We start from the raw sequence: 133,166 nt of genomic DNA, 5'->3' as shown, positions 1-133,166 counted from the left end.
CTCAACTAAATCAGTAGCTCTCCTATATATAAATAATAAACAGGCTGAGAAAGAAATCAGAGAATCAAAACTCTTTACAATAGCCTCAAATAATATAAAATATCTTGGTGTAACTCTAACCAAGCAAGTGAAAAACCTATATGACAAGAACTTCAGATCTTTGAAGAAAGAAGCTGAAGAAGATATCAGAAGATGAAATGATCCCCCGTGCTTATGGATCAGTAGGATTAATATAGTAAAAATGGCCATTTTACCAAAAGCAATCTACAGATTCAATGCAATCCCCATTAGAACCCCAACACAATTCTTTATTGACCTTGAGAGAATAATATCCAACTTCCTATGGAAAAAAAATCCAGGGTATCTAAAACAATTGTGTACAATAAAAGAACTTCCAGTGATTTCACCATTCCTGATTTTAAACTCTACTACAGAGCTATAATAATAAAAACCACATGGTATTGGTGTAAAAACAGACACTTGGATCAATGGAATTGAATCAAAGACCCAGATGCAAATCTACATACCTATGGACACCTGATTTTTGACAAAGGAGCCAAAATTATACAATGGAAAAAAAGAAAGCATCTTTAGCAAATGGTGTTTGTTGATAGAAGGCTGCTTGTTTGTTCCGGTCACCCAGAACTGAAATAACCACACAGAAACTGTATTAATTAAATCACTGCTTGGCCCATTAGTTCTAGCTTCTTATTGGCTAACTCATATCTTAATTTAACCCATTTCTATTAATCTGTGTATTAATCTGTATATTGCCATGAGGCTGTGGCTTACTGGATAAATTGGAGCTCCAGTGGCTCCATGCCATCTCTCTGACTCCACCCTTCTTTCTCCCAGCATTCAGTCCAGTTTTCTCTGCCTACCTACGTTCTGCCCTATCAACAGGCCAAGGCAGTTTCTTTATTCATTAATGGTGATCACAGCACACAGAGGGGGCTCCACATCAGGCTAACTCTTACATCTTAACCCATTTCTATTAATCTGTGTATTGCCATGTGGTTGTTGCTGACCAGGTAAAGTTCCAGTGTCTGTCTTCGGTGGGGCTACATGGCTTCTCTCTGACTCTGTCCTTCTTTCTCCCAGCATTCACTTTAGTTTTCCCAGCCTAACTCTGTTCCCCTATAGCTCTGCTATAGGCCCAAAGCAGTTCCTTTATTAACCAATGATATTCACAGCATAGAGAGGGGAATCCCATATCAGGTACTGGTCTAACTGGATGTAGAAGAATGGAAATCAATCCCTGCTCTAAACTTGAGGCCATACCTCTTAATCCTTCTCACATAGTGCCACGTCTTGATGACTAAGCATTCAAATATATGAGCTTATGGAGGGCATTCTTATTCAAATGGGTGGATCCTCTACCAGAGCAGCAAGGATCTTAACCACTGAGCCATCTTTCTGGCCCTGTGGATATAACACTATTATCTTTTAAATTTCTTGTTTGTTTTTCAAGACAGGGCTTCTCTGTGTAGTCAGGATGTCCTGGAACTCTCTTTGTAGACCAGGCTGGCCTCGAATTCACAGAGATTCACCCACTTCTGTACCACCCCTTGCCAGCAAGTGCTGGGATTAAAGGTGTGCATCACCACTGCCTGGCTATAACACTCTTATCTGAACAATTGTCTTAGTTGCTTTGTAAAATTTTGTTGTTTTTTTCCCATAAAACAAAAAGCAAAGTAGCACATATTAAGATAAAAGAAATACCCTGGGGAAAAACTGTTGGGAAAAGGCTTTGTTTTATCTTGTAGTTCCAGAGTAAAGCCTGATGATGAGTGCTAAAAAGAAATCCCACACTAGCTCAGAATTGAGTATAACAAAGGGCTATTTATTTAGGGGTAGACTCACAGATCCCAATCCTCTGCACAAACATGGAACAGGAGCCAGAAGAGAATGAGTGCACACTTTACACTGTCATTTATAGTGTAAGGGGCCATGCCCAAGTGGGCTGGTATCTTAAAGGCTACTGGCTGAAGGAGTTTCTACAGCACCTCCTCTTTTTGTTTAAATCTTCTAAGCCTTACACAAAATTATATACAATAAGAACAAATATCAAGTATAAAAATTAGAATGACAACCATCATAAACAATATCAAGCAAGAAACATATAAATGTTTCAATAATCATATTAAGGAGTCTAAGTCTTGTATTAGAAATAACTTGGCCAAGTCATGAAAGGAAAGTAAGTACGACTATCTAGTCTTCAACCCCATTGAAGACCTGAGAAGGGAAATAATATTACTTGAATAAAAAGGAAGTGCAATGAAGCAACTTCCAAAAGATGCAAGAAATGACAGACAACTGGTTACCTTAGCAATCACCCAAAGTCTCATTTGCAACATTGGAGCAACCAACTTTGGCTAAGGCCTAGAGTAAGTGACAGACCATTTTCAGAGGAAGGAAATTTTTCAAAATGGTCTTACCCTGTCTTGGAAAGATTTGACAATATTTTTTCTTGTATCCTGCTTATCATGTCTAGACACCATGCATTTTGTCAGTGGTTGATGCATGGGCAGCCCCTTGCCCAAAGGCCAGTTTTGCCAAGAAGAAAACAAGCTCCAAGTGGAGTGTCTTCTGTGCTCAACATTCTCTCAGGAATAGATTGGTGATGCCAGGAGCAATTGTGTCTCATGTCAACAGAAGCCTAAGTTATTTAAATGCCATATTCTACAGCTCTTTGAAGTGGTTGAAGATCACCTTTCTAAGCAGAATACAATCTCTATGTATCTAAAGAACCTGATTAGTCTAACTATGAGTATGACAAACATGGATGATTATTGACCTATAATTCTTAATACCTATAGAGCTTAAAGACTAAGGCTTCAAATTAGAATATTAAACAATCTTTAAACAACTGTGCAACAAATGAAGACAATGACCTCAAAATGTAAGCAATGTTTAAGTATCTTGATCAGAGGTAGAATAGTGCAATAAGATAAATATATTCTAAAATCATAATATTATACAAAATGTATTAAGAAGAGGTAGAAGCATGTATGCATACAATATAACAAAATAACTTTGTCTAGGTGTACAAATATTGTAAATGGAAATAGAAGCATATTCAATGTAACAAATATAATTTGAATTTGTATCAATATACAAGAATCTGAACCAATGTAAATTTCCTATAAATATAGGATTATATATAAATAACAATATTCACTCTATTACTCACTATTATTATTAGTGAGAGCACAGTAATCTACCTATTATCCCATCCAATTTCTCTTTTTTCTTTTCTTTTTTTGTTCAAAGAGATCCCTGAGCCTACATAATTTCCACCCCAACCCTATACCAGTTATAATCAACCCCTAATTGATGTCTTTAACACTGAGGACAAACTTGGTTGGGAAAGGGGACATTGTCTTCTAGAAATTACTTCAGCTGTCATGGGGGAGATGTGCTTTCTATAGGATCCTGTGAAAGTAAAATGACGGTTAAGTTTCAAAATTATTGTCTGGTATAATTACAAATAGTCTCTGAGTATTTGGTAGGGTTTTTTGAGGTTCCTATTTGGAGTTCTGGACAAAACATTGTTAAAAAGTACACAATTTCAGCTAACCAAGTTGGAACCATCTTGAGCAGCTGGTACCCCAAACCAGTCTTATAGCATCATGACATCAAATCAACCAGGTGGTGGGGCCCTATCTTCTTCCTGGAAACTTTAAAGATTACTGCAGGAAAATTTATTGCTCACTGTGGAAAACTTAAGCATTATTTATATAGACATATATTCAATGAAAGGTATGATAGAGACAAAAACAGGTATGGAGAAAAATAAAACTTTCCCAAATTCTGTCTTCTTTTTGTCCCATACTCATGACTCCTGACATGAGACAGAAACTCTGAATTTTCTTTTAACAACATTCTTGGATTTAGAGAAGGATAGAGCCATCGTCCAACTCTAAAGCCAGGTTTGATTTTTAAGAAAGTCATTGTAGTGAGAAGCGGCGGGCTGTGTCCCGCCACCCGGCCGCCGGCTAGCTTTTCACCTGAAATAATTACACGGAAACTGTATTCTTTTAAAACACTGCCTGGCCCATTATCTGTAGCCTCTTATTGGTTAATTCTCACATCTTCCTTTAACCCATATTTAGTAATCTGGGTAGCACCACGAGGTGTGGCTTACCAGGAGAGATCTTAACCTGCGTCCATCTCGGAGAGGAGCAGCATGGAGACTCCCTATGGCGACTGCCTGAAGCGTCTCCCCCACTCTACTTCCTTGTTCCCACAATTCTGTTCTGTCTGTCTCTTAAAGGGCCAAGGCAGTTTTCTTTATTAATTAACCAATGAAAGAAACATAGACAGATAACTCTCCTCCATCATTTCCCCTTTTTCTGTTTAAATAAAAAAGAAAGGCTTCAACTTTAACATAGCAAAATTACATATAACAAAACAGTTATCAAGCAAAAATTACAGTTACAATATTTAAATCTATTTTATCTTTTATCATAACTAAGGGAATCTATAACTATCTATTTATTCTTCAACTCCATCAAAGACTCCAGAAGGATATAATATTACCTAAGTAAACAAGTCATTTGTAACTTTCAAACTCTAGAAATGACAGAGACAACTCGCTGCCTAGACAGTCACCCAAAGTTCCTCTGTACCGTTGGGGCATCCATCTTCAGCCTTCAGGCCCATAGTGTCCAGCAGACTTTTTCATGAAGCAGGAAATTCCAAAGACAGTTCAGTCACTTTCTACTGTGTCCTGCAGAACGTCTCGCAGACTCTTTCATGAATCAGGAACCCCGAAAGACCATCTCACCTTTAGGCAAGTTCAGCAGTCCTCTCTCTGTGTTCCTTGTGTCCAGTTTATGCAACAGTCCAGCCAAGAGCAGTTTCTTGCCCAAATTGCTAACAAACTCCATAAGTAGCCTCTTCGATGCCCATCTTCCTCTCGAAGTAGATTGGTGCTGCCAGGAGCAGACGTGTCTCATTGTCATGAAAAACCCTAAGTTATTAAAACATTAAATGCCATATTCTGCAGTCTTTGAAAGATATGAAGAATGTCTATCTAACTGAAATATATCTCTACATATCTAGAAAATCTAATAACATGACTACAAGCTTAACTATTATCAATGATTATCCATTAACAACCTATATTTCCTAATTATACATTACAGTTTTTAAAATGAACTACACTCACAATAGCTTAATCAAGATCAGAAATACATATACATATAACAAAATTGACCTTAAAATCTATATCAATGCAAATTCATATCTATATCATCTCCCCCTTTAAATGTAAAAGAACATTTATAAGCAATATTTGGGAAAATGGGCGCAGTTTTTTCTCTCCAAACTGCTTCCTGCTGAATGGGGGCGCTGTTATTTAGGTCTTTCATGGTGTAACCTGTGTGCTAGGTTCCTCTCAGTTGGCAGTTGAGTGAAGTAATTTTTTGAAGATGTTCACAGCAACCTTTCAGGAGGGCGTGGTCTATCATACCATATTGGGATAGAAGCAATCCACAGAGTCTCGTCCTCTGTGAAAACAAAAGAAGAAACTCTTTTCCAAAGCATCATGTTCTTAGATCCAAATCCTGAAGTCATACCGTTAAGATGTCCATTCTGGTCTAGCCTGGCAGCCCATATAATGAAATGTCTCTCTGTACTTAGCTCCTTTACAGTCAAAAAAATCAAAGAAAACACAACAAAATACATAATCCAGACTCTCTGTGAATTTTCCATTTTTACGTGGCTTATTTTTACTCTATCACTTTACTTCTTTTAATCTATAACTATCTGTACTCTGTCTCTTTAAAGACTTTAACCTTTTTTTTTTAGGCATTAACTTTATTTTTTATATTTTTTTCTTCTCTCAAGCCTACGTACATTTATATGTCTGAATCTGTCCTATTGTGAATCTGTAATTTTTTAATATCCAGGAGCACTTCTTAAAAGGTTAACCACTTTTTAAAAACTTAAGTTGCGCCAGGTAGAGGTAATACGGTACCGCCTGTTTACAGCCAAGTCTAAACCTTAACTGCACTGTTATTATGGTAATTACGATAGACCTGCCTGAGGTCAGCACAGTTTAGCATGGGAGCAGAGCCAGAGCTGCTACTGCCTCAGTCATTTGGTGCCCCTGAGCTGCACAAAGTTCCAGGTACACAGCAGTCCACATTGGAGCTGCACTCAGCAGTTTAATTTTGATACTGAGCGTGCAGCACAGAAACTCTCTTAATCCAAGTCACAGCCGAATCTGACGCACAGAGCACAGCGCAGTCTGAAAACATCTCTCTCTCTATGGCGGCAGGAATCCGCAAATGCTGTCCCGCTCGCCTAAGCCTGATTCCGCCATCTGCCCAGGTGCAGGCAGGGAGCAGTGAGCCATTGGCATGGTCTCAGAGTACTTTCTTTCCGATCCCAAGCGGGCAAGGTTTTTAAGTGGATTTAGTCACCACGTTGGAGCGCCAATCTGTAGTGAGAAGCGGCGGGCTGTGTCCCGCCACCCGGCCGCCGGCTAGCTTTTCACCTGAAATAATTACACGGAAACTGTATTCTTTTAAAACACTGCCTGGCCCATTATCTGTAGCCTCTTATTGGTTAATTCTCACATCTTCCTTTAACCCATATTTAGTAATCTGGGTAGCACCACGAGGTGTGGCTTACCAGGAGAGATCTTAACCTCGGAGAGAAGTAGCATGGAGACTCCTATGGCGACTGCCTGAAGCGTCTCCCCAACTCTACTTCCTTGTTCCCACAATTCTGTTCTGTCTACTCCACCTACCTAATTTTCTGTCTCTTAAAGGGCCAAGGCAGTTTTCTTTATTAATTAACCAATGAAAGAAACATAGACAGGTAACTCTCCTCCATCAAAGTCATGACTATTATTCTATATATTATATCTATATATATATATATGTATGTATGTGTATATATATACATATATATATATAGGTTATATGTGTATATATATATAGGTTATATATATATGTAGGTGTAATAATCTTTATTGGTCAGCAGGTGTCATGTTTGCAGTTGTGGGGCACAAACAGTCCTGCACCGCTTTGGTTTCACGTGCTGGTGTCTGGTTAAATACTGACAAATATGCTTTGCTTGACAAATTAAAAGCAAGTAAATCAATTTTGTACATGGAGCAAGGAACCCAGAGCTCATGAGCAGGAAGCACAAACCGGAAGCTGCACAAGTTGCCATTCAGCAGGGAAAGCAGCAGTTGCGGGGAAGCATGTGCAAGCCTGGAAAATTTCCAAGTCGCCACGCTTAGCTCTGCTGTGGAGGGGTTTTTGCAACAAAACAAAACAAAACAAAAACCACTTAGTATGTGAAATCAAGCCAGGCTGGGGTGGGAGACCTTCTGTGCTGCAGACCTTTTGGGCCTTTTAGACTGGTCTGTCCACTCAGTAGGCATAGAGTTGGACCCCACATTGGGTGCCAATGAAGAAGGACACTAAAAAGAAATCCCACACTAGCTCAGCATTGAGTATAGTAAAGGGTTATTTATTTAGGGGTAGACTCACAGATGACAGTCCTCTGCATGAAAGGGGAACAGGAACCAAATCCAGCAGCCAGAAGAGAGAGCAAGTGTGTGCTTTAAGTTGGCATTTCTAGTTTAAGAGGCCATGCCCAAGTGGGTTGGTATTTTAAAGGCTACTGGCTGAAGGAGTTGCTACAGCAGAATCCCATCATATAATTGTGGAATCAGGAGTACAAGACAGCCAGCTGCATTGTATCTATAGTCAAGCAACACCAAGTATTAAATACTTACACACAGCACATTATTTTTTATGAAGTATAGGATCCTAGTCCAAGGGGCAGTGCCATCAACAATGGGCAAGCCATCCTACTCAGTTAACCTGACCAAGTTAGTCCTCTCAGGTGTTCCAGGGGATTTTAGATTTCATCAAGTGGATAATTGAGGTTAGCCGTTACACCTCCAACTTTACAGCTTTTATTTTATTTTGTTTTGTTTTATTTTATTGAGAGAGGATCCTTCTGTGTATTTCTGGTCTTCTTGTAACTCATTATGCAGACCTCAAATTCACAGAAATCTTTTAGTGTCTTTCAAGGATTTAGGGTTCAGGTGACTGCTTCTCAATGGGATGATTTGGGGAAAGGATGTTATTTTATCTGTGCAGCACTAAGGCTGAGTCTCGTCCAGCACTTAAAATACCGCTGGTCCAAATTACGGTGTGCGCATAGGACAGAACCCAGGTTTACACACTCAGTATGATATAAAATATCTCACTAGTAACTTTGTATTGAGTGTACATTAAAAGGCAGTCACTTTGTTTCTCTGTGTTGTGTTGCTGTGTTTGTGAGGGTAGGTCTCCTTTTGCTGTCAGGCTGGCCTCTCTTCTTGAGGGCTCTAGGAATACTCCTGCCTCAGGCTCCTTAGAAACTACTACTACAAACCCATGCCACCATGCCCTGCCTGACAGTTTTTTGATGTATGAAGTTAAATATATGTCACAGGAGTTAAATGAAGTCAGATTTTTGTCAGAATCATAGGCTCCCCAATAATGACATGGGGACATTATTAATTATGAAAGCTCAGCCAATATCTTAGGGTTAACCCATTTCTATTAATTTATTTTCTGCCTTGTGGCTTTATTACCTTATCTCCATAGTGTTCATACTGTTTGTTCTGCTTCCCTGGCGTCTCCTCCCTTCTTCCCAGTGTCCTCTCTGCCTGGAAACCCTGTCTAGCTATTGGTCAATCAGCTTTTCATTAAACCAGAGTGACACAGCTTCACAGTGTACAAAAGATTATTCCACAACACTTAAAATTGTAACCTTTTGTAAAATCTTTTGTAATGTATGATCAGGTAACTTAAAGTTGTGTCTCTAGCTCATTGGTCATTGCCGATTTATATCAAGCTTAAAATGAGATAGTGTGCTTATTCTTACCAAATTCAGAAACTACATTATTAGTGTAACATTTTACCAGGGTTGCAGTTATACAGAAAAAAAAAGATTACTGTGCTACTGTGAGAGCAAAATTGTGGCTTTGAAATAAAGAACAAGCAAGCTAAGGAAGCATATGTAACAGCAAAAGAAACCAAGAAACAGGCACCTATACTAAAGATGTCCATGCTCTGATGCGGGTGTGCGCCTCCCTCTCCTAGGCTGTCATCAAACTCTTAGTCCTCCCACGCCTGCCTCTGTGGTGCTGGGATGACAGATGCACACCCACCCGGCTTCCATGCTGATTTACAGAAAAGGGATTTATAGGATACATTTTAATCATTGTAAAATTTGAACATGTGCGTGCGTGTGTGTGTGTGTGTGAGAGAGAGATAGAGAGAGAGAGAGATAGAGAGAGAGTCTACAAAGCAAAATCTGAACAAACTAATAATCAGCAGTTCTTAGATAGTTTAGAGAATTTAGTTCATGTGACAAACTTCTGTCTATGATTTGGAGAGACAGACAGATGGATCTGAAGAGCCACAACTCATCAGAGCACAAGTGAGCACATACAGAAGCTGGCACTAGGTTCCTTGCACTAGGCACATCATGTCTACATTTTAAACAAAAATCACAAGCCATATTGAAAGGTGGAAACCAAGTGTGAATAGTGCACAAACACCAGAGCACAGACGCAAGGATATTAGAACTACCAGGGCAAGCATTTTTCTAGAAAGTGACGCTAAAGGATCAATGGAAAAGGTAGACAGCATGACAGAAAAGTGGGTCACATGATTGAGATGTGCTAGGAAAACAAATGCCAGAGATAAAATGCACTGTAAAAAGAGGTGAAGTCGTGGCCTGAGTCAGTGACCACTGCTGAAGCAGGCCCGAGCTAGCGACCTCCATGGGATCAGGTCAAAGCCAGAGACCTCTGCTGGAGCAGGTATATAGTCAAAAATTAACCACATATTTAGGTAATAAAGCAAATTTCAACAGATTAAAAAAAAACTGGAATAACCCCATGAATCTTATTGGATCACCATGGCTTAAAATTAGAATTCAACAGCAACACTAATTTCAGAAAGCCCATAAACACATGGAAATTAAACAATGCTCACCTGAACTAATACCAATACTCCTCAGATTGTTCCATACAATAGAAACAGAAGGAACATTGCCAAACTGTTTTTATGGGACTTCACTTACCCTGATACCCAAACCACACAAAGACATTACTAAGAAAGAGAATTAGAGACCAATCTTACTCACGAACTTTGATGCAAAAAATACTCAATAAAATACTGACAAACTGAATCCAAGAACACATCAGAAAAATCACCCACCATGATGAAGTAGGCTTCATCCCAGGGATGCAGGGATGATTCAACATACAAAAATCTGTCAACGTAATCCACCATATAAACAAACTGAAAAAAAAATAACATTGTCATCTCATTAGATGCTGAAAACGCCTTAGACAAAATACAATATCCCTTCATGATAAAAGTCTTGAAGAGAGCAGGGATACAAGGAACATACCTAAACATAATTAAGGCAATATACAGCAATCCAACAGCCAACATCAAACTAAATGGAGAAAAACCCCCAGCGATTCCACTGAAATCAAGACCAAGACAAGGTTGTCCACTCTCTCCATATCTATTCAATATAGTTCCTGAGGTCCTAGCTAGAGCAATAAGACACCAAAGGGAGATCAAGGGGACACAAATCAAAAAAGAAGAAGTCAAACTCTCACTATTTGATGATGACAAACTTATGATAGTTTGCATAAGTGACCCCAAAAATTCTACCAAGGAACTTCTACAACTCATGAACACCTTCAGCAATATAGCAGGATACTACCCATCAAAATCCCAGCAAAATTCTTCACATACCTTGAAAGAATAATACTCAACTTCATATGGAAAAGCGAAAAACCCAGGATAGCCAAAACAATTCTGGACAATAAAGGAACTTCTGGAGGCATCATAATCCCTGACTTCAAACTCTACTACAAAGCTATAGTACTGAAAACAGTCTGGTATTGGCATAGGAGGACCAATAAAACTGAATCAAGACCCGGATATCAAGTCACACACCTATGAACACCTGATTTTTGACAAAGAAACAAAAAATATAAAATGGTAAAAAAGAAAGAATATTCAACAAAAGGTTCTGGAATAACTGAATATCAATATGTAGAAGAATGAAAATAGATCCATATCTATTGCCATGCACAAAACTCAAGTCCAAATGGATCAAAGACCTCAATATAAACTAACCACACTGAACCTCATAGAAAAGAAAGTGGGCAGTACACTTGAATGTATTGTCACAGGAGATCACTTCCAAATATAACCAGCAGCACAGACACTGAGAGAAACAATTCATAAATGGGACCTCCTGAAACTGAGAAGTGTCTGTAAAGCAAAGGACATGGTCAACAAGACAAAATGTCAGCCTACAGAATAGGCTCCACATCAGACAGAGGGCTGATCTCCAAAATATACAAAGAACTCAAGAAGCTGGTCACCAAAAGAACAAATAATCCAATAAAAATGGGGTACAGACCTAAACAGAGAACTCTCAACAGATGAATCTAAACTGGCTGAAAGACACTTAAGGAAATGTTCAACACATTAGCCATCAGAGAAGTGCAGAACAATACAATTCTGAGATACCATCTTCCACCTGTAAGAATCGCCAAGATCAAAAACACTGATGACAACTTATGCTGAAGAATATGTGGGGTAAAGAGAACACTTCTGCATTGCTGGTGGGAGTGCAAACGGGTACAGCTGCTTTGGAAATCAGTATGGTGATTTCTCAGAAAATTAGGAAACAACAAACCTGAAGACCCAGCAATACCACTTTTAGGTATATACCCAAAGGATGCTCAATCATACCATAAGGACAATTGCTCAACTATGTTCATAGCAGCATTATTTGTCATAGCAGAACCTGGAAACAACCTAAATGCCCCTCCGCTGAAGAATAATAAAGAAGATGTAATACATTTGCACAATGGAATACTACACAGTGGAAAAAAATGACATCTTGAAATTTGTGGGCAAATGGATGGATCTAGAAAACATGATATTGAGTGAGGTAACCCAGACCCAGAAAGACAGATATAATATGAACTCACTCATAAGTGGGTTTTAGACATAAAGCAAAGAAAAACCAGCCTGTTATTCACAATCCCAGAGAACACAGACAACAAAGAAGACCCTAAGAGAGACATACATGGATCTAATCTACATGGGAAGTAGAAAAAGGCAGGATCTCCTGAGTAAATTTGGAGTGTGAAGATCTTGAGAAAGGGGCATGGGGAGGGAAGGAAAGGAGCAGAGAAAAATGTATAGCTCAATATTAACAATGAAAAAAGTTTTAAAAAATTAAAGAAAGGAGAAGTGAAGTCTGTTAGCCAGAGCTGAGGAAAAAGTCTTTGAGACTGAGGATGGGGCCAACTCCCCAAACTGGAAAGCAAAAGGAAAAATAAGTGGGACTGAATATCCAAGAGCTGTGGGGAAACTATAAAACCTCAACACGCAGAACGGTGGGTCAGAAGAGAAAAGAAGAAATACAGGAAGCAGCCCTGACTCTCATTTTGCAATGGACCATCCATCCCACTGCTTTCCATGGAGCCTTGCACAAGTTTACACTCCCACAGGTAGTGGAGGAGTGTGCCCCCTAGTGGACATTCTTGCTGAATGAGATGTTACTTGTTTTATTGACCTTGGACGTTCTGATCAGTGTAAGAGGAAATAAACTTCCTAGTAGTTTTGAACTTCACTTACCTGATGACTAAGGATGTTGAGCAATTCTTTAAATATTTCTCAGCCATTTGAAATTACTTTTCTGAGAATTCTGTTCAGATTTATACCACATGTTTTTCTTCATGTCTAGTTTTTTTTTTTAAGTTCTTTATATATTTTGGGTATTGCCCCTCTCTTGGGTATATACTTGATAAAAATCTTTTCCCATTCCATAGACTGTCCCATCTTCAGAATGATGGTGTCCTTTGCCACAGAAGCTTTTCTGTTTCCTGAAGTCCCATTTATTAATTGTTGCCCAGAGTGCCTGTGCTATCAGTGTTCTGTTCAGAAAGTCGTCTCCTGTACCAGTGACTGTCCTTCCCTTTCTCTTCTACCTGATTCAGTGCATCTGTCCTCATGTTGAGGTCTGGAGTAGAGTTTTTACAAGATGACAGGGACGGTTCTCTCTGCATTTCCTGCATGCAGCTATCCACTCTGTACAAGATGACAGGGACGGCTCTCTCTGCATCTCCTGCATGCAGCTGTCTATTTTGACCAGTACCATTTGTTGAAGATGCTGCCTTTTTCCAGTGTGTATTTCTGGCTTCCTTATCAAAATCCAGGTGTCCATAGGTCTTTGGACCTTTTTCTGTGAGGCTGGTTCTATTTAAGTGATGAACATGTCTGTTTCTGTGCCAATATCATGCTGTTTTTTTCATTACTGTTGCTCTTTAGTACAGTTTGAGGTCAGGAATGATGACACCTCCAGACGTTCTTTCATTATTTAAGAGTACTTTAGCTCTCCTGAGTGTTTTGTGTATCCATATGAAGCTGAACAATTTCAATTTCTTCAATTTCTGTGAAGAATTTTGTTGGAATTTGAAGGAAATTGCATTGAATTCATAGGTTGCTTTTGGTAGGATGGTCATTTCTACTACATTAATCCTACCAATCCATGGACACGGGAATTTAGACATAGATTGAACCTCACATTGTAAGAGCTGTTCGAAGCAATGTTTTTGGATGTGCAGAACACAGATGACTTGCTCAGAGCCAGGCAATGATCTTAGAGAAGCCACCCTCACTCTTTGGACCTTGATTTTAAGAGTGTCGAATGAGTAGGTGGGCAAATGCTCTTAGCCTTTTTCAGTGTGAAAAGCCGATTTTTGTTAAAAGTCATGTGACTCTAAAACTGCCATTGGCTTTCTTTAGGATCGAAGGACCTGGCCGTCAAGGTCACCAATGACAGTAGCTTTCCACGGTCCAGAGGCACAGCCGTCTTCCGGAATCAGCGCTGTGTGGTGGCAATCACAGTATTAATGACAATTGTAGTTAAAGAGGCCTTTGCCCCACGACACCACGTCCCTTTCACATGAACAGCTGACTTCAGAGTACACTTTGCACCCGAGGAAACTCTCCAGCCTCTTTTTCAAGAAGTGGAAGGCCAGCGGAACGTGACTTGGGATGAATGGGGTCAGGGTTTAACCTGGAAGAGAGTCCTTGGGGACATGCCTTGGGGAGTCTTCTAGGAACGACCACGAGGCCTTCATTTGTGGTTGAACCACAGCCCCGTTAAAGCCCATATTAAATTGTCTTCTCTGCTCTTTCTGAACACAATCTTGACCAATTCCTTTCTTCTATCAGTATTTCTGAGAAGCCCCTTGTTCCACATACCCAGGCAAACTAAACTGAAGCTGGATGGCTGAACAGCAGACCTTCTTCAACCATATAATAATTGCTCCAGAATCAGAGATTTTAGCGTTCTCCACTTTGGAGCATTTTGGGGTTCTCCATTCTCTAGATGAAGCCAGTCTAGAAGGAGTGTCTCTGCACCTCAGACTTAGGTCTTGTGTTTTATGTTGCTATGTATGCCTAAATGGGCATGCATTTATGAGGGCTTTCAAATATTTGCTTGTATATAGTGTGTTATTAACTTACATATGAAGCTAATTCTTAGGCTCTTGGTTGCCGTACCTAGCACATGAGGGCTTCCTTCCTTTCTCCCTTTTTGGTTCTGGCTGTCCCGTAACTTGCTGTGTAGATCAAGCTGGCCTTGAATTCAGAAGTCCACCTGTCTCTGCCTCCCAAGTGGTGGGGTTAAGGATATGTGCCATCACCACCAGACTGACTGGGATTTCTTTCTTTCTTTCTTTCTTTCTTTCTTTCTTTCTTTCTTTCTTTCTTTTTAAAAATAGCTATGTAGTAATATTTCATTGTGTAAATATACCATATATGCACATATATCTGTGTATATATATACCAGTGCTTTATGGATGGATGGAAATTTATGCCATTTCATATTATTTTCAATTCAGAATAGTTCCAAAATAAATAAATTTAAATATAGATCATTTTGCCCTTTTATTTGCCAAATGTTATGCTATATATTTATAGCATAAATTTTTAGAAATAAATTGTTAGATCAATGGGTTATGCATAATTATTTCAATAAAAGTAGTTTTAGGCTCATAGTAAATTGGAATAGAAAGTACAGAGTGTTCCTATAAAACTCTGATTCAGACACACCCAACACCACACTCTGGATTGGAACACTCATCATGGATGATAACCTCATTATTAACCAAAGTCCATAGTTTATATTAGGGTTCACGATCTGTGAATTATGATAATATATCTATTATTACATATCTATTCTTATAGTATCATACAATCTAATTTCACCTTCCTAAACACCCAATGTCCCTTCCTCTCTGCTGCAAACTGTCAGCAAGTGCAGACCTTCATGTGGATGTCAAAGCTTTGTTTTGTCCCCTGGTGTCACACAAATACAACCTTTCCAGATTGACTTTTCCCACTTAGTAATATACATTAACATTAATTAATTAAAAATTTGAGACAAGGTTTTTCTATATAAGCCTGACTGGTTTGGAGCTTGGTATGTAGACCAGGACAGCTTTGAACTCTCAGAGATCCTCCTGCCTCTGTTTTCTGAGTGGAGTGCTGTGATTAAAAGCATGTACCACCATGCCAGGTGGTGATGGCCCATACCTTTAATCCCAGCACTTGGGAAGAAGAGGCAGGAGAATCTCTGTGAGTCCAATGTCAGCCTGGTCTACAGAGTGATTCCAGGACAGCCAGGGTTGCTATACAGAGAAACCCTGTTGCAAAAAACAAAATCCAAACCAATACAATAGTATCCGATGCATGTGGATATCAGGGTAATTGTAGCCTCATAAAAAGAGTTTGGCAATGTTCTCTCTGTTTCTATTGTGTGGAATAATTTGAGGAGTATTGGTATTAGTTCTTTGAAAGCCTTGTAGAATTCTGAGCTGAAACCATCTGGTCCTGGGATTTTATTTTGGTTGGGAGACTCTTGATGACTATTTCTATTTCTTCAGCAGTTATAGGTCTGTTTAATTTGCTTATCTGATCTTGATTTAATTTTGGTAAATGATATTTATGCAGAAAGTTGTCCATTTCCTTTAAGTTTTCCAATTTTGTGGAGTACAGGTTTTCAAAATATGACCTGATGATCCTCTCTATTTCCTCCATGTCTGTTGTTATGTCCCCCTTTTCATTGTTTATTTTGTTAATTTGGATATTCTCTCTCTGCCTTTTGGTTAGTTTGGATAACGGTTTGTCTATTTTGTTGATTTTCTTGAAGAACCAACTCTTTGTCTCATTGATTCTTTGTATTGTTTTCTGTGTTTCTATTTTGTTGATTTCAGCTCTCAATTTGATTGTTTCCTGCTGTCTAGTTCTCCTAGGTGACTTTGCTTCTTTTTGTTCTAAAGTTTTAAAATGTTCTGTTAATTCACTAGTGTGGGATTTTCCAGCTTCTTTGTGTAGGCATTTAGTGTTAGGAACTTTCCTCTTAACACTGCTTTCACTGTGTTCCATAAATTTGAATATGTTTTGTGGTCATTTTCATTGAATTTTAGGAAGTCTTTAATTTCTCCCTTTATTTCTTCCTTGACCCATTGACGATTCATATAAGCATTGTTTAATTTCCATGAGTTTGTGGGTTTTCTGGAATTAGTATTGCTGTTGACTTCTAGTTTTAAACCATGGTGATCTAATAAGGTACATTGGGTTAATCCAAATTTTTTGTATTTGTTGAGGTTTGTTTTGTTACCAAGTATGTAGTCAATTTTTAAGAAGGTTCCATGAGGTGCTAAGGAAAAGGTATATTCTTTTCTGTTTGGATGAAATATTTTATAGATGTCTGTTAAGTCCATTTGAGTCATAACATCTGTTATTTCCCTTATTTCTCTGTTCATTTTTTGTTTGACTGACCTGTCCAATGGTGAGAGGGGAATGTTGAAGTCTCCCACTATTAGCGTGTGGGGTTTAATGTATGATCTAAGCTTTAGAAGTGTTTCTTTTACATATGAGGGTGCCCTTGTGTTTGGGGCATAGATGTTTAGTACTGAGATTTTCTCTTGATGGATTTTTCCTATGACTAATATGTAATGACCTTTTTGTCTCTTTTGATTGATTTTAGATTGAAGTCTATTTTGTTAGATATTAGGATAGCTACACCTCCTTGTTTCTTAGGTCCATTTGATTGGTATATTTTTCCCAACCCTTTACTCTGAGACAATGTTTGTCTTTGAGGTTGAGATGTGTTTCTTGTATGCAGAAGAAGGATGGATTCTGTTTTTGTATCCAATCTGTTAGCCTGTGTGTTACAAGGGAGTGGAGCCCTATGTTTGTCCCAGCCACAAGGCTAGCTTACACCTGGAATAATCACACAGAAACTGTAATGCTTGGCCCATTAGCTCTAGTTTCTTATTGGCTAATTCTTACATCTTAATTTAACCCATTTCTATTAAATCTGTGTTTCACCATGAGACTGTGGCTTATTGGCAAGATTCTAACCAGCGTTCCTCTCAGGCAGAAGATCTATGACATCTCCCACTCTGCCCTTTTCCCCAGCATTCAGTTCTGTCTTCTCTGCCTACCTAAGCTCTGCCCTATCAGGCCCAAAGCAGCTTCTTTATTCATTAACCAATGAAAGCAACATATGAATAGAAGTACCTCCTACACCACCTATGCCTTTTTATAGGTGAGTTGAATCCATTTACATTAAGGGAATTTAATGACCAGTGATTGCTATCTCCTGTTAATTTAGTTTTCATTGTTGGTGATGTTAATTTGTTCATTTTTCCCTTCTTTTGGGATTTGCTGCCTCTGAGACCACCAATTGTCTGTGTTTTTGTTGGTGTAGCCAACTTCCTTGGGTTGGAGTTTTCCTTCTAGTATTTTGTATAGCACTGGGTTTGTGGCTAGGTATTGGTGAAATCTAATTTTGCCGTGGAATATCTTGTTTTGTCCTTCTATGGTGATTGAAAGTTTGCTGGGTATAGCAGTCTGGGCTGGCATCTGTTGTCTCTTAATGTCTGCATAACAGTTGACCACAACCTTCTGGCTTTCATTGTCTCCAATGAGAAGTCATGAATAATTCTGATAGGTTTACCTTTATATGTTACTTGACTTTTTTCCTTTGCAACTCTTTTTTTTAATATTTATTTATTTATTTATTTATTTATTATGTATACAATATTCTGTCTGTGTGTATGCCTGCACGCCAGAAGAGGGCACCAGACCCCATTAGAGATGGTTGTGAGCCACCATGCGGTTTCTGGGAATCGAACTCAGGACCTTTGGAAGAGCAGGCAATGCTCTTAACCTCTGAGCCATCTCTCCAGCCCCTCCTTTGCAACTCTTAATATTTTTTCTTTACTCTGTATGTTTAGTGTTTTGATTATTATGTGGCAAGAGAACTCTTTTTTGAATCCAGTCTATTTGGTGTTCTGTAAACTTCTTGTATATTCATAGGCATATATTTCTTTTGGTTGGGAAAGTTTTCTTCTATGATTTTGTTAAATATATTTTCTGTGCTTTTGAGTTGGACTTCTCCTTCTTCTAAACCTATTATTCTTAGATTTGGCCTTTTCATGGTGTCCCATATTTCCTGGATATTTTGGGTTAAGTTTTTGTTAGATTTAATGTTTTCTTTAACTGATGAGTCTATTTCCTCTATTGTATCTTCAGTACTTGAGATTCTTTCTTCCATCTCTTGTATTCTGCTGTACATGTTTGTGTTTGTGGTTCCTGATCATTTTCTCATGATTTCTTTTTCTATAATTCCCTTGGCTTGTGTTTTTTTTATTGTCTCTATTTCAGTTTTCAAGTCTTGAATAGTTTCTTTTATATGTTTGATTGCTTTTTCTTGCTTTTCTTTAAGGGATTTGCTGATGTCTTCCAATTTTTTGTTTGTCATTTTCTCCATTTCTTTGAGGGAATTTCTCATTTCCTCTTTTATAGTTTTAAACACTCTCCTGAAGTTATTTTTTAGGTCTTTTTCTTCTGCTTCATCCATATTTGGTTGTTCAGGTCTTGCTGTTGTAGGGTCTTCAGGTTTTACTGTTGTCATGTTGCTCTTTGTGGTGTAGCATGTGATCTTACCTTTTCTACTCATCTTTTCCTCTAATAGGTGTGGTTGGGGCTGTCTGAGATTCTGTTGATTAATCTTCTAGGTGCCAGTGAATCCAAAGCTCAGATCGTTGTTCCTCGTGGTACAGTCAGTGTCACAGTTCTAGTTATCCCGTTGGTTACTTTGTGTTCCTGGAGAAAGCTCAGTGCTCCTGGGGGCTTTGCTCTGCTTCCTTGGAGTTTGCTGTTTCAGGCCTACTTTGACCTATGTTACCGGCTTTGACTTGTTTCTGTAAATCCTGGTCTGAATCCCCTCCTGCGGAGGTCCCTGACTTGGAATTGGTCCTGCAAAGGTCTCTAACTCTGGTCTACTGCCTCGGAGTTCCCAGGCTCAGGTGCACCCAGAACCGCAGAGGGCCTGGCTCAGGTTTACTCCCTCAGAGGTCCCAGATTCACGCTTGGATCCACAGAGGTTTCAGGTTCCTGCCTATTCCTTTTGATGTCCCAGACCAACGCCTGGATCCACAGAGGTCCTGGCTCAGACCTACTCCTTCTGAGGTCCCAGACTCATGCCTGGCCCCGCAGAGATCTCTGGTTCCTGCCTACTCTGTCACAGGTCCCAGATTCATGCCCGGACTGGCTTAGGCCTAATTCTTGGAGGTTCTAGACTCACGCCCAGACCCACAGGGGTCCTGGCTTAGGTCTACTCCCTTGATGGTCTCAGATTCAACCGTACAGACCCTCAGCGGTCTCTCCTGATGCATGTGGAAACTGTCACAGTTAAAATAGGGAGCAGCCTTCCTAACTCTCAATTCAGAGGCTTTCATTTTCCTGCTCATTGTCTTTTATTCATCTGTCCATCCATTCACCCACTGCCATCATCCATATCCATCACCATAGCCATCCACCCTTCATCTCTTATCTATCCATCTCTTATCTATCAATCTCTTATCTGTCCATCTATTATCTGTCCATCTATTATCTGTCCATCTATTATCTATCGCTTACATGTCCAGTCACACATCTATTCATTTACTCAGCCATTTTACTCTCTTTTTCCTCTTTTGGTGACAAGGACTGAGCCCAGTGCCTCACACATACTAAGTGTGTCCTCTACCGCTAAGTCTCTGCGACTAATCTCTATATATAAAAGATTAAAATGCTTATGTAGTCATGCTCATAGCAGAGGCAATCACAACACGTCAAAACATGGACAACTAACCGTGTGTCCATAAATGAAGGAAGGGATAAACAAAATGTGATCTAGAATACAATAAACATCATTCAGTCTCAGAAAGGAAGAATGTCCTGACAGATATTGTAGTGTGACTGAGCCTGGGAACACTGTGTTAAGTAAAACAAACCAAACATAAAGCAACACATTCTGCAGAGTCTGTTTAGAAGAGGCATCTAGAACGGTCAAATCCATGTAGTCAGAAGTAGGATGGTGGTGCCAGGGGCAGCTGAGGAAGATGGGGCAGGGAGGGTGGGGCAGTGTATCACTTTAATATTGTAACGATGGCAGCTGCATGGAGTTGCAGGGAGTTTCAAAATATTTACCGAGATGAGTAATTCTGTGTTAGTTCACGGCCACAACTGGTGTGAGTCAATAGGAGAGAGGACTGTGCACTTGGACTTGGGGTGCCGCTGATCAGGAAGGAGCAGTTTCCCCAAGTGATAATGCTGGTAAGGAAGGGAGGGGCTCCAGCTGAGTGAAACCACGTTCAGTATCAAACGTGGGAGACCCGGAACACCAGCCAAAGGAGAAAAAATCGGCTCAGTGGAAATTCAGGAACTTGAGCCACAGGGAATTCTGGGTCTGCATGGTAGAGAGGGCTGTGCCCAAAAATGTAGGAAAAGCAAAAATATACAGAGCTGAATCAGCCTCAGGGTTGAGGTAGAGTCTGAGTTGTAAAAATACAGACCTGGGGAGAGGTGGTGGCGAGGGTCGCACACTACAAACCCATCCATGCGATTGAAGCCTACATCTAAAAATTGTTCAGATGTCAAATCTCATGCTACCTTTATTTCCAGTGAAAGGAGAGCTGTAGTAAGATTTATAGAGTTATTAAATATTCGTTGAATATTAAGAGCTGCCAAGGCCTTGTGTATATAACACTGGAGACAGAGGACAGTAAGCAAGGCAAAGCCTGCCCAGCAGAGCTGCCCTTTACACAGAGAAAGGCAGTAAACCAAGAAACGGAAGCTCACGTTTTGTGTGAGTACCGTGAAAGCCACGGGTCAGGGTGAAGAGGGATTGTCTGAGTGTGCGCAGTCAGAATAGGTGGTGGTTCTTTTTTTTACTTTTTAAAAACGAAACATTATGTATAATGTTGCTTTTGTCATAAGTAGTATATAGGCATTTATTTTGTTTTTTAAAAATTTAATTATTTTTGTTTTCTGTATACAGGTGTTTTGTCTGCATGCATGTATGTGCAGCATGTGAATGCCTGGTGTCTACAGAGGCCAGAAGAGGGCATCAGGCCCCCTGTGACTGGAGTTGCAGGTGGTTGTGAACAGCCATGTGGGTGCTGGACTCACACAGGTCCTCTGGAAGAGCAGTCAATGCTTTTTACCACTGGGCCATCTCTCCAGCCCCAGGGGAGGTTCTTAACTTACTTTGTCAGTCTGAGAATCTGACCAAGGTCATGAGCCCTTTCTCCCTGAAAACACAGACCTGACCAAATGTGCATGTGATTTTTGGGACTACAAAGATGTCTGAAGCCCACCTCTGAGGGGATACGGATGAAGGTTAGGGACCTGCTTTATTGGTTTCCTACAGCTTTATGGAATGGATTACAGCATGCTTTACGTATTGCAGAAGATCCTCTGTGATCCATTGCCTGCCCATGTCTCTGTCCAGTCATGCAGACCACAGGAACTTCCGGTTGTGGAACATGCCTCTGTGCTCACACACCACCCTCCACCCATGCTGCTGTAGGGACTCCTGCTGACCCCTGCCGCTTGTCCCTTTTGCTCTTGCACTGCCCTCTTCAAAGGGACCAAGTCAGACTTGCCTTGCTTCACAGCCAGAGCATCTGTCACACTGTAACTGTTGATGCGATCGGTGTCATTTATCCACTCAGGTAGTGTTTATTGAGGACCTACTATGTGTCAGCCCAGTCCTGGGCACAGTGAGGGTCAGGAGACATTAGCGTTGGTCTTAAAAAGCTTATACATTAGAGGAGATTATAGATACTAAAATATAATTATATAAACATAAATCAAAAATTGATACACATGTAAGAAGGATGAGAATAGGGAATTTTTTTGGAGGGGGCGGTTTGAGACAGGATTTCTCTGTGTAACAGTCCTGGCTGTCCTGGAACTCACTCTGTAGACCAGGTTGGCCTTGAACTCACAAGAATCCACCTGCCTCTGCATCCCAGGTGCTGGGATTAAAGGTGTGCGCCACCACTGCCTGACTGAAAATAGGGGTGCCTTGGATAGCATTTAGGCTAGGGATGGAGGCAAATGAGGAGCCCCTTGGAAGAGATTGAAAATGGGACTAGAAGTTTGCGAGAGCGGCTGGTGGGGAGGAAGGGCCCTGCACAGCGACCAGATGCAGGGATCACGTGAACGCTTTCCTTGGTTGACCTGAGGCAGAGCGGGCATGCCATTCACGTTTGTATTTCTAGCATCTGACACTGAGCAGGCACAGTGAATGAATAAGGGGTTGCATGAAAGAGTGTTTCCATGCACGATTACTGGGATTAGCTACTAGACGGCGGAGAGGGTTCTTTTGATGGTGAAATGAATTCTGTTTATTCAGCCCAAGTGGTGTGTTGAACACCTGGATGAAATGCAAAAAACCACAGAGCCGGTCAAGTTGGGGAGAAATGGTCCGGGTAGGAGGGCTTTTTAAAATTATCTTCAGGCAATATGCCTGCCCGTGTGTTATTTATTGGGATGAAGCAAAATTCACACAGCGTAAAACTAACCATTATGAAATGAACAGTTTGCTGGTAGTTAGCACACCGAAATGTTGTGTAACCCCCACCTCTAATTCCAAAACATTTTATCATTTCCAAGGGATGCCCCCCAGATATCCATGCATGGATTTTAAGCTCTCTAAAAGTGGGGGCTGCTAATCTGTCCTCTCCGTGTCCCTACTGCTTAAACAATGTTTGCCTGGTGTTTGCTGAATACACGAATAACTTCCCAACCCCACACTCACCTGAAAAGATTTTCCAGAGAGCTTTCCTTAATTATATTAATACATCTGGATGTCATTAAAACTTATTATCTTAATATGGTGTAATACATATAAAATATGTGGTCACATTGGTGTGTGACTTCCAGACAACTGGGCTCTCCAGGATCAGAGTGCCAATGAACTCTTTTTTTTATCTTCCTCTCACCTCAAATCTCTGAGTTTGCAGCAATCCAAGACATTTGCCAGAAGATGGTGCCTAGAAAGACCTGTCCTAATTTAACTTGTCTTTCTCATAATTAATGGCTCACATCAATATCTGAGACCTATAGATGATTGGGATCAACTGCCAAATGGCAGTAACATCAGAAGGAGAGAGGGCTGCTGGCCTGGAGGTGGCCTGAATATCATCACTTATTGATGTGTTCCCCACCTCGTCCCCTCTCTCTCCAGTAATGGTTAAAATAAATACAGGTACATCGACTGAATACCAGTTTGGTCATTTTCATCTGCAGGCGCTTGGGGCAATTTACTTAACCTTTTGAGTCCTAGTGCCTGTGACATGGGAAAACAAGGATGGTCACTATGAAAACAAAAGAACCATTTGTGCCTAAGCCATGCCCGCCTCCAGCTCTGTGAGGGCAAGGGCATTCCTGAGAGCCCCTCATCTTTGAGTCCAGAGAAGGTGACCGTGATGACGTCAGCCCTGTTCTTGAGCACCACATGTATATTTCACTGTGTGAGATGCCTTGATGCACGGAATCATCTGCCTCAGACATGATTGACCCCATTTTGTAAGCAAGGAAAACAAGTGCCTGCAAAGTTAGGTAGCAAGTTCTGGGCTCCTTCTCTTATTCAGGAGAAGACAGAATTCTGACTTAATATGCCTGAATGCTAGGCACTGGAGGGCTCATGGGAAGGTAAGCTAGGGATGTTGCAGATGTGTTACCCTATGCTTCTTCTGCAGAGCTAGTCTGGGAATTAATTTCTAGAAGTCCTCCCTCTGCAGGATGCTCTGGCCTGGCCTGGGCTGCAGGGCCAGCGCAGCTCTTGGCTCACTGTGTGTGATCTCAGCCCAGGCTTGTGGCTCAGACACCTGTCCAAATGTCCAGGGTTTGATGAGATCTTGGAAAGAGATTCTCGGGCATCTTCTTGTCTGTGTGCTTTACTCTTTTGATTCAGGGTCTTACCATATGTGTAGCCTAGTCACCAATCACAATCCCTTTGACTCTGTCCCTGAATGCTGGGACCAGAGATGTACTACCACACCCAGACATCTCTCACACTTTAAAAGGGGTTCAAAGCACATTACAAATTGTCCCTTGTTATCTGGGGGGGGGGGCTTGGCTCCAGGATCCCATCAATATTGAAATTCAAGTCTCTTACATTCAATGGCACAGTTACATAATATACATGCATAAAACCCATGTATGTCCTCTCACGTGCTTTAAATCGTCTCTGGATTACGTGTAGCACTGATTACCGTGTGCAAGCTATGTAAAGCTCTTATACAATACTGTCTAGGGAATCGCAAGGAAAATAGCCTGTACAAATTCAGCACAAGAGTATTTCCATCTGTGATGGGTTGAATCATTCAGGTGAAGACACAGGACAAGGAAATGACTCTGGCGAGACCCCTCTTCTCCAAGTCTGTTTTTTTTGTTTGTTTGTTTGTTTTTTGTTTGTTTGTTTTTTGTTTCCTTCTTCTCATTCCATTGCACTGCTCCTGGGGATTGCAGGCTGTGGAGAAGTCAGGAACGGGTGAGTGTGCTGCTGGTGGCCAAGATTTATATTGAGTTTGTCACAGCAATCTCATTCTCCTGAGAATATTCTCCAGGAAACCAAAACTTGGCTGAGTTCTCTGAAATGTCCTGCACTCATTGTTCCCACAGAGAAGCCATGCTCACAGAAATGCCAGTCTGTTTCAAAGGCACCTGCCACAGGTGAGTCACAGAGTGTACGCCGCTGGCTCCAGGTGTTTTGGGCCCCTGTGCAGCTCTTCCTTTTCTGTTCCACTAAGGATGTGGCAGTCCAGGTGTGGCAACTGCGCGAGGTGCCCACTGCGGGAGTACAGAGGACTTTTGTGCCAGGAGGGCACCACCCCCAGCAGGCCCCTCCCTGCTCACGGAACAGCCTTTACCTGCGGGCGGTCACCTGCCAGCAGTCTCTCCTGCATCTTTGCGGGCTCCTCTTTCAATGGGTCACAAGGGGAGAGGCTTCTTGAAGGTGCAGGGCAGAGCAGCTGAGACAGGGGCCCAGCATTACTGCCATGGGTCCCCTCCCTCGGGGCTGATCATTAACTCAAAGGCATTATAAGGAGTGAGCGGCCCTGGTGAGCCAGTGAGCCAGAGGGACTCCTCGCCACTGCCATGGACAGTATCACCTTGAGCCCCGGGGTCACCACCACAGATTCACCCATACCGTCCTATGAGCGCATTCGCAATGCGGCTGACATCTCAGTCATTGTCATCTACTTCGTGGTGGTGATGGCTGTCGGACTGTGGGTATGTGCGGGACCTGGGACATAGACTGAAGAGGCCAGGGCTACTGTGTGGCCCAGGAATTGAGCTGGGCAGTGGGGATTCAGAGGACCACAGAGTCTAGGATAGAATGTAAGGGACAGTTCTTGACCTCTTCGCTCCTATTCTCACTCTTCCTACTCTTTCTCTGGACTTTGGGAGCTCAGCCCAGTGCTCTGCTGTGGGTCTCTGCGTCTGCTTCATCAGTCTATTGATGCAGGTTCTATGGTGACATTTAAGATAGTCATTAATGTGATTGCAGGGCAAGGCCAGTTTGGGCACCTTCTCCTCTATTGCTTAAGGTCTTAACTGGGATCATCCTTGTGGATTCCTGGGAATTTCTCTAGTGACAGATTTCTTGCTAACTCCCTCAATCAAAGTATCTCTGTTCTTCCTCCATCTCAGCTATCCCGTTCCCTCAAGTTCCCCTCTCCCTCCCCTTCTCCCTCCTCTTCCCATTCTGCCCTCCCTTCTCCCCCACCCCATGCTCCCAATTTTGTCAGGCAGTCTTGTCTATTTCCCCTTTCCATGTGGATTTATGTATGTTTTTCTTGGGGTTCAAATTGTTACTTAGCTTCTCACCCACCAAAACAGTTTACATAAGCTAAGGGGAGCTTACCAACTCCAGCCAGACAGAAAAGAAACCAGCAGAGGACCAAACTAGACCCTCTGAATGTGGGTGACAGTTGTATGGATGGGGCAGACTATGGGCCCACTGGTAGTGGCACCAGGATTTATCCCTACTGCTTGTACTGACATTTTTGGAACCCATTCTCTTTGGATGGATACCTTATTCAGCCTAGATATAATAGGGAGGGCCTTGGACCTTCCCCAAAGCAGAGTGCCTTACCCTCTCTGAGGAGTGGATAGGGGGTGGGGTGGGAAGTAGGTGGAGAAATAGAAGGATGGGGGAGTGGGAACTGGGATTGGTACGTAAAATAAAAAAGTTTGTTTTCTTTTTAAAAAAATAAATTTTTTTAGAGAAGAATTTAAGGGACAGGAAAAGGGACTGCTAGGAGCTGCAGGGAGGGGCCCAGGAGGTGGGTACTGTCCTACCTCCAACGAATCCAGTTTCCAATGGGAAAGAAACAATTTAGAGCCAGATGGTGCAGCCTCTGCGTTGCAGGTGCATGAGGCAGCCTATGGCTGACCAGTGCCCCCTCCTGGGGAAGGGTTAGCTTTGTGTGGTGGGATTCTAGAGAACCTCTGGGATTAGCCATGAGGAAGGAATTGAGCAGAGTGGCCTGGTCCTGGGGAGATGGAAGTACATGTGTCTCCTCTTGGGACTCTGGGGATCCACCAAACCAGAGAAACTCGTTCTTCAAAGCCTGGAACTTGGAAAGTTCATTTATGATGCTGGACACCTAACAGCTAGACAGAGCGTGCGAGCTTTTCAGCCATCTCTAAAGGGTGAATTTGCTATGGAGGCTGCTGTGGGCTCTTGAGTTATGAAAGGATGGTGGGCACTAGCCTTTTATAGACATAGCTGTATCGGGGGAGGAAGAAAGGGAGCATGGGCTCTTTTGTTTAGTTTTGGAATTGTAGAAACCATGTGTAACAGAAGGACTTCTGGGTGTCACCCTTGTGTCAGCGCGGCTGACTCTTCATCACTACACCTGTCTTCCTACCAGAGCAGGTGTCTAGAATACTCCCCTTTAGTACTTGTTCTCCTGCAGCTGAAACAGATGATGAAGAGCGAACCCCCCAGCCTCAGTTTATCCAAGTATAAAATGGGCATGTTCTTAGGATCCCCTCCCCCAAATACTGTGATGTGAATCTGAGAGGTCTTTATGATTCTAGGAAATTTTTTTCATGTGTCTTGATCCTTGCCTTGACACCAGGCCCTCAAGCATGGTGCTTGCTTTCTGCCCCCCCCCCCCCGCTCCAGTTCAGACTGGTAGGTGTTGGAGCCGAGATGTGAGTCCACCACCTGATAGTTACACCAGATGCCCCTTTCCAGGCCCTGACCATCTCGCTGCTCTCACCCAGACTCATCTTAGCCCCCCCCCCAAGTCCTGCGAGTGTTTACAATTTTTATGGTGTTTGCACTTTTCAGATATCTGTGAACCAGGGTCACTTGTCCTGTTAAAATGCTACTTAACGCGCCTGCTAGTATTTGTCTGTGTTTAATCTTCTCCTATTGGCCAGTGTTTCTGGACCTTGCTCATTTGACACAATGAATGTCTTCCAGTTAACACTTCTCTTTATCCTACTGAGGTGTTAAGGCTTGAATTAGGGATGGGCATTCTGATCTCTGAATGACTTCGGGGCTGCACAGACGCACCCCAGCCCACTGTGCGCCACCTGCAGCTACTGCTCCTTCATCTCCATCCCCATCCATGCCAGCATTACCTATGTGGGCTCTATAGTCTTTCAACGTTGTTCTTCATTGACTATCTTTGGGCCTTGTCCTATTACCCGTTTGATATTTATTTCCCTTTTCTTCACTATCTCTCGTTGCTTCTTCAGGGGGTTTTATATACATCTAAGTTGAATTGCTGACCTTATCCTTACTGGAAGAGGCTACCAACCCAAGCCAGAACTGTTAAAAACTATGATAAATGACCAAATCTTGACCCATAGCCCACTTTTGTATGGCTTATAAACTAGGAATAAATGCTACACTGTCATTGTGAGTTATAAATGTAATAGAATAAGGCAAAATAAAATTAACATGTGGCAGAGAACCCATAAAATCTGAAGTACCCAATATCAGACCCATATTCTTCTTTTTAAAATTTTATTATTATGATTATTAATTTATATTTTATGTATACAGGTGTGCTGCCTGCATGCATGTCTATGAACCACACGTGTACAGTGTCTTATGAGTTCATAAGAGGGTGTCAGGTCACCTTGAATTGAGGTTAGTTGAATTGAATTGTGAGCTGCCATGTGAGTGCTGGGAATTGAACCTTTGTCCTCTGGCAGAAATCAGTGCTTTTGACCTCTGAGTCATCTCCTCAGCCCTCAAACCCATTTTCTTTTGGCCTAATCAGATGATTGCTTGTCATTAAGACCCTTACTATTTGAATCAGTAGGATCGTTGCTGCCTGAGTTGGAATGGCCTTTTTAGTTATTAGCATCATTGACTGCTTGGGTTGGAATGGCCTCAGGGAGCCCAACCTTTGCATTTTATTAATGAGGGTAGGAATGGGTAGCCAGAAGTCATTCAGACAAATCGGCACCAGACTGGGGACAATTAGAACTCAGAGCTTATGACACAAAACCAATGCTAGCCTTCCTTTCTCCTCTTCCTGGAAAACCCTCTTCTTTGTCCCTGCTCCGTCACTGATTGAAAGTGTCCAGATGCTCTCATGTCCTGCTTTCCTCGCGTGCGCATGAAGATGGCCTAAAGTTACTGAGCCCAGTCCTCTTCATTCTATACCCACATCTCTCCACTGGACATTTGAGAAAATAGTCTTCACAAGTTACCAACAGCTTTACCTAGAACATTCCAGCGGAAAGTCTCCCCTGGGTCCCAGTTTCCATCTCTGGACAGTCCTGGAAGAGAAGAAATCCTCCCAGTTTCAAGTTCAAACCACTCGTCCTCCATTTCTTATATTTCATCTGACTGTGACCTATGTAGATTGCTCTGGACATGACTGCCCCATTTCATGTATCAGGAAACTGTATGCCACACCTGGATCTTCTCTCTGAGGACCCAACACCCTAGTTTCCTTCCTTCCTTCTTTTTTCCTTCCTTCTTTTTTCCTTCCTTCCTTCCTTCCTTCCTTCCTTCCTTCTTTTCTTTCCTTCTTTCTTTCTTGTGCATGTGTGTGCATGTGTGTGTAAAGTCTCTCTACACAGCCCTGGCTGTCTCAGAGCTCACTCTGTAGGTCAGGCTGGCCACAGACTCTCAGAGATTCACTGCCTCTGCCTCTGTTGCCGAGCACATCCTACTTCATGGCTTGATGGGTCAGATAACACCCAGCTCATGAGTGATTTGATGGACAACTGTCAAGCATTCAGTTTCCATTAAGGGCCAATAGCAGGCAGAGAGCAGACCGAGAGGTGTCTCTCAAAGGGAGAATAGTTGTCTGCAGATTATCATAGTGCCTTTCTTCAAAATCCCAAGGGGCTCTTCTGTGATTCTTACATGGAGGCTTACCAACGGCTCAAAACAGCTTCCCTATCTGCCATTGACCCCTCAAGTACCATACGGTCCAAGTGGTACAGCAGCCTGCACCTGTTGAGTGGTCTCCTTGTTCCAGGCTCCAGCTTGAGTAATGGCCAGAGCAACACACCCAAGTGAGGAATGTGCTATCAACAGAACCTAAATAGGCCTACTAAGCATTGTGATTCTTTCTTGGTTATGGGTGGGGCCAAATACAATAACTTAATCTTTCACCTTAGAAAAGGATTATCTCTACATGCCCCATACCACTGAACTCTTGGAAATTTCATTGAGATAGAGGCCTCTTGAATTTTGGTTGGATATTCCCCATCCTCTGGTGTACATATGCCTTATCAACATTGGTCCACTCAGTATCATGTCATAATAGAGTGGACCAGTGTGATATTTTATAGAAAAGATGGATGATCAAGATCTCCCTGAACTAAGCTATGATACAGCGGTGCTGATGGCTGTGCAGATGGTAGAGATCCATCAGGACTGGAGACTAGTGTGAGATTTTGGGAAAGAATGTGGCTGTTTTCTGCCCTTGTCCCAAGAATCTGCCTGAGGCTAAATTGGGTGATAGTGTGTAATTTTGCTGTGGAGATTTCAAGCCGTCCCAATATTGACTCTGATTGTTCCGATGTTTGTTGGCCATCACTCTTATGCAGGTCTACATTTTAAAGGAGCAAGCAGGGCAAAAAGAAACACACCATGTGCAGTTTAAGTGAAAAGGAGCACCAGGAAATTCAATGCTGGAGCCAAGGCCTGTTCTGAAAGAGATAAGGAGAGGCTAATAAAGCATGGATGCTAATAAAATACAATAAGATAAAGCAAAACAAACAAAACAGAATAGGACAGAACAACCAACAAGAAAAAACCAAAGAAAAAGCACACAAAACACACATGGACATAAAAGCATACAGGGATCCCCTAAAAACACAAAATTGAAAGACACAATATGTAAGGACCTGTGGGTAGAAAAGAATGCCCACATAACACTGTGAGACAAAGACTCTCCAAACTTGCCACTGAGCTCATTCTGTGTTGGCATCCACTGCTGGGCATGGGCCTTGCCCTTAAGAGTGGTTTGTTTCCCCGGTGAGACTCCCTTGGAGGAAGCTAATTGTTCATTTGCAAGTGGCTATCAACTGTAGACAGCTTCTGGGTTGGGGATGGGGGCGTGTGTCCACTCCTCCTTTCAGCTCTAGGGTCCATCTGGTGCAGACCTGTGCAGGTCGTGTGCGCTGCCTCAGGCTCGTGAGTTCCTATGTGTGCCAGCCTTGTGTCTAGAAGGTATTGAGGGCCAGCAGAGTCCAGCTACTGACTCCCTGCCAAGGCTCAGGGCAGTTGCCTCAGCATAGCAAAGGACTTAGAATCTAATTCTTAGTCTAAGAAGTGACTGAATGAGCTCACACATTTGCTGTTAGAATCATGCTTTTTATTCTTTTCAACCTCCTCTTTTAAAAAGTTTCCAGTTTATACACACACACACACACACACACACACACACACACACACACACACACACACCAAACAAAGGCAGTTCTCTGGTAATCACAAGGTTACAAATAAATCCAGTGTTTCTCTCAGGGTCATAAGGCAGATGGGAGCTTTCTAGGGAAATGCAGTCAGCAGTTTATGGTTCGGGGAGGCGTGGCTGGGAAGACACCCAAGCAGCATTAGGAAACAGAAAGGTTGATTTAATAGGCTCTAAAGACTAAAGGGGGTTTGAACAAAATACAACATTTCTAGATTGGCTTTGATTAACTAGGGGTTAGTGATAGAAAATGTGAAGGGAAAACGGGTAGGGGTAGAGAGTTAATAGCTTTTCTTCAGGGTTAGCACTGAGGGTTAGCTGAGCTAGCACTTTCAAAAGTCACTATGGGAGAATTAGGGCACTCAATCTCAAGTGAGTTTGGACGTTTCTTTATCTCTGAAGGTCCCAAATGTGGCCCTTATGAAAGACTCCTTTCCTGACTGCATGCCCTGCCAAATGGAAAATAGTTGCAGGGAGCTGGCTTCTAATGTATCTCAGGGAAGGAAGTGGAGATTTAGCTGTGGGAGTCAAGGTTTTTGACTGTGTGACTAAATTCTCTCAATGGTCTTTGGAAGTGGGGTAAGTCACTCAATCAGCCAAAGAACAAGGCAGGGTTTCCAGTGTCCATAGTCCTTGTGGGACAAATAGATCCAGTTATGAAGCATGTCCTAGTATATATTCTTTATATCAGAACTATATAGCTAAAATAAAAAGTCATCTACCTGACCACCCACAGATATATGTACCTATAGATTGAGAAGCAATCATGAGATTACACACTACAATTCAGGTATAGGGGAGACACCAAGCTGCTTCAGCAAATGTGAGCAACAGCTTCCAGAGTCAATGGTCTGGCAGACCCTGTCCGGACAAGATTAATCCTCCGTCAGATAACCATGCCTCTATTGGGTTGACATCTACACTAGTTGCCACCTGCTTCTCATGGCCCCTGACAAGAAGGCCTTGAGTCCTTGTGTCTTTCATGCCCTCTGGTTCTTACACCCTTTATGCCTCCTCTTATATGGAGTTCCCTGAGACCTGTGGGAAATGATCTGATGGAGACCTACCTTCTAGGGCTGAGTGTTCCAAGGTCTCTAATTCTCTGCTTATTGTCTGGCATGGGTCTCTGTATTTGTTCCCAGCTGCTGCAGAAGAAGCTTCTCTGATGATGGCTGAGAAAGACATCTGTGAACAGAGCAGAGTGTTGTTAGGAGTCATTGATTGCTATGCTCCTTTAGCAGAACAGTAGTGTTCTGCCAGTCTGGTCTCAGGTTCTTGGCTGCTTACACAGTGCTGGGCATGCGTTCCATCTCATGGAATAGATTTAAATCCAATCACATATTGGCTGGTTAGTTAGTTGGTCACAGTTTTGTGTCACTAGTGCACCAGTGTATTGCAGGCAGGGCACCACTGTCTACTGAAGGTTTATAGATGGGCTGGGGTTTACCTTTCTCCTTTGGAGGCATGCAGAGCACCTTCTCATACTGTGAGCACTAGTCTGCAGGGGTGAAATCTGTAGGTAGGCACAGCTCAGCTTCTCTGTGTTCAGTGAGTTGTGTAGGTATTTTCTCCAACAATAGGGCCTTACTGTCAGTTGGTGGAGAACCGCTGGTAGCCTTGGCAATAGTCTGGGTTTAAGGATTCACATGGGACCTCTTTGGCCAAGAACTCAATTCGATATAACTCATTCCTGGTATTTAAAACTTTATTTGGTTATGAGAAATATCCAGTTAGGTCACCCTGTTATTTGGTGATTTCATTTAGAACCATCATCTATGTATATAATTTAGGAAGCTTCTATTGCATTCGGTCTCCATGTGACCCCTCATTATCTCTTCAATTTCCCCTTCTAGGGAGACACCTCCTTCACCCTTAGTCCCTTCCTCTCAACCTCACTTCTGAAGTTAAACAAACTGTAGCTGCTTGTTCAACAATTTAACAGCTACCATCCCCATATAAACAAATACATAGCATATTTGTCTTTCTGGGTCTGGGTTACTTCATCAGGATGATTTTTTTTCTAGTTTGTTCATTTACCTGAGAATTTTAAAGGGTTGTGATCGATCAGCAGTTAGAATTAACCAGACTAGCTCTAATACTAACTCAGTCAGTAGAGCATGGGACTCTTAATCCCAGAGTCGTGGGTTCGGGCCCCATGTTGGGCGCCAATTGAAGGGGCATGATCGATCGACAGTTAGAATTAACCAGACTAGCTCTAATATAAAATATTTAGCTTTAATAAAAGGAAGAAGGGGAACTTACAAAACCTGGGTTCCAGCGATTCAGAAGCACAGGAAAACAAAGAGGAAAAACAAGCGCACATTGATGGTTTTATAGGCTATTTGAGGGGGGGGGGAACACAACTTATACAGCATGCGATTGGCTGAAGTTCCCCATCAGAATTTCATGATTCTATATTTTATAATGGTTGAGTAATATTCAGCTGGGTAAATATACCAACTTTTCTTATTCATTCATCTGTTGGTGGATATCTGGGTTGTTTCCAATTTCCGGTTATTATGAATAGTTAGGCAAGTGTCTCTGTGGTAGATGAAGCATCCTTTGTATACATGTCCAAGAGTAGTATTGTTGGATCTTGAGACAGATCGATTCCTACCTTTGTAATGAACAGTCACATTGATTTCCATAGTGACTGTACAAGCTTGCCCTCCCACCAGTAATGGATGAGTGTTCCCCTTGCTCCAAATCATCATTAGTATGAGCTGTCACTTGCTTTATTGGTCTTGGACATTCTGATTTGTGTAAGATGAAATCTTCATGTAATTTTGATTTGCATTTCTTTAAGTGCTTCTCAGCCATTTGAGTTTCCTCTTCTGAGAATTCTCTGTTTAGATCTGCATCACATTTTTAATGTGGTTTTCATTTTGTTTTGTTTTCTTGATGTACAGTGTTTTTAGTTCTTTATATATTTTTAATATTAACCCTATAAAGGATCTGTGCTATCAGTGTTCTGTTCAGAAAGTCGTCTCCTGTACCGATGAGTTCAATGCCTGTCCTTCCCTTGAAATGATCATGTCGCTTTTGTCTTTCAGTCTCTTTATATTGTGGGTTACATTTGTAGATTTACATATGTTGAGGCATCCCTGCATCTCTGGGATGAAGCCTATTTGATCATGGTGGATGATCCTTTTGATGTATTCCTGGATTTAGTTTACAAGTATTTTATTGAGAATTCTTGCATCTATGTTCATGAGGGAATTAGTTTCTAATTATCTTTCTTTGTTGGGTCTTTATGTGGTTTGGGTATCAGGGAAACTGTGACCTCATAAAATGAATTGGGAAATATTCCTTCTGTTTCTGTTTTGTGGAATCATTATTTGAGGAGTATTGGCATCAACTCTTCTTTGAAAGTCTGGTAAATTTCTGCACTAACACAATCTTCTTTTGTGGGGGGAGAGTTTTAATGGTTGCTTCCATTTCACTAGGGGCTATAGGTATGTTTAAACTTTTTATCTGGTCTTTATTTATCCTTGGTAGATGGTATATATGACAATTATCCATTTCTTTTAGATTTTCCAACTTGGTGGAGTACATGCTTTTAAAGTATGTCCTTATAATTCTCTGGATTTCCTATGTGTATTGTTATGTTGCCTTTAATTTTGTGAAGTTGAGTTTTCTCTTTCCATTTCATAGTTAGTTTGGCTTTGAGTTTATCAAATATATTGATTTTCTCAAAGAATCAACTCTTGACTTTTTTAGATTCTTTATTTTTCTGTTTTATTGATTTCAACCCTGAGTGATTATTTTTGCCTTCTAATTCTTTTGGGTGTGATTTCTTCTGTTTGTTCTAGGGTTTTCAGGTGTGCTCTCCAATTTTTTGATGGAGTTACTTAGTCCTATGAGCCTCTTGGACCTGTCTTCATTGTTTCTCATAAGTTTGGCCATGCTGTGTTTTCATTTTCATTCAATTCTAGAAAGTCTTTACTTTCTTTCTTAATTTCTGTCTTCATGCATTTTTCATTCACGAGTGAGTTCTTCAGTTTCCATGAGCTTGAAAACTTTCTGTTGTTTCTGTTGTTGTTGGTAGCCAGCTGTAATCCTTGCTGGTCAGATAGGATGCAGGGAGCCATTTCAGTTTTCTTGTATCTTTTGTGTCTTCCTTTGTGTCCAAGTACGTGGTCAATTTTGGAGAATTTTGAGCTGCTGAGAAGAAAGTATGTTCTTTTGTGTTTGGGTAAAATGTTGTGTACATATCTGCTAGGTCAGTTTGGTTTATGATGTTAGTTAGATCCAGCATCTCTGTTTAGTTTTTGTCTAAATGGCCTTTCTATTGACATTCCCACTGTCAGTGTGTGAGGGTCAATATGTAGCTTAAGCTGTAGTAGTGTTTCTTTTATGAACTTGGGTGCCCTTGTTTATAGTGCATAGACATTAGGAATGCAATGTCCTGGTGGATTTTTCCTTTAGTGAGTATGTAGTGATGATCTCTATCTCTTCTGACTAGTTTTGGTTTAAAGTCTATTTTTTCAGGTATTAAAATGACTACACCAACTTGTTTCTTGATCCATTTGCTTGGAAAATCTCTTTCCATTCTTTTACTCTGAGATGATGTCTATCTTGATGTTATGGTGTATTCTTTGATGCAGCAGAAGGAAAGATCCTGGTTTTGCATCCATTCTGTTAGTCCTGTGTCCTTTTCTTGGGGGAATCGAGATCATTGATGTTGAGAGTTATCTGTGAGCAGTGTTTGTTGGTTCCCATTATTTTGTTGTGGTGGTGTGGGTTTTTTTTTCTTGGGTGTGGTCTTAGCCAGGCTCAACAGCATTGTTTACTAGCCCCTCCTCCACACTGTGAGCCACTCTACCTCAACCCTAATCTGCCTTTCCTGAAGTCTGAAGTCTCCCCATCTCCTCCCTGCTCTCCCTCCCAAGATTAACAAAACCCTGCCTTTCCTTCAAGACTTGGAGAAATTCTGCCTCTGTGTAAAGTATTTCTTGTTATCAGGACTTTCTTCTGCCCTTTCAACTTAGTCACAATATATTGGAAACTAACGACCCTAGTGAGTGCCTATGTATATTCAGAGAGAAAGGAGTTGAGCTGAGCTTGAGCATCTTGTCTTTTAAGTAAGACTAAGTGTTAACACTTTAGATTCTTATGACATTTTAATTTTTTCTTAACATCTTTATTGAGATATAATTTATATATCCATTAGTACTATTTAAAGGTATGATATTTAACTACACCTTAGTATGAATGTAAGAAACATACAAAAACATCCCATTCCCTCTGTTTAACACACGAACAGAACAAGGGAACAGGTCCAGGAGGGGTGACTTGCTCAAAGTCACATCGTAGGCTGCCTGCAGAGCTAGTTCTAAGGCTTCAAACGTGTCCGTCAAACGTGAGCCAGCATCTATGAGCTCTTACGCATGAATGCGCTGAGGCTGTGGCGGGAAAGGGGCAGGCAGATGGGCTTCAGAGAGTGGAATGGACACAGGACACGCCCGTGGGAAGGGGCATGTCCTTCCGTTGGCACAGTTGCTCTTCTACTTTAAAGGTTTGACCCTCTCTCCTTCAGGCAATGTTCTCCACTAACCGCGGGACAGTTGGAGGCTTCTTCCTGGCGGGCCGAAGTATGGTGTGGTGGCCGGTAAGTTTCTCTGAAAAAAAAAACTTTTCATGTTTTTATTATTTACTTTTGGAGATTATATTATAATCACATCATTTCCCCCTCCCTTTTTTGGCTCTAAACACTCCCTCTTTGCTCTCTTTTAAATTTATGGCCTCTCTTTTTATTAATTGTTGTTACAAGTTTATATATGTATTTATAGGTATATGCATACATATACTTGTATACACACACACACACACACACACACACACACACACATGTATTACCAACAATAGCCTGCTTGGTCTGAATAATGTTACCTGCATGCCTGTTTTCAGGGCTGAGTATTTGGTACTGGGTAACCAGTTGGTATGCTCTACCTGGGGAAAACTACGTCTCCTGCTCTCAACACCTCTTAGTTGTTGATAGTCACTTGTGCAGGTGGAGACCCGGTGGTTTTCAGACTTTGGCGTGTCTAATAGTGTTGTCCTTGTTCAGCTCATTCTAGGCAGTCATGCGCGTGAGATTTCATGGCTGTAGCTTCTGACATTCCTAGGAGAACAATTGCAAGACAAATCCCCTAATCCTATGGCTTATAATTTTTCCATCCCCTCTTCTGCAACATTCCCCAAACCTTAGGTACGGGAGTTGTTTTGTAGATGTGTCCCTTAGAGTTGAGCTCCACAACTCTGTATTTTGACTGGTTGTGATTTTCAGTAATGGTCACCATTTATGGTAAAGAAGAATTTTATTTTTTCTTTTTCCTCCTTTTTTTCTTTCTTTCTTTTTCTCGAAACAAGGTCCCTGGCTGTCCTGGAACTCATTGTAGACCAGGCTGGCCTTGAACCCTCAAAGGTCCCTCTACCTCTGCCTCCCCAGTGCTGGGATATGAGGTGTGTGCAGCTACCACCTCCCGGCAAAGAGGACTTTTCTTGATGATGGGTGAAGACTGTACTTAGCTGTGGGTGTGAGGACAGATATCCAGAACTGTGCTGAGGCACTGTGCTGCTTTAGTAAAGCTGCAGGTCTTCCCGCAGTGTTCATGACGTCACCAGCCCTGGAGAGGTGGCCAGGCTTCCAGCACTAGACATACTTTCCCTCCTGTGAGCACTTCTGGAGTCCAGTTAGGCAGCTCTTGGTTAGCAATAAGGTGTTTTGCCACTACTGCACCTTTAGGAGTATCATGCCATATGGGTCATTGTTATGGTTCATAGGTTTCATAGCTGGGTAGGACTGTCTGTTCCCCTCCTTTGGAAGCTTGCATGAATGGATTCTTCCAGTGCCATAAAAGCTAGTCCTCCGAGAGGGGGCATTCAGGTCAGTTTCAGCTCAGGGGCTTTTGGGCACTGTCTGAAGTATTTGGTGTCTTAGCAATAGGAACTTACCTTCTACCTGTGGGGGCAACCAAGGGCAATAGCAATAGTCTATGAGTCTCTGAGACAACCTAGCCTATTGGCAGAGGCTGCTCATTTGTTCCCAGCTGCCAAGACCAGAAATAATCACTCAGAAACTATATTATTTGCAATACTGTTTGGCCAATAGCTTAAATGTATTTCTAGCTAATGCTTGCATCTTGAATTAACTGATATCTATTATTTTATATTTTACTATGAGGCTTGTGGCATATTGGCAAGGCTCCTGTTAGCAACTCATGTCTTTCTCCTCTGGCAGCTACATGGTGTCTCACTGACTCCACCTACTTTTTCCCAGCATTCAGTTTAGTTTTCTCACCTAGTTCTATTCTGCCCTATACAGGCCAATGCAGCATCTTTATTCATTAACCAATAAAAGCAACACATATAGAAGGACTTCCCACACCATTTCCCCTTTTCTGTTCAAATAAAAAAAGAAGATTTTAACTTAGCAAAGATTTTAACAGAAAAAATAGACATAACAAAACTGGTATCAAGCAAGAATTACAGTCACAATAGCTATGTCTACTTTATCTTTTATCATATTATATTTACTTTTATCTTTTACCATAACTAAGGAAAAGTATAATTATAACTATCCATTCTTCAACTCCATCAAAGACCCCAGAAGGATATAATATTACCTAAGTTAACAGGAAGTACATTGTAAGCAACTTCCAAAACTCTAGAAATGACAGAGACATCTTGCTGCTTGGACAGTCACCCAAAGTTCTTTTTTAACATTGGGGCACCCATCTTTAGCCGATAGGCCCATAGTATCTGGCAGACTTTTCTATGAAGCAGGAAATTTCAAAGATAGTCCCACCTATACTGGCAGTTTATCAGTCACTTTCATCTGTGTCCTGCAGAATGTCTGGCAGACTCTTTCATAAAGCAGGGACCCTGAAGTACTGTCTTACCTCCTTTAGGCAAGTTTAGCAGTTATTTTTCTGTGGGTCCTGTATACTATCAAGCAGTCCACATAGTCAAGAGCAGTTTCTTGCCCAAATGGCTAGCAAACTCCATAAAGAGCCTCTTTGATGTCCATCTGTAATTGGTGTTGCCAGGAGCAGATGTGTCTCGTTGCCATGAAAGTCCTAAGTTTTTAAAACATTTTAAATGGCATATGTTGTAGTCTTTGAAAAGTTTGAAGAATAACTCTCCATCTGAAATACATCTCTGTACATCTAGAAAACCCAACTAACATGACTACATGCTTGACTATTATAGATGACTATTAACTGTATTTTTAACTACACATTACATTTTTAAATAAGCTGCACAAACACAATACCTTAATCAAGAGCAGAAATATACATACAACAAAACTGACCTAAAATTTGTATTAATAGACCAAGATCCATACCAATGCAAAGTATTCATAGTTATAACACATCCCCTTTTAAATGTAAACAAACATTTATAAATAATCACTCAGGGAATTTGGGCATTGTTGTCTAGACTACTTCCTGCTGATTGGGGGCACTGTTAATCAGGTCTGTCATGGAGTGTCCTGTTCAGTAAGTCCATCTCAATCAGCAATCCTGAAGCCGTCATGGTTGTTGGACCATCTGAGCCATTGTTTCAGAAGATCTTGTTTGATCAAACCACATTAATCTGGAAGGAATCCATAGGTTCTCATCCTCTGTCGAAACAAAAGTAGAACCTCTTTTCCAAAGCAACATACCCTTAGGCCCAAATTTTGAAGTCAAGATACCTTTAAAATATATATGTTGGTTTAGCTTAGCAGCCTGTACAATGAAATGTCTCTCTGTATTTAGCTCATTCATAGTCAAAAATTCAAAGAAAACACAATAATATACATAATCCAGACTTTCAGTGTATATTCCATCTTTACATGGCTTATTTTTCTTACTCTATTACTTTTTCTACAAGTTTAATATTTATTTTAATATCTTTACTCCTTTAATCTATGACTGTCTGTACTCTTTTATATTATAATTGTCTATACTGACTTTCTTCTCTCTCTCAAGCCTATGTACATTTATTCAACACAATGACCCATTTAGAGGTCTTTTCCATCTGGATTTGTCTTCATTGAGTGTGTATCTGTAATTATGTTTTGACCAGGAGCACTTATTTTTTCCTTTTAAATGCTAAGTGGGCATGGGTAGAACTAACTCCACAGTCCTGCCTGCTTACTCTTCCCAGACCAACATGGCGGAGGCATGTTTGCTGCCTCTAAGAGCCAACTCTCTGCCCCAGATTGAGGTCCACAGTAGGTCTGTGTCACCACTAAGCAATTTGTAACATGCTGCTCACAGACCCCATTTAAGTGCTTGGACTCCTGAAGGAGCCAGAACTGTACATGCAACTATCATGAACCAGGAAGTTGCCATTTCTTAATGAAGCCACATGGGTTTGTTTGCTTGCTTTTGCTGCTAATGCTGAATCAGTAAGACCTCTCTTAAATGATCTGTGGTGCCCCTGCTCACCACCAGTAAACAGAGCCCATCTGAAAAAAAATGCAGCTAAACTTTGTTTTGTTTTTTGTGTCTAGAATTTTTTTATAAGCTCTCTCAGGTTTCATGTAGATTTAGCTGGCACACATTGGCATGCCAATCTGTTGGCAGAGGCTGATTGTTCATTTCCAGATGCCTAGACCTGAAATAATCACACAGAAACTGTATTATTACAACACTGCTTGGCCTATTAGCTCACACTTCTTATTGCCTAGCTCTTATATCTTAAATTAACCCATTTCTATTAATCTGTGTATCACCACATGGTTGTGGCCTACCAGTAAGGTTCTATTAGGCATTTGTCTCCTGTGGCAGCTCCATGGCTTCTCACTGACTCTGCCTTCTTTCCTCATCTATCTGCTTGGTATTCCCACTTTGCTCTAGTCTGCTAACCCACTGGCCAAAACAACTTTATTATTCATTAACCAACAAAAGCAACACATATACAGAAGGACTTCCCATACCACTAGCCCAACAACTCAAAAGAGGGCTTCTCATGCCTGGTGCTGGGGTATGGTTAGGTGGCCTTTGGCTCTCAGAAGGAACAATTTTTCTTTTTCTATTCTGGGTGTAAACCTCCATCAGATGTTGATTGACAAAGATCCTCTGCCAGTCTGTGGGCTTCCTCTTGCCCAGGTTGATTATACTTTAGCTGGACAGAAGCTGTTTAATTTTATGAAGTCCACATTTTAAAACAAGTCCTGACTTCTTGTAACTCTCCTAGAGGGCAAATATCATCATGAGAAATAAAAAAATGAATGTGTGTAGCTGTGTTCCAATAAAACTTTATTTTAAAAAAACCGACAGAGGGCCTATTTTGTTGTATTAAGGACACTGTATATAAAGTCTGAGAACAGAGGCCTTGGCCATCCTTGGGTTTGCCAGGAAAAGAACACGCAGCCTTCAAACAACAATCATCCATTGTTGAAGCCTTTTCCTTTCTATATTTTCCTATTCTTAATTACTTACCTCTCAAGAGCTTCCTCCTTCCCATACTCTTTCTTCCCTTTTCCCCTCCCTTCCCTTTTCATCCTCCATTTTGAATAGGGTCTTACTCTGCAGCCCAAGCTGTCCTTCCTCAGCCTCTTGAGTTCTAGGTTTCAGGCATGTACCACTCACTACCCTGGGCTCAGGATCATTATCTTGTGTCTCATCTGCAGACCCACATCTGGCTCTCGGGAGCTTCTTTGACTGATATGTATCCACCTCCTGCCCTACACATCCTTTGCGTTACCAGGCTTCAGGTGACCAGTGTGTGGCAAGTTTCTGCCACTGAGTCATAACCTAATCCTCTGGCCTCTCGTTTCCCACTGGCTGTCTTCCTGTGTTTTCTATCAGATCAGCCCTTCTGTAGTCAGAAAAGGCAAACAGAATTATAACCAATGTTTCAAGATGACTGAAGCCAGAAAAAGGAGAGAGAGAGAGAGAGAGAGAGAGAGAGAGAGAGAGAGAACTCCCAGTCTTCTAGGAGTCTTCTCTATCTCTCTGTCCCTCCCCCTCCCTCCCTCCCTCTTTCCTTTCCTTTTTCTTTTCTTTTATTAAAAACTATCTTTTTTATTTTACATAACAATACCAGTTCCCACTCCTTCCCCTCAATCCATTCCCTCCACTTCCCTCTACTCCACCCCTATCCATGCCTCAGAAAGGGCAAGGCACATTGCTTTGAGGAAGGACCAAGGCCTTCCCTACTATACCTAGGCTGAGAAAGGTATCCCTCCAAAGAGAATGGGTTTCAAAAAGCCACTACAAGCAGTAGGTACAAATCCTGGTCCCACTGAGAGTGACCCTGCAATCTACCCCAGCCATACAACTGTCACCCACATTCAGAGGGTCTAGTTTGGTCTTCTGCTGGTTCCTTCCCTGCCTGGCCAGAGTTGGTGAGCTCCCATTAGCTCTGGTAAGCTGTTTCAGTGGGTGTCCCCATTGTGGTCTTGACTTCTTTGCTCATACTCTTACTTCTCCCACTCTTTGATTGGACTTTGGGAACACCCCTGTAGATCTCTGCCTCTCCTTCCATCAGATGCTGGATGAAGGTTCTATGGTGACATTTAAGATAGTCATTAATCTGACTACAGGGCAAGGCCAGTTCAGGAACCCTCTCCACTATTGCTTAGGGTTTTAGCTAGGGTCTTCCTTGTGGATTCCTGAAAATTTCTCTAGTACCAAGTTTCTTGCTAGTCCCATAATGGCTCCCTCAATCAAGGTATCTCTTTCCTTGTTCTCTGTCTCTGTCCTTCCTCCCCATCTCTACTATTCCATTCCCTCAAGTCCTCCTCCCCCCATATTAATCCACACGCCTATGAACACCCGATTTTTGACAAAGAAGCTAAAATTATACAATGGAAAAAAGAAAGCATTTTCAATAAATGGTGCTGGCATAACTGGGTGTTAACATGTAGTAAAATGCACATAGATCCATATCTATCACCATGCACAAAACTCAAGTCTAAATGAGTTAAAGACCTCAATATAAATTTGACCATACTGAACCTGATAGAAGAGAAAGTGGAAAATACTTCAATGCATGGGCACAGGAGACCACTTCCTAAATATAACCCTGGTAGCACAGACACTGAGAGCAACAGTAAATTAATGGGACCTCCTGAAACTGTGAAGCTTCTGTAAAGCAAAGGACACAGTCAATAAGACAAAAAGGCCACCTACTGAATGGGAAAAGATCTTCCCAACCCCACATCAGACAGAGGACTGATCTCCAAAATGTATAAAGAACTCAAGAAATTAGGCATCAAAATTCCAAATAATCCAATTAAAATGGGGTACAGGTCCCCCTTTCCTTTTTGAGACAGGATCTCATGTAGCCTAGGCTGGCCTCAGGCTTGCTATTTAGCCATGGCTGGACTTGATCATCGATCCCTCCATCTCTATTCACAAGTGATGAGATTATAGGGTACACTGCACCACACCTGTATGGCAAAGAGGGATTCTTATTCCTGGTTTAGAGTAGAGGAAAGTGAAGCTCAAAGCATTAGAGCAACGGAGTTCAGGTTCTTACGGCAGAGTTAAAAAACTAGAGCATCCATACCTGTTGTTGGAAGTCAAATTGTTGTTGGAGGCTGCTTGTTCATTTTCCAGCTGCCCAGACTCCCAAAATAATCACACAGAATATCTGTATTAATTGCAGTACTGTTTGGCCAATAGCTGAAGCATATTTCTGACTAACTCTTATATCTTACATTAACCATTTCTATTAATCTGTGTGGCCGTGGCTTACCGGCAAGGTTCTGGTGCATTTGTCTTCTGCAGAAAACTTCATGGCTTTTTCTTGAGTCTGCCTTCTTTTTCCACCATTCAGTTTAGTTTTCCCACCTAGCTCTATTCTGCCAAGCCACTGGCCGAAACAGCTTTTTCATTAACCAATAAAAGCAACACATATACAGAAGGACTTCCCACGCCACATACCCATGCTAATTGGAATGGTATAGCGGAAGGAGTTGCGTTTTTATTTCTAAACTAGAAATACACAAACATAACTCTGCTTGTCAACAGCAAATGTTGTCATTGAAAAGGCTTTGTCTGTTTGACCATAACCTGCAGCACTAGGCAGAAGGCTCGGTGGGTGCTTGCTGTGCAAGTGGGCTGGCTAATTTTATGTCAACTTGACACAAGCTAAAGTTATCTGAAAGGGGGAACCTCAGTTGAGAAAATGCCTCCGTGAGACCTGGCTGTAAGGCATTTTCTTATTAATAATTGATGGCGGGAGGACCCAGTTCAATATGGGTGGTGCCATCCCTGGGCCAGTGATTACAGGTTCTATAAGGAAACAGGCTCAGCAAACCATGATGAGCAAGCCAGTCAGCAGAATTCCTCCATGGTCTCTCATCAGCTCCTGCCTCCAGGTTCCTGCCCTGTTTGAGTTTCTGTCCCAACTTCCCTCAATGATAGACCATGATGCTGAAGTGTGAACCAAATAACCCTCCCCCCCAACATGCTTTTGGTCATGGTGATTCATCACAGCAACAGTAACCCTAACTAGGATAGCAAGCATGAGTACCTGCGCTCAGAGCTCCAGTCCCCATATAAATTCTGACACAATAGTTCACTCCTGTAGACCCAACACGAGGGATGGGGTATAGGGTAGAGATAGTGACCCTGGAGGTCACTCGCTAGACTACCTACCCATGTGATTCCCTTCTGGACACTTTTTTCCCCACATGAGACAGTATGCCACTATACAGCAAGGCTGGCTTGGAGTTTGTTATGCAGCCCGAGGTAGATGAGAACATCCGCTTCTGTGAATGCTGGAATTTCATTCACTGTGATGCCCGAATGTGGGAACCCTTGCAGTCCCATCCTTGAGGAGCTGTGTTATTTGGAGAGTCACTCCAGGAGATGTCCACTGGAACTGGGTAATAATTTGGCTCTGACCTGAGACCAACTTGGAAATCTTGAGTTTAACAGTTCTTGGGTTTCAGAGGTGAGATGATCAAAGCCTCTTTCAGACCACTTGCTGTATTCTGGCATGTGACTGAAATGATGTTTTCTCCCATTGGGCAGGATAAATATCACATTACAGACCTGAACTCTGCAACCCATGGTTACAACTCTGCTGATAAAGGACAGGCGTTTAGAAAGAGGCATTTCTTTCACACCAGCCTTTTTGAACACTCAATCTTAGCCCTCTGTGTGGCTAGAGACTGGGTTCTGCTCCCCAAATGATCTCAAAACAAGGCTGAGAAATGATGGCTTTGAATATGGACAAGGCAGGCTTCTCGCACTCCATTGTGGGTAAGAATCACCCGGAGGGATTTAGTTCTCTAATTCAGTAAGTCTGGGTGGTAACTGAGATGTTGCAGTCTCAAAAGTCCCAGGTGGAGCTGATGAGAAGAAGACTCTGTGAGCAGCTCTGGTTCCAGGAGCCCATTTCTAGGGCTGAATTGCACATTGAAGGCATAGTCATTGAACAATGCCTGTCTTGATAGGTCTAACCCCATTACTTTCCAGCCCTAACGTTAAGAACAGGGAGAAGTGATGCAGCCGGATGTTTTCCTTTGGGTGGAAGTTGTTCTCCCTTATGGAAAGGTTCACAGGAAACCATTCCATTTGTATCAAACCCTGGAGGGACTGAAGTGAAAAATTTTAAGGATAGAATCACTGTGCTATGGAAAATTGAATTGGTCTTTATCAGGGATCTAAATTGCAGTGCAAAGTAAGTTGTCCTTGGTAAATGGTCCACAAAATTGAGGGGCAGTTCTTCTCACAGTGATGGGCATTAGAGGGACTGGGACCCCTGCCAAGGAGCTGGTGCTGAGAGGGATTTGAAAGATTTGGTGCTGCCAGAGCTGGTTCTGGTGAGATCTCTTTTCATGGCTTGCAGATAGCTGCTGTCTTCTGAGTCTTCATATGGCCTCACTGTGTGTGTGTGTGTGCGCGCGTGCGTGCGTGCGTGCGTGCGTGCGTGTGTGTGTGTGTGTGTGTGTGTGTGTGTGGTGGGGCAGTGGAGGGGAAAACAAAGATCTCTGGTATGCCTCTTCCATTTATAAAGACACCAATCTTATCACAAGGCCCCACCTGAATGACTTCATTAACCTGATAAACTTTGAGATAATCCTGTCTCCAGATAAAGTCATACTGGACTTTAGGCTTTGAAATCTACATTGTCTTTACAGGTCAAGTAGTTGTCCTCTGAGGGCGAGATGGGAGATAATGATACCGACTAGAGAAAGATCCGTGACAGTCTTAGGAAGCCACCATCTTGATTGCCTTCTGAATAACTGTAATCTGAGCAGTGGGGAGGCTCTCAGTGTTGTGCGTTCCTAGATGCTAAGAGAATAAGAAAAAATCCCAGCTGCAAACGTGAAGCTCAAGCATATTCGTGCCAGAAGAAATTAGCCTTGACCTCTTACTGAGTTCCTAAGGATTTATTGCTGGGCTTGGAGCTTACAGGGCACTGCTTAGTAGGCCCACAGGAGCTGGTGGTGGAGAGAACCCAGGAGAGCTCTGCTTTGCAGAGGAAACTGGGCTGTGGGTGGGTGGGGGACGCGTGGGAGGGAGATAAAATGATGCAGAAAACTGTGGTAAAGGCTGCAGGGGTGGCCCAGTGGGTGAAGTCACCTACTGCTAAGTTGAAGGCCTGAGTTTAATCCCTAGGACCCACATGGAAGAAAACTTGATTCCTGCAGGTTGTACTTTGGCCTTAATGTGCACACCATTAACACCCCCACAATGTGCATGCATGCACATGCATGTTCTCTCTCTCTCTCTCTCTCTCTCTCTCTCTCCACTTCCCCCACCCCGCACATAGTCTTGTTGGGAGATAATGGCAGGCAGCCAATGGCAAGCAGCCAAGAGCGATGTAGAAAATACGAGATGGAAACCTGCATCTTTGCCGCAGTTGGGCTTCTGCTCCTTTGCTGAGCCACTGTGTTGCTAGCAGGCAGGGGAAACTGCAGTCTGCAGGACTCCAGGGTAGCCCTGCACTTCAGCACTGGGAACAGGAGCAGTGTTCTAGCCTCCGTCTCTCTGTATAATGGCGATGTGGAGAGAAGCTACTGCTGGATGGTCAGCACGAATCTGGATAAAGGGTCTCCAGGAGCCTTCACGTTAACAGTCCTCCTCGCGCCACACACCACAGGGTACCAGAGGAGCCGAAACAGATGCCACAGCTTGAAGGGAGAAAGAACACTCTGTCTAGGAAGATTATATTGAGAAAGGAGAAGTAAGAGTCTTGAAGAAAAACTCAGATTGGTCAAGTTGGCTAGAAAAGGCCCGCCTCCCCCCACTCTCAAGGAGTTCCTTCTAAAACACCCGAAATACACAGCTACTCTCAGCACGAGAAACACAGCTTTATGAAGAGAGAGGTGTTTTCTCCTCGGACTTCCTGAAGGTGTTTCTTCATCTCTGTTGCTATCCCATGCCAGACTGGCTTGGGATCTACATTGGAGGGCGCCTGGCAGCTCCCGCTTGCTCCTCTGAGGAAGAATTGCATCATACTTTGTTCACACAGTGAGGATTCGTGTCTGAGCTAACCGAAGAGCACAACCCTTGGGTGTCTGCACTACGTGTGTTTATTTGTCTGTGAATGCGGCATTCCTGACTCAGTGAGACAAAATAGACTCTAAAATCATGGCCTATAATTATACCTGTGGGATCAATTAACAATATGTCAGATCAATGTCTATTACAGCATTTATTAGTAAATTTTCTTTGAATATTAGATATAAATAATTTAAATATAGTAGCAATGGTGTATTTAAAAATGATCTGCAGTTAGCTACAATCCAGTTGAGACATTTTATACTTCAAAAGAATGAGTAAGTGATGTCAAAATCATAAAAGGGTTCATCCCAAATGAAGACTGTGGCTTTATAACCCTATTACATAGTAGAAAATGTCACATGGTTCAATAAGTGAGTGCAGGTCATCTTTAGAGACCTCATGCTATGTGAATTGTTAAGTAGCAGGTGGAAGCTAAGGTTATCCACAAACCCCACTGTGCAGTTCCCCACCATGCTCTTCTTGCTCACCACAAGGATTCCAGCCTGGTTGCCCGCCATTGCCTTGGGTGGTCAGTTCTGTTGTGGGCACTTCATCATCCTGCCGGATGTAACTCCATTGTTTGTGCTTAAATTGTGTGTGCTTTGAAAGTCAGCTGTTTCACAGGCAAATCTGTCTACTTTAGAAGACTGGAAATGGAAAAAAAAATCTTTGCCAGATCCTAAAAAAACCAAACAAAAAAGTGCTAGATGTCAATAACATTGTGGAGACAAAGTCAGGGTTTTGTGGATGATTGGGCACAGGTCATAGGGTGGGGGTGGGGTCAAGTCTAGAAAGAGGCCAAAGTGGTGCTCTTAACATAGATGAACCTAACCCAGTCTCAGAATGTTCTAGTACCAGCAATACTCCCCTGACTTTATTCCATCCCTTCCTCAGACGTGAGGAGTGGACATCAGGACAGCCTGAGACTGATGTCCGCCCTGATGTCCACCATCTCCCCGTGGCGGGAGAACATTAGAGAAGGCTACTGAATTTCAGGTGAGGGAGTTCAGGTAATAACTTCTGATAATTAAGTCTTCAGCTATAAAGCACTAGACTTAATAACTAATCAGGTGAGAGGTGACAAATGAGCATATAATGGGGATGGGGAACTGGCACAATTAGGGTATTTTCTTGGAGTAATCTTTCTCTTCGGGGAGGGGGGGAATCCAGATTTGAAGCATTTTAAAGAACATTAGGGGGAGGGAAATTCTGGTTATTTTTGGATTATTATCTTCACCAACCTTTGGTCAGAAAGAGGAACATATTTTTAAACAATATAGCCCCTGAGATTCTTTTAAAAACTTAGTACTTTTATTTCTTGAGACTATTATTACATCATTTTCCTCTTTCCTTTTCTCCCTCCAAACATCTCCCAAGCTCTTTTTCAAATCCATGATCTCTTTTTCATTAATTGCTGTTACGCACATGTATGTGTATGTATGTTCTCCGCCCGGTCTGTATAATGTCACCACTTTCCTCTTCTGAATGTGTGGCATTCACTTTGTAAGCCTTGGTTATGCCTTCCCTCATCAAATCCACCAACAAAGACTGTTGCCTTAGTTTTTAAAGCACAGCCTCCCAGTCCCCAGCTTGTCTTTGCATCACCTAGGCCAAGCCGCCATCCAAGCTGCAGAGCTGGCTTCCCCAATGTTACACTCCATGCACAAATTAGAACAGTTCTTAAAAGCTCTTTCCTTCCTTCCTTCCTTCCTTCCTTCCTTCCTTCCTTCCTTCCTTCCTTCCTCCCTCCCTCCCTCCCTCCCTCCCTCCCCTCCCTCCCTCCCCTCCCCTCCCTCCCTCCCTCCCTCCCTCCCTCCCTCCCTCCCTCCCTCCCTCCCTCTCTCTCTCTCTCTCTCTCTCCTCTCTCTCTCTCTCTCTCTCTCTCTCTCTCTCTCTCTTTGTCTTAAATTCTTGTAGAGGCTTCCTGTCATACTAAGAATGAAATCTACTCCTGTCTTGGCTAAAGCCCAGCCCCTCCTGACTTTCCTGCCCACTCTCACGCCACCCTGCCCTGTCCAGCACAGCCACCCTGGTCTTTTCAGGCCTGCGCTCATTCCCACATGGAGCTTGGGTGCTGGGAACTGAACTTGGGGCCTCTGCAAGAGCAATGTGTCCTCTTGGTTGCTGAGCCATCTCTCCAGGCCCAGGTTGCTATTTTCTCCTTCGGTTCCCATGCACAGCCCCCTCTTCAGTTTCGTCCTCCCATCCCCTGCTCTTGGGGGATTTAGTGAACACCCTCTTAATCTGCTTTCTAAACTGTTGTCAGATATGTATGTGTGTTCCTGAAAAGTGCAGTGGTTTTTGATTGTTCCTGGGGCATCTCCAGGACCTTTGTAGAAGAAAAATGGCAATGTGGTGTGGATTTAGAGACTAGTTATCATTAATAGTATCTTGTGTTACTTCTGAGCACATAAAATCCCAAAATTTCATGTCAGGAAACCACAAGAAGCCACCAGCTCTGCACTCTTTCTCGACAAGGAGTCTGGGGTCAGCGGTCTCTAAATGATTGCCTTCAAGAGCACTGTCTGCACTTACTGAGGACTGTGTTAGGCCCCAGCCACCTGGTCTGACAGGATGTGGAGGAGAAAGGCACAGCCTTGCTTCTGAGCAGACAGTTCCAGGAGGCTCAGGGGCACCCTGGTGGGCTGGGGGACTTCCCAGGGCCTCTTCACAGTTAAATCAGGTTAAAAAATGACCAACAGATGTGGATGTCGATGTGACCTGCTGCTCTTTCGAGCCTCTCTGTGTTTTGTTATTTTCCGAGTCCCCATGACTGCTGTGGGATCTGGTCCCACAGATTTCAGCATAGTCGAGACCCCAAAAGGCCTCTGATCGCTCAAGTGCCTTCGTTTGGCTGGCATGTCTCTTCTTCCGTTGTCCCAGCCAGAGTGTCCTACTCACCTAACTGTATTCATTTATCACTTTTTGTTTTCAGATCGGAGCCTCTCTCTTTGCCAGCAACATTGGAAGTGGTCACTTTGTGGGGCTGGCAGGGACAGGAGCAGCCTCAGGCATCGCCATGGGTGGTTCTGAATGGATCGTGAGTAACACCTGAGGCTCCGTGTCCTAGAGGTAGAAGGAGCTGGTCCTTGCTAAGAAGAAATAAGGACAGGGCAGCTCCGCCAGTGCAAAAAAAGTCAAATTAGGTCAAATCAAATCAAAATGCCCATCATTTTATTAAGTAAGATGCTCTCGGGTGGCCGAGTGCGTGGCCGGGAGACAGGACAGCAGGGAGCCCATGCAAACCCTAAACCATGTGTTTCTCCTCTGGGAGCCCACTTAATTACCCTGTGGGAGTGGTCCTGACCCTCCCCAGGTAGGGGTCAGGACCTGGCATGCTGGGATTTGGAGTCCAGACCAAAGCAACTCCAAGGCCTGGGGACTGGGATGGATGCCAGGGGCTGGGGCTACGCTCCCAACTTAACAATCCTCAGTTCCATTTTCATTGCTATAATGAAATGTTGGAGACAGCTTAACTTTATAAAGAAAACATACTTCTTTAGTCAATACGGTTAAAGGCTGAAGTTTAAACAGCATGGTACAGGTTCTTGTGAGGCTCCCTCTGGTCTTCGGAATGTCAGTGGCAAATGATTGAGGGACATTACTCACTCAGGAAGATAGGTTAGAACCAAGACTGGCTTTGTAAAAATCCCTCCCACCCCCCCAATTGGGAACAGCTGAGGAGTCCCTTTAGAATTACCCCAGTCACTTCTGAACAGTGCTCTCAAGGACACAAGGATGTCCCAGTGTCTCCGTCACCTCATAAAGTGCCACCACATTTGTACACTAAGGACCAACGTTCCCATGGTCGGAGTCCATGCTGTGTTGACAGTGGGAAGTCCGGGCTGTGTTGATGGGCAGCATCCTGGGTTCTCTCCCACTGTTGCTCACATGCTTTTGCCATAGGCCATGCCAGTAGCACAGTCTATCCTAGCCCCTTAGGAAGGAAGGGATAAAGAGAGAGGTGGGGATTTTCTATAGCAGTTCAGCATCTCTTTTTTTTTAATTTTTTTTTATTTTTTTATTTTTTTTTAAAGCATTAGTATCTTTATTACGGCACAATGCAGTACTTTATACAGTGAGTCATCTGAAGGTACAAACAGTTTATGTACAATACACAGACAGCCTGAACAGAAAAAAACAGGTATAATTCAAAAATCCAGAGTTATCTGAAACTGGAAAATATTTTCTCTGTAGAAAATAGTAAAAATGGTAACATTTCCCAATAAGCCCATTTAAACCAAACAACAGCTAAATTATACATATAAATATTGTTTAGATTCTGGGATACAGACGAAACCTATCTTCATTTGTTCAGAGAGCTATGCTTTACTCAGAGTGTGTAAATGAGATTCCTATAGCTTTCCCTTCACTGTTTGATTTATGGCAGATCATTTTTCCATAGGCTTGAGAGAAGCAGAGATGTGGAAGTTTCTCCTGATCAGAGTTAACTCTTGTTTTGGTTACAGGCCTTGGTTTTTGTGGTCGTGCTTGGCTGGGTGTTTGTTCCCATTTACATCAAGGCTGGGGTAAGTAACCGCTCCATTATCCAACTTTGTCCTCTTGGAGGGCACAGGGGACTTTATGGCATAAATATCAGAGAATTGTGCAGGTCTGTTTTCAGTCCTAGGTTTTAAAATAGCTCCTGAATGCATGCAGGGGCAGTAAACAGTCCCTCTGGCTCCGTTCAATCCAGGTTTGTTACTCTTTCATTTAGGAAGGTACCTGGGTGACCCTGTTTTATTCAGAGCCCCCTGAAGCATCCTCCACCCTTTCTCTGAGTGTGTTCTTATGACACACTGCTGTGAGCTCCTTACTTCCTCCCCTAGAAGGAAAACAGAGGGAGAAAAAGAACTATGTCCCTCTTGATTTATGCACAACATCACCTCCCATTTTGGAGCCTGTGGCTGACCAGACATAGCTTCATCATCACCTCTTCAGTGACATAGATAAGCACCTCCTCCATGTGTCTACATCCGGAGCTAGAGGTGATACAGGACAAACCGCAGACTGTACCTTCTGGAGGCTCACGGAGTGCTGGTGACAAACTGGTCCCAGAAGACAACAGGCTAAGGGTATAGGTAGCAAAACAGACAGTGTGGCTGGATTTACAGAAGGGAACAAGCAGAATGTTTGGGAAGGCCTGCAGCCACAATCCTTTGTACTGCCTGTGTAGAACAAGGTGACAGTCACATTAGAATAACTTCTCTGGGACATTGGCAAGAGGCTACCGTTGTCTTATATAGTAGATGCACTATATAGAAAACAAAATACATACAGACACAGGCAGGGACACAGACAGACACAAACACATACGTGCATTTGCATGCACCTTCTCCAGGGCAAGCATCTGCCTCCTTGGTTACATTGAGTCATGTGTGTATTAGAGAACATGTGTTTATTGGCTGCTTTTGATACATTGCAGCTGAATGCTAGGGCCCCCCTACTTCTACTGGACAGGGTACGTGGAGCTGAAATAAGCAAATGGCACCTGGCTGTTTTGTAGACTTCCTGGGCTAACAAGGGGTTTGAATCCCTGACCACTCCTGAGGCTCTGACACCAGGATAGACCCCATTTATCTGCTTGCCCTGGCTCTCTGTTCACTTCGGCTCCACTTTATCCCACCCAGGTGGTGACCATGCCAGAGTACCTGCGGAAGCGGTTTGGAGGCAAGCGGATCCAGATCTACCTTTCCGTTCTGTCCTTGTTGCTGTACATTTTTACCAAGATCTCAGTGAGTGCATTGCCAGGGGCCTGTGGTGTAGTGTGGAGCTGTAGGCCGGCTTTTCGTCCTGCCTGGATCCCACATGGTTAGCTTATGCCCCGAAATAACAACACACAAACTGTATTCTTTTAAACACTGCCTGACCCATTATTTCTAGCCTCTTATTGTCTAATTCTCACATCTCTTGCTTTAACCCATATCTAATAATCTGTGTAGCACCACAAAGTGGTGCCTTACCGGGAAGTTTCCAGCGTACATCCATCTTGGGCTGGAGCTTCATTGCGTCTGGCATCTCTCTCAGGAGAGGCACGGCGGTCTGCCTAACTTAAGAGAGGCGTGGCATCTGACTGAGCCATCTACCTCACTTCCTTCTTCCTGTTCTGCCTACTCCACCCACCTAAGGGCCGGTCTATCAGATGGGCCAGGCAGTTTCTTTATTAATTATCCAATGAAATCATCAGATAGATAGAAGACACACCTACACTGTGGGATGGGATTGGGGAGGGAGGCTGGCCATTGGCTCATCTTCTCACTATCCCAAGAAGCAACCATACATTTCTATGGACTTTGCGCGTTAGCCTTCTTGCTCCTGAGGGGAAAGTCCTGTTTTCTGCATCAGTGAGCCATGGAGCTCTATGGGATTCCTTGTCCTCTGCTGTGGAGTAAATTGAAAATGTATCAGGTTCATGAAAGTTCAGCAAAAGCTTCTCTGAAGAGATTAGAGGAAGGTTGAGAAGTCACAGGAGGTGTCATCACACCCCAGGGAATATATCCAAAGGAAATGGAAGCAGCGTGTAAAAGAAATACCAAACTCCCAGGTTTATTGAAGCCTAATTTATAGTAGTCAAGGTATAGAGTCAACCAAAGTACTCGTCAGCAAGTATAGGTGGAAATCTACCCCCCCACACACCACTGTTCAGTCTTAGAAAGAAATCTCAGCATTTGACGATTTGGGTGAACATGGGGGCCATTATGTTAAATGAAATAAGCCAAGTGCAGAAAGATCAATGCTCAAGATCTCATTTATATGTGGGGTTTAAGAAATTAAACTTACAAGAATAAATTTTAAATATTTCTTTTTAATTGAAAATGTATATATATATATATATATATGGGTATTTTGCCTTCCTGATTCTCCCTGTGCCATCCCCTCCATAAGTGAGTGTGTGTGTGTGTGTGTGTGTGTACACTCTTGGTGCCCCATCATTTGATTCCCTGGAACTAGAGTTAAAGGCAGCCATGAACTGCCATGTGAGTGCATTTGTATCTGTGTGTGGATATGTGCATGTGTATCTGTGTGTGGATATGTGCATGTGAATGTCTCTGTGTGTGGATATGAGCATTTGAATATCTGTGTGTGAATTAGTGTGTGTGAATGTGTGTGAATCCACATGCTAGAAGAAGGCATTGGATCCTCCTGAAGCTGGAGTTATAGGTGGATGTGAGCCACTCGATGTAGGTGCTGGGAAATAAACCCAGGTCCCCTGGAAGAGCAGCATATGCTCTTAACCACTGAGCCATCTCTCCAGCTCTTCCATATACACAATAAAAAACTAAAAGGATCATTAAAAATGTCCATGCAATATATTTTGATCATATTCTCCCCAGCTCTTCCCCACCTCCCTACACACTAAAATTCATGTTCTTTCTCTTTTTCAATAAAAGAAAAATCCCCACATCAAAGAGGCAAACAAACAAAAATATAGAATAAGTACCAAACCAAACAAGAAAAGAATACACAAAAATCTGGAGTCTACTTTGTGTTGATCCCTGAGCATGAGGCCTGTCCCGGAGAGGGGTTCTCTTGTACCCAGTGACACTCCACCAGAGAAAATCAGTTTCCTGTAGGTATCAATAGTAAATAGCTTCTTAATTAGAGGTGGGACTTCGCTTCCACTTTCCCTTCTGAGTCCTGGGATTTTGTGGCTTGGACTTGTCCAGGTCTCGCTCATGCGGTCACAGTCTCTGTGCATCAGCATCAGCTCTGGATGCTTCTCTTTCCTCGGAGTCATCCCCACCTCTGGCTCTTTAGTCTTCGCTCCCCTCTTCTGCATAGATCCTGAGTCTTGAGCAGAGGGCTGGATAAAGACGTCTCATTCAGGGCCGTGTTGGGGCAGCTGGCCCAATCCCTGCGTTCAGGGGCGTGGCTGCTCCAGTGGGGTAGCATTCCCCTTAAATAGGATTGGGGCGCCGGAAGGCGCCCCGCTCTTTGCTCTCCCCCGCGCTCACCTTCTGCTCCGCTGGACCCTTGGTTCTGTAAGTTCCCTTATCTCCCCTTGTATTAAAATTGAGTAATTATAAAAGGACTATCGTGGTTATTTCGTAACCCCTCCGACCGCTGGCAGCCGGCACAGGGCCGAGCGCTCCAGAGTCTCCCACTCTCTGCACGCGGTCCTGCTGTGGGTCTCTGTGTCAATTCCAGCTCCTCAGGAAGCTCTGAGGAGGGTGGGAGCTGCACCAATCTGGATCCCAGCAAACGTTCTCTGCACACAAGCTTTGCAGCATCGTTGTCGTGCATGATGAACTACTGCAGACTGCTTGACTTCAGCAACGCAACCGTTGCCACTCGGTTCATTTATTTCCTTCTCATTTTTCCAGCAGTCTTATAAATCAAATCCCAGAGTTTATAGCATTTGTCTTCAGTTCTTCAGCACACACACCTTCAACTTTTGGAACCAATAACCATTGTGCCTTTACAACATTTAACAAAAACTTGAAAAATGACATAATTTAAAAATGCAGACACCTTAATGTCTGGCATGCCCAAAATTTCTCAGTCATATAAAAATGTTTTCATAGGGTTAGGACACATCGAACTGATTGCTCTTCAAAGAAAATATTTTAAAATTTTTAGCATACCGCATTTATTTTTCCCTCATATTATCCTCTGATCTGGCCTACATATAAAGACTTAAAAATTGGATTATTTGTCTCCTTATGCAATAAGAAACATTCTTTATAATACTCTGGATTCTAGACCTTTACCAGGTGCATAACTTGCAAGCATTTGTCTTTTCACTTTCTGGACAGTATCCTTTGATGCACAAAGGTTTTACATTTGGTGGAATTACCGATTTTGTATTTGTTGCTCATGTTTTTGGTGATATTTCATAGAATTTGCCATAAAGTTCAAGAGGATGGAGATTTATTTCCATGCATGCACATATGGAGGTCAGAAATCATTGTTAGATGTTTTTCCCCATTGTTCTCCACCTCATTTTTTTGAGACAAGGTCTCTCAGTGACTGTGGAGCTCACCATTCAGCTAGACTGGCTGACTGCTGGGATCTGCTGTCTCCAACCCCTGTGCTGGGCTTGTAAACACTTGCATGTCTACCTATTGCCTGGGGCCTAGGGATTTGAACTAAGGCTCCTGTGTACACACAGCAAGCATTGTAATTTACTGAGCCCTCTCCAGCCTTTAAGAGTTCTCTTTTCTTTTCCTGGGTTTGATCTGTTCTGAGCTGTGAATGTAAGGCCGGGTCCATGCGTTCTTTTGTGTGTGGACCCTGAGTTCTCCCTGCACTGTTTCCCACGAGTGGTTTTGAGCCCGCTGTCCTGGTGAGGGCGAGGACATTGTCTTAGGAGTTGGGGCTCACAACCAGGAATTCTATCCCCGTTTACCCCGCACCCCAACACATACCGATGATGTCCTCAACTGGTAGCAGCTTGATTGCTGCCTCCTCGTCCTCCTGCCCCCTTCCAGGATTAATTTTCAGTCGCAAGATGAAAACCTGGCCTTTCCAGTGCTCATTTCTCTAGAGACCAGCGAGCAGAGCCCTGACTGGGACGGGCCTGAATGCCGAAGAGAGCAGGGCGGGCGTCCTAAGGAGGGAGGCACCACCTGATCAGAGCAGAGGGGATGTAGACAGTGGGGTTGGGGACACCTTAGAAGGGACAGGACGCTCAGAGGGCCTGTGTCTTGGCGTAGCTGTGAGAGTGGGAGCACACAGGAAAGGAAACACAGCTGTCCGTTCTGAAGGGCAGATTCGTGAGTCACCGTTGAAGCTGGTGAGGTCTGTTGGCTGCAGTTGCCATGGAAAGGGTTCTCTGTCCTTAGACTGGGATAGGGCAGTCGTATAAATAAACCAGCGCCAGGCATTTTGTTTTATTTTGTTTTGTTTACTTCTCCTTATCACCTCACCTACTCTTCAGGTTACTGATTAAACCTCCTTGGACTTGAGAGCCACCCCGTAGCCAAGCACCAGCCCTTGCAGCCCAGCAAGAGGGGAGGAGCAGGTTCTCCAGTGGTCACTGTGGCAATTGAACGGGACACAGCTGCAGGCTGCTTCTGTGTGTGATTCTGAGGCTCCTGGTTGGAGGCCCTGGCCAACATAATATTTGTTTCACCCACTGACTAAACAGCAATCCCAAAGCTGTCTTGAAAATGTACATGAAGATGCCTTAGTCCTGCTCCAGTTCACACTGGGCTTTCCCCGTCTCTGGTTCTCACCAGCATACTTCAGGGCCTTTCCCCGTCTCTGGTTCTCACCAGCATACTTCAGGGCCTTTCCCCGTCTCTGGTTCTCACCAGCACACTTCAGGGCCTTTCCCCGTCTCTGGTTCTCACCAGCATACTTCAGGGCCTTTCCCCGTCTCTGGTTCTCACCAGCATACTTCAGGGCCTTTCCCCGTCTCTGGTTCTCACCAGCATACTTCAGGGCCTTTCCCCGTCTCTGGTTCTCACCAGCATACTTCAGGGCCTTTCCCTGTCTCTGGTTCTCACCAGCATACTTCAGGGCCTTTCCCCGTCTCTGGTTCTCACCAGCATACTTCAGGGCCTTTCCCCGTCTCTGGTTCTCACCAGCGTACTTCAGGGCCTTTCCCCGTCTCTGGTTCTCACCAGCGCACTTCAGGGCCTTTCCCCGTCTCTGGTTCTCACCAGCATACTTCAGGGCCTTTCCCCGTCTCTGGTTCTCACCAGCATACTTCAGGGCCTTTCCCCGTCTCTGGTTCTCACCAGCACACTTCAGGGCTGGAGATGTGCATTTTACTTTCCAAACCACGAAAGAGGAAACCGAGAGCAAGAGATGTCAGGTAATATTCTCAAAAGCCACACCACTAGGGCTGGGGAGATTACTCAGTTTAGTAAAAACACTAGCCACAAAGCCTACTGGCTTGGGTTCCATCCCCAGAACCCACACAAAAAGCCAGATGCAGCGGAATGCGTCTGTAATCCCAGCCAAAGCACAGTGAAGTGGACAGGAGAACTGGCTGCAAGCTTGTGAGCCTGCTAGCCTGGAGTAGCTGATCAGAGAAACAAACAAGAGAGATCCTGTCTTTAGAAGCTGGAAGGTGAGAACTGACTTGGGACATTTCCCTCTGACTTCCATGTGTGGATACATGCACACAGGCAAGTACCCATGAGCTCTTATAAGTGCACACACAGCTGGGATACAGACACAAAGCTGTCTGGTGCACACATCTGTGCACACACAGCTGTCCAGCACACAAGATGTGCACACATAGCTGGGATACAGACACACAGCTGTCTGGTGCACACATATGTGAACACACAGCTGGGATACAGACACACAGCTGTCCAGTACACACATATGTGCACATAGCTGGGATACAGACACACAGATGTCCAGCTCTAGGTTTAAAGTTTTCAGTCTTACAATTCTGCCCTTTGTTCAAGTGAGATGAAGCCAGAGAATGAGGGAAAGGGATAGTGTCTCCTACTGTGTCTTAAGCAGATGGATCTTTACAGATGGACAAACTGCCAGAGAAGGGAAGGGCTCTGCGAGGATCAACGGGAGCAGAACTAGAATAAGTAGTAGGTTTCCCAACACTAAATCTTTTACCCTATGTTCTCTTTGTTGTATGAATCTTACAATCCTCTGTGGAAATCTGGTCAAAATTCAGACCTCAGGGAAAATGAAGAGTTTGTGTGTATGTGTGTATGCACAGAGGGTTTGTGAGACTCATATCCAGACAGGGATTAGTTAAGGGCCTGCTAGAAGGGATTTGGAGCGATGTAGGGATTTAGTAGGTGTATTACTGGTAGAAGAGGAGGACAGGGAATTGCAGGTACAGGTTAGCAGCGGCAAGGAGACTCAGTTGTGGCTGTCACCTTGTGATCATGTCTCTTTGTCACTCCATGGATTTTAATGGTTCACTTGAACACCTGCCACATCAATCTGCAAGAGGCATTTTGTTCTGCGAGATTTCCTGACATGGTGTATCTCAATCAAATATGTCCAATCAGTTGAGATAAAGCTTCAGATTTTATGAATCACCGACAGCTGGATGTTTCTATTTCCTGGATCTGTTATCACAGATCATGACTACAATAAACTTTTAACAGCAACCCCGGCTGCACATTTTGGGTCTCTGGGTAGAGATAAAAGCTTTTGTGCTTGTTTAATGTTTGATGCTTATGACCTGGACAGTTCACTTTGACAAACAGCAAGAGAAATTTGAGTAATGAGGCTTCTCCATCTGAAATTAGTGCCAGGGAGGACTTACTGGGTGCTCAGAGATATCGGTTAGGATCAGAAAGGGCAGGAAACACACACACACACACTCAATCCCAGGGTTGGGCCAGGTATGGTGGTACACGCCTTTAATTCTAGCACTCAAAGCAGAGACAGGAGGATCTCTGTGAGTTCAAGGCCATCCCAGTCTATACAGTGTGTTTCAGGACAGCCGGGGCAATGTAGAGAGATCCTGTGTCAATAAAATAAACTAAAAATCCCAGGGTTTTAATCCTCTGAGCTGAGGCCGGTAACCTGCTCAAGGCTCTGTTACTCTCAGAGGTTTCCCTGTGAAAACCATGCTTCATTGCCTCCCAGGAGCCATGGACACAGTTCAGCCCAGCTCTCCGAGTAAGGAGAATGATGCTCGGGTTGAACCCAACCTTTCATCCTCTGCTATAACCAAGGTTTTATTGGAAATCCCACAGAGCATATGTGTTTATGTTGTATTGGGCTGTGCTCTTGTCTCAGCCTTTGCCAGAGAAGATAAGGGAGAATGGTTTCCAATACCATTTTTGTGGGTGTGTGTATTACTGGGGAATGAACCAAGCCTTGTATATGCTAGGCCATCACCATACCACTGAGCTTTTTAAAATGTTCTTATTTTAAATTAACTTTTTTTGAGACAAATTCTCACCTAAGTTGCCCAGACTAGCCTTGGACTCTGTAGGTCTTGAGGTGCTGACCTTCCTGCCTCAGTGTCCCTAACAGTCAGGATTCTGAGCCAATGCTACCATGCCTGGTTTCCTACCCCCATTGACAAAGACTGTCCATTCTTGGCTTTGAAGGATATACTTTAAAATTGTTACTTCTTGTTAGTAGTGCTTAGCAGCACTGAGAAAGTTTCTTTCTTCCCTCCCCTTCCTTTCTTTTCCTCCGCCTCTTTTTTGTTCCTCCCTCCTGTTCTCTCTTTTAGTGCTAATAGAATCTTAGCAAAGGGGCGATCTGGGATGACCTATGAGATGTAGAAAGGATACAGGAAACATTTATACCAAGACTGGCAGTGTATTCTTTAACTCATCCCCCAAGTTTATAAGTGGAAAAACCCCACTTCAAACATTTCACACTTCAAAAGTACAAAGAATAATATGACACATACTTTTTAAATATCTGCCACTCAGACTTTATTTATCTAAGCAATTATTTAAAAAAGAAACAAATCAATACTTAGCGGTATCTACCCTTGATCTCAGTCACTTCTTAAAAAGTGAACACTGTCTTGATATAGTCTTCCAGTCTATGATTTCATATTTTCACTATACATATAAACATCTCATATCAGTTCAGAACCTATTGTTTTAACATTTCTGCACCATCTTTGAAAGTATACAGAAGTAATGGCATTTAAGAAGAATTTTAGGCAGTGAAAATACCCATAATTCTATAATTTATCTATAAACACTTTCATATTTTGGTCTTGTCCATAGTATGTCTATAGAGTTATGAGAAGGACATGCACAGCAGCCCAGTATAGGTCAGCTTGCCTATCATGTACAAGGTCCTGGGTTCAGCCTCCAGTACTGTATGAGCATGCATTCGTGCATACCTGTGCTTGTGCACACACACACACAGACCCAGACAGACACAGGCACACATATATAGAAACACACACATGTCTTGTCTTTCCCCTCTTTAACTATTAAATTATAAATCATTCCCAGTTTTTATCTCCATAATCACACTGTCGGAGGGTAGAGAGCTTTGGTGTTGATACCCATCTTTCAGCAGAGTATTAAAGAATCACAAAGGCAGACCAACTTTGGCAATGATGACTTTGAAATGTATGTTTTCTTTATAACATTTGAAATTTTTAATTAGAAACAATTTTTAAAAGCTTTAAAGCTTTAATTTAAACAATTCCAGTTTTGGGAAGGGTCACATACATATGGCCTGGACTGTGTGTGCCCCATTCCCCACTCCAGGAGGGGATGTCTGAGGGACCCTAGGGCATCTGGTGACGGAGCTGTTAGCTCGCTGTGTGTGCTTGACCTCCCAAGACTAGGGTATTTCTTTCTAATATATAACATTCTGTGCTATTTGTTTTAAAATCATGCACACGAATTATTCTATTTTCCTAATTTTTTCTTCAAAATGACTTTTGTTTGTGTAGAAAATATTCCAGAAAAGTGATCATTTAACTTTCAATATGTTGTTTTAGATTTATTTTTAATTGTAAACACATTTCTGTTAAGACCTCTTTTTTGTCCTTGAGATTACTTCATCATCACATTATTTCCCCCTCCTCCCTCCCTCTAACCACTCCCCACGTACACACACTTGCTTCCTCTCACATTCATGGCCTCTTCTTTCATTAATTGTTGTGACAAACATATATATATATATGTATATGTATGTATATATACATATATGTGTGTGTGTTTATTTATTCCTAAATATAACCCGCTCAGTCTGTAGAATGTTGCTAGTGGGTGTGTATCAAGACTGATCATTTGGTATTAGATAACCAACTGAAGTTCTTTACTTTGGGAAAGACTGTCTCCTTGCTGCATCCCTCAGTTGCCTGTAGTTCTTGGTGTAGGACAGAGGCCTCATGGACTCTCTTCTCTTCACTTTCTAATACCTCGAGCACAGTGTTGAAAAGGAGTGGGGATAGTGGACATCCCTGTCTCATTCCTGACTTCATGGGCTTGCTTCAAGCTCTTCTCCACTTAGGATGATGTTGACGGTGGGGTTTCCATATATAGATTTTATGTTGAAGTTATGTTCCCTCGAGTAGTCCTACATTCTCTGGGACTTTTATCACGAAGGCATATAGGATTTTGTCACAGGATTTTCCTTTATCTATTGAGATGACCATGTGATTTTCATCTTTAAATATATTTATGTGTCTTATTACATTTATTTACTTGCATATGTTGAACTATTCCTGCTGTGAGTTCTTCAGTTCTACTGTGTCCAGGAAACCTATTTCCATGGCAGCATCCAGCCCTTTTGGGTCTTTCTGTCTTCTCTTCGACATAGTTCCCTGGTCTACAAGGAGAGGATTTGATGGAGACATCTCATCTAGGATGGAGTAGTCCAAAGTCTCTGACTGTCCTCACATTGTGAGTTGTGGGCCTCTGTATCAGCTGCTGGTACTGCAGACAGCAGAGCCTCTGACCATGGCGGAGTGGGACACTGATCCATGGGCACAGCGGAATGTTGCTCGGAGTCCTTTTCCTGCTACTCTCCTTCAGCAGAACGTAGTCTTTGGGTTTCCTCTAGCTCCATGGCCCATCTAGTCTCAGGCTTTCGGCGATTCAAGCAGTTTCGGGTGTAGGTTCCATCTCGTGGGATGGGGCTCAAATCCAACCACAGTAGTTAGTTACTGCCACAACTCTTGTCCCGTCGTTGCAGCAACACATCATGCACGCAGGTCAGCACTGTAGGTCTAAGAGTTTATAGCTGGACTGGTATTTACCTTTGTCCTCTAGTAGAGTGCAGAGTGCCTTCAAGTACCATAAACCCTAGCCAATGGGGCAAAAGCTCTCGTTGGTCTCCAGCTCCACTCCTCCATGTCCAGTGAGATGTGTAGATGCTTTCTTCTGCAATGGAACCTTACCATCAGTTTTTGGAGAGAAGCCAATAAATAGCCTTGGCAATGGCCTGAGTTGTTCAGGAATTTCCATGCCCCCTGCTTTGCCTAACAATAAGATGTAACTCGTTCCTGGCACGGAGAATTCACTTGGTAGTGAAAGATGGCTGGTTGGGGCTTTCTCTCTCCCTTTGTTTGGTGACTCCATCTTCATTTCTTTTATAATATATATATATATATATATATATATATATATATAAAGAAGATTTTATGAAGTCAGTTTATATGTGGTACTACAAATGGCCCTTAGTGATAACTGTCCCTTCCTGCATTCCCCCTACCCTCTACCCTCCTCTCCACTGAATCCTCCTGTTCCCTCTCTCTCTAACTATATACTATAGTTCCTCTTCCTTGAGAGATCTTCCCCCAACACAGGTTCTTTACTCTATACCAAACCTAATGTTTAAAAGGTAGCATCCATGTATAAGGGAATACATACCATATTGTCTTTTGTGGCCTGGGTTACCTCCTGCAGGATTTTTTTTTTTTGCTCCATCTATTTACCTGTGAATTTCATGAATTCCCTTTTAACTTAACAACTGCATATTATTCCATTGTCTAAATGTAGCATATTTTCTTTGTCCACCTTTATCCACCTGTTCTTTTCTTTTATGGAAGACAGATTGTTTCTCCCACATAATATAGCCTGATTCCAGTTCCCCTCCCTCTATTCCTCCCAGCTCAGTTCTTCTCCACATCCTCTCCCTTCTGACTCCACACCCTTTCTGTCCCTCATTTTAAAACAAATGGTCACCTAACGGATAACAATATAATAGATTAAGATAAAACAAAAGTAAACACGTTGGAGTAGGACAACACAAATGAACAGAATGAAAAGAGCCCAAGAAAAGGCACAAGAAACAGATACAGACACAGAAACCACTTGTTCACGCACGCAGGAACCCCACAAAAACCCAGAACTTGAAACCATGATATACATGCGAAGTGCCTGTAGGATGAAATATGAATGACTAAATAGAAATAAAAGGGATGCAATTTTAAATGGAGAGATAGAAAAGAAAAGGCCCTGACCTGACATTATGAGACAGGGACTCTCCAAAGACGTTCTCGGGTTGATTTTCTGCCGGCCATCTACTGCTGGGCATGCAGCCTACCCTCAGGAGAAGTCTGCTTTCCCAGGGAGGCTCTGTGGAGACAACTGAATTTTCATTTTTAGTGGTTATCAATTGGAGGCAGCTTCTGGGTTAGGGATGGGTCACGGGAGCACATCTTTCAGTTCTAGGACACCATATGCAGACCCGTGCAGGCGCATGCTGCCTCCGTCTCTGTGAGCTCATGTGGGCATAGGTCCTGTTGGTTAAGAGGTCTTGTTTCCTTGGTGGCCTGCATCTCCCTTGGTTTCTACACTCTTCTTCCTATTCTTCTGAGGGTTCCCTAAACCCTGAATGGAGGGATTGGGTGGAGATATCCAATTTATGATCAAGGGTTTCTTGTCTTTCAGTCACTGTACGTTGTCCAATTGTGGATCTTTGTATTTGTTCTCATATACTGCAGATGGAGACGGCTGAGCAGGGCACTTGTCTATGAATGTATAGCAGAATGCCGTTTAGAGCCAGTTTATAGCTATGCTCTTAGTAGGAAAGTAGTGGTTGGTTTTCCCCTAGGTATCTGGGTTTTCTGGTCTCATGTTCTTGGTCACCCAAGCAGTGTCTTGTATGGGTTCCATCTTTTGAAGTGGCCCTAAGTCAAATCAGATATTGGTTGGTTACTCCTGCAAGCTTTGTGCCCCCGTTGCACTGGCGTATCTTGCAGGCTGGGCACCCTTATACACGAAAGGCTTGTAGCTGGATTGCTGCACATGCTTCTCCTTTACTAGCAGGTGCTGTACCTTCCAGTACCAAGAACACAAGCCCATAGGGGTGAAGGAGCTATATAGGCACCATCTCCCCCATTTTTTCAAGCTCAGGGCGTTGTATAGGTGTTGTCTTCAGTTTGTGGGGAGCAGTCTATAGCCCTGGCAATAACCTGGGTCATTTGGGGGTTTCCATGGGACCCCGTTGGCTAAGAGCTCAATTAGACATAACCCATTTTTGGTACTGGAAATTTCATTTGGTGGCAAGAGAGGTACAGTTGGGACTCTATATCCCCATTCCTTGGCAATTTCGTTTATGTTGCCTTTATGTACGTATATATATTTTATGAAGATTCTTCTATACTGTTTTTCTATACTACCCCTCAAAATACCCCTTTATTTCAGTCGTCTCTCCCTGTACTCCCTCCCTCAACTCCCTCTCCCCTTCCTCTCCTCACTCGACCCTCCTGTTCCAGTCCCCGACCCATATATAATTACCTGCCTGTTCTATTTCCCTTTCCTGGGGAGATCTATCTATTCCCTCCAGTCTCTTTCTCTATTCCAGCCTTCTGTGATTCTCTGGATTGTAGTTTGGTTATCACTGACTTAACAGCTCACATCCACATATAAGTGAACATATACTATATTTATTTTTCTGGGTATGGGACACTTGCCTGAACACTTGATGGCACACGTGCAGCTGTGGAACTTGGAAGTGCCAGCGCTTGCGGTGGCTAGGCATTTTGGCAGAACGCTGGCAACTTTAGGTGGTGGAAATTATAACATTTTACCCTTTTCTTTATTATAAGAATTGGGGGGAAGGTTAAGGGTAACAGAGGGGCAGGAATGGGGGCGTCAGGTCTTTTGAGACTGCTTTCTGTTGATTTGTGGGCATCGAAATCTTGGGAGACTTGAGAAAGCTGGGATGCTGGCCATGCCCTGGGGTAGCTGGTTACTTCAGTGTTCTCCAGGCTTTGTGGAACTGCCCAGTGGCAGGCTGGACCCGATGAGATGCCGGTGAGGGAGATTACATTTAGAAAAAATTTGATCCTGGTAATAAAATTTTAGATCCTGGTGATTGAGGGAGGAAGATCCCCAAGATAGAGGGAGGGGGGTTCCCCAGGTTTCTTGAGATGAAGAAGGAAGTTTCCCAGGGAGCAAGAGACCAGGGAGAAGCTAAATGATACTTATCCTGGGTGAGTCTGGTCTGTTCCTGTGGGTCCAGTTTGGCTCCCTGGAATTTATGAGAATGTTTAAGTTTATAAAAAGAAATTTTAAACACATTAAGAAGCTCGTGGTTATGATAGTATAATGTTGGAATAACTTATTAGGATTTTATTGGTTAGTGTTAAGATTATGGAAGCTATATAGTAAGAGAAGAGAGGAGGGAGAGAAGGTCAAATTATTAATTAAACCTTTTAATGTTTACCTGATGCAAACCTTAGGGCACTTGTTCCTTTTAGCATCATAGTATTACCTTAACATCCAGGAGACACTGCTGCAGTCAGTGATAAACCTGTTATATTGAAATCTGCTTTGTGAGACTCCTTTTTGAGTCTTGGGGTGTGAATGTCCCCAGGATGTTACTCTTCCTTACCACTTGGACATCTGACAGAATGTGCACTTCCAGCTCTGTGGCTAAGAATGGTCCCTGCAACAACAGCTGAGTAGTTAACTGGAAATTTGAATATGTCATTGGAGACCGAGAAATTGGCAAGGCAGACAGGAGAAAGAGAAAAGGGGGGAATCAGAAAGGAGAGTATATGGAGTTCCTGGTACAGGAGAGCTGAGTACGGTGGTGAGACTTTATTCTTCTGGAACTGGAGACAAAGCATCCCATCTTGTGTTCTCTGGAACAGAGTTCTATTTGAGTTCCCGTATACACCAGGAGCAGGTGTCCCGAGGTGGAGGAGTAAAGGGTTTGAGGTGAGATAGGTATATCCAGTGAGGGAGGCCTTCAACCTTGGCAGCTATGGGAGTTACAAGAACTACCTTAAGGGGCCCCGTCATTTAGGGGAAAGGGATTTGGGGTGCTAGTCTGGAGGAGAGATCTCCAATGTTAACTGGAGATGGACAGGGGTTGACGCATGGTTGGGGTAGTGAGTAGTCAGTTAAATCCCATAAGAGGGAGCGGAGGTGATGCAATAATAAGGTGAGCAGGTGAGCAGGTGAGCAGGTGAGCAGGTAAGCTGGTGAGCAGGTGAGCAGGTAAGCAGGTGAGCTGGTGAGCAGGTAAGCAGGTGAGCTGGTGAGCTGGTGAGCTGGTGATCTGGTGAGCTGGTGAGCTGGTGAGCAGGTGAGCAGGTGAACTGGTGAGCTGGTGAGCAGGTGAGCCAGGAGGGGTGAGAGGCCTGGAGTCAGAACCAGCCACCCATACATGGGTCCAAAGAGCGACATTGAAAAGGGTCGTTTGGAGAGGGTCCAGAGCCTGAAAAGAACCAGAGGCAAAAGCTTTACCCAGTCAAGGTGAAGCTCCTGTGACATCTTAACAAAAGTATATTTTAAGGAGCAGTTAGTTCGTTCTACCTTCCCTGAGGACTGAGGATGGTATGGGATATGAAAATGCCAAGGAATGTTAAGAGCCTTAGAGTTTGAGAGATCTGGGAGTTAATCTCTGGGCTGTTATCTGACTGAAAAGAGGTTGGGATTCCAAACTGGAGAATAATTTCCCAGAGAAAGACATCAGAAACTGGCTGGGCCCTCTTGTTAGATAATAGTTGAAAATGTTTAAATCCACTCAGACATGGTATCTACCAAAACCAGGAGATAGTTAACCTGACTATGGGCATATGAGTAAAATCAAACCACTTCGGACAGGGTCTCAGTATAAGGATTAGGACATGCCCAAGCCCAATGCCCATTTTCTCTACATTTAAAACATAAGCCTGGTGGCCCTTAAGCCCCGGGTTGAGGGGGCAAGGGAGCAAGGGAGCGGCATGGGCAGGATGGGTAGTCGCCATGGGCAATTGGACGGCCTTGGCCAGCATTTGGCATCTTTGTCTATGGGCTTTATCATCTCTTCCATGGTTCACCTTAAAAGTCAGCCCTAAGACTTCTGCATATGGGGTCAAGGAGCTTCTCTCCAAAAGCTTAAGTTTAAGCCTAATGCAGGGGAAGCTCTGGGAAACGAAATGGGTCATGAGGAGCACTTGCCCTCTGAGCTCTCCAGATCTAAATCAGTGTACTGCAAGGGAGCCTTTGTGAGGGTTCCAAGAATTGAGGATTTTTCCTGCCTGTCTTAGGAGTTTACTGGCTTGAGGGCAGTCTGACAGGGACCTGTTCGAAAGCAAGTCTAAACTGATCTCTAGCTAAACCACTTGGGGTGTTGTAATCCCAGTGTGGGTCCTGCTTGGGGACCGCCTCAGTCCCAGGGTAGGGGAGGTGGGCTGCATTAGTCTGGTAAACCTTGTCTGCATGCATTCTAGCCTGCTCCCAAACTTGCTTGCGCTTCTCAGGAAGTAGGTTATTAGTTAGGATCATAAAAAAATATCATGAAAGGCGAGACTATAAGATTGGGTAATTTATTGGAATTGTTTTATGAAAGAGGTAGAACCCAGGTTTTGTTCTGAGAGTGAGAAAGGGACATGTACCTTGACCAGCCCCTCCACGCTGGCTACCTCTTGCAAAGGGAGAACTGCCGCTTGTTTGGTTTGGTCAGGGTTAGGTTCCTTAGCACTCACGAGAGTGCGTGAGAGGAGGGGTGAAAGTCGGTGCCAGGGTAGAGCGGTGGCAGTGACATGGCAGCAGGGAGGAGAAATAGTTGCTGGGGGAAGGGGAAGAGCCGGAGAGGTCGGGAAATTGGGGGTTCATTAGCATGGTCCAGAACAGAAGTGGGGTATTCCTCTGAGTTAGATGGCATAGCTAGGAACATGTGAGCTGAACAGGTTGCAAGGACAGAGGGTGTAGAACTTAAATTAAAAAAAAAAAAAAAGGCTTGACTATATGGGAGCTCTTTCCATCTACCTGTTCACTGGCAGACGTGAGAAAGCTCCCACAGAAGAGCTGGATCTAAGGTGCTATTAGGCGGCCATTTCTTAGTGCAAAGGAGGATAAGCTGAGGAGTCTGTAAGTAAGGCGTTAAGCTTAGGGGCTTTAGGGTCTCCAAAAGACATCGCAGGGGAGATGCTGGACCGAGCACTGGAAAGTTTATTTCCCATAGCCAAGGAAGGGAGAGAGAGAGAGAGAGAGAGAGAGAGAGAGAGAGAGAGAGAGAGAGAGAGAGAGAGAGAGAGAGAAAGAGAGAGAGAGATGAGACCCAGTAGCTAACTTGTCTACAAGTATCCTTGAGACAGAGTGATTGGTTCAAGCTTCCCTAAGGCTGTCAGTGCAGGGGCTGGGGACCAGGGCAGAGTATCCTGAGGGACAACAGTCCAAGATGAGAAATGGGATCCCAGTCCTCAGCTGTGGGGAATTACCAGAGTGAATGTCAACAAAGGGATCAACTGTAGCCATGAAGGCTGTGGCTGGGGGCATTCCCCTGTTCTGAAGAACACTAGAGGGTTGCCGGACAACCAAAGGTCAATTACTTGGGTTCAGAGAAATGGTTAAGCTGAGCAGAAGGGGGAACTCACCAACAGTAATAGTGTTGTGAGCAGAATTCGGCAGCCTGGCAGATGGAATATGGGCAGTTGTGGAGCAACCCTGTCCAGGATTCCAACTCTCGTTGAGTGGGGCAGGAGAGCCTGTGGAGTCTTGGCACCAATGAAATTACCAGGTGTGATTACAGATCACAAGACACACAACTACAAAACCCACTTTAAGAATTTTTTTAAGAGGAGGGACTAAGAGAACGGGGTGCTCAAGCCGGTTGGCAACTGGTGCGGGAAGAGAATGCAGAGCAGCATGTTCAGCTTTTAAAGGCTGTCTAGCACATGCGCACAGAGGCTTACATGACCATGACACACATAGATCACAAGACCACGCTGTACATAGATCAGGTAGATCATGTAGGCTTGAGGACCCTGGGTGACTGTGTAGGTTGCCTGAATGCTTGATGGCCCATGTGTGGCCGTGGAACCTGGAAGTGCCGGCGCTTGGGGCAACTAGGCATTTTGCCAGAACGCTGGCAACTTTAGGTGGTGGAAATGATAACAGTTGGGTCCCCTGGAACTGCAGTTGCAGGCAGGTGTGAGCTGCCATGTGGGTGCTGGGAATTGAAACTGGAGTCTCTGGAAGAGCAGTCAGCTCTCTTAACCAGTGAACCATCTCTCCAGCTCCTGTTGCTGAAGTTTTAACTTTTCATCTTGTAACACCACAAGATTTGAACCTTCCTTGGCAGTTTGTGCTTTACACATTAAAGCACAATCTCTTTCCCCTAAGAGAACTTTGTGGGGTCCAGCAGCTGACTCGAGAATCTCAGCCTCACTGCAACCCCACAAGCATAGACAGAGACAAGTAAATGTCAATACTTTTTAGTATCAAAATAACACACACCCGTGGAAGCCTAGGTGAATTGTAAAATTCCCTGGAAAAGAAGAGGGGGAAAATCCACAGGGAAACGGAAAATTGAGGCAGATAGGAAGAACTGAAAACAAAATCCAGAGCCCTCGGGCCAGGTGGGCTTGCTTTCCTCTATTCAGTTAACTACGATATTGTTAGCAGGAATCCTGGTATTTTTGGGGTCCAAAGGAAAGAATTCATAAGAGGAAGAGTTTGTATTAGTTTTTTTTTTGTTTGTTTGTTTTTCGAGACAGGGTTTCCCTGTAGTTTATAGAGCCTGTCCTGGAACTAGCTCTTATAGACCAGGCTGGCCTCGAACTCAGAGATCTGCCTGCCTCTGCCTCCCGAGTGCTGGGATTAAAGTCGTGTGCCACCGCCGCCCGGCTATTAGGTTTTTTTTTTTTCAATTCAGCACAAAAGTTTCCTTTCTCTGTGTTGGACACATTAGCATATTTTAAAAATAAGGCTTATATTAATTAACACTTAAAAGCAGCTTCACACACATGCACACACACGCTTGTGTGCCACTTGTGTGCATTTACAGGTTGTGTGTGTGTGTGTGTGTGTGTGTGTGAGAGAGAGAGAGAGAGAGGGAGAGAGAGAGAGAGAGAGAGAGACTCACCATCCCCTCTCTTCTCTCCTCATTCTGTCTGTCCTTCCTCACCAGGAATGATGATGACGTAGGTCTCTTTGGGTGAGAGCATCTTGCAGGAGGGCTTTGAGAAGATGGAGCTAGAGCTAAGATGGGGGCACCATCTTGGGAGGGTGGGGCTCAAGTCGTAGCACATAGGCATGGATTGGTACTGGGGAAACAGTGAAGGCAGGAGACTAGAGATCCCACCAGGTGGATATCTTGGTCCAGTGTGCGTTGCTACTGTAATAAACACCAGAGATTTATAAAGAGCAGAGATTTCTCACAGTTTTGGAAACCAGTCCATCTAGGCCTTGTGCCAGCAGCTGGTGAGGGCTCTCTGGCTGTGTCACCATATGGGGGCTCTCTTCCCTTCTTCTTAGAAAGTCAATAATCTCATAGAGGGGGCCCTGCCCTCACGGTGTCATTTACTCCTAATGACTCCCACACCCCCAGAGCCTCACAAACAGCAGCAGGATATGGATTCAGGCGTTATGTTTCCAACTCATGAACTTCTGAAATCATAGCAGAGTGCAGAGGATGTGGTAGGGACCTGAACACTACAGGGCAGTGGAGAACTGCAATGGAGTGAGGAAGGGGGCCATAATGGGGAGCGTGCAAGAGAGCTGAGTCCAACCCCGCTGACCTCTCCTTGGAGTGTGACAGGATTCCTTTTGCAGTTTCCTAAAATATTCAATTATGTGCAATAAAATAAAAACAAACAAAAAACTCACACACACTCCCTGGAGAAGTCTAATTTCGGTATCTGCAAATCTAAAAAGATTTACCAAGATTGATGGGAATGGTGTTCTTCCTGTAACACGGTATTTTCGTGCCTCCTGCTGGTTTATATTAGTCACTGCATACCTTTCTGCCAGGTAGCTTTTTCTTAAAGGCAAAGAAAGCCTTGAAGGCTTTTCTTCACTGGGTAAAGAACACAGTGAATTCACCAGTGACAAGGGAAAAGTCCCCTGAAATGACACCAGCCAATGTACACGGGAGTAGTAGTAACATGCAAGAGACCAAGAGACACTTGGTGTTCTCAATGAACTCTTTTTGGGCCAGGCAGATAAAATTAAGACCTCGCTGAAGAAGCGGGGAGTTGGGGCTGGGTTTCCCACTCATAGATCTGAAACATTCAGACTTGCTTTGGGGACAGAGATTATAAACCCGTGCACACCAATGTGTGTGTACAAGTCGGAGTAATGGCTAAGGGCAGAAGGTGGTGGGTGGATGCTGACAGACTCTCTCTCTCTCTCTCTCTCTCTCTGTCTCTCTCTCTCTCTGTCTCTCTCTCTTTGTGTGTGTGTGTGTGTGTGTGTGTGTATGTATTTGTGAAGCATCTTGTCCCATGACCCTCAGCTAGGTATTCAGAGCATGTGGTTCATATTAAAGGTGAAGGGATGCTGTGTGGTACAAAAGCCACTTTCAATTAGCTTACTCTAGCATTTAATAGATTTTTTTTTTTTTTACCGCAGAGTCCTTTTTCTTGTGAACTACTAACTACTATTGTCAATGAAACTTGCTTGGGAACCCAGGAATGGCCCCTGTGACCAGATGACCCCTCTCACTTCTGCCTATGCCTTGTTTCTCTCCTTCCAGGCAGACATCTTCTCTGGAGCTCTGTTCATCAACCTAGCCTTGGGCCTGGACATCTACCTGGCCATCTTTATCTTGCTAGCAATCACTGCCCTGTATACAATCACAGGTGAGTTAATTCAAGCGAATTGGCAGCTCCAGTCTGGCTCAGGGTTAGGCAGGGTTAGACTTGTGAGAGGAAAGGAGGGAGGGTTTGAGAATGGCTATTTTCTTGGTCTCTGCGGCAAGCCATGTGAATGTTCGGTGAAAGCCCCCGTGCTGGGTGGAGGAACTTGAGGACAAGCTTTCAGAGGCGCTCGGGAGAGCTTAGCCTGAAGGTTGTGGGCAATGTGGCAAAGCTAGGACAATTAGAGGCATGCCAAGTGAAAAAAAATGTAAGTGAAGGGAGAATGGTGGCAGGAATGGGTGGGGCAGGGCTCTGAAGCAAGGCGAGCCTGCAGGTACCAGAAGCAGGTGGTTACTGCGAAGTAGCCGGGAGAGAGGAGACACAAAGCATGACGTGATAAACAGGTATGGGGTCCTTGGAGCCTTAGATTTAATGTGACTAGATTAAGAACCATTTCAAAGTGAACGAAAAATATACAAAGAGGTTTCGGAGTAAGAACAGAGACACGTGTTCTTTGCAGGAAGGAAGGGGGAGGAGCCATAGGGGGACTTGCTGTTCCTTGAGCGCCTGAGTGCCCCCTATACCTGAGGATGAGACGTTCCTTAGAGAGGCTGGGATGTAATTTACAGTTGGCACATTTGTCTGTCACATGCATGTGTGTGTACACACACACAAACACAGAGAGAGAAAGATTCAGAGAGAGAAAGAGAGACAGACAGACAGACAGACACACACACACACACACACACACATAGTAGTCCGGGGTTCCATCTCTACCATTACAGAGTCAAACCGAGCAAACATTCTTTTGAGCCGTTTCCTAGCATTAAGCTCACAACAAATATTTTCCACTCAGGTAGAGACAAGTGTCTTCCCTTTTCCAGGCCGTGTAGGTATTTTCATGAGAGGCGAAGGCCAGAAACAGTTCTGAGCAACAAGATTGGTGGGGGGAGATGAAGGTGGGGAAGGGAAGGCAGGCAGGTGTTGGTAGCAGGGAGTGGAGCTTCTTGGAAGGGACACTGGCGAAGAGAGAGTGGTAGATAAAGGAAGCAGGCGGGCATCGTGCGCTTCATGTGATCTGTTGTCTGTTTGCCTGCTTAGGGGGCCTGGCAGCCGTGATTTACACAGACACCTTGCAGACAGCAATCATGCTTGTGGGGTCTTGTATCCTGACTGGATTTGGTAAGTGGGGCTAGGACTCGCTAACAGGTGGGGGCAGAGGTATAGAGTTCTGAGAAGACAGAGCAAGTCTGGCTTGCCTGTCTGCCTGCTCTGATGTAACCAGTCTTTCTCTGTCCCACCAGCCAGCTCCCAAATAATGACATGGAGACTTATTATTAATTATGAAAGCTTGGTCTTACCTTAGACTTGTCCCCAACTAGCTCTTGTAACTTAAATTAATCTGCTTTTATTAATCTATGTCCTACTATGTGACTTTTTAAAAACCTCCTCTCCATTTTTGTATGTCTGAATTTTTCTGCATCTCCTGGCATAATCCGTGCACCTAGATTCCTCCTCCTCTTCCTCTCTCTTGCTCCAGAAATCCCACCCATCTCTCTTGCTTACATATTGGTCATGTGACTCTTTATTACACCAATCACACAGTATATCTTCACACAGTGTACAAATACCCACAACACCCTGTCTAGCTCAGGGCAGTGGCCCTGCCCTGTCTGGCCATCCTTATGGGATCACCTTCCCCCTGTAGGACCCTTGTTGGAGCAGACCCAAGGAATACTTGAATTGCCCCCCGTTCTCTCCCTATAGCTTGGCTCAGTGGTCTCCAGTGGAGGCCTGTGGTGATGTGGTGCGTGTTTGCCGAGAACCTGGGTGAAAATGAATGCGGCTAACGATCCAGCAAGTCACACAGGTTCACACGCCGTGTTTGCAGGCTGAAACTATATCCTGCACAAGCTGTGATGTTAAAAGGCCAAAGTTTATGCATTGTTGGTGTTGGGTGATTTTTCATTTTAGTGCTTCATTTGACAAAATTTAAAAATTGTTCACTCACTGATCATCTCTGATCATTTCTTGAAATTGTCTTTGTTTATAAAAGACAGCATTGGACATCATAGCTGTCATGAGGAGATAGAAGACATATTTTGTTTTTTATGTTTAGTGAACCCTCTGAGCATCATTCAAAGACTCTTGTCTACACTCTAGAGTTTAGTTTTCTAAGGACTTATATTTGCTTCCCCCGCAGTCTCTGGGGTCAGCAAGCACAGGCTAGGATGGCAGCACTGAGATGAGAGCTGGCAAAATTCTGATCCCTGCCCCGTTCCTGGGCATCCCTGGGGCCAGCTGTCCGGCCTGTGTCCTGTCTCCAGAAGGCCACTGTGTGTCCCTAACTCTGTGTTCTGAGTTCTGAAGACCATGGCAGACAGCTGGGGTTTGAATAAAACCAGTCTGCATGTGGTCCAAGGCCAAGTCTTCCTTTAATGAGGCGCCTCCCTTTCCAGACTGTGTGTGGTCAGGGCACTGCCACAAGTTGTTGCTTTGAAATGCCAGTGTCTCCCAAGAAGACAGGGCAGTTAACACTCCCATTTTTATAAATGAGAAGCCTGAGGTCTAGAGGGAAGACCATTAACTCCAAACCACACATCATGGGTGTTCCCCGATGCTGGTGTTCTCTTGGTGTCTAAGATACTCAGACATGAAATCGGTACAAGGAGTTAAATTTTTCAGTGTTTTTTTTTTTTTTTTGTACCAATATTTTTCAGCCTTCACTGAAGTGGGAGGATATGATGCCTTCGTGGAGAAGTACATGAATGCCATCCCAACTGTGGTTTCTGATGGAAACCTGACCATCAAGGAAGAATGCTACACTCCCAGGGCCGACTCTTTCCACATATTCAGAGATCCTATCACAGGAGACATTCCATGGCCTGGGCTCATCTTTGGCCTGGCCATCCTCACCCTGTGGTACTGGTGCACAGACCAGGTATGCAGTCTGGGTATTGACAGAGACTTCCACCTGTCAGGCTGTTGGGGTTGAATATGTAGAAGGCACATGCTGTCTGTGGGTTGCTGGGAACCAAGGCTGAAGACCAAATCAGGGCAGCTGGGATGTCAGAGGGTCCCAGAACCCCCAGCCTACACAGCTCCTCACTGGGATGTCCCCACAGGTCATTGTGCAGCGCTGCCTCTCAGCTAAGAACATGTCTCACGTGAAGGCCGGCTGTATCCTGTGTGGCTATCTGAAGCTGTTGCCCATGTTCCTCATGATCATGACAGGGATGGTCAGCAGGATTTTATACACAGGTAATTCCTCTATCAGAGCTCAGTCCATTTTTCCTTTGCTAGCTCTAAGGAACTTTGGAAGCTCTCCGGCTTCTTCGTTCCATTTCTTTTGTGCCATGATTACCAAGCAGCAGGGTTGCCTGCATCAGGCAGTGTGCACATTGGAGACACAGAGTTCCTGGGGTTGTCTTTACCTACTCCTTTTAAATTCAATTTGCTATTTTTTTTTTATTTAAAGTTGTTTGATAGCAAGCTCGTCACCAAGGCTGATAACCTGAACTTGATCTCTGGAGCCCATGAGGCGGAAGGAGAGAATCAGTTCCCTCATTTACAGGGACAGCTGTCTCCTCACTAATCTCCCACACTCACGACATCATCTAGGTTCCCTCCAGGAAACAGTGTTTGCTCGCTTGCGGTTCTGCACCCTGGACCCCAGGCCTGTAGTGGGATCTAATAATCTATTTTGTCATTCTAATGCCAAGGCCCAGCCCTGTGCTCTCTGCCCTGTTTCATGGGATATTTCCTTCGAGGTGCCCCGCCTTGATGGATTCACCTTTGGTCTTTTCCTGGCCTGTTGTTATGAATACAAATAATCTTTGGTTCGCTATTATGAATCAAAACTGTTTGGAAATGCAAAATAACAACAAGAAGTAAACAGTTCACCACAGAGTGACCGTTTGGCAAGCACCCCCCAAAATGAAGTCAGAATAGCTGGCAGGCATTGGCTGCGTTGTCCTCGGTTGCACGCCCCTCTTGGCTCTCATATTCCTGTGCCGGCTTGTACACCATGAGGAAAATATAATTGCCTTCTATATTCATAACTCACACTTCTGTGGATCTTCAGCCAACTACCTATTGAAAAATATTAAAATATTTGCACCTATGGCGAAAGTATGTGAGTTTTGCGTATCACTTTTTCCAAACAACATAGGACACAGCTGTTGCTATAGCACTTCTAGGTCATTCTATGTTGTGAGTGACCTGCGGGTGACTTCAGGAGAGGCTGTGCATGTGCTAGAGCAGGTGCTATGCTATTTATTTAGGGGCTGAGCCTCTGCAGACTTTGGAATCCACTGGGTAAATAGTACCCAGAAACAATTCACACATGGATGCTGAGAGATACCTGTTGAGCAAACAGAATAACTCATACCCTAATGGCTACTGCATTCATTTATTTAGAATAAATATATTTATTTACAATAAGTATATGAATTGGTGCTGTGTGGTACAGTGCTAAACGAGTATTTAAGAAATGTTGATCCAAATTCTATGTTTCTAGAATTTTCTCCTAGATTTTAGATCTTGTTCCCTTCTTACAGTCTATTTCTTTATTACTGCTCCAGATTTCTCAAATCTTGGGAGTCACCTTGGTTTTCTAGGGATTTGACTGTATGTCTAAGAGCTGTTCAAAAAAACCCTCATAATCAGGGTCACAGATATCCCTAATATTCGTCACTAAGCTGTTGAGGTCGATGGCAGTGCCTCGTCCCTTCCCACCAGATCATTTCTTTGTTTCCTTTCTGTCCTCTAAGAACCATGTTTCTCTGCTGTGGGAGCGTCCAGATGTGTCAGGGATAACAGGCCATGGCATGGCACAGAGATCTTAGCTGGGAAACATTGTTTCCCTGCTGCTGTTTCTGGGTACTGGGCTGGAATGTCTTCTTTGAAGTGTTGCTTTAAGGCAAATACTGCAACCATCAGAACCATTGCTACCCAATGGAAGCTCGCTGATGCAGCCGTTCATCTCTCCCTAGACAAAATCGCCTGTGTCGTCCCCTCGGAATGTCAGAAGTACTGCGGCACCTCAGTTGGCTGTAGCAACATCGCCTATCCAACCTTGGTGGTGGAGCTCATGCCTAATGGTGAGACTTTCTTGGGAGGTCAACTTGGTTTAGGCTCCACCGAGACTTCTGAGTGCATTCTGGGACAAAGGCTTTTCCAAGCCAGGGGTGTGCTCTAAGGAGAAAGTCCCATTTCTGTGTTTCTGAGTTTAATTTATGTCTTCATAACATGTGGTTCAGCTGGAGTCTGTCACCCTGGGTCTTATCTATTAGTCGGGCTAAGAAAGGACATGAAAACTTGTTGGGGTGGGGGGAGAAATTCCCTTTCCATGCCTGTCTCGATAATCATTTAAAATATTTAGTGTGCATTTTAGGCTTGTGCACAATTGCCAAGACAGGGAACCAACCTTAGTGTTTAAACATAAATGGATAAAAATGTGCTCTGCACAAATAGTGGGTGACATTCAGACTCCCGAGAAGGTGATCTGTTCATCTGGGGAACACGGATGCTGCAGCAGGGTGTGAAGGGAGAGAGTCAGTCACAGAAGCGCAGATGCTGAGTGATCTCATCTTGGTATTTAGAGTGTGTGAGTGAGTGTGTGTGTGTGTGTGTGAGTGAGTGCGCGTGCGTGTGCGTGTGCGTGTGCGTGTGCGTGTGTGTGTGTGTGTAAGCCACTGCACTGGCCCATGCACCTTATTTTCCTCACAGTTTTAAAAGTCCACACTGTGATAGAAACGTTAAGCACGTGAAAGGGAAACAGACATCTGTAGAGAACGTTTAAACTGACAGCATCTGCGATCGCCTGCGTTTTCACTCATTTCTAGTAACAGCTCTTTTCCTGCTACATTTATTATTATTGTTATTAGAATATATTACATCATTTCCCCATTCCCTTTCCTTCCCCAACTCCTCCCATGAGCTCCCCTTTCACTCTCAAATTCCTGTCTTATAAAATTTTACACACACACACACACACACACGGAGTCCATTTAGTGTTGTTTGTGTGTATTTGATTTCAGAGCTGACCACTTGGTATTAGATAACTAATTAGGAGCTCATCCCAATGGGAAGACTATTTCTCCTGCTCCTAATGCCCCTTAGTTGCCTGTGGTCCTTTGCCTATGGTGGGGGCCCCTGCCATGTTAGCATGTCTACATTGGTGTTGTCCTTGTTCAGGTATTGCTTAAGCAGCCATATTGTTGGGGTATTATGCGTGAAACTTCCCTGCCATTTCTAGGAGACACAGTCTTACAGTAGACTTTTTGGTCCTTTGGGTCTTATAATCTTTCTACCCTGTCTTCCAAGATATCCCATGAGCTTTAAGCCATGGAGTTTTTGTTTTGTTTTAAGACATGCTTATCTCCCTAAACTTGGAGCTCTCAGTTTATTATAAACTGGCTGACTAGGGAGCCCGAGTATCTGCATCCTCCCCATCAGCTCTGGAGTTACAGCTATGAGCTACAGTTCCTGAACTCAGGTCCTCATGCTTCTGCAACCTTTCCCGTTGAGCCACTTTCTCAGCCTTCCATCCTTTCGTGTATGTGTGTGTGTGTGTGTGTGTGTGTGTGTGTGTATGTGTGTGTGTGTGTATGTGTGTGTGTATGTGTGTGTGTGTGTGTGTTTACATATGCATGTATTCATGTTTTCTCTTGAGGCAGAGTCTCGTTATGTAGCCCAGGCTGGCCTTGAATTGAATCGATGTTAGTCTTCTTGTCTGAACTTCCCTAGTACTCGGATTACCGGGGCGCACCAACATGCCTAGATTTCTTTTTAAATTTCTCTCCAGAGCTTTATGCACAACCTCGGGCAGAGCATTTGTATTAAAATCATATAAGAGGGGAAGTATATTGAACTACTCCCCTGAACTTGGCTGCTTATTAGTTAAGTTTCCAATGAGCGTCAGTCACGCTGGTTTCCGCAGGAACAGGGTGTGACTTCTCCAAACGGGTCCCGTACCCCTGCGCTCATGAGACCCTAGCACATGGTGCTAGAGTAGAATAGAGACCAACAAATAGACGTGTGCAAAACAGCAAAACACTGTGTCTGTCACCTGGCCTCTGTGACTACTGAGTCCCCTGTGTTAGACCACCAGACACTTCCTGTCCCTCGCCTTACATCACTCAGTTGCAGTTAATGGCATTGGTCAGTTGCCTCTCAAGTCTTTCTCTTTGGTTTCATGTTATCCTTGTCTGTTGCCTTTCCACATCTTCTTAGGCTGCCTCTTTTGTTTCCTCGTGTAGCTTCAGCTTTTCAGCCAGCAAGTGTTCCCCACCTAATCCTCATCAGTTCTGCCCATTTTGTCTCCTAATTATCATGCTCTTCTCTTCCTGCCTACTTTTGCCTTTCTTGCCTTACTTAGTCTGCCTTATCATAATGGGGGGGTAGACTGCCATACAAGTACATTTAGCAAGCATTTGTTGAGTAGATAAGCAGATGAAGGTTTAATAAGAATAGAACAATGAGAGATTGGGTTGCTTGAACCTATGCTGCCTGAACTGTCAATGGCAAAGCTGATGTGGGCATAGGTCAAACAGGTCTTAGCTGGGCGATGGTGACACATGCCTTTAATCCAGCACTCAGGTGACAGAGGCAGGTGAATCCCCGAGAGTTCAAGGCCAGCCTGTATTACAGAGTGGGAGTTCCAGTACAGCCTCCAAAGCTACAGAGAAACTGTGTCTAAACAAAACAAACAAGCAAAGAAACAACCAACAACAACAACAACAAAACAAATCTTGCTGCAAGTCAGGCAGTCTGTGTCACAGACTGCTTCACCAGGTGATTTATTAGTGTGGCTAACAGGTTGTGGTCCAGCCAGACCAACCATCACTGTTCCCTAACAGAAAGACCCAGAATCTAGGAGTTGTTCAGTCCATGAGGTTCAGTGTCTCAGTTAGTCTTCAGTATTTTCTGGAATCCCTAAGAAGTAGGCTTGCCAGTGAGGGTGATGTCAAGCAGACAAACAGCAAGAGAATCCTCTTCCAAGTCCTTTATACAGGCTGCCATCAGAAGGTGTGGCCAGAATAAAGGTGGATCTTCCACCTCAAAAGATCTGGATTAAAGGTGGATCTTTACACCTCAAAAGATCTGTATTAAAGGTGGATCTTCCACCTCAAAAGATCTGAATTAAAGGTAGATCTTCCACCTCAAAAGATCTGGATTAAAGGTGGGTCTTTCCACCTCAAATGATTTAATAAAGAAAATAATCGCTCCCAGGTGTGCCCAGGGGCTTGGGTTTTAGTTAATTCCAGGTGAGTCAAGCTGATAACCAAGAGCAGCCTCCACACTATGCTACAGCTTTGCCAGATGAGAGTTGTTCGTTTCTCTAGGCTCCCATCCGTGGATGTCTTTTCATTCTCTCCAATCTAGCTTAGACATCCTTCTTCTGTATCGTGACTCTTTGGGGAGAGTCCTTACGGCAGTCCCCTCGGCTGGAAACCCCCACCACTGCCATGACCACCACAATCACCACCACCACCACCATTTAGTTGAAAAGTCTCCGATGTTTCTCTGTCTCTAAATCATTGCCTGCTGTGGTCTTAGAACATAAAGCTACAGTCAATTTCTTGAAACTTCTTTCTGGAGAGAGAAATTTGAGACACAGGCATGGTTTCTAAAGGCAAACAGACCTTGGGTACTGCTGCACAAGAAACAGAATCAGGGTGACGAATGTCACTCAAACCCCACTCTCTTTCAGGACTCCGAGGCCTGATGCTGTCAGTCATGATGGCCTCCCTCATGAGCTCCCTCACCTCCATCTTCAACAGCGCCAGCACCCTCTTCACCATGGACGTCTACACCAAGATCCGGAAGGGAGCATCCGAGAAGGAGCTCATGATTGCAGGAAGGTAAATGCAGCTTCCTCCACTCTGCCATGTACCAGGGGAGCTGAAGATCACAGAGAGTTCTATCCACCGTAGTGCGGTTAGGCAAGATTGGCAGGCACTTGGTATAATCGGAGTTATCTCTGTGCCCCGTTATAGTTACCATATACGGGCACTTTATTTTCTGAGGTACTGGAGGATTGAAGTCAGGGCTTTTCACATTCTGGGCGAGTACTGCACCACAGAGCTAGACCCCAGCCCTGGCATTCCATTGTTCATTGGAAACAGCTGAGCAGTGTCCCTCTGGAGTTAGGAGAAACATAACAGATCAACTTCTTTATCTCAGGCTACCAATGAGCATTACTAGAATGAAGTTACCTGGGTCTTAACTAGGCCTGGATTGGGCAGAGCCAGGACTGCCGGCTGCAACCAATTAAGTCCCTGCACAGGGCTCTGAGTATATTCTGTGATGTACAAAGTACCAGCCATGTGCACATGTATATTCAGATGGTACTGGCATTGAACTTGGCACTTTGCAATGCTCTACCACTGAACTGCATCCACACCCCTTGACTTTTGAGAAAACAAGGGTACTTAATGCCACAAAAGGGTGTGTGACAGCAGAGAAGCTACTACTTTGCATTCTACTGAGCAGCGAGGAGGTTTTATTTTCCTTAGAAGGTACCTGCTGGAGAGAAAACCAGCTAGTTGACTTGTACAGTTCTAGATTTCCTGGTCCTATGATTGTAAGAGCAATCCAGGACCCAGATAAGAGAGAGATGAGCATGGCTTAGTGTAGTAGGGGGAAGGTTTTGTGGAAGATTTTAGAGTCAAAAATGGCAGGTAGGGTTTGAGTAAATCGTGGATGGTGTGGAAATCCATCCCAGAGGAAGACCCATGTAAAAGCACTACTCTTTGCTTTAAATACACACAGGGTAAGGGAACTCTAATCTTTATAATTAAACCAAGTGCACAAAAAAAAGAGCATATAAGAGAATCTTCCACCGTTTTATAACATGAAGTAAAACAAGAAGAAGAGAACTAGAAAGAGCCGGTCACTTCCCGAGTAGACAGCTCCTTTAGCTCTCTCCTTGGCTTTAACTGTCTTAAGACTTTATAAGAAAGAAGGAAAAGAAGATGGTACTTTAAAAATTTTTATTTAATTTAAAAATTTTTAATTTGAGAACCAAGTGTGGTGGTGCCCACCTTTGATTCCAATACTTGGGGGACAGAGGCAGGTGGAATTCTGTGAGTTCGAGGCCAGGCTGGTTTACAGAGAGAGCTCCAGGACAACCAGGACTGTTACACAGAGAAACCCTGTCTCAAAAAAAATCGAGAGATATAGAGATAGAGAGAGACAGAGAGAGAGACACACACACACAGAGAGACAGAGAGAGAAAGGAAGAAGGAGGAGGAGGAAGGGGAGGAGGGGGAGGAGGAGCAGGAGGAGAAGGAGGGGAGCAGGAGCAGGAGGAGGAGAAGAAGAAGGAGAAGAAGAAGAAGAAGAAGAAGAAGAAGAAGAAGAAGAAGAAGAAGAAGAAGAAGAAGAAGAAGAAGAAGAAGAAGAAGAAGAAGAAGAAGAAGAAGAGGAGGAGGAGGAGGAGGAGGAAGAGGAGGAGGAGGAGGAGGAGGAGGAGGAAAGAGAGAAAAGAAACTGATTTTTTTAATTTAATTTTTAAAAAATTTAAATTTAAATCTCATATTTGTGAGATGTTTTTCTCTCATTAATCTTTATCCCAACCTTTTATTCTCAGTTTTCAGCTGAAGAGAGATTGAGTGCGATAGTTTTGTTGTTTCGTTTTTTTTTTAGATTTATTTATTTATTATGTATACAACATTCTGCCTCGATGTGTGCCTGCATGCCAGAGGAGGGCGCCAGATCTCAGTACAGATGGTTGTGAGCCACCATGTGGTTGCTGGGAATTGAACTCAGGACCTCAGGAAGAGCAGCCAGTGCTCTTAACCACTGAGCCATCTCTCCAGTCGCAGTGCCATGTTTTATATCATGTAGAAACAATGGGAATTTGAACCTATGATTACCTTGCTCCTGAGTCTGTAACCCTGTACCTACACTTTGACTCTTCTCAAAAAAAAAAGCGCGATTTTCATACATTAGATCACTGAGCCAAACTGCCTGTTGAAAGTCAAATGAGTTTCAGTTATTCATAGACACAGATGACTTTTTTGATGCCTAAGCAGAGCAAGGAAGAGAGAAGCCTCCAGAATGAATTTGCTTATTTCACTTCACTGTGGTAACATGAGATATGCATATATTTATATAGTACTCGTGCATATGTGTTTGCTGGTGACATCTACATGTAGGTATGTGCATAGGTTTACATATTATTGGTATGTATTTGTTTATGTAGAACACTGATGTGCTACTGTGGACTTTGATTGCAGGTTGTTCATCCTCGTGCTGATTGGCATCAGCATCGCCTGGGTGCCTATCGTGCAGTCGGCTCAGAGTGGGCAGCTCTTTGACTATATCCAGTCTATCACCAGTTACTTGGGGCCACCCATTGCAGCTGTCTTCCTGCTTGCTATTTTCTGCAAGAGAGTCAATGAACCAGTAGGTATCGTTCTAGCAGCTCCCAAAAAGCCCGTGTGCTGCAGCACACTCATGAAAAGTGGTACTTAACCGTTCTGACCCAGATCTGATTTCAGTGTCCTGGCTATGGATGGCCCTGAGGAGCCTTCTCTCTTGTTTCTTCATCTCTGGCTTCTCTACATAGGACAATGAGAACACCAGTTGCTTTCTTGTTTCAACACAATTAACCCAGGGTTTTCTTTTGCAGGGAGCCTTCTGGGGACTGATTCTAGGCCTTTTGATTGGACTCTCCCGCATGATTACTGAGTTTGCCTATGGAACCGGGAGCTGCATGGAGCCTACCAACTGCCCCACCATCATCTGTGGGGTGCACTACCTTTACTTTGCCATCATCCTCTTTGCTATCACTCTTGTCGTCGTCTTGGCCATCTCCTTCCTCACCAAGCCCATCCCAGATGTGCACGTGAGTATCCATCCATTCGAGACCTTTCCTGCCCGTGTTCCACAGTCCTTGCTGCAGCACCCCGCTGAGCAGCTCACACTTTACAGGGCTGAGATAGCTCCAGCTGATTGATGGTTTCATGTAGAAGGATTCAGGATGGGAAACGTGGGATGCTTGCTGTATCAGCGCTGTCTGGTCCAAGCCCTTACAGCCCAGACTTCAGTCTGGGGCTTTCCTGAAGACTCAGCTTCCTGAGTAACGCCTACAAATGAAAGTGAGGTCACTTGACAGGCAACATAATACTCTAGATTAGAAGTCCATGTCCAAAATAAGAAGTTGTATTTTGTGTGAAAATACCAGAAGTCATGCAACACACATGCCTAATTACAAAAATCATCCATTCAGGGAAACTGAAATTATAGCTTACTTTTTGAATTTTTTCTAAAGGAGACATCTTTAACAGTATGTTTTCTGCCGCTATAATTGATTTCTACAGAATAAGTAGATTATAAATAATATTACAAACAATATTTATAATTATAATTAATTATGTAAACAGTATTTATAATGTTAAAAATGGCATTTACAATATTATAAATAATAGAGGTTTATTCCTCTCACCGTATGGATGATGGAAAGTCAAAAGTCGACAGGCTTCGTATGGTGAGGGTTTTCATGCTGCATAACACTGTGGTAGTTGGTGTCATGAAGCTGCCTGTGAGAGAGAGGGAGAATAGATAGAAGCCAAACTTCTTCTTTTTTTTTTATCAGAAAGCTTCTCCCAAAGTAGCAATATTAAGAGGTAATTGGATTACTTCCTTCCAAAGATTATCTAAAGAAATACCCCACTCTTGATGTTTTCACACCGGCAATTACATTCCAGTATTTGCCTTGGAGGAGACATTCATACCACAGTATACTCTCAATGCCCACCCAATTGAAGTCTTCACAAGTCATAAAACACTTCTTTAGCTGCATATGTTACCATTGGGTTAAAGTTATTTCATAGTTTTACCAATTCAAAGAAGAATAGTAAATAGTGGGCCCATCTTATTATAATAAAAATAGTCTGATGACCCAATAATACAACATTCTATTGTTCCCAGGTTATCAAGGGAACAGAGCTAGAAAAGGAACTCAATGTAGCATTTATCTGTAGAAAAAGGGTTGTATGAACACTTTACTCCAGCACACACTAATAAATACAAGCACCTGTGGAATCCCTAAGAGAGCTTTAACCTCCCTGACAGATTATCAAGATCTGAGACAGCCTTAATGTAAAACAGAATCTGCACGTATAGCTGCAGATTCTCCAGCTTGTCTTTTACATCGTATCAACCATTTTGCTGTATCTCATTCTTCGGAAGCATTGAAGCTTCAAACATTTTTAGCTCTGAGCTGCCTTGTGTATTGGCGGAGACTCCTCATTCATTCCTAGCCACCTAGACTCAAAATAATCACACTGAAACTACATTAATTGCAACACTACTTGGCCAATGACTCTAGAATATTCCTAGCTAGCTCTTATATCTTAAATTAACCCATTCTTATGATTTTATATTCTACCACAAGGCTTGTGGTTTACTCCAGGGTGCGTCTGTCTCCTCCAGTGGCTACATGGCTTCTCCTGACTCCGCCTACTTTCTCCCAGCATTCGATTTAGTTTTCCTGCCTAGCTCTGTTCTGCACTATCACAAGCCAAAGCAGCTTCTTTATTAATTAAACAATAAAAGCAACACATATACTAGAGGACTTCCCACACCACTTGTAAAGTAGAGAAAGCAAGGCATTCAGCAAAAGGCATGACTGGGGTGGACATATGGCATTGGTTCTCACAGAATTTTGCAAATTCCTATCTCACATTCCAAACTGTATCAGTAGAACCCACCCCTGCTCTACCCTGTGTTGACAGGGCCCATGTTTGTAGTTCTTATTTCCATAGAGTGACAGTGTTCAGTAATAAGATCTTACAATGCTTGTTCTCATAAATGACTTCTAGTCTTCTTTCTTAGCAGCAGCGCTGAAATTAACAAATTTAATTATCAGATAAAAGTGAATTCATTCACACAACAAATATTTCAGGTAGTTTCTTTTCATGAGATTTTTAATTTTAAAAATTAAAATCTCCATTTTATCTATGTATTTTGTGCCTGTGTATTCGCACATGTGTGGGTATCTGCACACTGTAGTGCATACATGATGGGCAGAGGATAACTCACATGAGGTGCTTGTCCACTTCTATTCAGCAGATCCTCAGGATTGAACTTGAGGCTTCATGTTTGGCTGTATGCTCCTTTATTCATGGAGCAATCTCACTGGCCCAGCATGTTTAAATTTATTGTATTTTTAATTCACTTTGCCCTTTATTTTTGTTCTTAATTTTTTTACTACTAATATTATTATACTTCTTTGATACTTTCATATATGAACATACTGAATTTGGTCATTTACACCGTCCATTACCATTTCATCCCATGTCTCTCCTGAAACTTTTCTTAACAACAAGCCCCCTCTTACTTTGGCTCACAGTGCTTAATTATGACTGCCTGCATGAGAGTGAGCGGGGAGTCATCCAGAACCTGGGATCTTGTCACTGGCTATCCCACTGGAGAAAGTGGTACTTCCTCTTCAGCAGTCTTTAATTGTCCACAGGCCCTCAGCATGGGGTGGGGTCTCCTGAGTGCCTTCCCCATGCAGGAGAAAATGGTGACAGCCCCATCTTGTGCAGCTCACTGGTGCAGTGAGGTCCTGAGTGCAGGGGAAGTCATGTCCAGTCACTGCTCCTGCACTCCCCCCATCTGGTCTCCTCCATTTTTTTCCCTTTTCTCCTGTAATTCTCCCTGAGCCTTGGAGGTGATGCAGATGCCTCCTTTAGGGATGAGTTGAGGCAGCCTCTTAGCCTCTCCCTAGATTATGCTACATATATTATATGGGATTTCAGTGGGACAGTGATCCATGTTTTCTTGGTATGGCAAGGCCATATTCATTTCCTTTTTTGATGCATACTTTTTTGTTGTCTGAGGTTTTTGTCCTGCCTGGTTTCTGCAGTCATTAAGTCCCAAAGAAATCACACAGAGGTCTACATTAGTTATAAACTGATTGGCCCATTAGCTCAGACTTCTTATTAACTCATAAGTTATATTAGCCCATCATTCTCATCTCTGTTAGCCACATGGCTCAGTACCTTTTTCAGTGAGGCAGTCACATCTTGCTTCTTCTGTGGCCGGGCCAGGACTGCAGAGGAATGGGCTTCCTTCTTCCTAGAATTCTCCTTGGCCCGCCTCTACTGCCTGTCTGGTCCTGCCCATACTTCCTGCCCAGCTACTGGCCAATCAGCATTTATTTAAAATATAATTGACAGAATATAGACAATTGTCCCACACCACTTTGTTTCCCCAAATTCTTGGCCTAAGGCACTATTTTGATCTTTCTGGCAATCTGTTCTGCTTTCTCCACAGCTGTACCGTCTGTGTTGGAGTCTTCGTGACAGCAAGGAAGAACGAATTGACCTGGATGCAGGAGATGAGGACTTCCAGGAGGACCCCAAGGATACAATTGAGATAGGTTTGTTCCTAAGCCACTTGTTGAAGTTTTTAGCAAATGATTTCATCAATGCTCACATCTCTTCTCAGGGGCTAGGGAAGGGTGGTGGAAGACAGGTTCAGATACGCACTGAAGGAAGCTCACCAAATGGGCAATGCTGCCTTGCTCCTCAGATTTTGCAGAACTCAGTGAATCAGGGAATGAAGCATAATTTGTTCTTGATGTGGAGCAGTCAGGTTGGGGGATAAGGGCTTTGTGGTATAGCCTATGATCTGAGACAGAGATGTATGCAAAGCTATGCCCATTTCTGATGACACTGGAGTGTGGGCCAGAGACTCTTGGCATCTTATGTTTTTCCACTTTAGATTAGAAAATCCAATTTCTCTGGATGCTTAACATGATGCTCAATGTCCATAGACTGATGATTTGTGATATTTTTTTCTGTTGCCTGGGTTTCTGTCTTGCCTGGTTCCCTTAGTCATTAAGTCCCAAAGAAATCACACAGAGTTCTACATTAGCTATAAACTTATTGGTCCATTAGCTCAGGCTTCTTATTAACTCTTATAACTTATATTAGCCCAATATTCTTGTCTATGTTAGCCACACGCTCAGTACCTTTTTCAGCAAGGCAGTTATATCTTGCTTGCTCTGTGGTTAGGCCAGGACTGCTGAGGAATGAGTTTCCTTCTTCCCAGAATTCTCCTGTTTTCATTGACCTGCCTCTACTTCCTGTCTGGTTGTCCCACCTATGCTTCCTGCCTGGCTACTGACCAATCAGTGTTTATTTAAAATATAATTGACAGAATACAGGCATTTGTCCCACAACTCTTTCCCCCCTTTTTTTAAATAACAAGAACTCTGAATCTGATATCCTTTGTTTAGCTTTTCTCTTGACCATTACCCATAACAACTTGTAACAAACATTCTAAACAAAGGAAAATAGCCATAGTCCATTTTTTGGCAATGTGGGCATAGTTCTCCAGGCTACTTCCTGCTGGTTGGGGGTGCTGATAATCTTATGGGGACCTAAAGAAAATTTAGAATTATGATCAAGTCCTGACTGGAGTATCCTGTGAGGCTTGATCATCTCAGGCAGAGTCATGAATCTGTTCTGGATAAAGAACTCAGACATATGGGCCATCTGTTCCTACTGGAGATTTCTCAGGTGGTCTTCCTTGATCAGACCTGATTTTTCTTAACTCAGAATGAATCCAAAGCCTCTCATTTCCTGTGGAAACAAAAGTAAATCCTCTTCTCCATAGTAATATATCTTTGACTTCAATTTTGAAGTCAAGGTATTTTTAAAGTACCTATCTTGGATTAATTCAGCAGCATTTATAAACAAATATCTTTTGGCAGCTGTTGCTCCTTCCTCAGCATTCAAACAATCCAAAGAGAACATAATAACATACAGTATCCAGACTCTCTGTATATTTTTCATCTTTACATAGCTTTATTTTAACCTCTATTTCTTTTATTTTTACTTTTAATTTTTGGCTTTTTGAGACAAGTTATCTGTGTATCTTTGGCTGTCATGGAACTCCCTCTGTGGGCCAGGCTGTCCTTGAACTCACAGAGATCCACCTGCCTCTACCTTCCAAGTTCTGGGGTTAAAGGTGTATACCAACACACCTTGAATTCAGAGGTCTACCTCTCTCTGTCTCCCAAGTGTATGGATTAAAGGCATGTGCCACCATACCTGAACTCACAGAGGTCTGCCTGCCTCTGTCTTCCAAGTGTTAGGATTAAAGGTGTGTTACCACACCCAACTACTCTCTGTCTCTGTCTCTGTCTCTCTCTGTGTCTCTCTGTCTCTCTCTCTGTCTCTCTCTCTCTCTCTCTGTCTCTCTCTCTCAAGGACTTTAACCTTTTTCTTTTCTCTCCCAAGCCTGCATATATTTTTAACACACTGTAAAACATTTAGAGGTTTTCTTCATCTTTAAATCTCTCTTTACTGTATACCTCTCTTTTTCTGACCATGTGAGTCTTTAATTTGTTAAACAAAATGGCTAGAATTAAAGCTGTGGCTTTGGTGGCTGGATCCAACCTATTCATTAGCTTTCTGAGATTCCAGCCTCAAGGTGGAGGTACCAACCAGATCCATGTTTATTGCCACAACTCTATGGTGTTTCAAGGTCCCTGCCAGCAAGCAAGCTGCAGCAGTGTGCTCACAAATCACACTCAAATGCTCTGTGGCCAGACCTCCTACCTGAAATAGTCAGAGGTTGTGCTGGCAGGACGGCCCAGAAAGCCGGCATCTTAAAATGGCATGGCTTTTCTCCTGCTACAGCTGAAAACCAAAAAGCATGTGGTCAGGTTTTTATCAACACCATTTAAGTGTTTTGTGCCAGGGCCTCTTAAAAGAGCTGCAAGGGTTTATAGCTAAAGCTGAGTCAGGAAGCCTCTATTAAATGAGAGTGCTTGCCTCTAGCAAGCAGAGTCCATCTGAGAAAATGCTGCTATCAATAAGCCGTGCTATTCTTTTTTTTTTTTCTAGAATTACTTCCCAAGCTCTCTCAGACTTTATGTGGATGCAGTTTCCACATGGGCACCATTTGTTGTCTGAGGTTTCTGTCCAGCCCGGTTCCTATAGTCGTTAAGTCCCAAAGAAATCACACAGAGGTCTACATTAACTATAAACTGATTAGCTTATTAGCTCAGGCTTCTTAGTAACTCTTATAACTTATATTAACCCATTATTCTTGTCTATGTTAGCCACGTGGCTCAGTACCTTTTTCAGCAAGGCAGTCACATCTTGCTTGCTCTGTGACTGGGCCAGGACTGCTGAGGAATGAGTTTCTTTCTTCCCAGAATTCTCCTGTTCTCATTGACGTGCCTCTACTTCCTGTCTGGTTGTCCCACCTATACATCCTACCTGGTTACTGACCAATCAGCGTTTATTTAAAATATAACTGACAGAATACAGGCAATTGTCCCACACCATTTTTCAGTTCTGGGGATCAAGCCTTACTTAGGCTTAGCACACTGCAAAAAGAGTGCTCTGTCTCTGAGCTCCCCCACTCTAGCCCCAGGCTTAGTCTTTAAATTAAGTCTGTCTTCAACTTTTTCTATGTTGCAACTTTTTCTTTTTTTTTTTTTTTTTTTTTTGGTTTTTCAAGACAGGGTTTCTCTGCAGCTTTTTTTTTAGAGCCTGTCCTGGACCTAGCACTTGTAGACCAGGCTGGTCTCGAACTCACAGAGATCCGCCTGCCTCTGCCTCCCGAGTGCTGGGATTAAAGGCGTGCGCCACCACCGCCCGGCTGTTGCAACTTTTTCTATGTGGAAGAGAAACACACATGGGTATGCGTATGTATGGTGTGCAGAAATATGGGAAGGTTAAGTATGCAAGTCCGTGTGCTTTATCTGGTACTGAAACGGAAGGTTGGTCCTGCAGACAGCACTAGATGAAGCAGAGAAAGTTACGAATCTTGCATCAGACACATAGACTCCTAGCAGCAGACCCACTAGATGTCGAGCTCACCGTGTGCCTAGGGACCACTTGGCCTCATTACCTCACTTCAGAGTTCTGATACACATGTGTACTTGGTCACTAAAGCTCCAAATATAACTCGGGAGGCAGAGGCAGGCGGATCTCTGTAGTTCGAGGCCAGCCTGGTCTACAAGAGCTAGTTCCAGGACAGGCTCTAAAAAAGCTGCAGAGAAACCCTGTCTCGAAAAACCAAAAAAAGAAAAAGGAAAAAAAAATATAAGTGTGTAAGAAAGGAATGGTAGCACATACCCATAATTCAGGAGTCGGGAAGCCAGTCTGGTCACGTATTGAGGCTCCATTTCCCACCCCAAAAAAGCAAAACATATTAATCTGCTTATAAAAACCAGGATTGCCAGTTTTCTGAACACTGTGTTAACACATAGAGTGGGATCAGGGGAAAGGACCTGACCCACAGACGCCAAAGCCGCAGGATCTCCATAACACAGGGCAACAACAGGATATCCAGGAGGATATCCTGTTTAAAAAGAGAGAGTAGAGTGGATCTCACAGCTGGTCACTGGCAGAGCTGGCATCTGAAACTACGCCTGTCTGTCTCCACTGCCATAACTGACCTCTGAGCTGGGAACCTGCTCCCTTGCCGGGCATCCACTTTGGGTGTTGGCACCACCGCGTGGCTTGGTCTAGAAGTACTAACGTGCACCTGCATGCTGTGAGCCCAGCGGGTACTGACTGCTGTGGCTGTGCATCAGGACCTGGACAGAGAGGTCCTTCCCTCTGGCTGGGTCTGTTGTGAGACCTTAGAAAGAATAGGCAAGTGCTGGCAGCTCTCCTCTGGTTCAGGCCAGTCTCCCTGCCTTTCAGTGACATAGCAAATGGATACGGGTCCTATATTTCAGAGGTGGGTTTACCGTATTCTCCCTAAGTCAGTTGTCCATCTTGTTGTTAGCATGTCCCTCTCATAATCTATTATCTTACCTGACTATTCTAAATCAAAGCACATTTTTATTGGTCCTGGAAGATATAAACCTCAGATTAGTTGACTATGAGAAGCCAGAATCCATGTCAACCCTGTCTTATAATTTGAACATTGTGTTTAATTCCCATTCTGGAAAACAAGAGAATTAGGATTCTTCTACAGAATGTAAATGCTTTGTGGCATTCCATCTTCCCAGGAAACTCTTTCAAGTCCCTTTAGCCCAGTGGTTCTCAACCTTTGGGTCTTGACCCCTTTGGGGGTCAAATCACCCTTTCACAGGGGCTGTCTAAGACCATCTGCATATCAGATATTCGCATTATATTTCATAACAGTAGTAAAATTACAGTTATGAAGTAGCAATGAAAACAGTTGTATTGTTGGGGGTCACAACAGCATGAGGAACTGTATTAAAGGGTCACATCATTAGGAAAGCTGAGAACCACTGCTTTAGACTTTGTAGCCAATAATCTTTTGATGTCTTTTTGTAGAAACAGAAGCTCCCCAAAAGGAGAAAGGATGCTTCAGGAAGGCATATGACCTGTTCTGTGGGCTGGACCAGGAGAAAGGACCAAAGCTGACTAAGGAAGAGGAGGAAGCCTTGAAGATGAAGATGACAGACACTTCTGAGAAGCCTTTGTGGAGGACAGTGGTGAACATCAATGGCATCATCCTGTTGGCTGTGGCTGTCTTTTGCTATGCCTATTTTGCTTGAATCCTGCCTTCTAGTGTAGACTTGTCAAGGCTGGCTTTGTTATTTCCCTTTAGGCCATTCTGTGGTTGTTTGGGGAAATTGTAAATTTTTCCCATTGGGATTAAATGTGTATATTATGATTTTTAGAGTTGCTGGAAGGAAATAATTACATTGCTGTGAACTTTGCATTTGAAGCCAGTGTGGCACATGTATCTGCCTGTACTAGAGTTTAAGAAGAGAAATTGACAAAGATCTAGGAAAAGTCTGACTTAGCCACAGAAGCCTGTGTGGGCTCATGCTATTCTGCCTCAGTACATCCAGCTTGTAATTATTGTTTATAAATCCTTCAATAAGTTTTTTTTAAAAGTTGTATTCTGGTTTCTGTTATTTCCCTACCTGACCCTTCTTTGTTTTTAAGAAATCTTTACCAATTGCTCATATCTTAGATTTTTTTAAATAAAAAGAAAATCATTTTGACAAATGGACGACTACCCAGAAAAAGAGGAACATGACCTTTTCCTAGGAATTTGTTTCTTAAGGTGGTGGTCTCAAGGGGACAGTATTTATCTGCAGTGCGGGGACTCACACCAATTGGGAGTGCAGACAATCTTGAGCACCAGGAATTTTCTTTTTTTTTTTTTTTTTAATTACAACACTGTTTGGTCTATTAGCTCAGGCTTCTTATTAGCTAACTCTTATAACTTAAATTAACCCATTTCTATTAATCTTTATATCACCATTAGGTTGTGGCCTACTGGTAAGTTCTTCTGTAACATTGGGGCATCTACCTTCAGTGTACAGGTCTATAGTATCTGGAAGACTTTGTCCTGCAGAACGTCTGACAGACTCTTTCATGAAGCAGAAAATCTGAAAAATTGTCTCACCTTTTGGCAAGATTAGCAGTAATTTTCCTGTGGACCCTGCAGGTCCAGTTTATACAACATATCATCAAGCAGTCCAGGCAAGAGCAGCTTCTTGCCCAAATGGCTATCCTTGTCACATTGAATGCAAATTCTACAATGAGTTTCTTCAATGCACATCATCCTCTCTGAAGTAATTAGTGCTGCCAGAAGTATACATATATCACTGTCTAGAAAAATTTAAGTTTTTTTTTCTCATGGTTTATTTTTTTTATATTTAAAAATTTCCATCTCCTTCCCTCCTCCTCCCCCCTTCCCTCCCCTCCCCTCCACCCATACCTCCCCTCCCTCCCTCTCAAGGCCAAGGAGCCATCAGGGTTCCCCACTCTATGCTAAGACCAAGGTCCTCCCAACTCCCCCCAGGTCCAGGAAGGTGATCGACCAAGCTGAGAAGGCTCCCACAGAGCCCGTCCATGAAGAACAATCAGAGCCCAGAGCCATTGTCCTTTGCTTCTCAGTCAGCCCCCGCTGTTGGCCACATTCAGAGAGACGGGTTTGGTCGCATGATCCATCAGTCCCATTCCAACTGGAGTTGGTGATCTCCCATTAGTTCTGTCCCACCGTCTCCATGAGTGAACGCACCCCTCTCGTTCCTGACTTTCTCCCTCATGTTCTCGCTCCTTCTGCTCCTCATCAGGACCTTGGGAGCTCAGTCCAGTGCTCCAATGTGGGGCTCAGTCATCTTCCCCATCTGTCGCCAGCTGGAGGTTCCCTCACGGTCCTGACTTTCTTTCTCATGTTCTCTCTCCTTCTGCTCCTCATCAGGACCTTGGGAGCTCAGTCCGGTGTTGAGCACCAGGAATTTTCTGGCCTTTGGGAAATACCCAATGCGTGTCTCCTGTGTTTGTTGCTCATCTCGGTGTTTGCTGTGCATGAAGTGTCTTAGCTGCTCAGGAATGTCCATTGACTCCATGAATTTTATGGCATTTTTGATGGATGCTGCTTGGTCCTTGCTTAGTTTATATTTAACTTTATTATTTTTGTGGCTGCACAAAGTATACCTCTGATGTGGAGAACACTGCATTTCCTTGTGGCCCCTGCCTCATGGTGCTGATGTTGACATGAAATATGTACTTAGAAGTTGACACTGTGACAGGACAGAGCAAATGCCCCTGCAGGGACATATGCCATCTAGACACAGTGCACCTTCCAAGGAATCACTGACCTAATCAGCCCAAGGTCCTCTTTCCCATGTGTTCCCATGGCCACATTGGTTGCCTTTTAAGGTGTCCTGGTTGGTTATTACCCACTGACAAGGCTAAGGCAGATGCCCTTATCTCTAGGTGACACTGCTTGGCTGCCTAGAGCTAAGTAGGAAGAAGAATGTTGATGTTGAGCTAGTTCTCCATGGGAAATAATTTTCATTTAACTTAAATTAATAAATTAATTAAATTACCCTTGCAAAAATCTCAATTATTTTGTAATATTATCCCATTGAAACTAGGAAATCAGTATGTTATTGTGGGATGATTTTGTTAGTTTACAAAAGAGCTGAGTAAAGTTTGGACTTAGATCTGGATCCCAGGGTCAATGGATGGCTTGTGTTATAGGAAAGAAAACCTGGAGAGACTTGCTTGAGGTGTCGTCTCCTTCCCCTTCTGCTAGGCTGAGAAGATGGAAAATGGGGAGTTACTCAGGGCCAGAATGGCACAGAGCGCTGTCTTGGAGGGCTTGGTGGTAGGGTGTGGGTCTTGAGAGGAGGAAGGGGAGGGTTGAAGCTTATAGGTGAAAAGGGCAGTGTGAACTCTCGATGGTTTTGGTTTCAGTTCTTGGCATTGCCTGTGAACTACTGTATATATTTTAATAAATTATTTTGTCTGAACTGTGTTTTTCTCTGTGAAAGATGGAAACTCTTGGTGCTCATAGGATCTTCTGTGGTGTGGAGAAGACTGAAAAGGGGATGGCAGACACTTGCGGGAAAGTGCCATGCAGATGCTATGTTAAATTGTATTATTGTCCCAGTGGTTAAACGGTATTTGTGTTGATAAAAATGAAAATACTAAAATTCTAACAACTTTGAAAAATTACAGATAAAAAGTGAACTTAATTGTGGTTAGCATTCAGATATGGGACATACACATACACACACACACACACACACACACACACGAGCAATTAAAAATTGTAGCCAAAACCAGGCACAGAGGTGTGAGCCTATATTCTCAGGTACTAGAAAGTCCCAAATAGAAGGATCACTTGAGCCCAAGAGTTCAAGATAGCCTAGGCAATATAACCATATCTCAACTCAAGAAAAATGTAGCTATTAAACTCAAAATACAGGTTGCCCTCTGAGTTCAGGCAGTGACTATGATTTTGGATCTTTTAGGTTAGGGAGTGAACCAAGTCTTAGCTCCCCGCCTACGGTCACCTCTAAGACCAGGGAAAGGTGTCAAAGCTTCAGTCTTCACTCATGGTTGTCCTCTGAGGTCAGGGAGCACACTGAGACTTTGTATTCCTCCACCAGTCCCCCTCTGAGGTTAATGCATGGAGACTTGGTCCCCCAGCCAGAGCATCCTAGAGGTCAGGGAGTGCAGTGAGACTTCAGCCCCTTACTGATGGTTGCCCTCGGATTTCATGGAGTGAGCAGAGACTCTGGTACCGGCCTGTCTCCACACAGCTCTCCTTTCCCTCTGAACTTTTCCTGATTAATGTCATACCAAGGTCACCACAGCAGGTCTCCTCAGTCCTCCACTGCTCATGCCTTTTCCCCAAATTCTCTGTAACCCCCTTCTCTCCATCTCTCAAAGAACAGAGGCCTCCCTGGTTTATGGGATGTTCTAGCTTCACTTCTGCTGCTGGGTCAACTCTCCTGACATAGAGCCGCATGGGGAAGGAGAGGGTTTAGTCAGCTTCTAACTCTAGGTTAAGGTCCTCGATTTCAGGGAAGTCAAGGTAGAACCCAAGCTGTTACATCACATCCAGAGTCATGAGCAGTGAGAAACAAATACACCCGTGCTTGCTTTCAGCTAACCTTCTTCACCAGTGTGCAGGTCAGGGTCAGCCCATGAAATGGAGACATCCACACTCAGGGAAAGAAGGAAATTCTTACAGAGGGCCTAGGGGCTAACCTTATCGAGATAATTCTTTAATTGAGGCTTTTATCCCAGGTTACTCTAGGTTGGGTCAAGTTGTCAGATAAACCTAACCAGCACCTCCATGACTCCGTTAAAGCTAACCAGCACCTCCGTGACTCAGTTGAAGCTAACCATCCTCTCTGTGACTCAGTTAAAGCTAACCAACATCTCTGTGACTCAGTTAAAGCTAACCAGCACCTCCATGACTCAGTTAAAGCTAACTAGCACCTATGTGTCTTGGTCTCCCAGGAACTGAGACTGTTGTGTTATCCAATTATATTTTTACCCCTCTTTCCAGTCTATTTTTAACCAAATTCTCTCTCCCTGCTCAGCCACTCCCCCTTCCATGTACGCCCTCCTCCTCTACTTCCTATGTGAGATTTCTAACTACTTTGTTTTCTAAAACTTATTTGTTTTCAAACCCACAATAGCTAACATATTAGTGTAGTAGGAGAGAGCCGCTTGTTGGTTCCTGCTGCCCAGAACTGAAATAATCACACAGATACTGTATTATTTAAATCACTGCTTGACACATTAGCTTTAGCTTCTTATTGGCTAACTCTTACATATTAATTTAGCCCATTTCTATCAATCTGTATATCACTATGGCTTACTAGCTAAAGTTCCATCCAGCTCCAGCAGGGCTACATGGCTTCTCTCTAACTCTGACCTTCTTCCTCCCAGCATTCAGTTCTGTCTTCTCTGCCTACCTAAATTCTACCATGCTATAGGTCCAAAGCAGTTTCTTTATTCATTAATGGTAATCACAGCATACAGAGGGAAATCCCATATCATCTCCCCATTTCTGTTTAAATGAAAAGAAAGGCTTTATCTTCAACATAGTAAAATTACATGTAACAAAACAGGTATCAAGTAAGAATTACAGTTACAAAATTTATATCTACTTTATCTTTTATCATAATTAAGGAAAACTATAACTATCAATGCTTAAACTCCACCAAAGACTCCAGAAGGATATAATATTACCTAAGTAAACAAGAAGTGCATTATAAACAACTTCCAAAACTCTAGAAATGATAGAGACATCTCACTGCCTAGACAGTCACCCAAAGTTCTTCTGTATCATTGTGCCATCCATCTTCAGCCTACAGGCCCATAGTCTCCAGCAGACTTTTTCATGAAGCAGGAAATTTCAAAGACAGTTCTGCCTATATTGGCAGTTTGTCAGTCACTTCTTCTGTGTCCTGCAGAATGTCTGGCAGACTTTTTCATGAAGCAGAAACCCCAAAGGATCATCTTACGTTTAGGCAAGTTCAGCAGTCATTTCCCTGTGGGTCCTACATGTCCAGTTAAGCAGTCCAAGCAAGAGCAGTTTCTTGCCCAAATGGCTAGCAAACTCCATAAGGAGCCTCTTTGATGCCCATCTTCCTCTTGAAGTAGATTGGTGCTGCCATAAGCAGATGTGTCTTATTGTCATGAAAAAATTCCTAAATTCTTAAACATTTTAAATGCCATATTCTGTAGTAATTGAAAGATTTGAAGAATACCTATCTATCTGAAATACATCTCTGTACATCTATAAAATCTAACATAACTACAAACTTGACTATTATAGATGATTATCTATTAGCCTATATTTCTTAATTATACATTACATTTTTAGATCAGCTGGACAAACACAATATCTTAATCAAGATCAGAAATACATATATACAATATAACAAAATTGATCTTAAATTTGTATCAATAAACCAAGATCCATACCAATGCAAATCTCTGTAGCATATTCCCCTTTAAATGTAAGCAAACATTTATAGACAATATTTGGAAATATGGGCATAGTTCTGTCCAAACTTCTTCCTGCTGTTTATTGGGTGAAGTAATTTTTTGAGGGGTGTTCAAGGCAACCTTTTAGGGGGTCTTGGTCCATCAAACCACATTAGTCTAGGAGGATTCCACAAGTTCTCATCCTCTATGGAAACAAAAGAACCTCTTTTCCAAAGCAACATATCCTTAGACCCAAAGTTTGAAGTCAAGATAACTTTATAATATACGTGCTGGTTTAGCTTAGAAGTCCATACAATGAAATGTCTCTCTGTATTTAGCTCCTTCACAGTCAAAAACTTCAAAGAAAACACAATAATATACATAATCCAGACTCTCTGTGAATTTCCCATCTTTACTGGCTTGTTTTTCTTTACTTCTTTTAATCTATGACTGTCTGTACTCTGTGTCTTTAAAGACTTCTTTCTAATTTTTTATAAACCATTTATTTCATTTTATAACTCTCTATACTCTTTTTCTCTCCCAAGCCTACATACATTTATCCAACACTGTGACCCATTTAGAGGTCTTTTATGTCTGAATTTGTCCTATTGTGTATATGTAATTATTTACTGTCTTGAACAGTTTGTAAAATGGTAAGCAGCTTGGTCGCAGCTGCTATAGATGCTGGCTCTGCCTCTCTACAATTTCAAAATGGTGGAGGTACCATTTCAGCCAGCTCTGGGACCATCCAGTAGAAGCTGTGCTCAGCACTTTAACTCTGAGAATGAGCATGCAGCACATAAACCCTTTTTTATCTGAGTAATAGCTAGATATTCCGTGCAGAGTATTGCACTGCCTGGAAATATCTCTGTATATGACGGCAGGAATCTGCCATGCTCTCCTGCCTGTGGACTCCTAGCAGTCCTGACCCCACCACCTATCCAGGCAGGGGATATGTGCATGCCAAGCAAGCATATAAGCACCCAGGCCCACAAACCCCATTCAAGTGCTCCATAGCCAGACCTCCAGAAAGAGTCAGAGTAAGCATTGGCAGCATGGCCCAGAAAGGCAGCATTTCAAAATTGCTGCTTTTTCTTGCTACTGATGAATCAGGAAAACCTCTCTTAAAGGAGCCATACCTCTGTTTGCTTCTAGGAAACAGAGCCCAGCCAAGAAAATGCCACTACCAAATCAGGCTTAACTCTGTTCTTTTGTGTCTAGGATTCCTTTTTAAGCTCTTTTTTAGGTTTTATGTGGATTTTAGTTGGTCATGTGGGTGCCAATTTGTAGTAGGAGAGAGCTGCTTGTTGTTCCCACTGTCCAGAACTGAAATAATCACACAGAGACTGTATTATTTAAATCACTGCTTGGCCTATTAGATCTAGGTTCTTATTGGCTAACTCTTACATATTAATTTAGCCCATTTCTATCAATCTGTGTATCACCATGTGGTTGTGGCTCACTGCCTAAAGTCTGTCCAGCTCTGGTGGAGCTACATGGCTTCTTTCTAACTCTGCCCTTCTTTCTCCCAGCATTCAGCTCCATCTTCCCTGCCTAAGTTCTGCCCTGATATAGGTTTAAAGTAGTTTATTCATTAAAGGTAATAATCACAGCATACAGAGGGAGATCCCACTTCATATTAGTACTGTGTAGTACTGACGCTGCTCCTTTATGTCCTAAAACAGCTAGGACTTAAGGAGTGACTTGTTGTAGTCAACTGCTACTCTGTTTTCATAGGTGACTGTTGTTGCAGATAGCAATCAACTCTCAGGGGAGGTCTGAGGATAAATAGGACCTCATGCCCTAAACACCCATCTAAAGTAAGAAAATATTCCAACATGATTACAAACCAGTCTCTTATGAACACCACAAACACTTCCACTGCAAGAAGGTGACTAAATCAATAACATCAATAACAACAACACTTAAACAACTGAATTCTATATGAGTAGAGATCCAAGTACAAAAATAATCCTAGTATAACCTTCAATGACAGCAACTTAAATGAAACTAGAAGAGAAAACCAAGGGCATGATTACAAATATCTTCAAAGACATCAAAAAAGACATGAATAGACTCCTGAATGAATTCCAAGTGAACATAAAGAGCTGAGTGAGATAAGAAAGTCAATTCAGATGTGGAAACAATTATGTTTACAGCAATAGAACTAGGCTGTACACAACCTTGGTCAAGAAGATTCATTTTTAATGGGCAGTGGAAAATACAGAGATTCACAACTAGTCAAAATGCTGTGAATCAAAGACTGCGTGCTCAACCCTAAGTTGGCCATCTTTATCATCCACCCACTTCTCAAGGTCCAGGGAATGCTACAGAAGAGAAAATGGAAAGAATGGAAGACCCAGAGCACGGGAGGAACACTATGGAATGCAGTCTTCTGAACCTGATGTGACTATTGCCCTCCTGAGCTCTTAGCGGCTGTGGACACCTGCACAAGACCTGTACAAGATCAAACCAGCCAGAATGTCACAGAGATGGGACAGAAGATCTCCAGGCCCCACTCCCTACTCAAGAGCTACTAATACTATAACTGGCAGGTTATGGCTGCTCAAAAAGGAAATCATTCTTTCTTTTTTGAGGGTGTGGCCACTGGCAGGTTTCTCATGGTCCAGTGGATGACTTAATGCCATGCACATATGGGTCTCACTAATTGGACTTACTGGGTTATAAAAAAAAGGACATGAAGTTAGAAGGGGGACATGTTGTTGGGGGAGGGCATGTGGAAGGAGATGGAGACAAAGTAGGTGTGGCATATGGTCATAGTTCATTTTATATATATACATATATATGTATATATACATATATATGTATATATATATATGATGTTCTCAAGAATAACAAAAAATATTTTAAAAGATGCAACTTGCTTTTCTCCTGTCCCCACTAACATTTGCTCCCATGTCCTGCCTCCCATCTTGATAATCATTTTCATTAATTTTGGGGGTTTTTGCTTTATATAACTTAAAGCAAAAAAAGGACATTATTCTTATTTATGTCTTATTTTCTAATAAACAAAGTGAATATACTGTAAAATGATGGAAAGACTGAAGACAGCTAAACTGAAATGATGATGAAAAGTGAAAATCTCAATAAGTCAAATAAGAGACTCAGAAGATGGCATCATCAATAGACTGACTCGTGGAGAACAGACTGTTGGGCCTGAAGACAAGGTAGAGGGATCAGATCACATAGTTGAGAGGTCAATGATAAATTTAAAATAATGAACAGAACATGAGAGACCATTGGGACACCATGGAAAAAATCATGAATTTGGGGTATAAAAGAAGGAGAAGCATTTCATGCCAAAAGCATGGCAAATATTTTTTAGTAAAGTAGCAGGAGAAAATTGCCCAAGTCTAGTGAAATACACACCCATCCAGACACAAGAAACACACAGAACACCAAACAGGACCAGAGAAGAAACTACACACCATATTATAGTTATATATGAATATATATATGATGATCATCATATTATATATGAATAATGAATATATAGAGCAAGAAAAACATATCAAAAGATGTAAGACAGAAAGATCAATGTACATGTAAAGAGAGGTCCATGAGAATAATGGCTGACATTTCAATGCAAACCTGAAAAGCCAGAAGAGCTTGGAAAGACATATTTCATGTTCTGAAAGATCACTATTGCTGAACTAGGTTAACATACCCAGCAAAACTATCTAACATAATTGAAGGAGAAAGAAATCTTTCTATGATTAAAAAAATCTTTAAAGAAATCTATAATTACCAAGACAGAGAAGTATGAAAACTTCAGTATGAAGGGAAAGAAAAGCACATCCAAGGGACTACAGTGGAAAAATTAACAATGTTAACCTAATTTTTAATAACAAGAAGACTGTGGCATACACCTTTAATACCAGCACTTGGGATGTAGAGGCAGACAGATCTCTGTGAGTTCAAGGCCAACCTGGTCTACATGGTGAGTTCCAGGACAGCCAGTTATGCAGAAAGACTCTGCCTCAAAAACAAAGAGAGAGAAAGAAATTAGCAAATTGTCAGTAGTCAATGTACACTTTCAATAATAATTCTAAATATTTTCTTGTGACCCTATCAGGAGACACAGGTTAGCAGCTTGGATGAGAAAACAGAATCTTTTTCTCTGAGAGATGGGAACCAGAACTAAGAAAATGCCTCAGACTGTAGGCAAGCCTGTAGGGTCACCTTCTTAATTAGTGATTGAAGGAGGGCCCTGCCCATTGTGGGTGGAGCCACCCCTGGGCTGCTGGCCTTGGCTTCTATAAGAAGGCAGGTTGAGCAAGCCATGGAGGACAAGCTACACTCCTCCATGGCCTCTGCATCAGCTCCTGTTCCCAGGTCCCTGCCTGGCTGAGTTCCTGTCCTGACTTCCTCCAGTGATGAAATTGATGTGGAAGGTGCAAGCCAAACAAACCCTTTCCTCCCAGTTTGCTTTGGTTGTAGTGCGTTTATCACACCAATAGTAAATGTAATTAGGACAGAGGGTCATTTCATTCTGATTAAGAGAACAATCCATTAAGAGGATATTATAATTCTAAACATATATGTCCTGAGCACAGATGGACCCAACTTCAATAAACAAGTATTACTAGACAAAAGATTATAAATTAGTTCCAACATAGTAGCAATGTATGACATCATTTTCCTTATTCTCAGTATTAAGCGAGTCATCCAGACAAAGATTAAACAGACAAGCATTGAAATTAAATAACATCACAGAGTAAATAAATTTAACAAACATTTACACACCATTCCACCCAAATACCACAGAATACACATTTTTCTCTAAAGTCCACAGCAATTTCCTTAAAATAGACCATGAATTGGAACACAAAATAAGTAAACAAATATAAGAAAATTAAAATAACTCCCTGTATTTTATATTACCTCAATGGAATAAAATAAGAAATAATGAAAATTTACAGAAGACACATAAACTCATGGAAATTAAATCACACACTATTTAATGATGAATAGGTTACTACAAAAATCAAGAAATAAAATTTAAAATCCCTAGAGTTAACTAAAAATGAAAATATACCAAATCCTGTGTGATAAAATGAAAGCAGTCCTATGAGGGCAATATACAGCTATAAATGCCTACACTATTTTTTTTTAAATCAGAGTGATCTCATATAAATGACGTAATGATTAATCTTTAGGCATCAGAAACAAGAACAAACCAAACCTAAAAACAATGTCTTAGTCACTGTTCTATGCCATGAAGAGAAACCATGGCCCCAGCAATTCATTTTAAAAAACATCTATTTATAGCCGGGTGGTGGTAGCACACACCTTTAATCCCAGTACTCAGGAGGCAGAGGCAGGCGGATCTCTGTGGGGTTCAAGGCCAGCCTGGTCTACAGGAGCTAGTTTCAGGACAGGCTCCAAAGGTACAAAAAAACCTTGTCTCGAAAAAAAAATCATCTATTTATTTTACATCCAGGCTGCAGCCTCCCCCCAACCTCCCTTCCCAGTCCCTCTCCCCTAGTCCTCCCACCACCCCATCCCTACCGTGTAATGTTATACTCTTGGCCTTTTGAGGGGCCTGCCACCCAGCTCCCAAATAAATCCCACACAGAGGCTTATTCTTAGTTTTGAATGCCTGACCTTAGCTTGGTTTGTTTCTTGCCAGGTTTCTTAACTTAAAATTATTCTGACTAGCTTTTGCCTCTGGGATTTTCTCTTTCTCTATTTCTGTATACCTTTCTTTCCTTCTTACTCTGTGATTGGGCAGCTGGTACCTGATGTCCTCCTCTCCTTGTTCTCTTGCTCCTTGTTCTTTCCTTCCAGAGTTCCCCTTCTATTTATACTCTCTGCCTTGCTAGCCCCACCTATCCTTGCTCCTGCCTTGCTATTGGCCATTCATCTCTTTATTAGGACCATCGGGTGTTTTAGACAAGCACAGTAACACAGCTTCACAGAATTAAACAAATGCCACGTAAACAAAAGTCACACACCTGAAAATAACATTCCCCAACACATCCCATCTTCTGTCTCCATCCAGGAAAGAGTTGGTCTTTCATGAGTATCAATAAAACATGGCATATTAAGTTGCAGTAAGACTACATATGTATTAAGTCTGGGACCCAGTATGAGATGTAGGGTCCCAAAAGCCAGTAAAAGAGTCAGAGACAGCCCCCTATCGGAACACCCACCGATAGGAGTCCCATAAGAGGACCAAACTACACAACTGTAATACATATGCAGAGGGCCTGGGTCAGTCTCATGCAGGCTCCCTGGTTGTCACTTCAGTATTTTTGAGTCCCTATGAGCCCAGGTGTCATGTGGTGTCTTTGACCCTTCTGACTCCTAGACTCCTTTTTCCTCCTCCTCTGCAGAATTCCAGAGCTCCACCTAGCGTTTGGCTGTGGGTCTCTGCATCTGTTTCCATCAGTTGCTGATGACAATTGGGCCAGGCACCAAGCTGGTCACAGAAGATGGCCAGTTCAGGCTACTTATCCGCTATTGCTAGGAGTCTAAGCTGGGGTCCTCCCCATAGACTCCTGGGAGATTCCCCTGCATCAAGTTTCTCCCACACCCTGAAATGTCCCCCAGATGTCCCCCTCAGTACACATCCTCCTTATGCTCCCCAACCTGATCACTCATGTTCCCACCTGCCCTCAATCCACTCACAAAATCTCTTTCCCCTTCTCAGGGAGATCTGGGCATCCCCCAGTGAGCCCTTCTTGTTACCTAGTCTCTATGAGTCTGTGAACTGTAGTATAGTTATCCTTTCCTTTATAGCTAATATCTACTTATGAGTGAGTACATACCATGTTTGTCTTTATTGGTCTGGGATACCTCATTCAGGATAATTTTTTTCTAGTTCCATTCTTTTGCCTTCAAGTCTCCTGGTGTCCTTGTTTTTAACAGCTGAGTAATACTCCACTATGTAAATGTACCACATTTTCTTTATCTGTTCTTTGGTTGAGGGACATCTGGGTTGTTTCCAGGTTCTGGCTTGCTGTAGGAATTCCTACAGCCAGTAACCTTTAAGTTACCCACCTACTTGGGCGTGGCCTCTTACACTATAAATACCGATGCAAGGCACATGGTCCCTCTCTCTTCTGGCTACTGCATTCATTTCGTGTAGAGAACTGTGATCTGTGAGTCTACCCCCTAAATAAATAACCCTTTATTATACTCAATATCGAGCTACTGTGGGATTTCTTTTTAGCATTCATCTTTCCTGGCTATTACAAATAAAGCTGCTATGAACATAGCTGAGCAAGTGTCTTGTGGTATGAATGATAATTCTTTGTGTATATGTCCAAGAGTAGTGTATCTGGGTCTTGTGGTAGGTTCATTCCCAGTTTTCTGGGAACTGCCACACTGACTTCCAAAGTGGCTGTATAAGTTTGCATTCCCACCAGTAATGGAGAAGTGTTCCTCTCACTCCACATCCTCTCCAGCATAAACTGTTGCTTTTTTTAAAAAAAAAAAAAATCTTAGCCATTCTGACAGGAACTCCTACAGCTGATAAACAACTTTAGTCAAGTGGCTGAATACAAGATTAACTCAAATAAATCAGTAGCCCTTCTATATATAAATGACAAGCAGGCTGAGAAAGAAATCAGAGAATCAACACCCTTTACAATAGCGTCAAATAATATAAAATATCTTGGGGTAAATCTAACCGAGCAAGTGAAAAACCTGTATGAGAAGAACTTCAAGTCTTTGAAGAAAGAAACTGAAGAAGATATTAGAAGATGAAAATATCTCCCGTGTTCATGGATTGGTGGGATTAACATAGTAAACCAAAACCAATCTACAGATTCAATGCAATCCTCATTAAAATTCCAACATAATTCTTTACTGACCTTGAAAGAACAATATCCAACTTCCTACAGAAAAACAACAACAAAGAATCCAGGGTAGCTAAAACAATACTGTATAATAAAAGAGCTTCCTGTGGTGTCACGATTCGTGATTTTAAGCTCTACTACAGAGCTAAATTATAATAACCTCATGGTATCGGCATAAAAACAGACACATGGATCAACAGAATCAAATCAAAGACCCAGATGGAAATCCATAAACCTATGGACACCCGATTTTTGACAAAGGAGTCAAAATTGTACAATGGAAAAAAGAAAGTATCTCCAACAAAAGGTGCTGGTCTAATTGGATGTCAGCATGTAGAGGAATGCAAATCGATCCATACTTATCACCCTGCACAAAACTCAAGTCCAAGTAGATCAAAGACCTCAACATAAATCCAGATACACTGAACTTGATAAAAGAGAAAAGTATAGTGATATTTTATTCATGTTTTAATAAATAAAGCTTGCCTAAAGACCAGAAGGGTAAAACTAAGCCACTACAGGTCAGGCAGTGGTGGCATATACCTTTAATCTCAGGGTTTGGGAGACAGAGGCAGACGGAGCTCTGTGAGTTCAAGGTCAACCTGGGCTACACAAGATCAGTGCAGAAACAAATCTAGGTGATAATGGCCTACACCTTTAACCCCAGTACTAGGGAGTCATACTCCTTTAATCCCAGCACTAGAGGGAATATAAAATGAGAGGAGAGAGAGGCTTAGTCTACTTAGTCTGTTTAGTAGGCAGTTGCCCAGCCCTGGTAGAGGTAAGACTTCTCAAGTGACTTGGCTGCTTTGCTTTTCCGGTTTTCAGGTTGAACACCAATATCTGTCTCTGGGTTTTTATTATTCACACAACAGAAAGTGGGAAATAATCTTGAATGCGTTGGCACAGGAGACAACTTTCTGAACAGAACATCAATAGCATAGACATTAAGATCTACAATTAATAAACGAGGCCTCATAAAATTGAAAAATTTCTGTAAGGCAAAGGACACCATCAGTAGGACAAAATGGCCACAAACCAAGCTGACATATGACAGAGGGCTGGTTTCAAAATATATAAAATACCATAGAAACTAGATGTCAACATACAAAACAGTACAATTAAAAAATGATCCGGGCACAGATCTAAACAGAGAATTCTCAACAGAAGAATCTCAAATGGCAGAGAAACACTTAATGAGATGCCCAACATCCTTAGCCATCACGGAAATGCAAATCAAAATGACCACAGCAACTCTTATTTTAAAAAGTATTTAATTGGGACTTGCTTACAGTTTCAGAAGTTTAGTCCATTATCATCATGGCAGGGAGCCTGGCAGCAGGTGGTCAGACATGGAGCCGGAGCACTGGCTGAGAGCTACATCTTGATCCAGCAGGAAGATAAAAGACACTGGGCCTGACTTGGGCTTTTGAAACCTCAAAGCCTGCCCCCAGTGGCACACTTTCTCCAAGCCTTCTCAAGCAGTGCCACTTTTTGATGACTAAGCATTCAAATATATGAGCCTATGGAAGGCATTCTCATTCAAATCACCACACATGGATGGGGAGAAACAATTAAGATCAAGGCAAAAATTTCTTCTGAAATCGATTCTTTTCCATGCTCTTGTGATTGAGAGCATCTTCGCCCTTTATTTACATGTTTCCTTCAAGTATTCCCATAGTTTGCTTTCTATTGCTCTAGAGAACACCATGAACAAAAGCCAGTTGGGGAGAAAAGGGTTTACTCGACTTCCATGGCCAGCCATAGTCCATTCTCGAGGAAATTTGGGCCGGAACTCAAGCAGGAGCAGAGGCAGGAGTCGTAGAGAAGCGTGCTTGTTGGCTTGCTTCTCACAGCTTCTTCAGCTTGCTTCTTGAACAACAAAGGGCCACCCAAGGGTGGCATTACTGCCAGTGGGATAGGCCCTCCCCTCCTTCCCTGCCCTTCCCTGTCCCTTTCTCTTCCCTATCCCTCCCCTCCCACATTAGTCACTAATCAAGAAAACGCTTCACAGACATGCTCCCAGGCCAGCCTGGTGGAGGCAGTTCTTAAATCAGGTTCCCTCTGTCTTCAGGGGACTCTAGTTGGTGTCAAGTTGACAAAAGCTGTATCAGCACAAGCATGTCCTGGTGTGCTGACTCGGTGGCCTTGCCCTGCTCTGCCTGTGCATGTCCTCGTTCCTCACAAAGTTTAAATGGTAATTTTTCTGGATATAGTGCTCTGATTTTAAAATAAATTATTTTATTTTTAATTTTATTTCTCTCTCTCTCAGAGAGAGAGAGAGAGAGAGAGAGAGAGAGAGAGTGTGTCTGTGTGTTTGTGTGTGTGTGTGAGAGAGAAAGATTGCCTATCATGTGCACCATGTGCATGCAGAGGCCAGAAGAGGTCACTGGATCCCATAGAGCTGTAGTTACAGGTGGTTGTGAGACACTCTAATGGATGCTTGGAATTCAACATGGGTGGATCCTCTACCAGATCAGCAAGGATCTTAACCACTGAGTCATCTTTCTGGCCCTACGGATATAACACTCATATCTTTTTTATTTTGTTTTTTTTTCAAGACAAGGCTTCTCTGTATAGCCCTGGCTGTCCTGGACCTCTCTTTGTAGACCAGGCTGGCCTCGAATTCACAGAGAATCACCTGCCTTTGCACCACCACCCCCATAAGTGCTGGGATTAAAGGTGTGCATCATCACTGCCTGGCTACAACACTCTTATCTGAATAGTTGTTTTAGTTACTTTGTAAAATTTTGTTTTTTTTTTTTTTACCACAGGAACAGAAAGGAAAGTAGGACATACTAAGATTTAAAAAAAAATACCGTGGGGGAAAAACTGATGGAGAAAGATTTTGTTTTAACTTGTAGTTCCAGAGTAAAGCCCATCATAGAATCGTGGCATCAGGAGTTTAAGACACCAGGTGCGTTGTATCTACAGTCAAGAAGCAGAGAGCAATGAATGCTTATGCACAGGGCATTAATTCTTTTTATGAAGTCTAGGATCCCAGTCCACGGGACAGTGCCACCAACAATGGGCAAGCCATCCTCCTCAGTTAACTTGACCAAGTTAGTCCTCTCAGACAAGCCTAAGGTGTCCCAGGGGATTTTAGATTTCATCAAGTGGATAATTGAGATTAGCCATTACACCTCCAACTTCACAGCCTTTATTCTATTTTATTTTACTGAAACAGGGTCCTTCTGTGCATTTCTGGCCTTCCTGTAACTCATAATGTAGACCTCAAATACACAGAGATCTGCCTGCTTCTACTTCCCAAGTGCTGGGATCAAAAGTGTGTATCCCTTTTAAATCATAACCTCCTACCACTGCCTCCAAAGTCTCATTAATCTTCTAATATAAAACACAATACAACTTTACACTTTTATTATTGTATTTTTGTGTATGTTTTGCCTGTGCGCATGTCTGTGTACCACACATGTGCCTGGTGACTATGGAGGCCAGAAGAGGGCACTGGATCCCCTGGAGCTGGAGTTACAGATGGCTATGAGCTGCCATGTGGGTATTGGGAATCAAGGCCGGGTCCTCTAGAAGAGCAGCCAGTGCTCTTAGCCACTAAGCCAAGACTACAGCCATAGTTGTACAATCCCAAAACAATTAATAAGTCCTAAGCCTACATCTAATTTGAAATTCAAGGCAATCTCTTAACTGAGCTCCAATAAAAACAAAAACCCAGTTGCATCCTTCTACTGGACAATGGTAGAGACTAAAGACTCCCATTCTAAAATGGAAGGATTGGGGCAACTGTCACTTCCCCTGTTCTCTCTACTGGGACACCCACATGTCACTGTCAGTTCCCATGTCACTGTCACTTCCTATGTCACTACCTAGGTTCTCAGGTAACATGTGGCCCTGTCTTTCAGGTCCTGGTGTGATCTGCAGCCTATAAACTAGGAACATAAAGAGCATCTTTGGGCCCTCATAATGGCCCAGTATCCAATAGGATCTAGGAAAGATGGTGGGAAAATGCTCAATGGCCCAGAGACAGAAGGACACTGGCCTGGGGGTTCCTGTTCTGGGGAAGATCTTTGCTAGTTCATCTTTGCCTTCTGAGGCACCTTTCCTTCTGTCTCCAGCCCTGATTCTGTCTTCTGGGAGATTCTGCAGGGGAAGGAGCGCAAGGATCTTGCTCTACCCGGGATGGTCTTTATTGTTACAGACATGACTGTATTTAGATCCAGAGTCCGGAAGGCAGAGATTTCCCAATGTCTTGTAGCATCTGTCACTGTAAAGTTAGCCATTCCTTTCTACCTCTGCTCGAAAGCCAGTCACATCTCACTAGCACTCATTCTTCCTTGTGGTCCCTCAGGGAGGCAAATTCCAAGCAACATTTTCTAATGCTTTGCTCTGAGGTCACCAGGGCTTTTCCTCTTAGGGCCAGTCACCCCCTGCATCTTGCAGTCGCCTGACTATTACTGCACTGGTGTTGTATTTTGTGCGTGAAACTAGTAACGGCCCATTTTAATGTCAAATAAACTAATACGTAAGTACATGTCTGCTGTAGGAGAGCTCAGGGGGAGCTTTTGATGTCAGGGACATTGCTGGTCTGGGAAAACCTGCTTATGTAACAGATTTGAAGAGACGGCTCAAACCAGACACCATCAGAGGACACGACACAAGGAAGATAAACACTTCCCTGAGACTCGCTTCCTGGACGTAAGCACAGGAACACATGATACACCTGAGAACATTGCAGAGGCCTTCCTGCGGCAGGTCATGCATCTGCTGAGCACCGGCACACATGGCCAGAGACAGACTGCTGTGCTTCTTGTGTGTGCTCAAAGGGAATTCTGGTGGTTGAGTGCCAGGAAGTCTGGGGTGAGAGAAATTCAGGTGTACAGCTGGGTATCTTACACTGAAGAGCCGAGAGAACAGTCCCACTACCTACCCCGAATGCTGAGGGGGAGTAAGTCTATAATTTTTGCGTCAACTTCTAATATATTTGCTTGGTTTTTGTTGTTGTTGTTGTTTGTTTTTCAAAGTCAGGGTTTCTCTGTGTAGCCTTGACTGTCCTGGAACTCACTGGTAGACAAGGCTGGCCTTGAACTTGGAAATCTGCCTGCCTCTGCCTCCTGAGTGCTAGGATTAAAGGTGCATGTCACCACTACCCAGCTCTAATATCTTAAATCATAAAGTAACACACATTTGTGCATATGTTTTGGTTTATTAAATTAAACGTTATGTAAATTATTTGCCTTCACTTGCAATATTTTGAAAAAGCTGCTTAGCTATGAAGAAATCTTTTAAGGTGCTTCATTTGAAAGACTGAGATAACGATTAATATTCATACAAAAGCCTACCCTGAAACATCTCTATTTGTATCATCACGGGTCATTGAAAATTTCCTCGTGGTCCCATGCAAAAATAAGTAAATAAATAGCTTTATTTTCTTAAAGTGCTTTGTATGTGGTTTTTGAGGAGAAAGTTGTTGTATTCATTCTTAGTATTTAATATTATCCACTTAATATCTTATAGAAAAGTAGAACTTTTTTTCTAAGCTGGAATCTGTTATTTATCTCTGTGTGAGACAGAAATACAACAAAATCTATTCTTTTACTTTGTCGTAAAATGCAGGAACTTGATCTTTTACTTTATAAATTTTTCTATTATCAGGCAAAATGTGCATTACTAAATAGTGATAGAATTTTGTCATTTAAGTCCTTACGTTGGGCTTCATGGCACCCACTTGCCTGGCTTGTCTACATTCCTCATCTTTATTTGTCTGCTAAAGAACTGAGCCGTGGGGATGACAGAAGGCAAGTGAGCAGATTGTGGCCATGTGTGGGATCACCGAGTGTAGTGGGAGGCTGCTTGCTGGTTCCTGGCTGCCCGGCTAGCTCAGACTGAAATAATCACACAGAAACTGTGTTAATTAAATCACTGCTTGGCCCATTAGCCCTAGCTTCTTATTGGCTAACTCTTACATATTAATTTAACCCATTTCTATTAATCTGTGTATTGCCACGTGGCTTAAACTCATTAGGATAGGATAATTATTGAAACATTTATCATATGTCTCTTGCTTGATATATTTGTTCTTATTGTATATAACTTTGTATTAGGCTTAGAACTCTCTTATTTAAACAAAAGGGGGAGGTGTTGTAGGAATTCCTACCACCAGTAGCCTTTAAGTTACTCACCCACTTGGGCATGGCCTCTTATACTATTTATGCCCATGTAAAGCCCATGTCCAACCTCTTTTCCAGCTCTGAGATTTGGCGTTCCAGCAGAGGATTGTGATTTGTGAGTTTACCCCTAAATAAATAACCCTCTATTCTGAGCTAGTGTGGGATTTCTTTTAAGCGTCCTTCTTCAATTGAGCACAATGATTCAGGAAACACTTGATGTTATAAGAATGAAGCTGTGATCCTGAATGTGTGTGTACTTGGGTCTCTACAGGTGTGCGGATGGCTGTAAGCAGTCCTTTATTTATTCTGAAGGCTCACACCCTTTGCTCCTGGGTGAGCACCTTGCTAGGAGGTGTGGAAGATGAAAAGACAATGAGCCGTGGTCCCCTCTCCTAGAGGACCTCGTGGTCCCCTCTCCTAGAGGACCTCGTGGTCCCCTCTCCTAGAGGACCTCGTGGTCCCCTCTCCTAGAGGACCTCGTGGTCCCTCAGCGTGAGGAAAGATGGATTTCCCAACCCACTTCAGCCCACACCGTTCTAGCTTAGAAAGACTGAGGAAAGGGCAGCTGTTTGTCCCTTGGCTCAAGGGCTTTCTGTTGAGATATGAATTTCTGACAGGAAGAGATCAGATAAGATGGACAGACAAGCTGACTCTCTGATAGCCTTGTCCCTTGAGTATTTGCTCATTTGTTCAATCATGTTGAAGCTTGAAGGCAACTTCACTAACGTTGTCGTTTGCGTGAACAATAGCTGCATCTGGGCCACGTTCTCAAGCTCAGTGATCAAAGTGGATGGTTGTACAAACATTAAAAACTGGGGGTCTGGGGCTGGGGCCCCTGGCAAGCTTTTTAAAAAGCCCCAGTCTCTTCCCTTGCTTTCTCTTTGTGCCACAGTCTTCCTAGTGTCTCCTTTCCCCCTCTCACACGCTAGGCGCCACGCCATCTACTGTTTTGCCCACGCCGTCACTCTATTCTCCATTCCCCGCAATGGTCGTCATTCTCATAACACAAAGGATTGGGTGGTAACCCATTGACCTGACAATGTATGTACATCCTCATGAGCATCAAACTTACAGTCATGTGAATGCCTCTGCTGCTTAGAAAATCTTATTCATGCTCTGGGGAATTCTCTCCTTACATACAGCTGACCTGTGTGTGCTGAAGTGCGGATGCTCTGTGCGGATGCTCTGTGCAGATGTTCTGTGCAGATGCTCTATGAGGATGCTCTGTGCGGATGCTCTGTGCGGATGCTCTGTGCAGATGCTCTGTGCGGATGCTCTGTGCGGATGCTCTGTGCAGATGTTCTGTGCAGATGCTCTTTGTCTCCTCTTAACACATTAGAAAATAGTCAATTGCCCACCTACCATGCAAGAGTTTTCTTTATTACAATCCCATTATTAATTCACCTTCAGCCCTCACTTGTTGTCAAGCCTGAGTAGTCACAGTTCTTTTAACCTTTCCTCACTGCTCTCATTTTTCAACTGCCTTAATCAACTTCATGGCTCTCCTTTGAATGCCTTCCAAGTTCCCCAGCTCCCTGTTTGGTTGCTGCACTGAGATCTGCACACAGAACTTTAATAAGCGTCCAGTCAGTCAGAGAACAATAGTTCTGCAAACCAATCTTATGCTTGAATAGCGATATTGTATTCAACAACAGCACACGGGCATGTACTCACCAGCTCACTCGCTGTGAATGACACAACTGTGCAGACCTGGATTCTAAGCAAATGTCGTGTTCACCTGGTGAACGCGAAGTAAAATAGAATGTTCGTTGTACACCATGTGACTTTAACAGTTAATTATTCTCTATTTTCCAGTCTTAATTTTAATAGGTATACTAAAATTATGTGGTCCTAAGGAAATAAAATGGTTAATAAACATGAAAAATATTCAGTCTTGCAAGTAATAAAAATTCAAACTGTAATGAAACCTCTTTTGTTGTCATATTGTTACAAATTTAAAAATTCTTGAATGATCCGGAGAAATAAAGACTCAGAAGTGTTCACTGGCAGTATTGTGGGATATTTTTACACTGTGAGAAGATATAGTTTTGTGATTGGTTTAGTAAAGTGCCGAAAGGCCAATAGCTAAGCAAGAGGTATAGGCGGGACTTCCGGGAAGAGAGAGGAAGTAAGAGGAGGTAATCAAGACACAAGAGAAGCCAGGAGATACAAAGAGGAAACAGGAGGTACAAGATAAAAGAAAGGTGACACCATGTGATAGAATGTAGATTAATATAAATGGGTTAATTTAAGTTATAAGAACTAGTTAGGAACAAGCCTAAGCTGTAGGCTGAGCTTTGGTAGTCAGTAAGAAGTCTTTGTGTCATTATTTGGAGCTGGCAGTGGAAAAGAAAGTCTGTCTACAGGCAGTTAAGCAATGTGTGTTAAAACTTACAAAATATATAATCATTGCCCCGGCAACATTACCTATAGAAAAGTGTTCTCTGAACATGCACAAGTACACAGTTACACAGAAAAAATATTTACTGTGCTACTGTGATAGCAAAATTGTGGCTTTGAAATAAAGAGCAAACAAGCTAAGAAGCCATGTGTAACAGCAAAAAAAAAAAAGCCAAGAAATGGGCAACCATACTAAAGATGTCCATGCACAGGTTTAGGATGTGTGTGCCTCCCTGTCCTAGGCTGTCCTCAAACTCTTAATCCTTCCACGTCTGCCTCTGTGGTGCTGGGATGACAGATGCACACCCACCTTGCTCTCCATGCTGAGTTGTATAAAAAGGATTTATAAGGTACATCTTTATAAAAATAATTGTAAAAGTACAACACACGTGCGCGCGCGCGTGTTGTGTGTGTGTGTGAGAGAGAGACAGACAGACCAACAGACAGACAGAGACCGAGACAGAGAAAGAACCTAACAAGCAAAATCTGAACAAACTAAAAATCTGCAGTTTCTTAGATGGGTTAGAGAATTTAGTTCACGTGACAAACTTCTGTCCACAATTTGGAGAGACAGACAGATGGATATGAAGACTCACAACTCACTAGAGCAAAAGATACACAAGTAAGCACATATAGAAGCTGGCACTAGGTTCCTTGCACTAATCACAGCACGTCTAGATTTTCAGCAAAAATTACAAGCCATACTGAAAGGTGGAAACCTGTGAAGAGTGCGCAAACACCAGAGCACAGACGCAAGGATATTAGAACTACCAGGGCAAGCATCTTTCTAGAAAGTGACGCTAAAGGATCAAATGGAAAAGGTAGACAGCATGACAGAAAAGTGGGTCACATGATTGAGATGTGCTAGGAAAACAAATGCCAGAGATAAAACGCACTGTAAAAAGAAGTGAAGTCTGTTAGCCAGAGCTTAGGAAAAAGTCTTTGAGACTGAGATGGGGCCAGCTCCCGTGGAAAGCAGAAAGAAAAATAACTGGGACTGAATATCCAAGAGCCGTGGGGAAACTATAAAACCTCAACAAGCAGAACAGTGGGTCAGAAGAGCGGGAGAAAGGAAAGGAAGAAATACATGAATCAGCACTGACGAACTTGACACAAACCTGGAAGAGAATTTGAAGCAAAAGGAAAAGTTTAAGTTAATGTCAGATGCCAGACGTGGATGTAAGGGGCTTGGGAAATACCATGTGGGATTAACGTTCAAACAAAACTAACAGCGGTAACAGCGCAACTACAGCTGTGGGCATCATACAAGAGACGGAGCCAGAGAGTCTGGAGAGGAGCCAGAGGGGGGTTGTTCCTAGCACAGAGTACGGGTAAGGCCACCTGACTGCTCCGAATCGTACAAGAAGAGAAGAGCCTACCAACTTAGGCTTCTGCAAAATCATCCTCCAAGAGTTAACCAGAAATACTTCATCAGAAAAACAAAAATGAAGGAAATAAGTGCAGTTAAAATTAAAGTTTTTCTTGCTCTTAATTTACCTAACAGATAAAAATTTGTCAGATATTAGCAACAATTTACCCAATGATAATTTATGTAGAAGTAAGATGATGTAACAACCAGGACGATTGGGAATTCTTAGCTTATACGTGCTTACACATGATGTAAAGTAACAGATTGCTGTTTGACGTGGACTTGGCTTTGTTTTAAATGTATACGGCCAGTTCTGGGACAGCTTAGGAAAAATTTAAAAGTTGCATAATTGATATGTATCAAAACGGAGAGGAAGGGCTGGGGAGATGGCTTAGCCGTCGAGAGCACCGACTGCTGTTTCCCAGGACTCAGGTTTGCTTTCCAGCACCCACACAGTAGCTCACAACCATCTGTAACTCCAGTTCCAGGGGATCTGACACCTTCTTCTGGCCAGCCAGAGGCACTAGGCACTCAAACAGGCAAAACACCCACGCACAGGCAAAACTTAAAATTAAAAAAGGAAAAAGGAAGAGACCGAGAGTTGGTCGAAGTGCAGAGAGTAAGCTTGAGCAGACCGCTCGGCCACAAGCGGGGCCTTTGTATCACACCCCTTCTCTCAAGACTCAGGGCCCGACATGGAAGAAGGAGCAGGAAGACTATCAGAGCCAGAGGTCAGAAATGGCCAGAGGAAAATGAAGTCTTGGTGTGACGGTACTGCTCTGATGGTGAGCTCGCAGCAGGGGGCTGCCTGCGGAAGACCTGCCCAGTGTCAACTGGTTGACACTCTAGCACAGTGAGGCTATTGGTGGTTTCTGGGGAAGAGGGACCCAGTTTTCTCTGTAATGTGGCTGTGCTCCGGTGGATGACCCTGCACCTGTGTGTATGTGAGTAACACAAACACAAACGACACTCAGTGGGGTATGGAAAGAGACTAAAACAGGACAAGAAGTTGGGAGGGATGGGTGTGAGAGGAGTCAGGGAGGAATGGTGATAAATTTGGTCAAAATGCAGAGTGTATATGTGTATGTATGACATTCTCAAAGACTTAATAAAAATATTTTTTTAAAAAAGAGGAAATGAGATTCTAGAAAATGCTGTTAAAACCACACAAAGCACAAGGGTAGAAAGATAAAACTTAGAATGAAGAACAAGGGCAATCAATAGAAGACATTAACAAACTTAGTAGATAGGAGTGCCAAACTGTATCAATAATCACTTTAATTATCAATGGTCTAAATATATCAATTAAAACACCAATTGTTGGGAAGCAGAGGCAGGCAGATCTCTGTGAGTTCAAGGCCAACCCAGTCTACAGAGAGAGTTTCAGGACAGCCAGGACTACACAGAGAAATCCTGTCTTGAAAAACAAATAGAAAAAAAATGTCAAAATGAATGAAAAAGAGGACTGGAGAGATGGCCTAGTGTTTAAGAGTACTTGTTGCCTTTGCAGAGGGCATTGGTTAGATTCCCCACACCCACGTGGTGACTCACAACCATCTAAAACCCCAATTCCAAGGAATCCAACGTCCTCTTCTGACTTCTTTGACAGCAGGAACACATGTTGTATACACACATACATGCAGGCAAAACATTCATACACATAAAATCAATCTTTAAAAAATTCAATCTTTAAAAATTCTGTGTTCAATTGAATGTCTGAGATTTTGTTTCATAGTTGAGGCTCTAGTCCTGTTATTAGTGAATGTCCAATTCAGTAAATAGTTTTGAATGTCTATTGTTTGGGTATGTGTAAAGAAAGAGAATACCTGGTTTAAAATCTCAGTGTTGCCGGGCGGTGGTGGCGCACGCCTTTAATCCCAGCTCTCGGGAGGCAGAGGCAGGCGGATCTCTGAGTTCGAGGCCAGCCTGGTCTACAAGAGCTAGTTCCAGGACAGGCTCCAAAACTTCAGGGAAACCCTGTCTCGAAAAAAGCAAAAAAAAAAAAAAAAACTCAGTGTTGTCACTGCAGACAGAATGACGTCATGTAAGTCATTTAACTGCAGACCATGGTTCCCTCTTTACAGCAGGACAAGACTGTTGGAACTGGAACTGGAACACAGAATGTAGAGGTTTATAGGGCCCATAGCTATTGCTATTGTTGGCACCTCCCACCAATCTTAGCCAGGCTGTCAATCACATGCATTTGAACACTTGAACAAGCAGGTGTTCAAGGCTAGTGACAGAATAACTACTCTGAACAGGTTCTCCCAAGCAGAAACAGTGTTATTGTGTGGTAATCATGTGGAGACTATTTTTTTTCGAGAGTGGGCCTCACTATGTAGACCAAACTCATCTTAAACTTGCAGGGATCCCCCTGCCTCTCCTTCTCACCACGCCTGACTTGATAGGACCCTCGAGGGTTCTGAGACTATGAGGCATGTTAAAATTACAACTATTACTTAACATTTTATCTCTAAATGGAGAGAAACCTTCCTGAAAAAAATCAGGCCTCTGGAACAAGAATTTTGTCCAAGAATAGAGGGACTGTGTTAGGCCTATAATCTGTATTTGTTGAGCTGTTAATAGACTGAAAAACATTCTTCTCTTCTGGGAGGTGATGTTGTTTCTGCTGTGGAATATTATTGTAAGATGTGTTACATTTGTTTATGCTGTGGCATATTTGTTTAATGATGCACAGATGTGCTGCATTCTTTCATGTTACATTTGTTTAACTCTGTGAAGCTGTGTTGCTTTGCCTGTCTAAAACACCTGATTGGTCTAATAAAGAGCAGAACGGACAACAGCAAGGCAGGAGAAAGGATAGGTGGGGCTGCCAGGCAGAGAGAATAAATAGGAGGAGGAATCAGGGAGGGGAGAAGGAGCAAGAGAACAAGGAGAAGAGGACGTTAGGGGCTAGTCACTGAGCCACATAACCAGCCATGGAGTCAGAGTGAAAGTAGGCTATTCAGAAGTAAGAAAAGGAAAAGCCCAGAGGCAATAGGTAGATGGGGTAATTTAAGTTAAGAAAAGCTGGCTAGAAATAAGCCAAGCTAAGGCAGGGCATTTATAAGTAATAAATTTGTATTTGTTTGGGAGCTGGATGACGAGCCACAGAAAGAGCCAAAAGAGTAAAAGAAAACCAAACAAATACAGTTTCAATTGACTGTGATCTTTTTTAATAGTTAGGGGCTTCCTGTGTCTCCTGGACTGACCTCGAGTTTATGGGATCAAACTGTCCACCTACCTCAGGTACCTGAGTATCTGGGACTACATGCACGTGGCACCATGCCCAACTCAGGAACTGTGTATTTAAAAGAACTATTATCTTCTGTATTTTGAAAACAATAAACTGGTTTTGATTTTTTTTTTTTAGCCCGAGCAAAATGTTAATCTAGTTTAAAAAGGGTTGGCGATGCTTTAGGAGAGTTGATTCCTGGGGAGAGGAGGCGAGAACAAGGCTTTGGTAGAGCAAGTAGCATAAGCACTACTGAAAGGGGAAGAAGATGATTGTTGTGACTTGAGTTAGGGAAAAAATGGTCCCAGCAGAACTGTTGTCCATGAGGTGTCAAGTGTGCTGAGACTCTTAAGAAACAGGCAAGGATAATATTAGTCTATCTTCAGTGTGGGCTTGAGACTGATCTTCGGTGGCATAATTTTTGTGTAACGGGTAACTAGGTGATCACATATGTAGCTGGAGTTTGGGCCAATTAATGACCTAGGTAGTTTTCATGAGGAGACTTTGCCATGCCTACAAGAGACTTCTTGCTGTCTAGAGAGAGGCCTGTCCTGGCCTGTGAAGGTCCAGCTGCATCCTGTTCCCTCCGAACATGGCTGCTGCACGCTGTGCTTGAGCTGTGGACTGAGCAATGCAGAGACTTGGGCTGGCACAGATGTGAAGTGGTGGTGTCCATTACACCCATCACATGGACTGGACTTCCAATGACTGTAACTGTAGGTGGCCATCAGCTATAAGCTTTAAGCTGACTCAGATCTGCATCTGTCAGCCTTGATGACTTTTCTGCTCCTCTACCAGCCCCCACCGAGGAAGAGCTGTACCACCAGACATTCAGGGGCTGCTGTCTTGCTCAGGAAGGTGTCTCCTGAATGAGAGAAAGGAGTCGGAGGTGTTCTGTGTGACTATCCTGCTTCAGTGAGACAGCAGCTCTTGCAAAGCTAATGGGGCTCATGTATCATGACGACCTGAGTGAGCTTACCATTTGTTTTCTCAAGTCCTCTGTACTGCAGGTTCTTTGAAGGCAGGCCCTTTCTGCATTTTTGTTGCATCTATCTATCTATCTATCTATCTATCTATCTATCTATCTATCTATCTATCATCTATCTGTCTGTCTGTCTGTCTATCTATCTATCTGTCTATCTATCTATCTATCATTTATCTATCTATCATCTATCTGTCTGTCTGTCTGTCTGTCTATCTGTCTGTCTATCTATCTATCTATCTATCTATCATCTATCTATTATCTATCTATCTGTCTGTCTATCTGTCTATCTATCTATCTATCATCTATCTATCTATCTATCTATCTATCTATCTATCTATCTATCTATCTATCTATCTATCTAAGCCATGGAGTGTGGAAGTCAGAGGGCCTTAGCAGGAGTTGATTCTCTCCTTCCACCATGTGGGTCCCAGAGACCGAACTTGGCTTTTCTGGCCTGGCAGCAGGTGCCCTTTACCCACCCGGCCATGTCACTGGCCCTCTTTCTGTGTTTTGTGTCATGCTTTTATTCAGTGAAAGGTTGTAAATGCAGATTGATGCTCATGTGGAGCTTTGACATCTAGAAGCAGGGACGTAGCAGATGGATCCTCAGAAAATGAACAATGTATGGGGTATTTTCCCTCCTCAGTGTAAGTCGTTAAAAGTCGCAAACATTCCCAAGCAAGGAACAGATTCGAGAAAGTCGTGTCTAATCTATGTCCCACTGCTATATCTTGAATGTCCCTGGAACAAAATACAATTAGAAGATACAGGAAATAGGTGATTGCTGCCAGGTTAAATTAATTTGTATCTTTCAATTTGTGTTCATTGTCCAATACTGCTAGTCTAAACAGTTTACACCACTTTGGTGCCGGGAGGCGGCTCACTCCGTAAAGTACTCACTGCGCAATGACGAGGACTCGAGTCCGATCACTAGCACCCGTGTAAAAAGCTGGGTGTGATAGCACCTACTTACAATCCCAGTGCTGGGGAGCATGGCCAGGAGGGCCCCTCGGCTGACAGCCTCGTCTAATTGGCATAGAACAAGCTAATGAGTGACCCTGTCTCAACCAACAATCAAACAGGCGGCCAAGGCCTAGAAAACCGCATCCAGTGTCTCTTTCTGACCTTCGGTACTAGGACACATAGACACAGACACACACAAGAAGCTAATTGCCCTCTTCCCCATGGGAGGTAAGCTCCATGCAGGCCAGCATTAGAGGCGTCGTAACTCCTGAACTGTCTGGTATTTCTGACGCTTTGCCATTTGTAACCAACTCCACACCTTTCTGGCAGTCCTTTTTAAAGCTTAAGTATGGCTATACTGAATCCTTTATTTTGGTGTCTCCAGAAGCGTGCGCTGCGTGTGTCTCTGACAGAGCCACCAGCTTTCTCCCGTCAGTCTGTGGAATATACTGCTGGACTCTGTTTCCCCTCGTGTCCTTGAAATGAGTAACGAGAATGAAGACTAGCTAACACTTAAGTTCTCATTGTGCGTCGAGTCCTGCATCACCCCAGTCAGTTCTCAGTGTGCCTGACGTGTGTACTTTATTATTACTGGGTGGGTGTTTTTACAGGGCCAGAAGACAAGCAAGTGTGTGATATGGAGTGTGGTGGGGGTGCCACAGGGGAAGACAAGAGGGGGACGGCTGTGCTGGGGTATGGGGAGCTCAGGGATGCTTCTCTGGCATTGGGAGAAGACCCAAAGGAATGGAGGGCTGAAAATAATACAGATACTTATATATAACGTATTTATAATAAGATACAAGTATTATGAGCACTTCCTAAAACTAAGGGAAAAGGACACACACTGCCTGGGTGTGAATACTGACGTGGTATAACCATGTGACCTTGGCCACGTTTCTTTTCTGTGTTTTAATTTCATCTTATACAAAGTCATAAAATTGCCCCACATGCTTAGGGCTGATATCATAAGGATCCGTATATATGTAAAAGGCTCTCTCAGTTTGGGTTAACCCCAACAAAGAGCTGAAAGTCAAGTTTAAAATTTTTAATATTCTTAAATTTTAATATATTTATAATGCATAAGAATAGAAATTATAAATAATTCTACACATACCAACTATATTTGGTAAATGTAGGCTCTTCTTAACCACACATTGTGCTGTCTCTGTCTGTGGAAAGAACATTCTATTCAGGAGTACATGCAAAGGTCCTGTGGCAGGAGATGTTTGGAGTACTGAAGAGATAAGTCATCAGGAAAATGGCAGGAGAGGAAGTTGAGGCAGTAGGGGTTGGGGCCAGCCACAGAGCAGTAGCAAGTCTATTGTAGGGGGTGCAGCTGAGTTGAAAAGCGACTTGATGTGACTTTCCTTTGAGGTTTATTATTATTGTTATCATTATTAATATTAATATTATTATGACCGTTGTATGGATAAAACCATGAAGAAGGGAGGGTGGGAAAGCTATTGTGATCCAAATGTCTTAGACTCCTCATGACTGTAGAAGCGACAGGTTCTGCCTTTCCTATCCTGTTCCAGGCTGGAAAAACTGGGTCTAGGTAAGTCACAGGCCATGGTCCCACAGTTGCTGTGCTGTAGAAGGGAAATTAGAATGGAGGTAGTCTGACTCCTGGACCACAGTGCCTCCCTGGCAGGAAAAATGTGGCAAGAGGGAACAAGGACTTGGGAAAGAAACTTGACCTAGATCTCCACCCTCTGGAAACTGAAGTTCCCTTTGGGGACACTAGGGGGGAGTCTCCCAGTGTGAGAAGCCTGCAGCCCACACTTGGTCCCCGCCTGCAGTACATGGTTTTCAAACTCAGGAAGGTTTTGCACATGGTGGCTTCCCTCCATCCTTACGTTTGTTAACCACACATGTAATATGTGTTCGACACTCTTCAGAAGAGCCCATCTCAGTCTGGCGGCGGTGGTGCACACTTTTAATCCCAGCACTCGAGAGGCAGAGACAAGCAGATCTCTGAGTTTGAGGCCAGCCTGGGGTCCAGAGAAAGTTCCAGGACAGCCAGGGCTACAGAGAGAAACCCTGAAAAATAAACAAACACCAACAATAAACGAACAAAAACAAAAGAAGAGGAGGAGTCCATCTCAACAAGATCTTTTTAAAGTATTATTGATGATTCTGGACAAGACGGAGTAACTCCCTGTACCCTGCTCTTCTCATGACTTACAACTAAATCCTAGTTTAAACTAGCTTGTTAAAACTAAAAGGTATAAAGCAGCTATCAGAAGATTAAATGGTAAAGAAAGAAGGTAAAGTGTTCAGAACCTCAGAACTCAACACAGCGCAAACGGGATGACCTGCTTGCTTTCCCTGTCTTACAAGTTCTAGTCTGGACACAAGGAAACTTCGTAATTGACAGGGATGGTGAGAGGAGTGTCTCTGAAGAGTGAAACCCCTTTGATGCTACATGTTCTGATCCAGACGAACCCTCTGAAAGAAACTGCATCCCTCCCACTGGATGCTTCAGCTGTGGAGAGGATGGGTGGAGCCCTGTAGAGATGCCTGCCCCACACTGAATGAACAACAGAGGGCGCCTCTCCTCTGCACATGGAACTGGGAGGATTTCTGAGAAGAGAGAGTCGAGGAAATGATCTAACCTGGGTGTTAAGTCACAGGTCCTCATGGGCATCTGCTAGAGCAGCCATACATCAAACTAGGATGTACATTCCAAACCTAAATGGTTAAACAGGAAGCAGAGTCATAGCATAATACTTAAAATGCCCAAGCTGTAATTTAGAGTTGCTCGCCCTATGAAGATCCAGGAAAATCTCAACCTGAATGAGAAAAGACGGTTACCCAACACCAGCACCAAAATGGCACTATTATTGGAACAACCTGACAAGATGCTAAAGCTGCTGTCGTGGTTGCTTTAAACATCAGTGTGGACACTCATGAAATAAATCATGAAAAGGTAGCTATGGAAAGAACAAAGTGAGGGAGACTGAGCAAAACGGCCGGTATCTTTAATCCCAGCACTTGGGAGGCAGAGGCAGGCAGATCTCTGTGAGTTTGAGGTCAGCCTGGTCTACATAGTGAGTTCCAGGACAGCCAGAGCTACATAGTGAGACCCTGTCTCAAAAAAACAAAACAAAACAAACAAAAAACTCCAATGGATTAATGGATTATTCAGTCATCAGCAAAGAAGTTTCATCTTCCAGCAGACAGACACAGATGCAAAGACCGACAGTCAGACATGACAGAGACAGACAGACAGACACACACACACACACACACACAGAGAGATAGGGGGAGGGAGAGAGAGGAGAGAGAGAGAGAGAGAGAGAGGGAGGGAGGGAGGGAGGGAGAGAGAGAGAGAGAGAGAGAGAGAGAGAGAGAGAGAGAGAGAGAGAGAGAGAGAGCACTCTAAATGGGATGTCTTCATCAAATCCCTTCCATCAGAGATCAGGAAACCCAGTGTAAGAGGAGGTGGAAAGACTGTAAGAGCCAGAGGGGATAAATAAAGGGCACTAGGAGAACAGGCCCTGTAAATCATCTGGATAGGGTTCATGTGAACTCACAGAGACTGGGGCAGCATGCACAGGGCCCACATGGATCTGCACCAGGTCCTCTCTATGTGTATTTTAGCTCTCAGCTTAGTAATTTTATAGGACTCCTGAGTATGTGGATGAGTGGGTTTCTGATCCTTTTGCCTGCACTTGGGGCTCTTTTTCTTTGCCTGGTCCAGCTTCAGTGTGATAGTTTTTGCTTTGTCTTGTTATATTTTCTTTCATCATGGTTGGTTGCTATCCCTTGGAAACCTATTCTTTTTCAAATAAGAGAAAGAAAGGCAGTGGAATCCAGAAGGGGGAAGGTGGGGAGGAACTTGGAGGAATAAAGTGAGGGGAAACTGTAAACAGGATATAGTGTATGAGAAAATAAACCATTTTCAATAAAAATAGAAAAGAGGCCATGCAGCGGTGGTGCATGCTTTTAATCCCAGCACTTGGAAGGCAGAGGCAGGTGGATCTCTGTGTGTTCGAGGCCAGCCTGGTCTATAAGAGCTAGTTCCAGGACAGCTAGGGCTGTTACCTTGTCTCGAAAAACCAAGATAAAATAAAATAAAGAACAAAATGAACACATTAGAAAAAGAAAACATAGTATTTAAATTTAGGGAAAAGATTTCACCCTACCAAGTAGATTCTATGATGATGGGAAAGAACCAATGAAGTAAACTCGACAGTTAAAAAAATAATAATAATCACATCTGAACGATGGAGAACAGTGTCTTACTAGAGCCTTACAGCTCATGGGATAATGATCAAAGGTTTAAAATTTGTGGAATCCCAGGGGAGAAGAAAAAGAACATAAATCGGGGGGGGGAGGGAATGGGGAAAATAATTACTAAAACCTCCTCAAATTTTGTAAAAGACATAAACTTACAGATTCAAGAAGCTTGGGAAACCTGAGTCAGATAAACTCTAAGACATCCATCTCCACGTGCATCACAACCAATGTCCAAAGCTAAGGACCAGGAACTATCTGCGACGCAGTGGGAGAGAAAGAGCGAAGGAGTGCGTGACTAACAGGGTGTCAGGGATGAGGAATGACGCCAGGAGCAGACACCAGCAGGTGGAGACACACCAGGAGCAGACACCAGCAGGTGGAGACACCAGGAGCAGACACCAGCAGGTGGAGACACCAGGAGCAGACACCAGCAGGTGGAGACACACCAGGATCAGACACCAGCAGGTGGAGACACACCAGGAGCAGACACCAGCAGGTGGAGACACCAGGAGCAGACACCAGCAGGTGGAAGCACCAGGAGCACAGACACCAGCAGGTGGAAGCATCAGGAGCACAGACACCAGCAGGTGGAAGCACCAGGAGCAGACAGCAGCAGGTGGAGACACCAGGAGCAGACACCAGCAGGTGGAGACACCAGGAGCACAGACACCAGCAGATGGAGACACCAGGAGCACAGACACCAGCAGGTGGAGGCATATGCTTCAACACTGAAAGAAAGCAACCAGAATCCTACACACAACAAAATGTCTTCAGGGATACTCTTAGATCAATGGAAATTAAGATTAAGAAACTCAAGGACACTTGGGTTAAAAGAATTCTTATATTTTTGGTTGTGAACCTAGCCTTAAATGGCTAAGTCATCCCTCCAGCCCAGGTTAAAAGAATTCTTAACCAGGCACGGTCATGCCTTTCATTACAGGACTCACTGTGTTGGAACTCACTGTGTAGACAAGTCAGCCTCATAGAGACCCACCTGCCTCTGCCTCCCCAGTGCTGTGCCCACAGCACCACGCCCACCATGCTCCACTTTTTAAAGTGACTGATGGTTGAAAGCAAAAATTCAAACATTGCTGTGCCTTTCTGTGTCTAAGGAGATATTTAAAGCAATTCAAGATGATATAGGCTAAGATTTTATGTTCCTCTTAAAACGATAAGATATTCATACTAGGGGATATTAATGAGCAATAAAACTATAGAAAGATATAGTGGGAAACATTCTATATAAAGCAAAGTAAAATATAAAATGTTTGGGCAACCCACAAGTGGACAGGGAATGGAAAACAGAGACAAAGAAGAATGAAAAGAAAATAATAAAATGGCAGTCATAACGTCTGCTATTAATAGCTACAAGGTATGTAATATAGTCTAAACAGGAGCTAGGCAGAGATTGTCAGATGGACTTTAGTGACATAGCTATAACGTAGACTATGGAAAAATCATTTAGAGCACAGGGCTGTCAGGGGTTAAGAAGTAAAAGACAGGCCATTCGGGCAGGAGGTTAAAAAAGCTTGAACGGGGGCTGGAGAGATGGCTCAGTGTTTAAGAGCATTGTCTGCTCTTCCAAAGATCCTGATTTCAAATCCCAGCAACTACATGGTGGCTCACAACCATCTGTAATGAGGTCTGGTGCCCTCTTCTGGCCTTCAGGCATACACACAGACAGAATATTGTATACATAATAAATAAATAAATAAATAATAAATATTTTTTTAAAAAAAAGCTTGAACAGCTCAGATAAAGCAGACATCAGAACGTTACTGGGGATAAGCGACCCACACAGAGGTAGAAGAGACATAAGATCACCAAATGACGGCTGCCTCCAAACACATGGGGTACTGTGACCAAATCCAGAAAGAACTAGGAAAATTGAGACTTCCACCCCTCTCTCGGTGCTTCAGTTAACTGGACAGAAAGCCAGGTCCCACCAAGAACAGGGACCTGCAGCGGCAACAGGCCCTCTTGACCTGTGGCGGTCACTGTGTGAGCAAAGAGCAGAGCTTGCATGTCTTCTCAGGGCATGGGCCACACTGGACCTTTCAGACAACAGGGCCAGAGGTGACAAGCCACTCTGCCGAGGCAGATGTCTCCTTCTAGAGAAGAGCTCACCATGACTGTGGAAGGCCACTTTCCACATCATCTAGAGGTCTGTGTGTGCATGCCGTTCTCAGAAACTTCTGGTTCTAGCTCCATCTTTCCTTCTGAGCCCCTTCCAGAGCTCACTGTGTATGAAATTGGGGGATCCATTTCACCAAAGCCCCTGAGGCTCACCCTTCTGGCTGCCACTTGTGCGGGTGATTAGAGTACCACTGCTCTGTCCGTAGCCACACCTTACCTTTGTAAGATTTGCTCATTCCCATTCCCACAGCTACACACATGGAGTTGTTTGTGCCAGCATGGTTGCCTCCGTGAGTGCCTCTTGGGAACAGTGTATGCATTCATCCATGTTCTTTAAAGTGCCTGAGAGCAGGAGGCATCTTATTCCCCTTTATTCTAACCTCCAGGCTTGTAATAAGTCTGAAGCAGTGCTTCGCTATATGGTAGATAGAGCAGGGTTTGGCTATGTGGTAGATAGGGCAGACTTGGCTACATGGTAGATAGAGCATGGCTTGGCTATATGGTAAATAGAGCAGGGCTTGGCTAGTGGTAGGTAGAGCAGGACTATATGGTAGATAGAGCAGGCTTGGCTATATGATAGATAAATCAGGGCTTGACTATATAGAATTGTCCTTGGCTATACAGTAGATAGAGCAGGACTTGGCTAGTCGTAGAGATTCAGTGGATATTTGAGTTGAGTGTAAGTGTGTCCTACAGCATATGCCCAGTGATTGATTCTGAGCTGACAAATGCCAGTTTGATCCTCCTGTTAAAATGTCACTGTTCAGAGAAACCCTGTCTCGAAAAACCAAAAAAAAAAAAAATGCCACTGTTCTTGGAATATCAAGTTATCTGCTTGGTTCTGTCCAGATTCTTCTGGCCCTAAGCACATGCCACTCTGCTTCTTTCCTTGGGCAAGCTAGAGTAACAGGGGGCAGTGCCGTACCCCGTGCGGTCAGCAGATGTCAGGAGAGATGCATTGCCTATGGGCGCCAGGAAGCAAGGTCTGCAGGGTGAGCAACTCCTTGGGACAGAAGCTTCCACACCTGAAGACACACCCACTTCTCCATCAGGCTTAGATCAGGAACTCTGAAGCCGAGTTAGCAAGGTAGAGACAAAGTCCAAGAGGTGGAAGCCAGCCTTGACAGATCACCTGCAGCAGGCCAGGGACATGCCAGGGGCTTTCCTGCCCAGGGCCACTTTGTTTGCTTCTAACGAAGATGGCTCAGAGCCACCAGCTAGCAGACAATCAAAGTGACTTTAAAGTATTTTCTGTCTCTAAAGTGGTAGTTTTTGCAGGTCCCTTACAGTCCATGTTCAGTCCTACTGAGAAAACATACCTTGATGACCGGCTCTGAGGTCATCTCCCGAACTTTCTAGAAGGGCATATTTCACAAGAGTCCACGCACAGTTTATATGTGCCCTTGTTGTACCTATGGGTACAGATCTTTTGTTGTTGTTGTTGTTGTTTTGTTTTGTTTTGTTTTGCTGTTTTTGTTTGTTTTCCAGAGACAAGGTTCTTTGTGTAACAACTCTGGCTGTCCAGGAACTCACTCTGTAGACCAGGCTGGCCTTGAACTCACAGTGGTCCACCTGCCTCTGACTCTTGAATAATGGAATTAAAGGTGTGCACCACCACTGTCTGACAATTCCAGACCTTTTTAAACATGTATTTACATCTAACTAGTAACTTCAGAATAGGAGCATACTTGTGATCGTGTGCACTGTGGGAAGCCAAAGCATGCCGCAGGCTCTGCAGGTTCTTCAATTCAGTGGTTGTAAAAACACAGAACCTTTGCTGGCGACAGGCCACACAGGCATGCCTGACTGTCTCCAGGGAACCTGGTAAATCTGTCCCAACGGGTTCACACAGCAAACGAAACTAAGCCAGACCCTAGCTTTAAACACAGGAGTTTATAGCATGTCATCATCAACAACAAAAATAGGTTTTCATTAAAGGGATTTTTAAAGCAAAATGATGGGAATTATATTTTAGAGGATATGAGTAAATTGTCTGGCATATCCAGAAAGGCGGTGATTATTAAAGATGGTGGCCTTCAGCAGCTGGACTGTGTTATACCTGTGTGGCTCCCCACATTCACCCTCCTCTGGGCACACTGGGCTCGTTGAGTCTCATCAGTTTGGACAATTCTTTGCGTGACGCTGCTGTTCCCTTCTCTAACGTGTCTCTCCGTGTAGGAATCAGGCGAACATGTTCATCTGCCTGGCTCCTCTGTGCCCCTCACTCTGACCCTTCGCTCCGCTTCTGTTGGGGCCTCTTCCAGCTTGGTGATCCAGTCTCCTTTACTAGGCCCTTCTTGCCACCTTCTATTGAATCCATTCCATGAGTTCCAAGGTCCAGATAGAGTAGTTCCCAGCTCTTGTGGGTATATGTGGCTTATTTTAAAGAGTCCAAGAGTTAAAATTCTCCTTATGTTCATGTTTCCCTATTTTCTTTCAATGGTTAAAATTCTTTAAGTCCCTTTCTAACTTGTCTGTAGATCTTTTCTCTAGTGCCCCTTTGTCTTTGGGGTCTTGTGATTTGACATTTTTCTATGCATGCCTCACGACTTATGAGCTGACACCATTCAAAGTTTCCCTTAGTTAACCCTGGGTTTCAGAAGTTGAATGCAGCATGCAGAACTTTATGGAGTGGTGCCTGGGGGACCAGAGTAGAGAAAAGAGAAGACTGAAGGCAGGGGAGGTTAGCTAAAGCATGAGACGAGGGGCTATGGGACAACAGGTCGGGGCCTCTCCTCGTGTGGCCATCAGAGCACTGCGCAGCCGCACTGGTCTGGTCTCTTCAGCCACTCCAGGGGCCCAGTGACTCTTCAGCTGGTCACAAATGAGGGCGGCAGGCAGGATGGACAGACCCCTCGTCCCTCTTATTCCTCCATGGCTCCTCGACATCCAAGTTGGAAAACTCGTGAGTTACTAGGAAACTGGTCAGCGTGCCAGGATTTCTCCAGGTATTCAGATGTTCACCTTCTCAGAGCTCACCAAGCAGACACCGGAAGACCTCCGGCATCGCCTGTGAGCTAGGCCCAGCCTCATGATCCAAAGGAGTAGGCACTGCCACGTCATCTCCATTGTTTCTACAAGTCCAGAGAAGAGGGAGGTGACGGGCTCAGTGGTAGGTAGCAGGGCTGAGATCTGGAACCAGGGTATTGTTCAAACTCCCTGGCCTAAAGCACAGCTTCTTCCCGTGGTGACTGACACGGGAAACTGAACTACGCAGACTCCCTCTGTCGTGTCCCTTCCCTTTCTGCTGGCTCCAAGCTCCACCTCACTCCATCTCTGTTCTCCGCCACTGTGCTTGCTGCATATACTTAATATTTTTCAAACAAGATTATTATTCTTGGAAATAGAACACTGAATAATGGTCACAATGAGCTGAAAGAATCTAATATCAATCAATAAAAGATAGAGAGTATGAAAATGCATAATCAGTATTTGTGAAGAACGACGCTCCATTTAAATTCTATTTTCTCCTTGCATTCAAATCAGAAAATTTGGTGTTGATTCCGACTTACATGTTGGAAGACTTGTCAGAGTTTCTATATGATGTGAAAACTGCTGGATGCGTGTGTCTTTATCAGAAGCAAGGTGAAGCTCGCCTGTGTAGAAATGTGCTTGCCTCTGAGAGCACACAGAAATCAGTCTGACGACGGGGTGTTTGGCAAAGTCAGGTCCTGGGAGGCATGCCTCCCTTGGGATACTCCCTCCCTGCAAGTGTAGCGGGTTCCAGGAAGGTGCATGCATGCAGACTCAAGCCGTGTGGGCTGCTTTAGAGGCCAGGCCAGAATTCCCCACGTATGTTCTGTGTATTCAACCACAATTAGCATGCTAAGTGACATCAGAGGTTTCTCCGCTTGAGGAAATCTGACAGCCCAGAAAACAAATCATGCTTGGATTCCAAGGTGTCAGAAGTAGGCTTCCTGTATTATGAATTATATAATTCACCCTCAAGGCAATTTTCATGTCAGTTTTTTATAACTAGATAAACTATTGCAGGAAAAGCCATTAAGCGTTAGACCTACTGCTGAATAATACAGACTTCGGGAGATTAGCGTGATGCCATAAACTGACTCCGCGTCTCAGCCTTGAGCAGAAGAATCCATCTTACCCACCTGCTATCAGCATGTCCCTTGGGATGTCGCCTCTTGCTCTCCAGCATGGAAATAAAAAGCAGCTGCAACTAAACTAGACGTACACGTGTCTGCATGTCCACCCCTAAAGCATACACGTGTCCGCATGTCCACCCCTAAAACGTACGTGTCCGCATGTCCACCCCTATAGCCCTAGCCACTCCTGGTGGTCCTTTCCATGAAATGGACTGGTTACAAGGGCTGGCTTGTTAGGCGTTTGCGTTGCAACGGGTAATTTTGTCAGATTGGTGTTTGAAAGTAGCGACATACGGTGCCTACGCTCAGGC

The 133,166-nt window shown here is 43.3% G+C and overlaps 1 protein-coding gene across 2 annotated transcripts; it reads left to right on the top strand.

The window, feature by feature from the left end:
* Window positions 1-25,580: 25,580 nt before the first annotated feature.
* On the top strand, window positions 25,581-93,800 carry LOC119815720 (sodium/glucose cotransporter 1-like). 2 transcript variants are annotated; one of them, XM_038332005.2, is made up of 15 exons: window positions 25,581-25,715; window positions 36,927-36,998; window positions 50,786-50,890; window positions 52,320-52,379; window positions 53,481-53,585; window positions 73,135-73,240; window positions 74,339-74,419; window positions 75,958-76,178; window positions 76,363-76,498; window positions 78,232-78,339; window positions 81,954-82,104; window positions 84,484-84,652; window positions 84,879-85,094; window positions 88,532-88,637; window positions 93,538-93,800. In XM_038332005.2, exons 1-15 carry the CDS (start codon window positions 25,581-25,583, stop codon window positions 93,753-93,755), a joined length of 1,989 nt encoding a protein of 662 aa, XP_038187933.1. In that variant the 3' UTR covers window positions 93,756-93,800. The 2 variants fall into 2 exon arrangements, with proteins under 2 accessions (XP_038187933.1, XP_038187927.1); XM_038331999.1 differs by having other exon boundaries at window positions 93,532-93,800.
* The last annotated feature ends 39,366 nt before the right edge of the window (window positions 93,801-133,166 follow it).

This window comes from Arvicola amphibius, chromosome 1 (assembly GCF_903992535.2).
Source record: "Arvicola amphibius chromosome 1, mArvAmp1.2, whole genome shotgun sequence".
NCBI lineage: Eukaryota > Metazoa > Chordata > Mammalia > Rodentia > Cricetidae > Arvicola > Arvicola amphibius.
Note: the sequence above shows the minus strand (reverse complement) of the source record. Positions and strands in the feature narration are given on the sequence as shown.

Excerpts from the sequence above, each read along its gene's own strand:
- LOC119815720 (XM_038331999.1), top strand. The coding sequence starts at position 25,581 with ATGGACAGTATCACCTTGAGCCCCGGGGTCACCACCACAGATTCACCC. Across the intron at positions 50,891-52,319 it reads TGGGTGGTTCTGAATGGATC|GCCTTGGTTTTTGTGGTCGT; the intron begins GTGAGTAACACC and ends TTTTGGTTACAG. Across the intron at positions 53,586-73,134 it reads ACATTTTTACCAAGATCTCA|GCAGACATCTTCTCTGGAGC; the intron begins GTGAGTGCATTG and ends CTCTCCTTCCAG.